At 38.7% G+C, this 144,179-nt stretch overlaps 3 protein-coding genes across 3 annotated transcripts; 2 read left to right on the plus strand and 1 right to left on the minus strand.

Annotated features, from left to right (window-relative positions):
* Positions 1-5,392: 5,392 nt before the first annotated feature.
* LOC124273205 (glutamate receptor ionotropic, kainate 2-like) lies at positions 5,393-39,714 on the plus strand. Its single transcript, XM_046708423.1, has 13 exons — positions 5,393-6,065; positions 24,234-24,377; positions 25,622-25,927; positions 26,403-26,587; positions 27,729-27,902; positions 29,180-29,266; positions 29,755-29,940; positions 31,428-31,522; positions 32,258-32,345; positions 33,354-33,678; positions 34,313-34,530; positions 36,290-36,555; positions 38,306-39,714. The coding sequence occupies exons 1-13, from the start codon at positions 5,984-5,986 to the stop codon at positions 38,634-38,636; spliced, it is 2,487 nt and encodes an 828-aa protein (XP_046564379.1). The 5' UTR covers positions 5,393-5,983; the 3' UTR covers positions 38,637-39,714.
* An 18,534-nt stretch (positions 39,715-58,248) lies between these two features.
* LOC124273197 (glutamate receptor ionotropic, kainate glr-3-like) lies at positions 58,249-66,861 on the plus strand. Its single transcript, XM_046708416.1, has 8 exons — positions 58,249-58,386; positions 60,320-60,400; positions 61,172-61,272; positions 61,765-61,852; positions 64,342-64,663; positions 65,112-65,335; positions 66,122-66,387; positions 66,612-66,861. The coding sequence occupies exons 1-8, from the start codon at positions 58,249-58,251 to the stop codon at positions 66,859-66,861; spliced, it is 1,470 nt and encodes a 489-aa protein (XP_046564372.1).
* A 12,701-nt stretch (positions 66,862-79,562) lies between these two features.
* LOC124273198 (glutamate receptor ionotropic, delta-1-like) lies at positions 79,563-118,478 on the minus strand. Its single transcript, XM_046708417.1, has 11 exons — positions 118,281-118,478; positions 116,874-117,115; positions 97,048-97,121; positions 95,832-95,887; positions 94,994-95,074; positions 94,098-94,198; positions 93,838-93,925; positions 93,046-93,346; positions 85,697-85,914; positions 81,932-82,197; positions 79,563-79,797 (listed from the first exon to the last, which is right to left on the minus strand). The coding sequence occupies exons 1-11, from the start codon at positions 118,476-118,478 to the stop codon at positions 79,563-79,565; spliced, it is 1,860 nt and encodes a 619-aa protein (XP_046564373.1).
* Positions 118,479-144,179: the final 25,701 nt, after the last annotated feature.

The raw sequence follows: 144,179 nt of genomic DNA on the forward strand, positions 1-144,179 counted from the left end.
GACAACCCAAGCTGCCTGTGAGGCACTAGACAGTTAATAGTCATATCCCTTATCCCACCAGGTACCCATTTTCTGCTGGGTGAACAGGGACAATTTTGAACACTTCCTTGTGGGACAGAACAGAAGTCCTAGAAACTCTCAGGAGTCAAGCTGCCATACACCGTCACCCATCACCAACTCTCCGTAGCCGACGTTGCTTAACTCATCTGTGGCCTGTGCTCTATGCACAAAGACCACGCGCCACCACTTGAGAATGGGCTTACGCGTAAAGAGCGCATTGTGGAAAAATTGATTTCGTGATTAAATAGCACAATGGTGATGGTAGTTGTGTTGTCCACTAGCTTTCCCCGAATCAGGATCGATAGCTAGTAAGTTAATCTCTCAATAAGGGCAGCATTTCTATTTTCTGTGTTTCTCATAGCCCGACCGACCCTTCTAATTTTATTGCCGACCCCCCAACAAACGTTTTTTTTCATTCCAACACCGCCGACTCGAACCTAAAACGTACCGCTTCGTCATTTAAAATGTTTATCTTTTAATCAGTCGCTCCCACAAGTCCAAAGAATGCGAGAAATTGTAATAAGAAGTACAATAAATGAATAAATAAGAATCAAGAACATTATTCAGATAATTCTGTCTATATTAATTTTTTTCCCCGACCGACCGACCCATGTTCAGAATTTGGTGGCTACGTGAAACACATAAAAAAATTTGCCCTGAGCGGGTGCACGCGTACGGGTGGCCAGTCGTCTCAAACACGGAAAAACGCTGAGCAGAGTTGCCTCCCTTGGTGGTGACGGATATCGTCACGCCGAACACCGTGGTCCGATCTACAACCATGTGAAGGCGTGACATCTGATGCATCACTAAAAGCGGCGTAAAATTACACTGAATCATTTCTGTTTTAGTGGCATTGTCACTAAATGTATATTAACGGTTTTATTACACTGTTGACTGGCTCAGCTATGTTTCTTTCATATAAACCCCATTTAGTATATATGCTAATGGTCCTATAGTGCTGCATTAAGGCCGCTCAAAAGAAACACATTAACCATACAACCTGGTAGCAATCACAAATTGACAATAAATAGACCTTTTCCGTTTGAACAATTGTCCCATAATTAACTGCCATATAAACCTCTTTCGTAGTATTTGCTATAGCATGTCTGTAAACCTCTTGCCGCTTTCACACTGAAGGGATGATGCATATTTCAAATTGTATGTTTTGACTAGATTAACACGCATTGTGCAATTCAACTTGCCAATCGATGACAGTGAAATACTCCAACGTTTGTACAATATGGGGGCGGTAGGGTAGCCTTTTGGTTAAAGCATTTGCTCATCATGCCGAATGCCCGGGTTCGATTCCCTACATGGGTACAACGCGTGAATCAAATTTCTGGTGTCCCCCGCCGTGATATCGCTGGAATATATATCTAAAAGCGGCGTAAAATCCAACTCTTTTAATCACCCATTGTAATTAAAGAGTTCGATATTAGCGCTGGATCGATTTCTGGGATATTTCAATGTTTCGTTTGTTTGACAATGGTGTATTCATTTGCAAAATGTACCCGTAGACACTGATGAATATCTCCCTTATCTTAAGCACATTAAATAATAATACGTAGTTAATTAACATCGGGGTCTCTGTATACACGAGAGGTCGGTGGCTCCATGTGCCTTTATTGTGTTGAAATCATATTTTTTCTCGTTCTGAATGTTTTTGTATTGGTTTCCTTCGTAGCAGAGCCATTTCTGGCTATTTGAATAACTTATACATGTAGGTTCTACTACACTAAATGAGAATCTGCCTCTCCCTGACCTAGTTTCGTTAAGATACGTCCGTTCTGATGGAGGCATGTGACAGCTTAGCCTGGTTCCCGGGGTCTGCTGCGCTAACGCTTCGACACTGACCCCGGCAATCACTACCGAATGGCGGCCATCAGTGCTGGGCGACACGCCATATATTTACTATAGCAAAATCCGAGAACGGGTGCACGTGGTTAGAATGTTTTCATAGCATTATCATTGATAACATGGCAAAGTATACGTCACCAGAACAACGCCCATCGTTACTTTTAGTGTACGAAAACGTGATTTAAGCAGTTTCGAGACACGAAAATCTTCGTTACATGGGCGATATGTAAACAATGACAGACACCCTATTTTCAACACCGACATGTGCGTTGATATTTCGTGTCAGCTCGCTTTTGTCACGAAATATTATACATGACACATGGATCTGAACGACCACATTGACTAAATATAGTTCATCTGTATTTTAGCAAATTTGATGACGTATAATTCAATTGATTTGATCCCAGTTTGTCCTGTTGTATGCTTGAAGTAAACTGAAGGCCCACTATAATAGACAATAGTAACTAGATAATGGTTAAAATGGAAAAAATATAACATATAACTGAATTATTCAACCATGTGTTATTAACAATGTATGTGCTTTCAATAATGGAATAATAATAAAGAAGAATATATTTATTACTTTTATTCATTTGGCATATATCATTTCAATATAACATCCGTGTGTATTCCTCCATTTTGCATCGGGTTCATCATGGTGATGCATTCAACATTGATCTTAACCAGCATAACAATAGTCACTGTATGGAAGCGTCTGTGTGATGCTACAGAGAGGTTGATTACACATCGGACCATTAGCGTGTTATCTACTGATTATGGAAAATCACACGACTATGATACATATAAAACTGGATGTACCCGATATCCTCCCCACTCCAATCACAGATATAGCTACAGTTTTCTATGTAATAGGAAAACGGACACATTGTGAAATATTAATAAGTGTGTGTAAGTGTGTATTTCAGCTTGTTCTGAAAGATCCCACGCATAAAAAGGAAAGTGTGTGCTGTCTGAAACATACACATAACACACACTCTCTCCGGTGTTAAAAACATGTTTAGTAAAAAAAAGTTATTAAATATTTCATAATTATGTGTCCATATTACATAAGAAACTATATCTATATCTGGGGTTGGAGTGAGGTGGTGAATGGGGTACATTCAGTTGGGAACCTGTTGGTATTAAATTAACAATAGACAGACAGACAAACCAGTAAAGAGACCAAAGCCCCATAATACAGACAATGTTTGATTGCATGAAACACACATACGAGTAAAGTAATTAATTAAGTTTCCCTCAGGTGTTGGACTTTATATAAATATAGACATGAGTTATATACAGCATCAAAGTTTTCAGTGGAAAGAATTTCGATAAAAAATGTTTGTGAGTTCTTATAATATTTATCTGTTTGGGTTAGAGGATTTACAAGTTTCAAGTCGATCCAGTGGTTTCAAAATGCCTTTTAATCTCAAGTTACCTACTTTGAATAAATGAATAAATAAATAAATAAATAAATAAATAAAAAGCACACACGTATATAAAATTTGTTCCATATTCTCACCTTTGTTGGACTAGTCAACAATAACGAACGATCGATCAGTAGCTTAATAGGTTGTGTGTTTTATGTACCTTAATGTGTCCCGGTGGGAAAATCGGTACATCATAATAGAATAGATTGGTACCGACATCAGTACATCATATTAGACGCACAAGTCAATGCAATTAGTGTACATATATATCCCCATCATGTCTCTTTTGTATTCTTTTTATTACTGTTGTTTTCGTGTTTTATGGGTCTCGTTTCCAGATCAGCGCAAAGACCTTCAAGAAGGACATCAATGGACCATTTTATGTGATGGTGTAGTCGAGAGGATGATGAATCCGCTGAAACAACTTTGTTTGTCCTGTCTGATTTGTTGAAATGTCAATTTCGGATTTGATTCCGTGTAAACACATATCTGCGTTATGTGAATTTCGAGTGATTTGTGAGTGGCAGTGGGGTAGGCTAGTTGTTAAAGTGTTCGCTCATCACGCCGAACGCCCGGGTTCGAATCCCCACATGGGTACAATGTGTGGAGCACCGCACCGTCGCTGTAGTCTACAATGTGTTTGCATGGGTTTGTACATTAGTTGCTACGTACCACCGCTGTAACCTGACAATAGGCTGGCGTGTCTCTTGCGTTTAAGGAGCCTAGTGGTTAAAGCGTTGACTCGTAACGCCAAAGGCCCAGGTTCGATTCCCCACATGGGTTCAATGCGTGAAGCCCTTTTCTGGTGTCCACCGCCGTGATATTGCTGGAATCTTGCTAAAGGCGGCGTAAAACCCGATTCACCCATTCGCATAGTTATTTTGTATCAGAATGGAGATCTTGATACTCTTGATAAATAAAAGCGACAAATTCTATTCTTCTGAAAGGGTATTATTTGCGATTCCGACTCTATTATAAGCAGTCCTCTGCCCGATCGCGACCAACAATAGGGCCATCGGGGTAGACTGGCATAAACAATGACGAGACTGTTACAGGCTCTACAACAGACTCTCCAACTGAGGTTTCAACACAATAAACACATAAATAACATTAATATTTTACAACGTGTATGTAATCTGTACATAATAATGTCAAAAAGAGTGCTTCAAAACCCTAGGTATGCACTTACTGTGGCTATCGATAATCTAATTCGTATTCCAGTTTGATTCAGAGTCAAACATTGAATGCTTGATCGCAAGGATTGAAAAGTTGCAGCTCAGGAAATGGACACCACTTTGCCCACAAGGCTAGATCGAAAATCGAAATCGAATGGTTTCCATCTTGTCACAGCAGTGGACACCAAGAATGGTTAAAAAAATGTACTCATATTGAGGATCGAACTCGGATCTCTGGTGTGATGACCAAACACTTTAACTAGGAGGCTATCTTGTCAGTGTCCCTGTTTTCAGACTAACGCCCACAAAATGAATATGCATCAACCTTTCCTTGCTTGCCAACATAATGCTACCCAGACTCAGAGTTAAGTTTTTAGCCCAGGGCATGTCTGGTTGAGACGTCTTAAAGTGTTCAATCTTAACACTTATTTTTCCAATACAGAGCAGATGTAACGTTTCCCATTAGATGCTCTGAAACATTAAGTGTTTTTTCAGTATTGGTGCAGCAAGTATTTGTCATTACCGATCTTTATTACCTAATGAATAATAAATCTATAATTGATTGACAAATGTGATATTAGTTCATTCGCCTTTTCTATAACATAAAACCCTTTTGTCTCGATGAATTATTTCTGATCGATAAATGAACAATATGAGTTTATGGATTCCAATTCATTTCAATACACAAATAAGAAGTACAAAGGGTCTCGTTTTTGAGCCTTGGTATCTCCAAACACGCTGAGTATAGAAGAACTAGGTGAATACACCAATTCAGCAATGCTTCATTTACAATCAATGCGGTGACCATGTCTGTCAGAACCTAGCTTAATCAACATCCGCATTATTGATCAGTCGTCATTCAAACAGTCGCTAATTTTTAAGTCTGATGTGTGAGTGTGGGGACTACAGGTAGGGCTGCACATACTTATCCTAGTCGGGAACACTGCCATTACCAATTGTTCTCGCCCCTTTTACCCTTGAGGTCAATGGAATATGTTACAGCTGATTATCGAGGCAGGTTTTGCTCTGGCGTTGAAGTTCTGCATTCATTGAAGTAGGGCAGTTTGGATGATGTCCATGTCAACGTACCGAAAATGTAGCTTCTTTGGGAAGTTGGTTTCTTCAGGTCAAGGAATTTAGTTTCTTCAGGTCAAGGAAGTTAGTTTCTTCATGTTTTTTCAGGTCAAGGAAGTTAGCTTCTTCAGATCAAGGAAGTTAGTTTCTTCTGGTCAAGGAAGTTGGTGTGTTCAGGTCAAGGAAGTTAATTTCTTCAGGTCAAGGAAGTACCTGTATCCATGCTGACACTGGATTCTGATGCCATGCCGGATGAAAACCTTCCGAATGACTACCTGACAGTGTTAGGACTGTGACTATTGATTGTTTGTGGTGGCCACATTACTGAGGTTGTAAACTCAGTCAAGCGTTCTCCCACCTCACGGTATCTGTGGAGCACACTGTACCATGGAGTCATGGAGGATGAGTGTTGTGATGTCCGCTGTGTGTGCATACATACCTCTGGTACTATCATGGACGGTCAAGATGGGTGAGTTGCATGTATTTTCCTTTGTAATTGAAATACGATATATTGCATACTTTGAGCTCTGACTTTATTTTGTGTTTGCGACATGTGTACTACGCAGCCTAAATTTTATGTTAACATTGCTATCATTCTTCTTCTTCCACAATAGTAGTGATGCCATCCAAGATTTTTTATGTTGGTATTCTTCCACAATAGTAGTGATGCCATCCCAGATTGTTTATGTTGGTATTATTCCACAATAGAAGTGATGGCATCCCAGATTGTTACTGTTGGTATTATTTCACAGTAGAAGTGATGCCATCCGAGATTGTTATTGTTGGTATTCTTCCACAATAGTAGTGATGCCATCCCAGATTGTTTATGTTGGTATTCTTCCACAATAGTAGTGATGCCATCCCAGATTGTTTATGTTGGTATTCTTCCACAATAGTAGTGATGCCATCCCAGATTGTTATTGTTGGTATTCTTCCACAATAGAAGTGATGCCATCCCAGATTGTTATTGTTGGTATTCTTCCACAATAGAGTGATGCCATCCCAGATTGTTATGCCATCCCAGATGATGCCATCCCAGATTGTTATTGTTGGTATTCTTCCACAAATAGTAGTGATGCCATCCCAGATTGTTATTGTTGGTATTCTTCCACAATAGTAGTGATGCCATCCAAGATTGTTATTGTTGGTATTCTTCCACAGTAGAGGTGATACCATCCCAGATTGTTATTGTTGGTTTTCTTCCACAATAGTAGTGATGCCATCCCAGATTGTTATTGTTGGTATTCTTCCACAGTAGAGGTGATGCCATCCCAGATTGTTTATGTTGGTATTCTTCCACAATAGTAGTGATGCCATCCCAGATTGTTATTGTTGGTATTCTTCCACAATAGAGGTGATGCCATCCCAGATTGTTATTGTTGGTATTCTTCCACAATAGAAGTGATGCCATCCCAGTGATGCCATCCCAGATTGTTATTGTTGGTATTCTTCCACAATGGTAGTGATGCCATCCCAGTGATGCCATCCCAGATTGTTATTGTTGGTATTCTTCCACAGATGAGAAGTGATGCCATCCCAGATTGTTATTGTTGGTATTCTTCCACAATAGTAGTGATGCCATCCCAGATTGTTATTATTGGTATTGAGTGATTCCCAGATCCACAATAGTAGTGATGCCATCCCAGATTGTTTATTGTTGGTATTCTTCCACAATAGAAGTGATGCCATCCCAGATTGTTATTGTTGGTATTCTTCCACAATAGTAGTGATGCCATCCCAGATTGTTTATGTTGGTATTCTTCCACAATAGTAGTGATGCCATCCCAGATTGTTATTGTTGGTATTCTTCCACAATAGTAGTGATGCCATCCCAGATTGTTATTGTTGGTATTCTTCCACAATAGTAGTGATGCCATCCCAGATTGTTTATTGTTGGTATTCTTCCACAATAGTAGTGATGCCATCCCAGATTGTTATTGTTGGTATTCTTCCACAATAGTAGTGATGCCATCCCAGATTGTTATTGTTGGTATTCTTCCACAATAGTGATGCCATCCCAGATGCTATCCCATGATGCCATCCCAGATTGTTATTGTTGGTATTCTTCCACAATAGTAGTGATGCCATCCCAGATTGTTATTGTTGGTATTCTTCCACAATAGTAGTGATGCCATCCCAGATTGTTTATGTTGGTATTCTTCCACAATAGAGGTGATGCCATCCCAGATTGTTATGTTGGTATTCTTCCACAATAGTAGTGATGCCATCCCAGATTGTTATTGTTGGTATTCTTCCACAATAGTAGTGATGCCATCCCAGATTGTTATTGTTGGTATTCTTCCACAATAGAGTGATGTCCCAGATTGTTATTGTTGATGCCACAATAGTCCCAGATTGTTATTGTTGGTATTCTTCCACAATAGAGGTGATGCCATCCCAGATTGTTATTGTTGGTATTCTTCCACAATAGAAGTGATGCCATCCCAGATTGTGATGCCATCCCATTGTTATTGTTGGTATTCTTCTTCCACAGTAGTAGTGATGCCATCCCAGATTGTTATTGTTGGTATTCTTCCACAATAGAAGTGATGCCATCCCAGATTGTTATTGTTGGTATTCTTCCACAATAGTAGTGATGCCATCCCAGATTGTTTATGTTGGTATTCTTCCACAATAGTAGTGATGCCATCCCAGATTGTTATTGTTGGTATTCTTCCACAATAGAAGTGATGCCATCCCAGATTGTTATTGTTGGTATTCTTCCACAATAGTAGTGATGCCATCCCAGATTGTTATTGTTGGTATTCTTCCACAATAGTAGTGATGCCATCCCAGATTGTTTATGTTGGTATTCTTCCACAATAGTAGTGATGCCATCCCAGATTGTTTATGTTGGTATTCTTCCACAATAGTAGTGATGCCATCCCAGATTGTTATTGTTGGTATTCTTCCACAATAGAGTGATGCCATCCCAGATTGTTATTGTTGGTATTCTTCCACAATAGTAGTGATGCCATCCCAGATTGTTATTGTTGGTATTCTTCCACAATAGTAGTGATGCCATCCCAGATTGTTATTGTTGGTATTCTTCCACAATAGTAGTGATGCCATCCCAGATTGTTATTGTTGGTATTCTTCCACAATAGTAGTGATGCCATCCCAGATTGTTATTGTTGGTATTCTTCCACAATAGTAGTGATGCCATCCCAGATTGTTATTGTTGGTATTCTTCCACAATAGTAGTGATGCCATCCCAGATTGTTTATGTTGGTATTCTTCCACAATAGTAGTGATGCCATCCCAGATTGTTTATTGTTGGTATTCTTCCACAATAGTAGTGATGCCATCCCAGATTGTTATTGTTGGTATTCTTCCACAATAGTAGTGATGCCATCCCAGATTGTTTATGTTGGTATTCTTCCACAATAGTAGTGATGCCATCCCAGATTGTTATTGTTGGTATTCTTCCACAGTAGAGGTGATGCCATCCCAGATTGTTATTGTTGGTATTCTTCCACAATAGTAGTGATGCCATCCCAGATTGTTATTGTTGGTATTCTTCCACAATAGTAGTGATGCCATCCCAGATTGTTTATGTTGGTATTCTTCCACAATAGTAGTGATGCCATCCCAGATTGTTGTTGGTATTCTTCCACAATAGTAGTTGGTATTTGGTCCACAATAGTAGTGATGCCATCCCAGATTGTTATTGTTGGTATTATTCTGTAGTGATGCCATCCCAGATTGTTTTGTTGGTATTCTTCCACAATAGTAGTGATGCCATCCCAGATTGTTATTGTTGGTATTCTTCCACAATAGTAGTGATGCCATCCCAGATTGTTATTGTTGGTATTCTTCCACAATAGTAGTGATGCCATCCCAGATTGTTATTGTTGGTATTCTTCCACAATAGTAGTGATGCCATCCCAGATTGTTTATGTTGGTATTCTTCCACAATAGTAGTGATGCCATCCCAGATTGTTTATGTTGGTATTCTTCCACAATAGAAGTGATGCCATCCCAGATTGTTATTGTTGGTATTCTTCCACAATGATAGTGATGCCATCCAAGATTGTTTATGTTGGTATTCTTCCACAATAGAAGTGATGTCCTCCCAGATTGTTATGTTGGTATTCTTCCACAATAGTAGTGATGCCATCCCAGATTGTTTATGTTGGTATTCTTCCACAATAGTATGCTGATGCCATCACAGATTGTTATTGATTGTTTTTGTTGGTATTTTTCCACAATAGTAGTGATGCCATCCCAGATTGTTATTGTTGGTATTCTTCCACAGTAGAGGTGATGCCATCCCAGATTGTTTATGTTTGTATTCTTCCACAATAGTAGTGATGCCATCCCATATTGTTTATGTTGGTATTCTTCCACAATAGTAGTGATGCCATCCCAGATTGTTTTTGTTGGTATTCTTCCACAATAGTAGTGATGCCATCCCAGATTGTTTATGTTGGTATTCTTCCACAATAGTAAGTGATGCCATCCCAGATTGTTTTGTTGGTATTCTTCCACAATAGTAGTGATGCCATCCCAGATTGTTATTGTTGGTATTCTTCCACAATAGTAGTGATGCCATCCCAGATTGTTTATGTTGGTATTCTTCCACAATAGTTGGTATTCTTCCACAATAGTAGTGATGCCATCCCATGCCATCCCAGATTGTTGATGTTCAGATTGTTATTTCTTCCACAATAGTAGTGATGCCATCCAAGATTGTTTATTGTTGGTATTTGGTATTCTTCCACAATAGTAGTGATGCCATCCCAGATTGTTATTGTTGGTATTCTTCCACAATAGTAGTGATGCCATCCCAGATTGTTATTGTTGGTATTCTTCCACAATAGTAGTGATGCCATCCCAGATTGTTTATGTTGGTATTCTTCCACAATATTCTAAACCCATGATGCCATCCCAGATTGTTATTCCATTGGTATTCTTCCACAATAGTAGTGATGCCATCCCAGATTGTTATTGTTGGTATTCAGCTTTGTTTCAAAGTGTATAGAGGCATGTCAGGAAAGTTAGACTGCCGTTATGTGTCGTTCCAGAATTGAAACAATAAGCTACCCGGAACTCTGTACATTTAATAATTCTAAGTGAAACTAACAAAAGACAGCCATACAATAGACATTTGTATTATGAAATTAATTAGGTGCACAAATCAATACCCATAACTGCCAAACAATCTCCATGGCATTTCAAAATAGAATGGAAGTACAAAATCAAATGGCAATGAAATTACAAAGGTAAACTGATGAATGTATAAAAGTGGTAAAATGCAATAAAATAAGTGATAATAATATTCACGTAGCAGTAACAGTGGGCTACCTTCTGAAACAGGCCTTGGTAGGATGTTCAGGGTGAAATTACGACCTTCACTGTTGGTGTTTATGTAATGTGAAATGACAGAGACACTTTACACACACATGAGTTTCAAAAGCAATTTGTTCCTGGTGGGGTGGCCTAGTGGTTAAAGCGGTAGCTCGTCACGCTGAAGACCCGGGTTCGATTCCCCACATGGGTACAATGTGTGAAGCTCATTTCTGGTCTCCCCGGTCGTGATTTTGCTGGAATATTGCTAAAAGCGGCGTAAAACTATACTGACTCACTCGCTCCAGGGTAATTCTTTACTAAGCTGGATTGTTCTGGCTGATCTCGAAGACTGCAGATTGCTCTTGACTCCCAGTTAAAATACAGTTAATATTCACTGAATCATAACAGAAAAAATATTGTACAATAACAGACAATATTTGGCAATTAATCTGAGGCATGCGGCTGTTATGTAACCAGCATTGAAGTATGTCAACAAACCTTCTGTATTGTGTAACAATGGCCTCTGAAGTTTGTTTGTCTTTCGTATTATATTGACAGTGGCTTCAGTATTATATTGACAGTACTTCTGTATTATCTTAGCAATTGCTTCTGTATTATGTTGACAAATGAACTGTATTATGTTTACAATGGCTTTTATATTACGTTTACAATGGCTTTTGCATTATTTTAACAGTGGCTTCGGTATTATGTGAACAATGGCTCTGTATTTTGTTAACAGTCTCTTCCGTATTATGTTGACAGTGGTTTCTGTATTATCTTAACAATGGTATCTGAATTTCGTTAACAATGGCTTCTGAATTTGTCAACAATGGCTTCTGTTTAAGAAATACAGTTTGCTCTACCACCATGTATAGTGTAATAAAGCACACTTTCGCACTGTACTATTATAGTTAAAGCACGAGGACTCTTGCGTCCGTGTGCTTTAACGTTATAATAGTTCAGGGCGAAAGTGTGCTTTATTACACTATACATGGTGGCAGGGCGAACTGTAATTCTTTTTCTAAGATGCCAAATTTAATAATTACCGACAATAAATCTAAGGCAGAAAACAAACAGAAAAACGACGGTGTTGGTGACCTAAATTAACATCCTCGTTCAAGGCTGACTGACGGGCTCTTCTAGTGACGTGTCTGCCCCCCTACCTTCAGACGCCGTGAAAACAAATGTTTGAAGATGGTTTATGTTCGGGCTAAATATGTAGTCTGTCCTATTGTAGTTACGTCTGTAATTATTGTAAACCATATGGGGTAATATGAACGTATCTTTTCTACTACCAACGTAAGTTTCGATCAGTACATCAAGATGAAGCTGACTAGTCACGCGACATTCCACAGATGAATTGTGGGAATGTAAACATTGCGAATGTTGCCGTGTCGCTGTTTAATTGTGAGTCCAACTGAGACATTTTATCCGTTGAAAAATATAAACGTAGGTTTTCCACCAGTGATGTTAGCCGATTGAAGCAACTGCAAACCAAGAAACGGGGTTGCTATGGAGTAGTTTACTGTAGGAGGCTGTACGAGGCGATGATAACTGACATGCATCGTGACGTCGGTTACATTGTGACGTAATGCAAAAGTGTTCTATTACGAGAGGGCAGACTAGAATGGCGCATTGACGCCAAAACATTGTGACGTAATGCAAAAAGTGTACATTATCGTCCGATAAAGTATTGTCGGCGCCTTTGAGCTTTCACCGAAGCATCTTAGAAATTATGGTAACAATGGTTTCTGTATTATATTAAAGGGGCAGTGTACACGAATAAATCACATTTATTCTTATGTGAACCAAAGTGAATTTCTTTAATTACTTAATATAAATGTTTGAAAATATACACTCATTTTTCTTACAATGAAAGTATAACCCTCAAAATAAGTGCTGAAATGTTATGCCATTATGAGGCCTTTGTTTGCCGAGCTAGACATGCCAGAGTTACCGCCCTTTGATTATGACGTAATTGGTGCCATTTGATTTTAGACTGGTCTCCTGTCTAGTCCCAAATCAAAAGATATTAGAACTGAAAATAATCAAGTGAAAAAGTTTGTGAAAATACGAAACAAGCATAAGAACAGAAAATAACCTCACCTCAATGAAAATACCGAATAGGTATAACAATGTTGACGTCTGTATGACATCACTATAGACCATTCTTAATGAGGCCTCATGAATATTCATATCTGTACCAAAACGAGGCTAAATTGGGCAAGGACACAATCGCATAATGGCGACAAATCTCAATGTATACTTCCTGGTTTCAAATGTCTCTTGAACGGTACATTACGAAACTGTCCAGTAGTTCAGGGAAATCGCAGAGAAATGTGAAAGGGCTACAAATATGTTTCTGTAGCATATCCACGGATTGAAGGGTGAATAATTACTGTACTTCACGGCACATCACGATAAGTCATATGACCTAGATATCTAGGTTAACGTTTACCATGGTGTGCAGCATTTATAAAGGGAAGCTACTCTAAAGTCACAATAGTGGAAATATTACCAAGGGAAGTCAATTACGTTTACTTTATCAACATAAACAAAGCAAAAGACTCAACGTATTTCCTGACCTGGATTCAAATCATCCGCTTCCACATGGGAGTAGTGTTGTTAATTCTTGAGCTGGATAATCGAGATTATAAGTAATATGTAGATCCAGATAGCTCTCCTCGAGTGGATCTGGACCAAACAAAATTGTATTATTCATGTGATGAAATTATTTGTTTGGTATTTTTTCTGTTTAAAATGTTTTGTTCTATCGACTCTTGTTTTATAGATATAGTGTATTTATTCACGCATATATTTCAGTTGTACCTATTTATTGTAGATCAGGTGTATTTATTCTGTACCACTGTAACTGAAGACCTTTTTAAGGAGAACATATTATCAGATTAACATAACAGGATTCACGCTACAGCAAACAATTAACCTAAATAAATAACGAACACCTGGAGTGCAGTTCATAAATATTTATTCTGAAATGGTGTCTTAAAAGTCCAATAACAATAGACACATTCACAATAATAGAAATATCTTTTTAGATTAGTCTGACACGAATGGCAACAATTACAGCTGGATCAATTCATAATTTATCATAGTTTTCTCCCCTTACACATTATCATAATCTCTTACCTGGTTTTTCTGGTTCCCATCTAACTCTTTTCAAACAGGATGAAATACATTCTTTTTCATCAATTATTAATTAATTAAACAGCAGCAAATGAGTTACATCTACAACTATGCCATTATGAAATACCTTTCTATTATTCAGTTAAATCCATCAATGTGTATGTATTACAGCTGTCTCTTTTTTCATCCATCATTTACACAACACAAAAGCATGAAACAATTTCATTTACATTCATGTCTGTCAATTCTTGTGCTGTTTGGGCAAGGTACTTCACAAAACCTGGGAAGATATTCAACAAATGAAAAGGTTCCAGCTAATCAGTGCCAATGTTTGAAATGATGGAATACTGTAAAATGTTCAATCATTTTATATCATCATACATGAATTTACAAACTCCAAACTTTTCAAGTTCAAGTTTTCTGTTCAATTTTACCATTTTGTCAACCATTTCCTTGAGTTGCCTCTCCTGTTCATGTAATTTTGATGGAGTTGTTCTATGTTGGACTGGGGGTCAGTGGCTGCTGTATCACTCTCTGCTTCACTGTAATATAAGCATTGTAAAGCATCACTATTATCTCCTCGACCACACAAACAATAAATATATCTCTGGAATTACAAATATACATCAAGGAGTAGAGGCAAACATCATTTCATATTTTAAAGAGTATGGGCAATCAATATTTTTATATGTAAATAACATAGCATCTCTGGAATTACAAATATACATCAAGGAATAGAGGCTAACACCATTTCATATTTTAGACAGTATAGGCAATCAATATTTTTATATGTAAATAACATAGTATAATAAAGTTCAGTTGTATTAAATTCTTTAAAACCATGTCAGATGGCAAAATTAACTTAATACGATCTGACATTCTTACTGTATCTGAGATGGTGACTGTGGTAGCTTCCTTATGGGAGGTTCCTGAGCTGGTGACATGCTCTCTGACTCGTTATTAGCAGCATCTGAAATGGATTTTAAACACTAAATATATTTCAGTTGTTGTAATTAGATTGTCCAGTAATATGTCCTGTATCCCTGAAGTACTGGTCAGTATGCAGTAATTTTGAAAGTACATATTTAAGATTTTTTTAACAGCATGTGTGTGTCCTGCATATACATGTACTTGAAATGTTACTTTGATTTGCAGCCAGTCTAATTTCACTGATACAGAATATTTGCAAATAAAATTCCCTTGCCACCATGACAAGAGTGTCTCCATATGTCCATATGCTATAAAAAAAATATAATGAACCGTTCATAATTTATGACTAGGGGGTGATGATGATTTTAGGTGCGGTGTTTGTGGGGGTCGGGGTGTCTCCCAGTTTGTTTTGGGAGGCAGGGGGAAGGGTCAATTTGTACATATGAACTAGGGGGGTGGTCACTGATTTTGAACATGACAATGTGTGTGTTGTGTGTGTGTGTGTGTGTGTGTGTGTGTGTGTGTGTGTGTGTGTGTGTGTGAAAGTGTTTGTGTGTGTATGTGACATTCACATTGTACATGTGCCCCTAATATTAAAACCTTGCATAGTGAACAGTTTGTACATTTCACGGCAGATCTCTAGACTATGCCATGTGCCGTAATTATTTTGTACTTACATTTTCCAGGATCTCTCCGTATTTTCGTCAACCACTGCCTTCTTATGATCTTATTCTTGGGAATATGTTGAAAAGATACCGTAAAATCCTTACGGGCATCACTCCAACGCAAAGGCACACAGCAGTAATCTTTACTTTTCGAGGTGGCCATTTTCAAGGTTGGGTCAACCTATTTAAGCCTCGCTTTCGATTTGACCTCGAGGTCATGCATATTGGCTAAGAATGGTCTATCCACACTCCGGCACAGCGATGACTTAACATAACATCACTGCCACAGGCTAATTTGCATATCACGTGACCGGACTTTTCTCTTGTTTGTAATCAAACGCGCATATTCATAATAAGAAGAGACTGGACTCACGAAAGCTTTCCGGCGCTCTCTTCATATTGTTTTACATTGTTACATATATATTCTTCCCCAACTGCGACAGTTAGGTCTATGACAGCACATATTTATATATTAAACTGGCTGCATCGTTTTCTCACCGTCGGCTTCGATGACAGAACGTGGAGCCGTACAACCTATGTAAACAAAGGATCGCTACGCAAATCGAAATAGTGTTACATGTTTTTGGATATTTTCTCAGTGAAACTAATTCATTCTATTAAAGATGTTTAGTTAGATGTGTAGACTCGTCAAAAATAAAAGAGTAAAAGAAATCTGTACACTATATTGAATGGACATTGCAAGATGTGACGAATCGTCACATTTTTCTGGCCTGTGGCAGAGGTACTATGCTGGCTGGCCGCATGGAACTCTGGGTAGGAGAGTGTGGTCTATCGGGAAGCGACTTTTTCAAAATGGCGTGTTCAATGACACGAGTACGCCGGATCTTTCGAAGGAAACTTTCGTTGTTTCAAGCAACGTATATGCATAAATGTGACATGTAAGTAATCCGAAACATTCTGACAGTCTACTGGTTGTTATGTTCTTTTTGTTTTCATTGTGACCAAGGGAAATAGTCAGAAATTAAATGAAGTACCATCGTCGGTGTGCGTGAGTTTGCTTCAGTCATGGCGTCACGCTTTCAGAAACTTTAATATGGTGTGAGGAATCTAGGAAATCATGGGAATACACCTATTTTACTTAACTATCGCTTGCTACGATACCTTTCCCATGCATGTTCTAAAACTAATGAGCAAGTGTATGCAACAAGTACATTTCTAACAAGTGGTCTTTCACAGCGCGGCATCTTATATATTTCGGTAGATTTCACTGAAACACTTGGTATTGGTGACAAAGTCCATTTGTCAGTTTATTTTGAACTGTATGAAAAATTCAGGGATTCATGTAAGGAAGATGGTGTTGAATTATACAATTGATTTTATGGGCGAAACATAACCGACATACATGTGGCGTGATATGGCTGAAAATTCACTTTGACGTTAATTTTGTTTGCGTAGATTTCCAAAATATTCTCAGAGATTCTCGGTTCATCGACAATGTTTTAGAATGAGCATTAGTGATTCGATCAAACAACAACAACAAAACTACCGCTGATCACACTGATACGGGTTTTCTTTCTTTTAAATTCAGTTCTCACAGTAAAATTTGACATTTGAATTAAGACATACTATAAATTACGCAAAATGAAGTGAATGGTGATTTAGTAATGTGTCAAAACTGGCGAGATTTACGATGCATGTAATGTTCAGTATATTTGCTCCACAATGGGCGGATGATATCATAGAAAAACGAATTTCAAACAGAATTCAAAACTGCAAATTGCATTTATCTTCGTGGTATATTTGGATGTGGTACGTTATCAAAGTGAAGGTGGAAGAGGAGGGACATATATCGTACGATTTATGTAGGAATTAAGTAGCAAACGTAGAATGCCGGCATATTCACCGATGGCAAGCTAGATGTAGTGCACATACGTTTTAGTATTTGTGAAAAAAGATACTGTTGGAAAAAACGACCGACTCAGGTTGAAGATTATACAATTTGGTTGTACAATTGGTTATACAATTTTTGAACAATGTATACGTTTTTTCAAACTGCAACGTCATCACAGTGTGGAACTGACCAGCTGACCGCCAGGCAACAGCTGGATTAAAACAGTAGCCTGCGCATTGAGACACAAGAACCACACCTATACCTGCACCACGTGAAATGGGTCTAATAAGTTCTAACAAAGTCATTCGTTTGTCAGTTGGGCACCAATGACGTCATTTCCAAGGGACATAAGCCATGGTGTGTTTATTATGGACATAGAACTCTCTGTTAATTTGAAAAAATTGAATCGATATAACGCAAAAAATAAATTAGTTACTTCTGATACATGTACTGTTTTGGCTAGTATACAACTTCTTGACAAACACCTTTTATGATAAAAAAGTGCAAGACAAAAAGGTTAGTTTTCGTGTTAACTTGCCCTTTAACAATTTGTTAACAGTGGCTTCTGTATTATGCCTACAATGGCCTCTGTGTTATGTTGGCCATGGTCTCTATGTTATGTTAAATGGGGTCAAACGAAACAGCAGGCTACTCATGTAAATAAGATGTGTATTGCCATTAAAAACGCTGCAAAGGTGATGAGAACAATTATTTTCATATGTCAAACAGTCACGGGAGGATTCTAAAGGGGAGATATTTGACATTTGCACATACAAGAAATAGAAAGGAACTAATATACACAAGGTGCTCTGTTTGGTTGCTTTTCCTATTTGTTCAGCCGATAAAGGAAGCGTATTTCTAAAACGTTTTTGTTTTTCCACAGCAAAATCTCTGCACTTGTTCACAGAAGACGTAATACAAATATTAACATATCGATTTTAGTTCGAACAAAAACAATAAAAGCGCCATTATTTCAACTGATTTTCTGACTTATCACTGGATCTCCTGGTTGTTCACAAGACAAGCAATAAACAGACTTACAATTGTGTAAGTGGCGGATGCTTGTCAGGACGTGCTAACCTTTTTCACTGTCCACTGGTGTCATCACAGATTGTCAGTGATTATAATTGTCAGTCTGATAATATGGGCTGTTATTTTGACGATTCTGTAACACACGCTAATGAAACAGTCGGAAACAATAATCATCTCTGGCAGTGATTTCTTTGACAAAAAAATGTGTTTTCCGCATTTATTTGTTTACGCCCGGACCAATCTGTTTCGGGCGATAATCGTCTCTGACGTTGACGTTGACGTTGCCGTTGTGTGTTTGTTTCTGTTTATACCGGGATCTAATGTAAACATGCATTATAGTCCTATTCCCGATGTCATGAATTACATTTTATTTTCATGCAAGAACGTTTACATCCTGTGCGTGACCATGCTTTTATGGGAATCACAGAACAATGCTTAAAAAGCCAGAACCTGAATGTGCACCGATTGAAATGAACATTATGACTGATCTTGGGTACTTCCTTCTCCAGTGGGATACCAATGTGAAATTGAAACCACGATTAGTATTGTCTCTTCAGACATGTTTTTGGAAACGTATTGATTGATATCTTTTCCATGTTGGCCATGGTGTCCCCTGGGGTACCCCAGCAATCACATTGTCCATTGCTTGAAGAATTACCCACTCAGAACCATCGATTATAACCGCCAGTTCTCTACAAGCGCAAACAGATACGATTCCCTTGGTTCTCTAACCGGGTGCGGTTGAGGGTATCATGCATACCTACAAGAGATATGTTCATGGCTCACTGAGAGCCCGGTAATGGACCTGGGGATTGACAAACTATAGAACTAACACGTTGTCTAAGCTAGGTACGCTTGATGGGGGTCTTCCTGATTTGCCACCTCCTATTGTTTAAATTAGGTTGTACAGTCAGGTGTGGTAATTGGTAGAACAATAGGATTAGGTGGGGGTCATCTCAACATATATTTTTAAACGTATATTTTTATACACATCAACCATGACTTAACATACAATGACTGAATATACTTTCAATATAACATATTTTCACATGATGCTTTTAACTTACTTATAACATGTGAAATAATTGTTATACACAGATCACTCAGTAACAAACATATACCAGACTAAAAAGTCCAACCAGACACGGCATCGGCATACTCAATTGGAGTTTTCTGCCAGAATTAATCAGCTTATTCTTGACTCTGTTCATAAATACATACTACATGTACTTTCAAATAGATTCAAATTATTCTAAACTCTTATGTATGCAATTACTATGAACCATTTAATGTAATTTTGTAGACTTTTCCTATTATTGTGCATTTCATGCCTTTGTGGAAATAATTGCTTCTGTACTTTGTTTGAAATTAATTATTGATTGTATTGTGTTATATTTGATGGAGCGGCACTTACATAAGCCGTTGGCTTGTTGTGCCAATCCTTATTCATGTTATGTTTATATTTCATGAAAAAAATATGTTTATATTAAAAAATATGACAATCTCTGTGTGGCACTGTTCTTGCTTCAGGATGTCATTGAAGTGGAATATGTTGGGGTGTGACTGTCCAACCTTCAGTGCATTCAAAAGTGTTCATTTCACCATACACCCTGAACATAGCTCACACTTAGCTCACACCTATTAGCTTCACGGCGGCACCTTTTGTAATTAGAGTTCACGTGATGGCATAAACCGCATGCTCTGTAACTACATTAGCTCTAAAATAACAGCTATTTATAATGCAAACAATCTTTTCATTCTAGGCATGGGTAGAAATACCGTGGGGAGAGGTGTGCAATGAGTACGTCATATATTCTAAAATGCAAAGGCGCCGAAAGAACTTTATCAGGCGATTTTTTTTATTACGTCACACTGTATTGACATCACTACGCCATTGTAGTCTGCCCCTTCGTAATCAAACGTACCCTTGGTAACCGACGTCATGATGCATGTCAGTCGTCATTGCCTAGTACAGATTAATACAGTATAACGTACCCCGTAGCACCTCGTTTCTTGGTTTGCACTTGCTTCACTCGGCTAACACCACTTGTGGAAACATAACGTTTAACTTTTTCAACGAAAGAAATATCTCAGATCGGCTCCGATATATATATATATATTGATATACACACACACAATACGATACATCTATATATCTATGCATATATATATAATATATATATGTATAATAGTTTGCATCAATAATCTATCTATAGATAGATAGATAGATAGATATCTATATAGATAGATAGATAGATAGATAGATGCAAACGTGTCTTTGCCAACATTGTGCTTCATGCGCATGTCAAGTGGAGTATGACGAACAATTATGCATTAAACATAATAGTACAATATGTCTCCTGCCCATGTAATGGATGAGGGTTCTCCGTGATCAACGTTGCCTAACATCATCTCATGTGTGACTAATGCGCAGAACAGAAGATCGCATGGCACCAAAAATGAAGGGGAACTTCGTTTTTAATTCACGATTGTGAGTGAGTGAGTTTAGTTTTACGCCACACTCAGCAATATTCCAGCTACATGGCGGCGGTCTGTAAATAATCGAATGTAGACCGGACAATCCAGTGATCAACAGCATGAGCATCGATCTGCGCAATTGGGAACCGATGACATGTGTCAACCAAGCCAGCGAGTCTGACCACCCGATCCTGTTATTCGCCTCTTACGACAAGCATGGGTTACTGAAGGTTCATTCTAACCCGGACCTTCACGGGTCTAATTTAGGATTGAAAAAATTGGGAGATATATCGGAGTCAATCAATGTTGACATGATAATAATGAATGTTTTGAGAGTGCACTACCACTTGCACTTCGTTATGACCATAGTTGTTTGTACAGTCATCGCTCTTGAAAGATGATTGGTGTATGGCGTGAAATTTTCATTTTCATTTTCAAACAAAACAAACACTAACAATTGTGTCATACAAGATGATTGTCAAAATTATTGATCCACAGTGATTGATCGACCTTTTGGAAAACTGTCAAAACTCAAGAATGACACCCCATGCACGTGTATGGCGCTACTGCGTTGTGCACGTGCATCCCATGCGTTGTGGTTAGGGGTGGCGATAAAGAGAAATGGTGGTGCGTTTCTTTGAAAAGTTTATAAACGCTTAAACTTCTTATCTAAATTAAAAGTTCAGGTTCCCCTACTTTATTTGAAGAGTATATAATCGAGTCTGGACCAGACAATCACTGGTCAACATAATGAGCATCGATCTACGCAACTGGGATACAATGAAATGTGTCATCTAAATTAAAAGTTCAGGTTCCCTACTTTATTTGAATGACACCCCATGCACGTGTATATAATCGACGTGCATCCCATCTGTGGTTAGGGGTGGCGATAAAGAGAACTGGTGGTGCGTTTCTTTGAAAAGTTTATAAACGCTTAAACTTCTTATCTAAATTAAAAGTTCAGGTTCCCCTACTTTATTTGAAGAGTATATAATCGAGTCTGGACCAGACAATCACTGGTCAACATAATGAGCATCGATCTACGCAACTGGGATACAATGAAATGTGTCAACCAAGTCAGCGAGCCTGACCAGCCGATCCGATTAGTCGTCTCAGCATGGGTTGCTGAAGATCTGTTCTAACCCGAATCTTCAGGGGTCGGCAGCACATGGGTCTGATATTGACGTTAGCAATACAACATGACGCTTCAACAACTCAACACTATTTAATATTGCATGTTACAGTCCAGCCAGTATTCGTGACTAGAGTTACATACATTCTTCATGCGTACTGAATCCTTTTCTTCAAAATGCGATTTCGTCATTCTGCGAGCGAGGCATGATCAAACACACACAAAACAACTTACCCACTTGCTTCTGAAATTTGCACTTCTATGACTTGTTCATACACGACATCTAAATATTAAAGATAGAACTGTAGATGTTGGATGCACGATTCTGTTACAACCACCTACTGACATTTGAAGTTACCTCGCACCGCATGACATCCTTCATTGTTCGTCAGTATCGAACACATGACTGTCTTTTAGCTGATCTTTAAATATTCATTAGAGCAACAATGACAAGCCAAATGCTATTTTCGTTCAGCATCCGCCAGTCACAGGTGTAATTAAACGTTCATTCCTCAATGCCCCTGAGATTAGACGTCTCGATCTACATGAGAATGGGCAATACAACACTCTGTGTGCGTTGTGGATTTCTTTACGTTGTATATAATTATTTCATGATACAGGGAAGAAACTTAAGAAATACGTTTCATTGTATTGTAAACAGTGGATGTATTTTTATGTGTTAAAAGGAATAAATCACTTGTCAATTCGAATTAATTTAAGGATGGATGTACAGATATAGCGCTCACATAAGCAGTTGGTGGCTGTTTTTGGGCGCAACTTCATTTGTCCTGTTTCAATGGGTCAGTAAGGGTTTAAAATTGGATGACTGAAAGAAACTGACAGCGTTTCAGTATAATTCTTAGAGACCCCCTTCCCCTCCACAACTAAAATACAACAAAACCCAACAAACAAAATCACCAAGACCTATTCCCTTCAAACGCCTCACAAACAATCGGAACAAATTACACAAAACACAAAACAAAATAAATAATAAACTTAACTAAAAATAAATAAAAAGACACAAAATAAGATAGCCCAGAGATCTAAGGCGCATTAATGTTTGAATTATGTTGAATTGATGGAGAGAATTCTCTTCCGCGATGAGTGATTATGGCATGAAAAAGTTTTTGTGTCTTCTTATTTTACGAACACGTCAAGACTATACATTCAGTGTTATGCAGCTATGACTCGTGGCTAACAGAGAATAATGTAAGTGTACAGAACGAAAATACTTCTCGTGCGTGGAGCCTACAGTCAATTCGTAATGTCACTTAAAGTAGTGGGTTTGGTTTCATAACGTCTGAAAGCTTTAAACACATAGGTTAACCTCTTTAAACGGTGTTTCAGTTATGTAGACTGTCGAAAGAGGTGACTGACGGAATCAGATGGTGAGGATTGCTGACTTGGCTCATCTGAGTTGTATAGATCGATGCTTATGATGGCAGTAACTCCGCTGTCTGTCCAGATTCGATTATTTAGACCGACGTAATGTAGCTGGAATATTGCTGAGTGCGGCTTTAATAACAAACAGACCAACCAGTTACTACACCCTGACATTCGTCAGAATAATTCCGTTTCAATTGGGACGTCACCGGTTCCATCAGACCCGTGAATATCCGGGTTAGAATTGATCTTCAGAACCCATTCAAACATTGTACCCATGTGGAGACCAACTGATTCGGGTGCTCTGGATTGCTATCTTGGTTGATGCATCTCTTCGCATCCCAGTTGTCTACATCGATGCTCATAATGCCAAACCAGTGGATTGTCGACCCGGGTTAGAATTGATCTTCAGTAACCCATGCTTGTCGTAAGAGGCAACTAACGGGATCGGCAGGTCAGGCTCGCTGACTTGGTTGACACATATCATCGTATTCCAATTGCGTAGATCGATGCTCATGGTGTTGATTACTGGATTGTCTGGTCCAGACTCGATTTTTACAGACCGCCGCCATATAGCTGGAATATTGCTGAGTACGGCGTAAAACTAAACTCCCTTACCCCAATTCCATCAGTTTGTTTATTTACAGCCCGCTGTCATACAGCTGCAATATCACTATTGTGGCGTTAAACAACAAAACCAAACATTTAGAACGACTTCTTTGTTTGTAGACATACTGATACAGAATGGAGCACCACACTGTCCAGAGGAACTCCAATGCCAACAAAACATCCTTCTGGATGAAGATCATCGCTTTCTGAACATCTCCTGGACCAGACTACCAGCAGGCAATCTTTTCGCCAGAGCTAAAGCAGGTATTACAACCTTCATTATTCCACGATGTATATCTAACACCGCACAATCTTTTCGCCAGTGTGTGGTAATCCCGTGAATGTGATAAAATGTCAATAGCGTCTTTTAAAGAGTTTACGCGTGTCATGCCACCTTGACATTCTGCTTGATCAGATAATTATTTTAGATGTGTGCATATAACATGCATTTTTTCAAATGTTCAGGTAATGACGATTTTATGTGATTTACAGAGCAGTAGATGAATATACAATGCCATTTACATGTAAAGAAGATTTTCTTGCCTTCGGTTGATAAACCTTGTGCTGCCTCGATTCTACGAAAATGTGTAATTTACAGAGCATTAGAGGTTATTTTCTCGACTTCAGGTTGATAACCCGTGTGCTGCGTCGATTCTACCAACACTGAATTGTACATATGAACATATATATTCCAGGTCTTCTGATTGACTGTGAAAGATTAATCAGACCTTTTGTTTGGTTGTGGTACAATCGTGATGATGATTGTAGGCTTCACGAACTGAGTGACATGACATCCAATACAATCCATTAACGTCCCCTACTGTTCCATGTTGTTATTGATTGACATTCTCTAGGGTTGATATCATCTCGCAATCGACAGGTGCAGGTGTACTTAAATGAACCCGTCTAAAATAAGCTACCGGCATTCCAACATCCATCATAGCGCATGATGTAGAATTAATCACATTATAAAAGAACACTACTTGCAATGAACTGCATGAAATCAATTCCCCAAGGTATTAGGCCAAATAAAATATATACATTTAAAGTGCAAGTCGATTTCTTTGTTGAATTGTTTGATGTGACATCAAATAGTGGTAATAACCATCAATTACCCCTAAAAGCTTCATGTGGGTAAAACAGTTGAAACCAGTGGACCGAATGACTTCATCAATAACTGCAAATATACATTGGACAATGCAAACGCCCCAGGTGAAAACCAGCTATCGAATTAATAAGCGAATAAAGTTAATTTAAAACAGTAAATACCCTTCCCGGGTACCGTTACGCATACAAGTTTACCATTTAAATAGTGGCCATCTTTGAAATTTTGGTGGCTCGTGCCCATCTTTGAATTTTTGATGGCTCGTGTCCATCTTTGAATTTTTGATGGCTCGTGCCCATCTTTGAAATTTTGGTGGCTAGCCCTTTTACTTATTAGTGACCTACAATTCAAATGTGTGTGCTTGTATAATCATTTAAAATACGTGCCTCCCTCTTTTCTTCAGTTCGGTCCCTCAAAGGTGACGTTTTAATTGAGACGACTCCGGAAGCTTGTCGTGCGAATTACCTTGACCGCCATTCTTCAGTTATCCCTCAATGTGGTATCATCTTTCACAACTGCACTTACCTGCTGAAGACACGGTGTCCTGTCTACATACGGGACATGCAGATGTTGCCTGGAGCCATCGAGCAGTATTTTCCTCAACTGAGTGTGTCGTTTACTCTTGATGATAGTTTCCTTACCACTTTGAATTACATACTGAGCAGAGAAAATGCCGAGTCGTACATAGTGGTCACGACATCAAGTGAAGGTAGGACGTTTTGTTACATCATCCATATTTTTGAAAGGAATTTAGAAGTTGGACGAACATGAATACATGACACTTTTATGGATAACAACTTCTTTTTATTCTTTACACGACGTTTCAGAGCTAATTCTTGCTCCTACATCAGGTGAATGAAGGAGCAAGAATTAGCTCTGAAACGTCGTGTAAAGAATAAAAGAAGTTGTTATCCATAAAAGTGTCATGTATTCACATCCATATTTTGTCATGATAAAATTCGCACTGCTCAAGAAAACACGATTTGCTTTGGGTACAAATAGAGAGGGAGGATTCTGAGCCGCCTGAAATAATATTGGAGCTGTATTAGAGCTTGCGAATGGACATATGGTCATAGGAGTGATCGGAAACTGAATCGCCATTATCTGAATGTTTAGACTCACTCGAATATGAGTTCGTGCTGTTAACAGTGATTTATAATATCATACACTAACTTTTTTCACAGATATTGCGACAATATCCAACAGATTTCCATCGCATGTTAAAAAGACTGTATCTTTAACTGTGGACCAAAATGGTAACTTTTCTACCAAGGAGAGTCTGAAGGATATATTCAAAGCGATAGAAGAACAGCATCTGAACTTCATCGCCATTTGTTCTTCTGATTGCCTTTATAACATCATGGCTCAGGTAAGGTTTACATATGCCAGTATGTGAAGATTTCCCATGTTCTCGTAAGATTTGTACATCTGACTAACATGCTTACAATTGACTTAGCCTGATGTATATAATATAATTGCAAACATGAATTTGACAGTATCGTATTATAATAGCCATCAAAATAAAAATGTCATCAAACTTTTAAAAAATTTCAATACATGCATCACTATATTATCAAACTTACCTTACAATCGTAGTATTTCTTGGCCTTAAGAGACATATTGCTACATCAGCCACAATCATAATCTAACGTCTATCGCAAGCGGACGTTTCATCACGTTAGTTACAATCATTTCATGCGTCATGGGGCGGTGGGGTAGCCTAGTGGTTAAAGCGTTTGCTCTTCACGCCGAAGACCCGGGTTTGATTCCCAACATGGGTATATGTGTAAGGCCCATTTCTGGTGTCCCCCGCCGTGATATTGCTGGAATATTGCTAAAAGCGGCGTAAAACCAAACTCACTCCCTCATTCATGCGTCACCATTAATTACGCTAATTGCAATAATTTTGTTACAACCATAATCATGTTCATAACATGTGGCATAATCATTGGCATTCCATCCGTCAGAATCATTGCATCGCGCTAGTTACAATCATTCCATTCCATTCCATGCTTCACAATAATTGCATCACGCTAGTTACAAACATTTCATTCCATGCTTCACAATCATTTTATTGCATGGTATCACAATAATGCCATTACATTTGTTTAAAAATATTACATGCATCGTAGGATTACAGTACGTTAGTTTCATCACATGTGTCTCAGTTATTGCATTACATCCATCAGAATCATGTCATGGGTCATAATCATTACAGTATGTGCCTTATAATTATTACGTTCGTCTTTACGTGCACAGACATCAACGTCATACGCGACGGACATCACTCGCTTGTTATAATAGGAAAAACAGCATTTGTCACAGTATGACAACCAACAAGTTTCCGTGTAGCTTAACAGTCGCCGGTGTTATTAGAGGAATCTTAATTCTATTGAATCGCTATATTATAGGTAGGTCGAATAACTCTGTAGCATATTCTTGCATCAAGGATGTACTATTTTATACTTGGGTCCTCCTCTTAACAACCTTTACAATCATTCAAAGTACAGGTCGTGTCGCTGAAGACGGACATCAGCAAGAGCACAGTAATGAAGAGATCTCGATGGCTGTTGGTATCGACTGAAGGAGATAGTACCGAGCAGACCCTGCCGCCGGATCTAGACCATTCTGCTGATGTATCCGTCCTCCACTTTCACCCATGCCAACAGAAGTATCCCGTATTTGTAAGTAGTAGAATTTCACCAAGACATGACTACCCGTGAACATACTGGTTAGAGCTGATTTCAGGCTTATTATGCTTGTAGGAGGCGAATAACGAGATTGGTTGGATAATTGCTAAGTGCCGTTTTAAACAACAACAGCAACAACAGCAACAAGCAGCAACTTCAAAAATCCCTAAGAACAAAACACGCCTGAAAACTTAAACAAACAAACAAACAAACAAACTTAAAGACACAACACCTATGATAAAAAAAACTACCTGGTTCTGTAATAAAATGGAAAAAAAAAATTGATTTCTCAGTTTCTTCATCCAACTTGAAATTAGAATTGTAATACTGACATAAACTTGCAGGTCTGACAAGGTTAAACAACTGGTTCAATACTAAAGTAATTGTTTTAATAAGTTGATCAAAGTTGTTTTCCCCCATTAATATTGTCTTTAAAGTAATAACAAACTCGAGGGCATGTATTTTATTTGTATATATAATTGTAATTGAGATTTCCGAATTCAGACTCAGGTGCATCTCTGTCTGATATATCCAACATAACCACACATACTCACAATGTGTATAAGTGGGTTACGTTTTACGCCACGTTTAGCAATATTTCCACAATATCACGGCGGGGGAAACCAGACATAGGCTTCACACATTGTATCCATGTGGGGAATCGAACCCGGGTCACGACAGAGCATTGTTAGCGTTTCACGGGGAGTAATTAGAAGATTACAATCACGAGTTACGAGTGATTCGTAATCGGCTACACAGATGGAATCTGCTTGATTATTCCCACAATATCACGGCGGGGGGGGAACCAGAAATAGGCTTCACACATTGTATCCATGTGGGGAATCGAAGCCGGGAATTCGGCATGACGCTTTAACCACTAGACTACCCCACCGAATTATAATGGATATAAACAGCCGCCAAAAGAAAGAATACACCCAGGTATGATGCTGGATAAAAATAATTATATCTTGTATTTCATACAGGCCTGCAGCGTTTCGGCGAATGTTTTCAGTAATGTTTGTAATTTTGGGGTCGAATCTGATCTACAAATGTATGCTTTCTTTTGAAGGACAGTATATCTTAGTGTCCTTGCATTGCACGCTCCTTTGTATTATGAAATGTTTATAGTTTAAAGCCACAAAAGAACAAAATGATGCGACGGAGATATCAACCAACATATTGCCCATGCATCCTATGAAAACTTACACTTACATGGATTTCATCAACATGTCATACTTCACAGAAAGCGAAATTTCCCTCTATCATTTCAGAGTCTTAGGAAAGTCACAAACCAGATTTCGAATGGTTCTCAACTTTCAAAGCTGCAAGCCGTGGAGCTCACTAAACATGCCGTTCAGGTAAGATGAATAAATTAATAACAAATAAATTCCAAATGTTTTGGTTTTTTGTCCATTATTTTATGAGAATTATCATTAATGAAAATATACCGATTTGGCCTAATACTGCTTTCTCCTTTCATTATTCGACAGTTGATATAATATTTGGTCAACTATAAATAGTATGACCACGACTGAAGGGTACATATACAATTTTAGTATGGTATATTGTTGTTAGTTTTCAAGGCAGTGCATTATATTTCAAGTGAACATGTAGATTTTTACGACATGTCAATACCATTTTCTGTTTAAACGTACGTCATAATTACATGACGTCATTGAACAACCGGTTCCGTTGTTCGCAGGATAGGTTTTATATGTCATTCGCAACGTCTTTTTATGGTTTCATCCCTTGTTGTGTATGATAACCTGGCAGTTCCTCCCATTTGAAACACTTAAGGCAGTGTTATCCTGGTTTACATGTCCAGTACAATGAATTTTCCTTACAGACACAGATAACAACCTCCGCGCCGGCCGTTGCCGACATCTACACCACGCACGACACCCACCATGGGAAGGTGCTGCGTCTGAATGGTCGAGTACTTCTTAATGAAAGCAGAGGACTGTCAAATGAAATATTCGAAACTGACAAATACGGTTACAATAACCGAACCTTCAAAGTTGGGATATTGGCGGTAGGTAATATTCCCAGGACGTAACAATTAATCCAAATATCCATGAAAACTTAGCAAAGATGGCATTCTAGAAGCAAATATATTCGTATCTAACATAGAAACGACATACTATAATTTCAAAAGGCTAATAACCAACATCTCCGCGTTTAATAGTTTTAACAAAAACAACAACCTTCCTTGACGTACATATGAGTGAGTAAGTTGATGGGTTTAACGCCATTTTAGTCTGTGACATAAGGCATTTCAATTAATGAATAAGAGAATCGCGAGCTAATGCAAGTCGCTTTGAGTACCACTTCATAAAACCCATTTAGCACGATCATTATGCTTGATCATCACAAGGACAAATCTGAAAGGTGACAATTTATTGATGTCAAATTCTTTGTTATGAGAACCACAACGTCACGATCCTTACTCCTTCACCAGGTAAATGAAAAAGATGAAGGAGATTTTTTTGATAATAATGGTGGGCACTTACCAAGGGAAACTAGTAGTGCACTGACGTTCATTAGTAATGGCAATGAACATATAGAAGTCAGGAAATAATCTAGGCGTAAATAGTCCGGTTAGGTGATCAAGCATTGATAGGTAATAGACAAAAAGGGGTAATGGCACTGAGAGGTGATAGCGGAGACATGGAAGCAATCACATATAATTAAATCAAAGTTACAGCACTCGGCAGGTATGTTCCCTGATCACGGATGATTGCTGTTTGTTATCTCCTGATGGCTATGACCTATTGTAGCTTCCTTTGACGCCAGTTATGGTTGTTGGTAGACAGGAATTAATGGATTTCCACGTCATGGCGTGGTCTCGGTTCTTTCTAATGTGTTCGGAAATGCCGTCTTTCAGGTCGAATTTGTTGACAGATGTCTGGTGTTCTTTGAGTCTGGTGTTTGGGTTTCACCGATGCATGTGCAGGGGATCTTGTATACACATTCTCTGGGGTTGGGGCTTTGAGCTGCTTGTGCATCTGCCATTGACATGCGGAGGTTCTTGATGGTCTCGGTGCTGGAGAAGCTAACATCTATGTTGTTTTTGTTTCTTCACGAGACGGACACCTGATTGCTGACAGGCTCTAGGTTGGAATGGTAATTCTGATAGGCGATGGGGCAGGTTTTGTTCTTGGCTTGGAATCTGGAAGTCGACGAAACGAATTATGACATCTTAGAACTGCACCTATGTAGGCAGAAATAATTACAAATTACTTTTCAAATGTTATCACCCATGTGTAAACATTAAACAAAAAATTAGTCGTTTGGATTTCTTGAGGTTGCCTAGTAATTGTTGTCTCCCGTTAGAAGGCCGAAGTATTTTGTCATCAAAGGAGAATCATTCGCCCGCTCACGCTATCAACCTGAACCAGAAGGAAACATGGTTGGCCACGTCAAAGATACAAACACCGCCCAACTTTGATGTGTCAAACAATGAAGTATGTTTGTCAAACATGTATAAAATGTGCCTCCATTTCCTCTATGTTTCCATAGTGGCCTCCATTCGTGTACAAGTCCGAAGACAACCGAACCTATTATGGCCTCTGCCTGGACATGCTGAATGAATTAGCCCGAAGTCTGAACTTCAGGTACGTAACGGTGAATACTGAAGTGTACACATTAACTCATTAAGTGGATGATCATAAGTCATGGCTTGAGCTTGATAAGCAGAGCTCCATCTTTAAACTTTGAGGATTTTGTCGTGTTTGAATCCAGAATCCAGGACCGTACTTGTGTTCAAGAATTCCACCAGAGAGGTCAAGGTCGATTGACGTTATTTTTAACGTTTGTTATGCCGTGATATCTGAAATATTGTTCAGAGCGGCGGTAAAGTTACGCGCACCTTCCCTCAACCATTACACTGGATCGCGTTTTGTGTAGACAACCATTAGAGCGGAAGATCAACTGTTCGATTCGTGACTGCGATATCGAAAGACGCTGAAAGATGTGATTTGTTGTTACCCTGCAACATATATCATTATATCTCTCTCTCAGAGAGAGAGAGAGAGAGAGAGAGAGAGAGAGAGAGAGAGAGAGAGAGAGAGAGAGAGAGAGAGAGAGAGAAAGAGAGAGTGAGAGAGAGAGAGAGAGAGAGAGAGAGAGAGAGAGAGAGAGAGAGAGAGAGAGAGAGAGAGAGAGAGAGAGAGAGAGAGAGAGAGAGAGAGAGAGAGAGAGACGTACACTAGCACAGCCACAGGGACACAAACAGACAGTCATGAATGAGAATTATGCCCCATTACACCACACTTCACCCAAATCATTCCCACTTAATTTGAAAACTACCGAGATTTTCTAGGCTGATGCCCTATCGTATTCTATTCCAGTTATGTTTTTGTTGAGCCCGTTGACCAGGAATGGGGCAGGGTGGCCAACGGCAAGTGGACAGGACTCGTCGGCGATGTTGCAAGCGGGGTAGGAGACCATCACGTCGTTGTAAACTGAAATAGTCAGTATTTTAGAATAGTCAAACTTAAATGTGATATTTTTCGATTCAATAATTGAAAAAAAGAAACAAAACCCTTTCCATAATCATAAAATATCTCTTCAAAGTCTTTTGTACGATTCCTACTATTTCATAGGCATGTGTTTATGAATTGGGGTAAACTAGTGATGACACCAGATGTTCGCGAAACCAACCAACCAAGAAAGAAAGAAAGAAAACCAAAAATATGTTTGTAGTTAAAGACAGTTGATGTGTTTATTGTTAAACGATGAAGCATATAAAAGCAGTAAGCCAAAGAACTTACTGGAGGGCAAGAATAACTAAATCCTCATAATACTGAGTGGTACTGGTGGGGTAGAACATGATTACGCTTTTCCCGAATAAATGGTGTCACCACTAATTTTCAGCGGTCCATTCATATAGCTTGCCCTTTTCAAAATACACAGTCTACACAGGTTATTCTCTTGTAATGCGAATGTATATATACTCTATTAAAAGACAAAGCCAGAGAATGATTAGTCAGAGAATGTGTAGTCTCGAGTTAACAGCCGAGACACATTCCATTGAGCGTAAAGTTAAAACAGTTATGACAGTGATACGCACTGTGTTGTGGAACAAACTTCCAGCCTACTTAAGTGACAATACCAACATCACAAGTTTCAGATCTGAACTGAAAACCCTCATGTTCAAAAGAGCATACGGCTAAGCGCCTTTGAGCATTTTCTGGATTAAGGTGGTATAAATGCCTAACCTATTATTATAACTGACTGAATGTCACAGCGACAAATGTTTCATTAAACGAAGGAAGACGTTTTCCAGTTTGGTGACAACCACGCGCAAAACATCTCGCATTAGACGACAAAACATCATGTGATTTTGAATTGCTGACATGTCATACTTCGATACGAAATCAGGTTCACTTTCCGAAAGAGTATTGCTGAAAGCGCCATAAAACCATACTCACTTACTTCTTCTAGAGAATCGACATGATTATTGCGCCCCTAACAATCAGCGATGCTCGGGAGACAGTGATGGACTTCACGCAACCATATTTCTACGTCCACTCAATGATCATCCTAGCCAAACAGGACCCGGATGAAAACCAATGGTTGACCCTTGTGGCGCCCTTCCGATACGAGGTCCACATCTGCATCCTGTTCTCCCTTATCTTCTCCACGGTGTTCCTGTTTGTGGTGGAGGAGGTCCATCCGGTCAACGCTTGGCTGGACAGGCGTTTGTCCGAACTTCGTATACGTTATGGGGACATTCTGTGGTACCATTTCGGTGCCCTCATGGCTAATGGTAAGAGGAAAGCTTTATACGTTACAAAGTGAGAAGATGAAAACATTATAATTAGTTGCGGAGATTAATTCGATTTGGGGTCTCATTTAGCGCCTTGACACGGAGAGTTTCTAGGTCTTTGGTCTTCTCTTACAATAATGGGTAATCTTAGGTAAGTGACTATTTAACCCAGTAACGAAGGGTTTCCCGGTAGGGTGAGATGGTAAGGTGTCAGCAAATGTTCTAGCCCATAGAAGCAGCCCAGTTTGTGCAAACTGATCCACTGACCGGGTTGAGGTGGGGTGGTTTGGTATGGGAGGGTGTGTGGGGGTGGGGTAGGGGGGTGGTGTGGTGTTGGTGGGAGATTTGGCACATTTTGCATGGACAAATTGTGACTTGTTGTGCACGGAAACATATATCCTGTAATTGTACGCATAATATTAAGCCAGTATGTTTGCCCTTGAAGGTAATTTAATAATGCTTGAAGGTAATTTAATACCCACGTTAACAAACGCAGATGACGATCTGAGTGGGTCTATTTAACATATCGTTAGCTAAGAAGAACACGTCTACTTGTATATTTTTGAAATTCTTGGGATAACCAATCATATGTTTGAAACGCATGACCATGAAAACAACTTTTGCGGTTCCCAAGGTGGCGCATACCTCCCAAGAACCCAGTCTGGGCGGTCGGTGTTGGCGTGTTGGTGGTTGCTGACGGTCATTCTGGCGGCAACCTACAGCGGCAACCTCATAGCCTTTCTTACTGTTACGACGGAGAAACCTCCCTTCTCCACTCTCGGGGAGATGGTAGACCAGACTGAGTTCAGATGGGGACTTATAGGAGGGTCGGCGGTTATAACACTGTTTGAAGTAAGTAGTCACATAATACTGAGCGCAGTAGTAACTAACAGAAAGAACCAGACAATCAATCGATCTACCGATCTGCGATACGATGACATGCATCTTTACGCCTCTGATGACAAGCATGAGTTGCTGAAGACCGTTTCGAGTCCCAGATTATGGCCCTGTGGTATATTTTAGACATTAAATTTTGTTTCAGTTGTTAAATGACGTTTTCATAATTCAATATTACTAGGCATAAATACACGCAACGCGTGTACTAATATGGACCTTTGTGGATATGTCGTCGGTTGCCTGTTATTGTGACTGTCCCTGTGTCTCAGCTAAAAGAACCTTTTTCGTCTTTGACTGGCATTTCTTAGTTCAACTTTTGATGGCAAGCGTTGGCTTTTCTAAGGTATTGTTTGAATATTTTAATGGACAATTAAATTAACGTTAGCAATCCAGATTTTCAGCAAACTCTCCAACAATAACCAATAGGGATTCCATGTTGGAAACGTTCCACAACAACCTGTGCTTGGTGTAAGAGAATTATGTGGGTCGTATCTGATTGCATGCCATCGAGCCCAAACGTATTGGTCGTTATTCATAATATTAATCAGGTTTGCATGGTCCAGACTCCACCGTTTTACTACCCACCGTCATGTATTAACAGCCTTCAATTAGAATAAACAAACTATAACAAATGATTCAGTGAATCTCATTTTCCATTTGACTAGCCAAGAACGTCATATTTTCAGTTCAGACCTGGTTATCTGGCTGTGCTGAAACCAAACCGAAACATGAGTCTCATTAACCTATTCAGACAATGACCTACTTTTCAGCCGATCCGAATTTTCTCGTGTGAAAGTGAATAGAGACACCACAAACAACTATGGTTACACTGAATTTCAATTCCTTGTTTCATAAGAAAATGGTATTTACAAGTTAATTTTAATTTTAAACTTTAATAACATCGTACTTCTATATTTTATGGCGAGGTGTAGGCAGCATGACCTTAACTAAGACGTCACAGTCCCTGTTTGATGAGGTCGTAAAATGATTCACAAGTCATCTGGCTCACTGGTTACACCTGATATGTGGTTTTCGCGCTTATTCAATGTAGTTGTGTAACGCACAATGTAATTTGATATACTATCAAGTCCGTACCAGACCGCCAAACATTTCTAGCGGCAGAGCCTCGTTTTGAGATTTCCAGATTTCCGTTTGTCAGAGCACGCTGTACGACAGAGCACGCTGCACGACGTGTTTGCAAGGTTTAGAAGTAGCGTAGTGTTGCAATATACAAGTGCTTAGATGTATCAAATAATACTGATTAATATTTATGTATCCAGTTGAATGAATTGGTTTCAAAATTCTGGACTGGTTATTGTACTAAGTTGCGCAACAGGACGGAACCCAGCCAGCAGGAAACGAGACTGTTGTGTAATCATGTTTTGACTTGTTTCAACCCGTTGTATGGCCAAGAACAAATAACATTGTAGGCAGTTGTATTGAATTTGTATAAATGCTGAATACATCTACTCGCCCTATATGCGTCCATCAGAGAGGTCAGCGGTTCGAGCCCCTCCCGCGTTGTACGTTAAAAGAAGCGTTAGGCTCCAATGCCAGTAGCTTAGCGATGTCATGACCAGGTATGTGGAATCACTTAAGCTCCCTTGCCCGCTCGCACGCACTCACTTGCCATGTCAGTGTAATATTCATGCGCATACGTTAACCCTCAGAAACCTCACCTCACATAATATGAACCTCCTGTTTCTATGTACAGACGTCCAACAGAAGTGACTTCCAAAGAATATGGCAAGGTGTTGAGAGGGATACAATGGTTGATCCGGACTTCCAAAGCCTCAGTTTAGATGTGCACATGCGCAAAGTGATGACTGAGAAATACGCCTTCATCGGGGACACGACGAATTATGACCTCTGGCTGTCCAAATCCTGTGACATATATGGACTGAGTGATCGATTCTACCCCATGAGATATGGCATTGGTTTCCCTAACAACAGTATGAATACCAGAATCTTTACTGAACAGTAAGTATGTCTAACAACAATATACAAGCCCTTAACTGAACAGTAAGTCTCCCTAACAAATTACAGTATGAATGCGAGACTCTCCACTGAACAGTAAGTATCAGTAACAACAATATAAATACCAGACTCTCCACTGAACAGTTAGTCTCTCCAAAAACGGTGTCAATACCAGAGTCTCCGCTGAACAGTAAGTATCTTTAACAACAATATAAATGACCAGACTTTCCACTGAACAGTAAGTATGTCCAACAATATACAAGCTCTTAACTGAACAGTAAGTCTCTCCAACAAATTCTTTAACACAGTCAGTAATGCGAGACTCTCCACTGAACAGTAAGTCTCTCCAACAACGGTGTCAATACCAGAGTCTCCACTGAACAGTAAGTATCTTTAACAACAATATAAATACCAGACTCTCCACTGAACAGTAAGTCTCTTTAACAACGGTGTCAATACCAGAGTCTCCACTGAACAGTAAGTATCTTTAACAACAATATAAATACCAGACTCTCCACTGAACAGTAAGTCTCTCCAACAACGGTTTCAATACCAGAGTCTCCACTGAACAGTAAGTATCTTTAACAACAATATAAATACCAGACTCTCCACTGAACAGTAAATATCTTTAACAACAATAGAAATACCAGACTCTCTACTGAACAGTAAGTATCTCCAACAACGGTTTCAATACCAGAGTCTCCACTGAACAGTAAGTATCTTTAACAACGGTGTCAATACCAGACTCTCCACTGAACAGTAAGTATCTTTAACAACAATATAAATACCAGACTCTCCACTGAACAGTAAGTCCCTTTAACAACGGTGTCAATACCAGACTGTCTACTGAACAGTAAGTATCTCTAACAAATTAAAGTATGTATACCAGAGTCTTCAGTGAACAGTAAATATCTTTGACAACAGTATCAACATCAGACTCTTCACTGGACAGTGAGTCTCCCTCACTACAGTATCTATACCAAATTCTTCGCTGAACAGTAAGTCTATGCAACAACAACATCAATATCAGACTAAAACAGTTAAGTCTCTCTAACAAAAGTCTGTATGAAGGTATATGTTATCTAACACTAAAGGTCAGGTGACTCAGATGTAAAATAGATATTGGCATTCTTTTAAGTTAATAATTAGTACGTGAGTTTGACATCTTGAACAGTATATAAGTTGCAACACGGTTTGTCAACATCCGTTTGGAAGAGAGCGACGTTTACAACGAATATAGGATTTTTATGATCAAGGAAGTTAGGCCTTAGACTAACGGTAGTCTGAAGTACCACAGTTCGCTGTGAGTTGTGCATAACGCGTTTCGGGTACTAATACCAGCTTGAAACCTGATGATGCATCTGGGTTTGCTGACACAGTAACCGAACTGTGCAAGAGACCTGAATCAGTTCTCCCACATCAATGTGGCATAATACTGAGATAATGTTTCACAAAACAGCGTTAAACTCACGCTCTAATTCATGTTTTAGAGACCCGTGAACATCCGGGTTAGAATTGGTCTTCAGCAACCCATGCATGTCGTAGGAGGCGGCTAACGGGATCGGGTGGTGAGGATCGCGGACATGGTTTACACATGTCATCGTATCCCAACTGCGTAGACCGATACTCATGCTGTTGATCAATGGATTGTCTGGTCCACACTCGATTATTCACAGACCGCAGACATATAGATGGAATGTTCCTGGGTGCGGCGTCAATCAATCAATCAATCAATCAATCAATCATGTTTCAGACTTCTGCGGATCCATGAGGGCGGTCTTATTCAGCTTTGGTATCAGAAATGGAAGGCAGCAAATACTTGTGAAAAGACCTCGACTTCCGCCAAGAAGGTCGGCCTGCTGGCGTTACAGAGTGCCTTCTACGCTGCTGGGGCGGGCTTGTTTCTCGCCATGGGAATTCTCTGCAGTGAGGTCATCATCAAGAAGACGTGTAAGGGAAACACCTGTCAAAGTCCAACCTGTATATGTCGAGTATCGTGTCCAAGAATCTCGTGCAAGGATTCGTGTTCCGGTTGCTTTTCTGGGGATGTGTGTGGATGTTGTTCTCGGAAAACATCGGAATAAGATCAGGAGTGGTAGGGTGTTTGGGCTGTTCTTGTGGGAATTTCCAGCAAATGGCCGTGTGCTGTATTTTGCTTGCAACAGACATACTACATGTGTATATGTGCAGTGGAAATGATATCATGTGAAAACCTCATATATTGGAGACAAACTCTTTGCATTCCATGACAAATATATCTTAGGATGTCATCGTTTTGTCTCGCGAGACGCTACGTTTGTCAGAAGATAGCAGTAAAATCCTCCAAATGATTTCGTACAAATGTTTCTCTATGTTGACCATCCCGAATCACGGATATCAATTCCAATGTTTGAGATTCAAATCATGTGGTTGACTTCGTCTGTCTGGAGATTACTGTACACACGGTAGTGACTACTGACAACACCGGAACTACATCCGAAGTAGGAGACATCGGACAATGGAGAGACAGGAGGCACAGGAGAGACAGAAGACTGCAGAGAGAAGCAGAACAGACAGGAGGAGGACACAATGGAGGAAATCAAGACCTTACACAGGCAGGGGCACTGCAGATATTATAGCAGATCCACGGGAGGGAAAACAGACCCAATACAGATATAGCAGACCCACGGGGAGGGAAAACAGACCTAACACAGACATAGCAGACACACGGGAGGGAAACAGACCCAATACAGACATAACAGACACACGGTAAGGAAACAGACCCAATACAGACATAGCAGACCCACGGGAGGGAAAACAGACCTAACACAGACATAGCAGAAACACGGGAGGGAAACAGACCCAATACAGACATAGCAGACACACGGGAGGGAAACAGACCCAATACAGACATAGCAGACACACGGGAGGGAAACAGACCAAATACAGACATAGCAGACACACGGGAGGAAAACAGACCCATTACAGACATAGCAGGCACACGGGAGGGAGACAGACCCAACACAGACATAGCAGGCACACGGGAGGGAAAACAGACCCATTACAGACATAGTAGGCACACGGGAGGGAAACAGACCCAATACAGACATAGCAGGCACACGGGAGGGAAACAGACCCAATACAGACATAGCAGGCACAAGGGAGGGAAACAGACCCTACACAGACATAGCAGGCACACATGAGGGTAAACAGACCCAATACAGACATAGCAGGCACACGGGAGGGAAACAGACCCATTACAGACATAGCAGGCACTCGGGAGGGAAACAGACCCATTACAGACATAGCAGACACACGGGAGGGAAAACAGACACAATACAGACATAGCAGACACACGGGAGGGAAAACAGACACAATACAGACATAGCAGGCACACGGGAGGGAAACAGACCCAACACAGACATAGCAGACACACGGGAGGGTAAACAGACCCAATACAGACATAGCAGGCACACGGGAGGGAAACAGACCCATTACAGACATAGCAGGCACACGGGAGGGAAACAGACCCAACACAGACATAGCAGACACACGGGAGGGAAAACAGACACAATACAGACATAGCAGACACACGGGAGGGAAAACAGACCCAATACAGACATAGCAGGCACACGGGAGGGAAAACAGACCCAATACAGACATAGCAGACACACGGGAGGAAATCAAGACCCAATACAGACATAAGCACTGCAGACACACAGGGGGAAAATCAGGAACCAACACAGACGGTTGCACTGCAGACACGCAGGAGGCAACCAGACCCAATACAAACAGGGGCACAGCAGGCGTACAGGAGGCAAACAGACCCAATACAGACACGGGCACAGCAGACACGCAGGAGGGAAGCAGACCCAACAGACATAGCCGACAAAGAAGACAAGAGAGAGGACAGGCACAATGATGAAGCCATCCACTTCGGAAACAGGCACAACAATGACGACATACACAACAGAAACAGACACATTGAAATCGCGACAATACTGGGAGATCTGTGTTCGCAGTGATTCATAGCAACGCATCATTTGGACGTGTGATAATGAAGCAATCATATCGATCCTTGCTGGCTCATAAACACTTGTGTATAATACTGTTAGCCGGTATTGTTTGACAACATTTACAATTCATGAAGTAAATACATCACTCACTTGACAACGCAAGGCCATACATTAATTATGGATGATGTATGGTTTTACTGTTTTGAAAACCGTTTATTTTTTTAGAACAGGTTTCAGATGGCTGACTCAGAAACAAATATCTCCTGGGGCTGATCCGTAGGGCGGATTAATTCAATCATTACATAACTTCTGTTCGATTTTGATTGAACATGCATACATGTATTTCCTCCAGGGCTCATTCCGTCGTAAGTCAATTACGTGTGTTCAAGTACGAGATCTGCGTTCGTCTTACCACGATCGCTTTGTGGAACAGGGCCCAGGAATATACTTGCAGCTTCAAACAATAAAGCAATCCAATGACATCTTTTATTAAACAATACAATTTTTTTCCAGACGTTTGTTTGAATAGAGCTGACTGTGCTTGCTTTTTATAACCAGGATTGGTCTTGTTTTGATAAAATACGTGTAATCTGCATGTTGGAGGACTGACTATACGAGGAGTGTAGCGTCTAGTGTTTGTTTCCAGTTAATTCAACGGAAACACTTTCCACATGGATCACTTCTCCAACCTACCCTCTTCCTCTAGGAAACGAAAAAGTGTTTTAAAAGATGTCCCAAACACAGAAATTACGACGGATTTCCAAGAGCAAACAGATTATGTATCACTTCTCAAACCCATGCTCTTCCTCTAGAAAATATAAACTGTTTTAAAATAAGTACCAAACACTGGAATTCCAAGAGAAAACGAATCAGGTGAAAAATGTGATTCTTCCATTTTTGGAGATGAGTTTCATTATTTACTTCAATGCAATGTAGTCAATCGATTTTATTATGTATACCGGCACACATATTACTAAATTCCCGATGTCTATAAGTATAAACGCCCAAAATAGCGTGACATAATGGAAGAACCGACATGTTTCATCTATTGGACTATATTTATGTGGATGTACATAGTTTATATATTGTATATTGAACATATTTGTGTATCCTGTTGAACTGTTATCTTGATCATATCTGTATATATGATGTATCATATGCGATGATCTTGAACCACCATTGGTGGCTGGTGAAGTAATAAAATCCGGATTTTAAACTGCGAGTGTTTAGAATTGAACCATACATGGAACATACACATCATTTCATAAGTAACTTATGATAACCCATAGCATAAGTAACTTATGATAACCCATAGCATACCGAACGGGTCCCGACACCAATGCGACACGGTCGAGGTATTATCTCATCGAGATATATATATCTTTTGTTTATGGCCACTTTTGTGAATTTTGTGGGAATAATCTTTCTTCACCACTGCTTTACCTTGTCACGTGTCTGCAATATTTGTGGTTTAATGTAGGTGTTATAGTATGACCAGAAATTATTGAGAATTTTAGGAATATGTTTAATTGGATTTCTAGTATAAACAACCTTGACCAGCTATCAAGTGCTTGGTTTCATTCTAGAGAGAAAACTCCGTTAATCCTTTTTCATTAGTTTGTGAAGAGTTATCCCCCTTTATTTACTTGCTAGCAGACGACATTTTCAGTGATCCTCACTGTGGATGGATGATTTAGAGAAGAGGAAGTTGATTTTAGAGTATTATAACAAGGACATCAGATCAGCTAAAGTGATTTCAAGTAGAACAGGCATCCCTTTGTCCACTGTTTATCGTGTTTTGAAAAATATTGCAAATGGATATGGCATTGAGCACCAGGGAGGCGCAGGTAGGCCCAGAAAATTGACTGTCGGTGACAGGAGGCGGCTTGGTATTCTTGTTTCTAAAAACAAACGAAGGAGTTTAGAAAACTTAAGGCTGGATATGATTGATAGCGGAACTGTGGCTGTCTGTAAGGAGACAATTAGAACTGAGCTGCAATGGGTTGGCAGAAAAGTCGAGGAATTCCATCACCGATCATGAAACCTGAACGAAAGGAGCGAAGGTTGAACTGGTGCTTACAGCATAGAAATTTTAACTGGGACAATGTGATTTTTTCAGATGAAAGTTCTGTGTGGCTGTTTCCTAATACACTGAAATTCTGGACCAAACAAACTGAAAAACCTTTGTATCAGCGCCCAAAGTACAGTCCGAAATTTAACGTGTGGGGTGGCATATCTGTGTTAGGGGCAACGTCCCTCTGTGTATTTGAAGGGAATATGAACAGTGAGCGGTACACAGATATTCTCGAGGGACATTTACTTCCATCTGCTCACGTGTTCTATGGAAATTATTGGATTTTCCAGCAGGACAACGACCCAAAACATCGTTCAAAGCATTCACAGGCCTGGTTTCGGACCCAAAATATGACATTATTAGATTGGCCAAGCTATAGCCCTGACCTAAATCCAATAGAAAATGTTTGGGGACTTATGAAGGAAAGTGTCAATAAGAAAAATCTGACAAATATTGCTGAAATGAAAGAAGAGGTGGTCCGATATTGGGACAGCATGGACCACGACTTTCTAACTTCTTTGATCAGTAGTATGCCCCGCCGCATTGAAGCCTGCATTGCTGTCCATGGTGACTTGACAAAATACTAACTGTTCACCTGTCTTTGAATCTGGAGTTATGTTCACATTTAATACATTTTTTTGTATTTTTTGTTTTGGTGTGTGTGTGCGTGTGTGAGTGTGTGTGTGTGCGTGCGTGCGCGTGTGCGTGCATGGCAATATTACCGCACTCGGCAATATTATGCTATATGGCGGCGGTCTGTACATAGTCGAGACAATCCAGTAATCAACATCATGAGCATCGAGTCTGTACCACCTATCCCGTTAATGGCCTCTTTCGACAAGCATGGGTTGCTGAAAACCAATTCTCACCCGGATGTTCTCGGATACGCACTTTTAGGTACGGCAATAACAACCTAATGAAACCTCATAACCAGTTTATGTTCAGTAAGAGTCCAGGTTTCAAATACATCTTCCAAGCAGCAAGCTACCAGTGAACTTGCCACAAAGCAGTAAAAGACGCCGATGAGCCACTCTGTTTAGTTTTCGAACATTGCAGAACTGAAGATTTTACGACCGTTTCACTCGCTTCATGAACCGTTTGAATTGGGACATTTCGCTTTGACAATGCGTTTTTAGAAGTTGGCGTTTGACCATGCTGGAAAATGTGTACAGATAACTACTCTTCATTGTACTGTATAGTACAGAATATAGTAAATGAGTCTTTCTAGTGACGTATTTCTGAGGGTAGAGGACGTAGCGAGGTTGTCCATGCTATCTATAAGGAGATAATTATCAAACTGAAAGGACTTGCTGTATATTCACAGAAAATATCTGATACAAGGATTCATACCATGTGGATACACCAAATACGTACACTTCTGAATTTTCCGGTTTGTACAGCGTTATCCCACGTGACAAAGTTCGGCATTGCCTCATTGTGTAGTGTACAGCACAATTATGTATCTTCAGATGTACAGGACATTTTGCCAATAAATAAAGCAAAGTCCACTTGCAGAGAAAACAGTATGTCATATGCCTCACAATCTCGTTTACAATATCTTTTTCACCTCAGGGAGTAAGATATTTAGAGAGTACGTGATCAGGACTACCAGTTGTTGAAGCGTCTGTGGCTGATCGGGTAAGATCGGTGACTTTGAATGCAGGCGATCCTAACTCCCCCAAAGTCAAAGTATTGGTACTTACTAAGAAAGTGTAATCTTAAATATAACATTTGTTTAAATCATCAGATCTGACGGGCATCATCCAATAGGCGGATCAGAGGTAGGCTGTGTGTCTCTTGCTGAAAGTTTGTTGTTACATGACCATTGAAACTCGGGTGAAATTGAAGTGTGCACCCCTCCTTTTCTCAATAGTGTGCACCCCCCTTTCTCATAAAGCTGTATCCGCCCCTGTCATCACTTCCGTACTGCTCGTTTGTAGACAGACGAGTACTGTCAGTATGTTGCGCGTTCAATCAAACACCCCGTGTTGTACATTCAGACTTTGTTGGTTAACTAACATTAACACTACCGAGAATCTGAGTGCCTTACTATTAGCCAATGACTGTGCGATCAGGAGGAAATGCAACTGTCACGTGTTGCTGTTTGATGGGACTGTTATGCCCGATTCGGTAAACATGAGTTTAATGATGTTTGAAAAACGTTGTTGGCACCATGTATATGAGGTGCGATAACATTTTAATCATGCGATCGCATTGTGTTATTTGCCTGTATTTGATCCGGTTTATTTCCGTAATCCGCCCGTATTTGACTTGTTGTAATCCGTACAATTCGCCGACACGGCACCTGTCTGAATTAATATTATGTTCTCAGGGAAAATATACCTCCTTTGGCATTTTATGTCCCTGACCAAGTTAGCCAGTTCCGTAATTAACATAAAACACCTAAATCTGCACTAAAGGTGCAAAACTGGAGGTCTAATTCACCACATGGTCATCTGAGTGAGTGAGTGAGGTTTATGCCTCTTTTAGCAATATTCCAGCACAATCACGGCAGGGATCGCCAGAAATGGGCTTCACACATTGTACTCCTATGGGGAATCGAACCCGGGCCTTCGGCGTGATGAGCAAACGCTTTAACCACAAGGCTACCCCACCACCCTCGGTCATTTGAAGAAGGACATTTCTTTTCATGTTCGGCATTGCTTCGTGGGTGGATTACGTCGTCTAACTTGGACCATTATATTTACTTTAAATTTTAGTTTTTGCTTTGAACGTCGAATATGAACAAGTATATATTTTTCACTGACCACAAAACATGTAGTGACCGCCCATTTGATATCATTTAACGTCTTTGTGCTACGTCATAGATTTCATAGATGTCACGATTTCAGGTTTATACAAACCTGTAAACAAGATAATTTAGCCCCTGAAATGTACATGAATTCTACATCGGCCCTCATATTTATTCCTCACATAACGTCACGGAGACGCGCCCCTCTGATTGGTTGAAATTTCGTTCGCGGGTGAGAATTGTGCACTGTTGTCAAAAAGGTCGATTTAAGTTAATTAAAGATCGAAATGAGTAGTTTTAATGACGGGGTTTCATTTATAACGATGCCAATTAGTGATTTATGTATTTGTACCCCCTAAGAGTATATGTGATCTTTAATGTCATAACGCTGTTCAACTTACCTCCCCCGTGATCTAACGTATCCTTGGTGACTGCTCTATTATTCTTGTCGACCAAGATCACGCATGCACATCAGCACTATCGACCTGTGAAACAGTTACTTGCAATGGCTACACATATTTCCCAAAGGTATTCTACCCAAATAGTATACAGGCCAAAGAGTACACAAAACCATTTGTTTGATAATACGCTGAAAACATTTTTATGTAAACACAAGAAGTGAAATCTTTCTAACGGTGTCAACACAAAAAGCATGCATTTGGCCAGATTTATAATATAACACAACCATAATGACAGAGCTAATAGTGATATTTTAGCAGTAAAATGCTTGTCTGTTATATACATGTCGTAAACTGTCGTAATGTCGTAACTGCGTTCAAGGTCCCATATTCAACATGGAGTAACTGGGATTATGGTTTGCCAAGGGAACCCTCAACTGTTACCTGAACGTACCTTGATGTTCCGTGTCGAGTGGATCCGCCGACATGCAGCTTACTACCCACATAAACATACACGTACTGGCTTTCACAAACACACACAAACATACCCCCCATACAGACACAGACAGACTGATCTGCCAGACAGAGACGCACTCAAGCAGAGGAATAATTAATACAGCATTTACTTTGATTTTCACATAATCTTCACTAAGCACCTGCCCATTGCTCAATGTACAGAACTCTGTGGACAGGACCAGAAAGGACAAGCTCCTCACAGAATGGTTAACTCTTACGACCGAGATTTCGACAGTACATACCCGACTCTATATATTCCAATTTTGTGTTATGTTTAATGACCGTCATTTGTCACAAGTGCTGATACATCATTGTGATTCGTTACAAAACCATATCGGACACTGACCTCAAGATTCGCAATCATCACGTTAAAGAAAACAAATGACCGATTTGATCATCCCTTTATCGATTACCTTCCTTCCTGTTCTTTGTCTCTCAGGATTAATGATTCCTGTCTATAATTCATATGTTCTGTCTTTCTTGATATATTAAACTACCATGTCATCTGCATAGAAGCCATCACCAACAAACACGAAAGAAACCGTCCATTCTAAATGTTAAATGTATCAGCATGTTTTAGGGTTTTGCATATTTACCTTACGACATAACTTATCAACATTAATATCTAACAGCAGCAAGTAGTGAATCAAAGTGAGTGAGTGAGTGAGTTAAAATTTAACGTCACATCGGCAATATTTCAGCCATATCGTGACGAGAACAATTAATTTTATGCATAATAAGCAATGGTAAACTATAAAAACCTGTCAACGAAGGACAGTAAAATAACTAGATTATCACAGATTCGAATTTAAAACTAGCAATCAAATCTAAAACAGTCTAACTATAGGACAATACAAGGTAAAAAACAGGCTATATATTGCCAACAACTGAAGGTAGATCACCATACTAGGGACCATGGGGACTTATAGTACATTTGCTTCCTGCATGGACCCTAGCTGGATTTACACCATCCCCTCAGCTTTTAGCAATGTTAGATAATCTAGCCATAAATTAAACGAACATATATTCTACGATTAAAAGAGTAGTAGGTTTAAATTTACTTTGAATGTTTTGGGACTTACGTACCCTCTCAGGAGGACAATAATTTTACGCTACTTCAACCCCCTTTGAGGGCACTGCCACTAACAATCTAAGCTACTAATCAAATCTACCAATAATTAAAATACATATATGTACAGAACATATTATTCAAAATTCATTCATTAAATCAATTTCTTTTAAAAAGCCAATAATTAAATGAAAATTAACAGTGTTAAAAAGATCCTTAACTGTTTTCACATTGAAGTATTTATCCCTTATGATGGAGAATTCAACACAGTAGTAGTGAATCAAAGATGAAGAAACTAAATTTACATGCCACTGTCACGTGAAGGATGATGTGCAGGCGGCGGGGATAATCAGCTGTATCTGCACTGATCTTCCCCCCAGAAACATTGATCTACGTGGTATATCGTATGTTGGTGTGCTCTTCTGATATCTTCAACATTTACCTATTACCCACTTACGAAATGTCATATGTGTTTTAGAGACAGATAGTTTACTTTGTCTAATACAACGAATACCATGAACAGATATGAGTAAATGTCACCGGGACAAAATAACATGTTTACACACTGATTATATAAAACTATGTACACATGTACATTTGTACCTGAAAGCATAAGTGATGTCTATTTATTTGAACATTCCGAAACGGCTTGTTTATGTAAAGGTTTGGTATAGTTTCGAAACCTAAATTTGCTCACACAAATGCTTTCTTTGACTGCATACACTATTGTAGTTTCTAGCGGCAATAAGCTCCATCCAAGCGAAATCGGCATGGTGACCAATCTGTCACATTTTTAATACAAACGCCGACATGGTATTGTTTGAACAATTTCCTTTTTTTGCAAAGGGATAACATGATAACAGACTATTTGACAAAACCCACAGCATATATTTAATCAAAACTAAAAACTCGATTCCACTCCTCTTTCCATTCTGAATCAATCGGTTTTCTATCAGTCTCACCAATCCACTTCTCTTTCCGCCTAAACTCACCCCTTCTCTGTCAGCCTGTACTCATTCCCTTCTCTGCCAGACTACTCGCACCCCTTCTTTGCCAGACTACTCGCACCCCTTCTCTGCCAGACTATTTGCAAGCCATTCGCTCGCAGCCCTTTTTTATCAGCCAGCACTTTCAACTTTCCGACTATACACAGCCCATTCTCTGTCCGACTGTATTCATCCCCTTCTCTATCAGCCTACACATATCCCCTTCTCTTCGACTCATCGACTTCTCTTTCCGTCTATAACCACTCCATTCTCTGTCCGACCACACTCACTCCCTTCTTTATCAGCCCATCGCTATCAACCTACATTCACCCCCTTCTCTATCAGCCTACTCGCACCCCCTTCTCTAGCAGCCCATCCTCATCCATTTCTCTGTCAGCCTACACAAATCCACTTCCCTATCAGCCTACACTCACAACCTTCACATTGGTAATTACACATGGTGTAATACCATCGTGTGATTCAGGTCGTATGACGTCAACCACGTGAAGGTCCGGATTAGAATGAACCTTCAGTAACCCATGCTTGTCGTAAGAGGCGACTAACGGGATCGGGTTGTCAGGCTCGCTGGCTTGGTTGACACATGTCATCGGAACCCAATTGCGCAGTTCGATGCTCATGCTGTTGATCACTGGATTGTCTGGTTCAGACTCGATTATTTACAGACCGCCGCCATATAGCTGGAATATTGCTGAATGCGGAGTAAAATGAAACTCACAGTTATAACGTTACGATGCTAATACCCCAGTCTCAATGTTATTAGACCTTGCTGACTCATGGAAAGCTGAGAGTCATCACACTGTAGGCAGTTTCTATCAATTTACGTTGTAGAGTAATAAACAGAATACTAAATTCGCTTCCGTGAAATACCAATTTTCATTAAACTCGTGAAAGATTTAGTATCAAATCATTAACTCGTTTAAAAAAATGGTAATACACGGAAGTATCCTCTATATATCAGTGATTTAATATTTGACAGGAAGAAGGGACAGCCATCATGATACCAATGATGAAGATGACTTTCTTTGTTTTCTCGTGTAATGAGTTAGCTCCAGGTTAGCTGTATAGATTGTGAACGGGTATATGTCTGAACTTACTGAACTAAGTTTATCAGAATGATTATCATACTTTACCAGTTATTGTGCTGTCTTGGACTTCATAATACGAATCCCCAGGAGAAACATTGGTAAATGTGTCAAAGAAACTTTTCGATCAATAAAGAATTCAAATTCATCTGTTTGACACCCGGCATCTTTGAATATCTCTTCCCAATTAATGGCCGTGTGATGCTGTGCGGGAAAGGCTTGCTTGTGTACAGAAATAACCAAAGAGCCTAATTAACCCATTTTCTCAAAGTGCAAGTCATAAAAAAGACATTTTGATTTTTTTAATGCTATTTATATTCCCCACGAGAAGGACATGAATCTCTACTTTAAACAACGGCAAGGCATTAAAATAAAACGAGTGCAACTCATAGCATAGTCCTCCATCTTGAAAATGAAATTGAAAATATTGAAATTTGTTATTGCCAATATTTCAAGTGATACAATTACGAATTTCATACGTGTAGGCAATATGCACACATGATATGTAATGATCCTAGGCGAGTAAGAGAGAGACAAAAACCTTTCCATTATTATACAAAATCTCCATTGTACGATTTTGACTGCACCATAATTTGTAAAAAATCAAGATATCAGGTGTTTGCCGAAAACATCATATATCCTGTCCTGTCTGTGGCACACATCACAAACACTTTGGGAGGCAAGTAAATTATTCAGCTGCAAAAGCAGGGGACATATGGTACAAATCAAAGTAGGAGTTTGCAGCGGACACAAAGTTTTGCGTCTGGTGTGGATACAAATCTGAATACGGCCTTTAAATTTGTGCCATAAAACATTTTAAAAGGTTTGCTTAGACGTTGAATGTTGCAGCCCTTTGATAATGCTTCATGATACGCTCTTTGAAATATTAGAAAGAGCATTTACAAAAAAACATTCTCGTGATATTGTCGAATACGTACAATCGAGATTTTTCTGGATATGGAAGGTGTCTTGTCGCAGGTATTCAATGTCTGCTAGTGCATTGCTCGGCTTAAATGGAAGTTGACCACTTGAAAGTTAAGGTCATCCCTCTTGGCATAAAGTCATGTGTTGTCACACTCTCAGTCTTTCTGCATAGATCTTAATACAAAAAACAACCCCAAACAAATAAGGTGAACTTGTTAAGTCTCTTTTGTCTGGTTCAGGTGGATAAATGAGTTTTAGCAAATCTGATGCAACAAGTCCCCCCACAAAAACAAAACAAAAACAAACAACACACAAAACAACAACAAACACCCAACAAACGCCCAAAACAAAACACAAAAATCCCAAACAAGCAAACAAACAAAAACTACCAACAGTACAATGGGATACTTGTGATAAAAGGACAGCTTTCCATTTTCATATATACACCAGCATCAGCATTTTCAAGTGTTTTTTTTTTCATGTCAACCAAGTAACTTGCCACAAGTTCAGCGACCGTGCCCACACTGGACTCTAGGGAGTCCGAGGTTTGAATTATTCTCCAATAACATCTGTTTGTAATAAGAGCCGACCATATGGATCAGGTGGTCAGGCTCGACATTTTTATGTAACCGAACTCGATAATCTACCCTAGTCAGTAAAGTTGTGTTACTAAGTCAATACGCGGTTTCTATGTCTGTCTGTATGACCTCCCAAACCGATTGATCATGGCACGTCCAACGTCTGACTGTGACAATACAATCAGTTATATATACCAAACAACACACTTGAACTCAAGAACATATTCCCATACCTGGATCATCATGGTCACAAAGGTCTCGGGTTCCATTTGAACGTACTCTCACCTTCGTAGCTTGAAACGAATATAATGATTTAACGTTTTGTTGTGCTTGATTTGCACTGAATATAATAAAGGTTCAATTATGCATACATTCCCCTCACTGGGATAGGAAACCAGTGTGTACACTGCCCGTGTCACCACCTGCCCTTGCTCCAAGGACGTCATATTGATTGATCCTTATGAAAAAGGCTCTAGCCTGGGTACAGGAAAAGACATAATGGTATCGCTCCACCCCAACGGACTTTTCTCGCTGTCAACTATTCTTGCAGTACTCATCACACCACTGAATTCATGGAATATAACTATCGGTAAGTATATATTAGTTTTAAGATTTATCTTCAACTTTATTTCTGAGAAGAAAAACTGAATAATTTGCTTTTCCAGTTTTGAATGTACAAGGCATGATCACAGGACAATCTGTTTCTTTGAAACTAGATTTCCGATTTGGAACACGCTTTCGATCATTGTAAGACATATCTGATGCGATTGTACATGTCGTATATAACAAAAGCATGTTTATGATTCGTACATTAGGAATATAAACATGGAGAAATTGTGTGTACAACTATTGTGAACTGATGACACAAGGGATGCAATTATTCCGGTTTTATAATGCTAGTCCACTGAGGTACCATTCCGCAGTTTAACAAGGACGTGTCACCATGCTAACTTTGAACCATCGCTGTATCCCTACACGGTGTCTACACATGTTGGAATGTGTATGTATCTTCTGTCTGGCGATACAAGGACCGAGACGTACATCAATCCAACAATGGTCCCAGCATATTGCAACATTAAATTGCTTCCACCCATTGATTATAAAGCCTATATAGTTCTACCTTGTGAAATGTATTTATCGTTTACATATTGATGTGTAACAAAATGTGTAATGCTGTTAATGTACGTCCTATGAGCCTGTGGTCTTTGACTTGAATGAATAAACGAGAGTAAAGTCTTTTTATGTCTCCAAGATGAATAAATACGACAAAACAGTGTCCATATTCATGAGATATCTCTTCTAAAAGCAGACTCAATTGTAAGATTCTGACTGTACATTTTTATTATCCATAAGTCTTTAATTCACAAACAATGGTAATGATACCAGGTGTTTGTGAAACAAACAATAACTACTATATATGTGGCTTCGATTCGATCTGCTTGTATATTATGGCTTATGTCAAGATTATCAAAATGAGCAAAGTGAAGATGAGTATATATGATGGTGTTTTTTGTCTGGAGAAGATAAAAGACCCAAGAGTTGAGCCAGTGGCTTACCAGCGTTTTGACATGTATAAACTGCCTAACAAACTCTTTAAAATTGGATTTGGACAAAATATTTAAATGTTATTGTAAAGAGAAAAACAATCGCCAAAATACTGCAATGGTATAAACCCAACTAATATTCCAGTATCATGTGCATCGCCATCGAGTGAGTGAGTTTAGTTTTATGCCTCCTTCAGCAATATTCCAGCAATATCACGGCGGGGGACACCAGAAATGGGCTTCACACAGTGTACCCATGTGGGGAATCGAACTCGGGTCTTCGGCGTGACGAGCGAACACCACTAGGCTGCCCCAACCCCCCATTACTAGATAAAAAATATTTCTTGTTTGTTTTAGTTTAGACACCATCAATCATTGGCGTATATTTTACTTTTGCGCCAATTTATTTATTTAATAACTGACAAAAACTAGGCTATTATCACCTCTCCTGCAATGCATCTAAGCAATGGCTTCAACGTCCAATCATGAACGTCTAAATTGTTACCAATGACTTGTTGGAATGTTTTAAAGCTCTTTTAGCTACTTGTCCAAACAAATGCCGAGTAATTGTTTCTGAGGGTGAAGATATATTTGTAGGCAAGAAAAGAGGCTGCAAAAAACGCACAATGTACGGATCGAATGGAGAATGTTTTTGTCAGAACGAGCGCTAAGCAACTACTTGAATTCTGACATGAGGTTCGCAAAAGCTGTTGGATAATTTTCTAAACACTAATGTAATACGCCGATATGAAGACAGCAGCACAAAGTGAGATTACTATCTGTCGGAGTGAATAATACTTTACTGTCAGTAAATGTCCTTGATTCATTATCACGCTGTGTTGCTATAGTCAATAAAATGTTCCAGTAAAATAAATGTCCGACATCAATCACCCCCGTTACCACGGTCTTGTTAATACAGTCGAACTTATTTGAAATACGGTATTTGATATTATTGTGAACATCCCCAAAACGGTTCTGCCAATTGGCGCGCAACGATAACTATCACAGTCAATTTCTACTAGTTCAATAGGCGTCTGTCAAAAGCCATTTACACATGCATTCCGGTGATGTATTACCACTAATAGCAGCCATGAGATTAAATCCTGACAATTAGCAATGCTTCCCACTGCAAAACTGTATGCAAATACATTAAAAGGTTTTGTTTGGGGAAAAGGATAATTAAGATTTAATTATATAAAAGGATGGAACCACGAATGTTTAACATGTGATGTGTAGCCTTGAGAAAAGCAGATAGTCAATAATATAAAACATACTATTCTAGCAGGCGTTACGTAGCGACAATTTGAAACATATATCAGTTGGGGTCATTTCCTGTTCAACTTTCTAGTGACAATGGAATTTATCTTACCTCACACATAAATGTCGTTTTCTGATTGGCTGAGAGCTCTCTTATTATTTTCAATGTACCCTGCCTACAAGCGAGTAACAGTTTCTATGTTACCCGCTGGGAATCCCGAACTGTGGAATTCATTTGGTACTTCGTCTTAGTAATTCTTTATCTCGAATAGTAGAGTCACGTATGATGTACGGAAATTACCGATGTTTTGCAAATGCAAATTGATGGAAGAGAGATAACTCTAGATTTGTTTTTCTTGTCCGTCGTTGTCAGGATTGGCTAATTGCCTACCTCTGGTACTCCGTATTATGATCCGATACCTGTGCTTCAAACAGTTCAAAATTAACATTGAGGTGTTCGATAAGATAAATACGTTATTCACTGGTCCCTTGGGGCCCATGGGTTAATGTACGCTCTATGTTTGTTTAAACAAACATAGAGAGTACATCAACCCATGCCCCCCTCGTGACCAGTGAACAAATTATAATAATAATAATAATCGGACAATGGTTTTTGGCAGATATATCTAATATATCTTGTTTTCCATTTATGTCTTGGGTACAATGTAGCCATAGGAAAAATGTGTTACATGAATAAACACTACAAATAAAGTCTTTGAATAAGAGTTAGAAGTGAAACACATGAAGGGGAAATTTTATGGATGATGAGTTCTGTAATAAGAGGAACACGACAATTCGGGGTATAGTCTTGCTCGTTCATCAGATAAATGGAAACTAGGAAGCAGAAAACTGCTAGTTGTATATGTACATGCGAACACAAAAAAGGCGATAACACAGGTATACAGTTGATAACGATATTTTTTTATCAAATGTTGTACCTTGTATGGCAATTACAGTTAATTGGCGCCGATTGGTCCAGGCAATGGACAGATAGGAGTCAGGGGTAAGTGTAGGCGTAATTAGTACTTAATGGGGAAAATGGGTTAATAGCACCGATTGAAAATAATGATGACATGCAGGACAAGTAAATAGCTGGCATAGATAATTATATCAATGTGTCCCTAACGAAAGCATTCTGTTCTTCATATTACACAAGTTGACATCATTCCCATTTTTACAAATATCTGATGACTATTGATAGCGGACCATGAAATTCGTTGACCTAGCAGCCCTATTGCGATAATATACATTGTTATTGTTTCAATTTGTAGATGTTTTTCTTTACCAACCAAACCCAGGCGTTGTTCAGGGCCCTGTCTGTGGCCGGGACTTCCTTCATGGAGACACCAACAACACTGTCACTTGGAATATGGTCCCTGTCGCTTCTCTCTTTGAAATACTGAAAACAGGTAAAAGTTCGGTATTATTCTTTCCGGAATAATAAACCATTGTAACAAAACAATTTCCATCAAAGGTAATCAAAATATTATGCATTATTATTTTCTGACAAAGTATTTTCGGTTTTCTTTAGTGCTTAGTATTCATATTTAGTATGAAAAGCAGACACCCAGAAGAATATCTGAATGCCTTTTGTAACTGCTGTTCAGGAAGAGGTTTTCATAACATTTTCAAACTATGCATATGTTTGCCAAAAAGGTACTGGTGGTTTCATCATCATTCATACCATTAATCAAACATTGATCTTACAACGAGTTGTAAGATTAATCACATCAATATATACACCTGTTCTGTTTTTACTTACGCTAAAATAGCATCATTGTAGCATCAAATATATTATAATTTTTGTCTCCTGTCAGCAACGCATTAAAACATAACACAATCGTCATGAGTGACGACACATTGCTTCTTGCCGCAAGTGGATGTGGAACCGTTCCACGTATTGTATTTCTTCTACATCGATGATTCTGTTCTGAGCAGGATATATATTCGTAATCCTTCTTTCCTCCTTGTGTAAGTCCTAAAGGTGTATTGATTGAAAGCGCCCTTCACCGGACATAGATAATTACTGCTGATTGATTGATACGAATGAACCTCTTTTATCAATATGTGATCATTGTCAGGGTCAACGATGTTTGGCGTCAACATTGAACTATCATTTATTAGCAGTTTAGACAAATCAGTTCTTAAAATATGTGTCAATGCTTATTCGTCATTCTAATGTCTTGCTCTGGTAGGCAATATTGTACTATTTCTTAACAGTCTGGACAAATCAGTTCTTAAAATGGGTCACTGTTGATTCGCCATTCTAAAACTGGTCATTACGTTTGGAATGTTTTATAAGATACTGAAAATACGTACGTACTCAAACACGTATTTTGTGAAAATTATGATTTTGTTTTCATTACAAGAAGATACGTTTATTGTGTCTCCTTACTCCAATCTGGCGTCTGTTTCACAAGGGACACTCAGTCCTTTCAGCTTGCCATTTGATGTCTTTGCAAGTGCCTTTCTCTCAAATTGAAACGTTGCCACCACTTCCATAGTTTTCATACCTACTTGTCGGTTGAAGTTCATGTTTTTAAGATATATTGTTTAAGATAATTATAGATGTAAGAATATATATAGTCGTTTTTGCCTTTAGGGACAAATACCTTGTCCAAATTACACAACACCAGTCAATAAATCAAAGTAGTTTCTGGTGTTAATAATAGCGGTTGTTGGGATAATTTGTGTTGTGAGTGGCGAGAGGATGCTCCACATTTAGTTCTGACCTTGTCAAATGATACACGCTAAAGGCGTGTTTCTCTTCACGTTCCTTCCACATGCTGACATACCCTGTCACATAAGTGTCTGTACTTATACGTGGCTCAATCAAACTGAAATAAATTAATACAGTAACACACATGCCTAGATACCAAGACTTTGTCACGAAACCACTGTTAACCAGTGCCACTGCAGTCATGTTCATTCTCTCAACATCCAGTATCACTACTTCTCATTATACTTCACCAGTCAAACGACGTCATGCGGATCTGTTTCTGGCAGTCCACCACCCCTATTCTGAAGCACACACGAAGCTGTCTGACCTACAACATGTTCCACACAGGGACTGCACGGGGATCATTCAAGGACACTGTCTGGTACATTCAACACAGAACGTGGAAGAAACATTTTCTCCACCGAGCGTGCTGGACGGCATCCATAGTCGATTCCTACAAGCTGTGACTCAGGCGATGAAGACTCAAAATGGCAGGACAAGATTTATCTTGATGTCTTCAAACCATGGTAGGTTCGTAACGTAATGGGAACACAGTTGACCATTGTCCACAGCAGGTTGGAAAGGGTTGCATTTTCTTGCTGGTCTTAGTACTTGATAACCCTGTAGATCCGGGTTAGAATTGATCTTCAGTAACCTTTTCTTGTTGTAAGAGGCGACTAACAGGATCGGGTGGTCAGGCTCACTGACTTGGTTGACACATCTCATCGTATCCCAATTACGTAGATCGATGTTCATGGCAATCACTAGATTGTCAGGCCCAGACTGGATTATTTACAGACCGCCGCCATATAGCTGGAATATTGCTGAGTGCGGCGTAGAACTAAACTCACTCACCATAATTCCATCAGTTTCCTTATTTATAGACCAATGTCATATAGCTCCAATCAACCAACCTTGATATGGTTAATATAAGCAGTTGTGACTGAGTACTTGATATGGTTAATATAAGTACTTAAGCACCATTCCCAAGCACATTCGTTTACCAAACTAGTAGGCGCCTAAGACCTTCATCATCTCGGGCTTCACTCAAGCAAAATGGCTGACTTTGTATTGTCACTCAAATGCCGCTCAAATGCTATTTACGTGTATATCAATGTGTTTGTTGCCTTACGTCGCTGTGAGCAATATTCATGCTATACATTGTTACAAGAACTTAAAACATAACATGCCACCTCCGTGAAACGTTTTACGAGAAGAATGTTTTTCTGCTGAAAAAATAACGTAGCTAGTACGTGTACGAGTGTATTGTATCACGCCTGTGACTCGTGTATGGAGTTAACCAACTCATCGCACCACCCAATCGATACCTTTCAGTCGAACTTCATATTGGTTAGAGGACATCAGTTGTAAGACTAAGTCACTCACAAACTCACTCTTTTAAGATATTAAACTCTTGCCCCTCGATAAAAGTTAATAATGTTTGAAACATATTCTTTTCAAATATTTGAAAGAAAATGGACTTTAATGGCAAGAATAATTGCCTGGATAAATTCTCGCATACACATATCAATATTGTTGTTTTTAAGAGTAATATACATTTGAAGAAGGGAGTATATATTTGACTTGGTTAATTTCGTGATATCCTGCTGTTATACTCTGCAATCCACAGCCATTTACATGATGATTTGTATTTACTTAAACCACGCTTAAACTGCCTGAAAATAATAGATACAAATGTCTGTATTAACGATGTTTACTTTATCGTAGCACTGTTTGAACTCTCAACATTACTCGTGGCAACGAGTCCTATGACAACAGTAATGGCCCTTGAGATAAATGACAGAGGTTTCCTAACCCAAGGAGGAGATCTGAACACAATTTACAGAACATCAACAGATCATGCTGTTACTATCATCATAGCCTGCTCTGGTTCCTGCATCCAGAGCGTCATCAAACAGGTCTGTGAAAGTGTGCACGTGTCATAATAAATACTACTTCCGGTGCGAGGTTGTCAATTTCTGATAGCATCCGGTACAAACAAATTGTACGAGAGATCACTGCTTATAGGAGACTGGCATTTGCAGTTTAACTGTGATATCATTTACACTTACAACTGGAATTTTGCAGAAACTAGAAGATTATCCAAAATTATCAAAAATTATCCAGAATTCCTTGATCTTCCCCAACTACACAAAACGATTGAAGTCGAGTACCTGCATTTCAGAATGAATAGATCTACGATAATCATATGAGAAGTGATATATATTACCCATCAAAAGTTTAGACTCACTAGTGTAAATGTAGCCACTTACTTAAGTCAACTGTTCTAAACCAGATTTTGCAAAATATTCAATACTGCTTAAAGCTACTGTTTACACATGGACTGATGTATTGTAAAAGAAAGTTGTAACGTTCAAAAGATTATTGTCATGAGTTTAGTTATGATGAAACTCAAGTGAAAATTGGCGAATTCTTAACGCAACTTTGACATGCCCGATGTTTGCACAATGTCATGCTTTTCAGCAATCTGATGCATGGCCCTCGCGCAATTCATCTGCATAAGGTTTGCAGTTGGTTAGTGGTGAAATTCATCTTCGATGTAACCACATATGCATACATAACATATAGTGAGTGTTTTAATGAGTCTCAACTTTTGATGAGTAGTATATTACAACAGTCAAAGCCCTAGTAGAGCAACTATTTGCAAACTGTCTTTTAGACATTTCCAAATCTGACATCTCCAAAGATTAATTCCAAGACAATTCCTTTCACTTGCACAACAATAGAATCTTTTCCAAATTATATGGCATACGTGTGGAGGCGCATTAATTACCCTGTTTAACGTGGACTAAATGTTTCCGTGCTTTTTCAGACGAGCAATTGACATGCCTTTGCGTGTATTTGTGACAGGTGAATACGTTAGATCTTTTGAGAACCACCAGGATGGTATCACTATTTGAAAGTGATTCTTAAACACATGTTCATCATGAGTGAGTGAGTGAGTTTGGTTTTACCCCGCTTTTAGCAATATTCCAGCAATATCACGGCGGAGGACACCAGAAATGGGCTTCAAACATTGTACCCATGTGGGGAATCGAACTCGGGTCTTCGAGGCTACCCCATCGCCCCACATGTTCATCATGACATCTTAGTGAAGACTTTATGTGATTGAGGGAATTGTTTCTGTTACTGAGTATTTAAATTATAGATACATGATCTACAACTGAATCAAAAGCACGACTCGACAAGAAACATCCGATGGCTACTCGCAATCACAGATCAAACAGATGATGCTGGCATTATGGTCGACGCCGACAACATCACCAGCTTTGAAGTAGTTGCAATTAATCTAAAACCGTGCGTCGTTCAATACACCTCTCAGGTAGAACATTTATCTTATTGCATTATGTTTACATTTCTTATGAGTCGTTTCAAATATATGTAAATATAGAGGCAATATAATCAGTCTCTTTGTATAACAAAACACAATGACCATATTATTTTGAAGAACGCACCTATCCCCTTTCGTTCAAAAAGGGGGAATTTGATTAAACGGCATTGATGTACAAGTATGTGTCCCTCAGATTCACATGTAAAAAGCGTCTCTTTAGCCCGTGATTTGCTTCCAATCCGTGTGCCAGGATCCTCTGATCCCTGATCTGTCACAAATCCCTGATTTATCCCAGCTCGTACAGGCAGTGTTAAAGGTCCACAAACCGTTTATGCAAGGGCAATTCTACTGAAATTTCGCCCCAAACGAAACCCACTTACACGCTGGCACATGATATGTTTTGTTTTTCCTTCCATCGGCTTGTTGAAACAGTAAATATACTTGTTTCAATTTCTCCAATCATTTCTTTGTATTCTGAAAAACAAATGTCTCAATTCTAGGATATTGATGACATTAGTCGAGGAATTGCATCTGTAACTTCAAAAAAGAATGGAATAAAAACTGCATACTCTGCTCTGAAGGTACGTATGGAATAAGTTTCACTATTTAAATCTGTAAGGTTCATTTCAAAATGTTTGACAATGTTCATCTTGCTTCATTTACATGTACCATTTCAGAATCACATGATCCTAGTTTGCTAGTACGTTAAAGAATAGTAATAATGAAGCGAAAATATTGTTCATCTATTCCAGGAGAGAAGCAGACTGAAATGCAGAATTAATTCCAAGTTCTGGAAATATATGTGTGACACCTGTGGTTTGAACAACAAAACCCTTAGATTGGGAATTAAACAGGTAACGTTAACATTGTTATTCAAGTTGAACTGGCCCAGGTCCAATAGCAACTTCCCCAAATAAAAAATGGTCTACGTTTTTTAGCGAAAACATTCTAGTTTCTGACACTTATATAACAGGTATTAAAATAGATTTAATATGTATCTAAAAAATCTTCTTGTTGGAAAACGTTGTCATATGCCCAAGCAAACTAAATATTATGTTCATTAATATTTATATTATGTGTCTGATGTGTAATGTTTCTAAATATGTCTCTGAAGAAATATGCTCTTTTGTAACAGATGATAGGCAAACACTCATTTGATTGAGCGTCAGTCTTCCAGACGCGTGGTACACATATTTGCTTACTTTATCGGCTTTAGTAACACAAGTACAATACTTTCGGAACATAAGCAAAGATGTATTTTCTACTTCTGTGAGCGAAAGTAGGTCGTTGGTGTGTACCAACTCAATATGACTCCTTTATTGTGTTTTTATGTCCTATTTCTTTTAACCAAGTCCCCAGGCTTCATTGTGAAGACGATAATCAACGGAACGGCCCACTATACTGGAATGACAATCAACCTCATCAAACAGATGGCTAAAGCATTGAATTTCAGGTACAGAGTTCCTATTCGAATATATAATGTAAACCAAATAGTAGATAAGTATTGGGATATTGAGATGGGGATAATTTAGTTTGGCAAAGTTAAGAAAGTAAAACTTGAGTGGAGAAATGTTATTAAGAATTTACTAACGGGTGAATACATGGCAGGTTTTATGGATAGCAACTTCTTGTTTATTTTCATCACGACGTTTCTGAGCCAAATCTTGCTCCTTCATCAGATGATCCATAAAACGTGTCATGTATTCATATTCGTCCAACTTCTAAATGCCTCTCAAGAACCTTAATACAAACGGATATTGTTTTGTTTTAAATGATTCTTTAATTTTATCTTTTGTTAGACACATTTAATCTCCGTTCATTCTAGAATTGAAATATCAGAATGAAACTGTATCAAACATACTTTAGAAAATTTATTTTTAGTATTTTGTATGTATTTCTGTGAAAGAAAATTATGTTTTATCACCAAACAATCCTGTTGTTACAGCTACGTCTTGCTGGAACCGGAAGACAACGAGTGGGGCCGGGAGATCAACGGGTCGTGGACAGGTGTTGTTGGAGATCTGTTGTCAGGGGTAAGTCCACACTGCTTCTCTCTCGACTGTCGTCGTCGCTGATCACCTAACCTTTTTACAGAGGTGATGCCATCAATGGAACTGACATGGGGGACAGAGACGCTTTGTGTCCGTAGGTACTGTCACTGTCATCGTTTCCAGAGCACCTTGCGGGGCCCCGTTTCACAAAGCTATCGTAGCGCTACGACTGTCGTACCTCCTATACTGTAACATAGACTTACGACAGTCGTAGCGCCATGGTAGCTTTGTGAAACAGGGCCCAGAACTCTACTGCTTGGCGCATGAGGCGACTAATTTGGTTTCGGTGACTCGGTGGATTGCGTGTCATCAAGCTACGTTGTACATTATATCAATCAGCATTTTCAGCAGAGTGAGTGAGTAAGTATGGTTTAAAGCCACTTTTATCAATATTCCAGCAATATCACGGCGGGGGACACAAGAAATGGGCTTCACACATTGTACCCATGTGGGGATCGAACCCGGGTCTTCAGCGTGACAAGCGAACGCTTTAACCATTGGGCTACGCCACCCTGGCTCATACCAGATTATGTATCTTGAATATTGCTGAGGACTTCGTTAAACAACAACAATTTAATAAAAAAAATTCCAATCCAATTATTCGTGATGCGCATTAACAGAATTCCAGTTATATCACGGACTATCAGCATAATATACGAGGATCCACACTTGTGATATTTGACTGAGATATGTTCTATCCTCAGTTTTTCATTTTCTTTTAACATTTAGTGAAATTAATGCGGCGTTAAGCAATACACACTCATTCTCATATCGCATTAATAATAACATGGCGAACGGCATTTTCATCAGAAGGCTAGACAGACCAACTGTACAGCATAAAAATTGATATACATGATATGATATATCGACATTTTCATCACAGAGCTAGACAGACCAATTGTACAGCATAAACAAATTATATGCATGGTATCGTTGTGTCTTCCTTGATTAGTTGACAGCCTTTAATGTCATTGAAATTGATGAACGTGAAGGAATCGATGCTTCCAAGTTGATACTGAAAGTATGCAGTATTCAGGTTTGGCTTCCTACAACAAACCATCCACCACATTCCATGAAGGATGTTGGTAGAGCATACACTAAGTATCTCTCATGTTTCATAATGACTGCTTTGTAAAGATCAATTTTAGTCTAGCTTACCATGTCTTGGACAGAAGATGTCTCGAAATCAATTATTCACCTGTTGAAAGAATCAAAACTAGTCCTTCATTTCCGGTGAAGTAATCTGAACCTTGTCAGGGAATTGAAGAGAATAAGAAAATCGATAAGAAGCGCCACACGTTTTGTTGTCATCAGGACATTTGTCGGATGACTCGCCATCTTGCGATAACGCGTAAATTAGAGTAGCCAGCATTTGGCCTAATGAATCTACCTTGGAAGGTACTTTCTAAATTTATTTACATCATTTTGTGTTTGGGGAAACAATACTGTCGCGTGGTGTAAGGTTTGCAGTGTCCTTACAACCATATTTGAAACACTCATAAGAAATATAAATCTCTCACATGGTGTCTCAGAAATGCAGATTTCCCAACAAATAGTTTAACTGGTGTTATTCCTTTAGATGTGTACGTTTTCTGTTAATGCCAATTGGGGTATATAAAAACCCAAATACTGTATCGGCAAAAACAATGGAAGATCATCATCTGGTTTATTCAAAGGACTGACTGACTGAGTTTAGTTTTATGCTGCTTTTAGCAATATTCCAGCAATATCACGGCGGGGGGACACCAGAAATGGGCTTAACACATTGTGCCCATGTTGGGAATCGAACCCTGGTCTTCGGCGTGACGAGCCAACGCTTTAACCACTAGGCCCTTATTCAAAGACCGCCTCCGTGGTGTAGTGGTCAGAGCGTCCGCCCGGAGAGCGGAAGGTCGCGGGTTCGATCCCCGACTGCGTCATACCAAAAAGACGTTAAAATATGGTACTTGTTGGTCCCTGCCTGGCGCTCGGCATTAATGGGTACAACAAAGACTGGTCGGCTCGGAGTCAGTATAATGTGTCTGAGTGGGGTATTCATGCTTCACTGCGGCATGGTATCTCAGTGGGCTAGCACTCTAAAACCAGCTTAAGTCTGGGCTAGTACAAGCAGCCGCACATACACATACACATGCATGCACGTCGTCATATGAGCGAAATATTCTCAAGCACGACGTAAAACCCAATTTCACCTCACCTCACCTCACCTTATTCAAAGGAATAACGAAAAGGCATATTTGACTGGATTAAATAGCAAATACCAAACTTTCTGCCTGTAGAGTTTAGTAATGGTGTATTTCTGTAGATAAAGTCTTGAATTTTACAAAAAACAATTGGCAATTGTGATATTCGAGTACGCCTTTCAAATAATTTACCAATTGGTTGATTTATTCTTACGTTCAAATCTTGTCATCAAGAAATGTCAGGCATATAGAAAATATGGTTTTAAAAACTCTAAGTCAATTTAATTTCAGAGAACAGATGTAATTGCGTCCCCACTGGCAGTTACTGCCGAACGAGCCGTCATTATGGACTTCACAGTGCCGTACTTCTATGACACGAGTTGCGTTGTCATTAAGACGCCGAACAACTACGACACAAAATGGCTGATTCTTGCAACCAAATTTCAGCACCTTGTACTCGTCTGCATTTTCGTCTCATTCGTATTCTCAACCATCTTCCTCTGTGTTTTGGAGGAAGTACAACCTGCCCTCTGGCCTGTCAGAAACTCGATGGGTCTGTGGAACCGATGTTCAGACACCCTTCTTGTCCACTTTGCCTCTCTTATGGCTAACGGTAAGATAATCGGACAGTGTTAAATTAGTGTTTAACTCAGGAGTTGTGTTTTTTACATCGAATTATCACGGCATGATAATGTTAATGTTAGAGGGAAGCCCAAATTAAGGCACGTCTTAGTCGTTGAACATTTTAGTGAAACTCACTAACTTGGGAATGGTGCTTATAAAGGAATGGAATCAAGGAAAACCAAGTTCTTTACTGCAATGAATGCGACGTTTCGGTGTAGATACAGCTTCTGAAAGAAGTAATAGAATCATGTCGAATTGAGCTGTTCGATCCCACGATCGGTATTGCCTGGCGAAGGAAATACTTCAATTACATTTCCTAAAAATGCATCTATTCACCTTTACTTAGAGCTAAGAAAATATAAATGAAACCATGCCAGCGTGACCAAGCTTTAGGTAAGGAATATTATTGAACGATGTGTTTGTGTACTTAACATCAGGAATAAGTGGATGCCTGCTCCCGGTCAGTCTCTCTGGACGCCTTGTCATGGGTGCCTGGTGGATCTTCTCTCTACTGACAGCAGCAGTCTACCGTGGAGACATCATCGCCTTCCTCACTGCTCCAAGAACCACATTGCCGTTCAACACTCTGGCTGAGATGGTGGCGCAAGAGGCGTACTCTTGGGGAACCCTTGGAGGGTCGGCGTATGAAACACTTTTTAGGGTAATGTTTTAGTGAACCATTTCTTTAGTGTGTCACTTGGTGTTTAGCTGTATTTGAGTGAACCATTTGCTTTGTAGATCACAGTGGTGTCATGCTGGCCTCTCACGCAAAAGGCCCGGGTTCGTTTAGGTGGAGACTGTATTTCTCAGTACTGTGTGGTGTCCCTGGGCAAGGCACTTCGTCCACAACTCAGTCCACCCATCTGTTTAAAATGGGTACAGAATGTACGGAACATTGTACTGGGGTAAACGCCAGAAACAGCATCGCGTTGGATTCTAAGCGCGTCCACGCATTGTGACGAGCACATGCTTTCAGAACAGTTCTATCCAACCACCATACTGAATACTTGGGTGAATTGAAATCAAATGTCCATTTAGTTTAGTTATATAGCAAACTGCTGATATAATTTGCAAACAGTGATACCTTGTTTGTCTGGACTCTCGTTATTCGAGAAACCTCGCCTCTCTGGCGATCTTGCCTTAAGCGTCGACTCATGGTTCCTACGTCGACATCATTGATTTGTCCAGGCATTTGTTATGTCAAACGATTTCCTTAGTATCCCTGTGGGTTAAATAGGTCTTCCTCCTTATTGGTCCACAACGCGTTTCCAATGGCGAAATCCTGCTATACATTTGGATTTACAATTCTTTAACCATTGACAAATGGGTACTGACAAATACACATACATGTAGACAGAAACATGTACCAAGGAAACCCTTCATTCATATGATCTGTGTTTTACTCGGTTCACATCTCAGCATTAATCCAACTGCCGTTCGGTTTCAGAATTCAAGCATACTTCAATACAAACAGGTTTGGGAAGGTATGGAATCAAGACTGGCATCTGATCCTAGTGTCCTCAGTGTTGATCTGAACGTGCACCTAGACAAGGTGAATACTGGACACTACGCCTTCATTACCAACACCTTGACGCTGAAGAACTGGAAAGTTAAGAACTGCGATCTGCGCATGCTGAGTGACACCTTCTACCCGCTGATGTTTGCTATGGTGCTGCCCAAAAATAGCAGCCTAACCGACATACTCTCAAAAGAGTAGGTCACGGGTGCATCGTCACCTGTATTAACCTCATGTTTATTATTTCATTATTAATCACGAGGTCGCGAAGTCAAAGGCAAGTCATTGTAAAAATACCACGTCTGGAAAAGGATTTTAAGAACGTTAATAACTATTAATTTTATTAATGAATGAAATACAAATACAAAAATGTTAATTGAAAACTTAATATTTAAAAATAATGTCATTTCATCTTTTGCAGGATCTATCGCCTCCGTGAGAATGGCGTAATTGAATATTGGTATAATCAGGAGACGTCTAACGTTAGTTGTATAGCAAGCAGTCATGACATGAAGAAGATTGACATCGTCGCGCTGCTAAGTGTCTTCTACGCTGCAGTCATTGGCATTAGCCTTGCTCTCGTGGCCCTGGTCGGTGAAATACTCTGTAGCAAATCCCGGCGTCCCGTCACTTCTCAGCAACAACCCACAACGAAGGAACATGTAGCATGACATCCCAGTTGGATGGAATGCCTATGTATATTTGATATGGCTGAGTGGGTTAGACCGCTGACTTTGTGCTGGCGATAAGGTGCCTGTTCCTAACAGTGCTCGTTCGATGGGACTCAACACAACACAAGTACTAGTATCTGTACTTTACTGAGAAAGTGTCATCCGAAATATAACACGTTACATTTGACCACTTTCTGAATGCCACTGTCTATATTCAGGGCATAATGCAGATGGATTACTCGGTTTGTTGAGGAGTAACTCGGGGATGACGTAAACTGACACGGCGAGGGGTGGAATGGCATAAAATGAAGTGGCCAGACATTTTGGTGTCCATCGAAACACGATCTCATATCTATGGAGAAGTTTCAACATAATGGGAACATGAGAGATTTGTCCGCGCGTGACGTCACGTCAGGAAGACAACCATACTCGGCTGTTCCATCTATGGTGAGCATGCACTAGTTGCGTGGATATGTGCGCTATATAAATATCCTATAACAATAATACGCTCGTGTTGTGACAGATTTCTTGAGACAACAAAACATTCCGGTACTCATCTGACCAGCTGTTTCTCCGGTCCTGTTCCCTATCGAGCACACTTGGGATGAAGTGGAGAGACGTTTTCGTCAAACCAAGAATCAGCCATTGACGTTTGCTGAATTGGGACTAGCGTTGGTTCAGACATCGAACAACATTCTCCAACCCTTCTTTAATCGCTTAGTATCGTCTATGCGTCGTCGTTGTCAAGCCTGCATCAACGCCAATGGTAGACACACACGATACTGAATTTGTGAACTGGCTTTTGGCACCACATCTCTTCAAGGGCGTGTCACGATGCCTAGTGTCAAATCTTACAGATTTCGATATTAACCTGTCAACTGTTAAACAGTGATTAAGGAAAACACCAGAAATCATGTAATTATCTTTTTGCATTAAGAAATGGCATACCATCCAATAACGCAATACTTTATTCCAGTACTATAGGTGATGTGCTATTGATCTCAAAGAGGTAGGTACTCCGAGTTAGCGCTAATTGGAGAGAGTTTATGTGTATAATGACTATACTCAGAGGGTTTTCATCACCTAGTGACATTCATCACAACCTATTTTCAACAATCCATTCATATATCAATTTTCACCGCTAATTGGTCACTTATGCCAGATGGTTTCTGTTTCGTCGGATAATAGAGAACAGATATTCTCCTGGTTGACCTTTTATGCTAATAAAGAACTGCAGTGTTTAAGATCGGACCATAGCATTTCTGATTGAGGTTGCTAAAAACACCATTACCTTGACGATTCGAAAAAACAATTGGAACCTTTGGAGCCAGCACAGTTACAAAAGCCTATTGCTGCCACATTTGTGGCATGAAGTATATTTTTCTCGTTGATTTGATTGTTTTCAGTAAATTACTTTTAAATTTACGCCCTTTGAAATCTTACTTAATAACTGTTCACCGAATAGTGATTCAAGCCAAGTGTTTCTCTTTCATTCCAGGCCACTGGCCCATAGACCTAAGTGCACAAGATACACAACATAACATTTACATTGCGCCTGTTGTTACAATACGCTTACAATGGGCAAGGTAAAGATAACATAATTGTTGCATAGGAGCTTCATGTTTAGTGTTAAACAGAGAGAAAGAATAGTTGGACAGTAGTATAAACTCAATGGAAAGACTAAAGGTATTGCTTTAATAAGAAAATGGAAAACAGTTGGGTCTCAATGACAGTTCTCAGATCCGAGAAGCTTATATATCGTTGTTCTTTTACAATCGAAAAGTATTTTCTGACACTGAATTTCAATTCTGTTGAGGACACATTAAACTCTACTTTACTTTTAAAGACATTTGTGTTTCCACAATTGTTTTGCTGAATCATGCACAAGCTTTTTAAAAGAGGATAGCGAAGTTTGAAAAGCGGTGGCCCTTATATTATAACCTGTACTGCCATATACCAAGGTATATTGTACGATTTCCTTGGTACTATCCTTAAAGGTCACATGCAACCAAATAATCAAACATAATTAAAACACAATTATCACTTATTCATAACATATAATATACATTGCTGGTTATGAAAAAACATATAAACAAAATTATAAGCGTACAATCGCAAATCAAAAGTGCAATATTTTGTACTTGGGTTTACTTCCTAAGAAACGAAGCAGCCGGGATACCGAACCCAGTCAGAGTGGGTGGGTGTGCACTCAAGTGTAACGGCTGGTTCATTTGCAGATGCCCTCACGACTCATTGTGTGTGTATATATAGAGATGTTGGGTTTTGTAAATATTTTTTGTGTATAACATTTTGCAATCAACAGACATCATAACATGTCATGTGTACAAGTATCACACCTGCCTGTCTGTGTAATTACATAATGTGACAGATACCGAACTCGGGCCATAAATCAATGCGTTTTGTTTATGGTGTATAGCCTGATAGGTGTTAAGTTCAAATTGCATGTGGTCAGTGATCGAAGTTGTGTATTGAATATTGTCATTAGCAGTCGGGCAGGCAGACACATAGGTGTCAATAAAAGACATTCAGTTTTGTCTGTGACAACGACATATCTATATCTATATCTATTTCACAGTTAGAAATTCTGTTAACGCTAAATAATGACATTGCTTGTAAGTATCGAACTGAGAAAGTGACTCGGTTAGAAGAACGTGTGGTAAAACAGACAAATGAAATTATATAAACAGTTAAATCGGTAATCTACTGTCATAACATATAAAAAGCTCGCGCCTGTGAAATATCCACAAAATATTAGCAATATTAGCAATATAATAATAATAATAATAATAATAATAATAATAATAATGTGTCCATTTATATAGCGCCAAACGCCACACTAGGTATGCTCATAGCGCTAACAATCAAGGCCATTATTACCCCGGATAACCCAAGCTGCCTAGTGAATCGTTTGAACTCCGATTTCGCGCGGGTTTTTTCATGGCGTTATTTTTTAACTTTTAAGTTGAATTTACATTTTTGATGATTTGTTTCGGTAAGTCCATACCGAAAGGTATCAGAATCTGCAAAGTTGTGTTTTACGTTGCATGTGACCTTTAATGGACATACAACATGATATTTCATGCCAAAAATACATAGCTCGTATAAACGAGCTTATGTGCAATGGGTAACGTCTACTTCGCAGTATGCTGTAAGATATGGGGTATTGATGCCTATGTATGGGAGTGAGTGAGTTTAGTTTTACGCCGCTTTTAGCAACATTCCAGCAATCTCACGGCGGGGAAAACCATAAATCGGGGCGTGACTTTTAACACACTCCACCACCCCTTTATATAGGAAGTTTTAATCGAACCCATATACCCACATAACACAATAGGTTGTACCCACATTCGGCGTGACGAGCGATCGCTTTAACCATAAAACGGTTGAGGTTACTCTGTCACCAGTCCTACTAGGGTTGTTAGACTCCATGGGAGGTTTATATAGGAAGTTTTACATCTAAGAATATACTTTCTCTATATTGTCAAACCATATACCCACATAACACAATAGGTTGTACCCACATGTCTAATTTCTTAACCGCCATGTATGAATACAGTTATCGTGTTCAGTTTTCTAAGTGTTTCTGTACGTCAGTTTCTTACTCATCAACGCAAAATTAATAGACATTAAGATATATACGGAATCATAAAACGGTTGAGTGAATTTCTCAACAATGGAACAGGTTCTGTCGCTTTCATTAATACAGTCTTCTACTAGGCTTGTTAGACTCTGTATAGAAGTGTAACGAATAATACTGAGCCTAAGTTTACTGACACTGACAAAGACAGATGCCATGTCTTCAGACATACAACTGTATACATGGGAGGTGATGTTATTCAGCTTGTGCAAATACTGCAAAGCAAAACTGCTCTGTTACTTATTGCACTTTGGGGATATGCTTTTTCTCTTTGGCTCATACATAACTTTAATGGCATCATGGCAAAGCTATAATTTTGCGTAATTTCAACCAGGTCCTGACTTGTGTCATTGATTCAGCATTGATAACACCAAAGGCTGAAGCTGTTGGAAGTATTTGAGACACCTAACCCCTTGGTCAGTACGACCAATATTTAACTTGACGCTAAAACCTGAATACTTGTCCGCTCCTGCATCTACTCAAACCTATATCAACTTAAACGGAAAAGCTTTGAAAGATTTATTAGGGATTTTACTGAATTGTAATGCAAAGTTCGATATGAAACTGTTGCTATCATTCATTAAATATACACCGAAAAACAATAGGACCGAAACCTAATGATAAGGACCTGTTTATGTACGCCTCTCCGTGGTGGATATAGATAAGGGAATTGTTATTTTCTCTGAATTAAACAAACCTACATACCCCAGTTAGCTTTGATCTCCCGAAGCTGGGTAACTATTGGGTTCCAAGTGCAGCAAGCAAGAAATGTCAGTTAAATAGTACATTTAATTGAAAATTAACATTCATAATGACATGCTGGTCTCTATTCATAAGTCTCATGTGGTAATTCCCACATTGAAACGTTAGGTTTATCCAGAAATCAGCACATATTCTTGATAGTGAAATGAGCAAACAGCCACACAAGGTAAATGAACAAGGTTGAATCAACAGAAGAGTTAAACCAGAGAAACTTAAGGCAATACAATGAAAGGAAAATGTGTGATACAACAGCAGAAATATATCGCACAGGTAGACCGTCGGATAGCACAACATATTGGAATATTGATCGAGAGGTTTCTGCATCGAACACAGGTAAAGAACCTTGAAATAAGCTTGCAGAAAGCTTCCAGGTTACACTATACCAAATCACCGTATTTTAACAAGCACTTTCGTCCGGAACCTTCAATGCAGGTTGAATCATCTGACAGCTGTGATTGGGTAATTTTGTGTAAGAGATGTGTGTATTTTAAAAGTACACCCACCCAGTAATCATAACTGACCATTTTTGCAAATATTTAGTGCTGTCCTTTTTCACTGATGACTAATACTGAATGTGACCACAGGTATTTTCAAGCAGTTGATATTTTTTGCGGGACTGGGATTGATCGGATTAGCTTCCAGTATTCGGAAAAGGAACTCGTGAGACATGTACACGTAATAGCTGTTGATTCCTTATTTATTATTTAAAAAAAAATGTTATCATAGAAGTCAATGGGAAAATATTGGGTTTTGTGTAACCTCCATTGCCAACAAACGAGTTCTTAAGGGAGGTAACTCCATAGCAGCTCCTGACAGAGGCGGGATGGTAGCGAAAATGTCAAGCGCTGAGACTGATTAACTAAGTATTCTACAGGCGCCTCCATCAATTTTCCAGATTCACCATAAACACATATAAAAATATATGAAACATAATATCCAATGCAGCATCCAAATCCCCCACTTTGAACACAGGAAAGTTTGCTTTCATTTGGATAATTTTAATGTATAAATTTCTATCAAACATGTGCAAATATTGCGCAATATATGTTTCCAAAATACATGCCATTTCAGCAAAGTGTACAGCGATGAAGTCAATTTTATTAGATGGAATAGTCCCAATCTTTAATTAACTGGCTATACCTAATCTTTGTCTTTGCCTAACTTTCGATACCAAAGAATACAATATACACCTGAGTAAAATGCACACCAGACTGCATGAAACGCTTAAGGCAGCATGCATTGATGACACTTTCACCAATAAACCTATACCCCTGTCCAGCCTGAGTAAACTAACCCTTCTTTTAAATAGCGATGACCAAAAATGATGATGCCAGGTGTTTATGAAAAGGTGAGCGTATCCTGCCCAACCGGTGGCATCCATCATACACAATGCAAAGGCTAGTCAATTATTCTCCTGAAAACATAAACAATCACATGTCTACCATCAAACGTTTTGAAAGCTTTACTGAGGTCTTGAATGTTGAAACCTTGATCGAACAGCTTCTTAGCAAGAGTCATATAACGCTGTTTGAAATCTTGGTAAAAAAGCAGGATTGCGAAATGTAAACACCAAAGGGCTGAAGCTGTTGGAAAATTGGTCGACATAAAGGGAACGTTGACTGTTGAAAACTTGTCACTCTTATCATACTGCTTTAAAACATTACTTTTTGTCAATCTGAAACTCTGTGCATGCATTTAAAAATGAAGCACAGGAAGCTATGCGACTAGTCTCTTAGAATGGAATGGGACATTGGCAATCAAAAGTCATGCCTCGGGCAAAATACACGACATCACCGAATGCATAACGTTGATCAAAACATGCATCAGCCACACTGATCACTACTATAATCGATCAGTCATGGCCCTTGCACTAACTGGACGTGAGACACGGACACTTCTTGCTGTCAAAGAAGGCACTGAAATCTTTGTTTGCAGGTCATCTGGACGTATATGATAAGCTTGCTGACGTTACTTTACTCATGGGCGTGATAATGATGTATGGTGAACAACAAAATGCCAGGCAGTATGTTTTATATAATAACAGGATTCCTGGTTCCTGTTACAAGTTCAGATTGTAATAACCTATTTAGTGTTTGGACGTCAAGAAAGGTGCTTTTCACCGCTAAAAATTCTTTAATGATTATCTGTATGTCTGACTCGGTGTCACATGTACAGTGAATGTGTGATGAATTTCTTGCTTATTAACTATTATCTATTTATTATTATTGGACATTTATATAGCGCACATATCCACGCACTAGTGCATGCTAAAGGCGTATTCCCATCAATCACATTAAAAGTCTTCACTAAGATGTCATGATGAACAACATGTGCACAAATTTCGGGATACTGATTCTGACGTTCGATGGGGTAGCCGTTTAGAATATTTGCGAATACGACCTACTACTGAGTTCGATTCTCGTAACGCCGAAGACCCGAGTTCGATTCCCCACATGGGTACAATGTTTGAAGCCCATTTCTGGTGTCCCCCGCCGTGATATTGCTGGAATATTGCTAAAAGCAGCGTAAAACCAAACTCAGTCAGTCAGTATATGCTACTACACGAAAATATCATTGTAAGAATGTATAAAGCAAAATGCTAATGCAAGTTGTGAAAATCATGTTCAGTGTCAATGCCACGAGAAGGTCACACGTCAGTGACCATTTTGTCAGTCGTTTGACGAATTATTGGTTGTAGGAAAATGCCGACACTGAACGCTGTCAATCGCAATATCGTCATAGGTCATCTTGAAGCTGGCTAAGAGTCCCGGGTGACAACTGAACGTTATTTTAACGTCCACAAAGCACCACAGGGCCTGTAAGTAGGTCACGGTACTTCACGAGACCTTAGTACTTCCGGTGACAAACAACGCTTCATACCTCATGGTTGTTAGTTGACAATAAGGAACCGACCGATAATCCTTGCAGGAATAACAAATTTCCGATCTAATCATGCCCAAATTAGCCAACTATACTAGCCACATAAAGAAACTGTGCATTGTCAAAATATTATCTCAGTTGATAAGTACGATAACAATGTCAAAGGTACATATAAATTTTAATGGAGGGATCATGAGACCATAACAAATCGGGAGAATTTCAATTGAAAAGTCAATCACAATGACGTCATGAGTCAACAAACGGGACAGGGGTCAAACAACCATGTCACAAGCTCAATAACGGGTATGTCCACCATCGGCATTGAGAATAGCAGTGCATCGACGACGCACAGAGCTTATCAAACGTGCAAGGAAGGCTTGTGGATGTCACGCCAGATTCTCTCAAGTTCTGTTGCAAGGTCAAGGTCGTTATCTGGCGGATGAGGAAGACGGCGTAGACGTCGATCCATCTCGTCCCAAACATGCTCTATCGGGGAGAGATCCGGTGAATTTGCAGGCCAAGGCAGTAAGTCAACGTTGTGGTGTTGCAAGAAATCCATAGCAACCCTTGCCGTATGAGGGCGGGCATTGTCCTGTTGGAATGTTAACCCAGGGCCATGACGTTGCAGAAAAGGAATTGCCACAGGTGGAAGAATCTGATCCCTGTAGCCCACACTAGTTAAGTTGCCCTGAACAATCACCAAAGGTGTTCTTTGGCGTGCTGTCATTCCACCCCAAATCATCACGGAACCACCACCAATCGATTCCTCTCCAAGACACAGGTCTGTGCATAACGTTCTCCCACGCGTCTATAGGCACGTTGACGTCCATCACTATGGGAAATGTTAAACCTGGACTCATCTGTGAAAACAACATTTCTCCACCAAAACAAGGGTCTGCGGACATGATTTCGGCACCACATTCGGCGAGCTTGTCGATGACGTTGTGTCAGGATAGGCCGTATGACGGGACGTCGTGGTCTGATCCCGTGATGACGTAAACGTTGTCGATCTGTCCTGTCTTGGCGTTGTTACACGTGGACGTCCAGAACGTGGCCGATCGATGACATCATTTGTGTTCTGGTAGCGTCTCACTAGTGCAGAAATGGTGTTCCGGTGGCAGTGGAAATGTGCAGCCACTTGTCGTTGAGACATTCCCCCACGGACCATCCCAATGGCCTCATGACGTTGTGCAGACGTGAGCCTTGGCATGCTATGCGTTTCAATAGCCGTTCGCAAGGGCAGGGGTTGAGCTTTCAAAAGTGACAGTATTGTGTGGCATTCATTTACTCTGTTTCTCTTTCCCGGAATGCACGTGCAACAACGTATTGCACGTCTCAAGGACGAACCCACTGACGTCACGGAACGTGGCACGTGCATGCATGTTGGATACATGTCACTAATCTCTGAGTTTAAATCCTTATGTGTCTACACAGGTTTGATAAATTTAGATTTAAATTTTTGTATGCACAGTTTCTTTATGTGCCTAGTATATTACGACTGCCAACTGCTGTGACAACCAAGCATGGTAGTATACTTGGTCCGTCTTGTAAAGTCATATTTGGCGGTCGTGCAAATTTGAAACAGAACTGGTTCTTGAATGTACGCGTGTCACCGGAAATTTGGTACATGAAGTAAACTGGGCCCCGTCTTGCATATCGCAAGTTGGCGCGCACAAAGGGGGCCGGGAACCAGTTTAGTACCGGAAGTAGCGCCTCGCGACACTTACAGTACCTATACCCACCTCAGTTCAGCCCAAGAAGTCGTAGAGCAAGTGTCACCGCCCCTGCACAAGTGTGATGGGGTGAATAGCCATACCCTACACACAGAGATCTCACGTGATGGTGGATCAGGGGAATCTGATACTGTATGCCGTCTCTCAACGTCACCTTCTTCCGTTGATTTAAAGGAGAATACGAGTGAATTGCAATAATTTGCTGGGTGAAACATAAAGTCATCAGAAACATATTCCCAAATGTTCAATTAAAAATAAAAATTATGTATAATTATGTTTTAATCGCGAAAACAGTTTTTGTAAAACTCAGCTTCGGCCATTATGCATATTTCGCTGGAACCCACGTGACCGTTCCGCTCGTGACGTCAAATGTGCCTGGATTCCGCAATATTGCCAAAGACCAAGCGCTACAGTAGTACAAATCGTGTTGTTTAGGGTTAGTTAAAATTAATGCCCCAATTTATTTTAAAATGAATAAATATAGGCCATAAATGCATATTTTTGTCAACTTTGATATTATGTTCTTCACATAGACATTTATCAGAAATATTACTTCTTAATAACTTTTATCAAAGTTGACAAAAACTATGCATTTACGGCATATATTTAATCATTTTATATAAATTTAACCAAATTAGAAGCTATAAGATAGATATCAAATTCAGTAAGAGATTTCACATGAGCTTGAAAATGTTTCGCTATGACGTTCTTTTTGGTTTGGAGCCCTAAATGCTGCAGACTCCCCGAAAAGTTGCCGAATACAACGGCAAGCATACTTGTTGCTTTCATTGTTTTCCATTTTGTCCAATTACGCACGTCTGCATCAGACTCGCTATTTGTCCGTAGTGTGTGCCGTGAAAGTTGTTCTGTGTTCACATTGGCTGACAAGATGTCATTCTCAGGCTATGACCGAGTACCATAACTATTTCTATAACCAAACACTTGGGAAACATACATTGTCCTGACAAGTATTTTATAATTTACCAGTTTCGGGGAATAACTTATCTGCGTCGCGAATATAATCTCTGCACGACCAGGCTGGGATTTTGTGTGGAGACCTGCTACTATACGGTAGTAATGAGAACTAGGATCCTAATTTGTTTTCAACAAAATAACTCCAGTGTTGTAGCAGATAATTTCTATTTTCCCCCGTCTGAAGCATAATTATTGTGTTTTTAAATCCCAGACACCCTACAGTCACCCATTTGACACAAAATGAACTGCAATCACATTGCAAAAAAATATCATTCTTAGGGACTGGTCATATACTTATAGGGGTGGTTTGAACTGTATCACATTTTGCTGTCAAATAGTATTCTTGTTAAATGATATGGTATATTTTAAAATATATTTTGAACTCAAGCGGTGCTTCCGTTTCGCTTGATTCTTCTTCTTCATCTTCAGTGGAAGATTGTCTTGCAAGATGTAACATCAGATCGTATTGATACGGTCTTACATCCATTACAGAAATGACATCAGGAACACATTTTACTGCTTCAGAATCCATGGACACTGTTAAGTTGTGAGGTAAAATCATGTCACGTCATACCCCCTCTACTCATTAACTGTCGGGTGTTTCCATAAAAGGCGGAAATACGGAGTACGTTTTTGTGTTTTTATTGCTATTTTACTAACTTTTTGTTCAAATTTAATTACGGAAGGTGACTTTTAGAATATCCTTCACAATATATCAAAAGTTTTTGTTTTCGTTCGGATTCTCCTTTAACAACGTTACGCCACACTGTTCTCCTCCTTCATAATTTAAACTGATCTTCACTCATTAAACCGCCAACATGTGTTTCCATACACTGGCTCCGCGACTGTTTGATAATTTGAATACCATAGACGTACTGTGGTCAGATCATAATGACTGCAGTTCATGTAAAGAGCCTGCAGACTTCTTGAAGCAACAGTATACTCACATCACAAGCTGCTGTGAGCTGGGTAGCACATACCATTTACGTTTCTGTATGCAACATGTTTCCTCGCGTAAAGTATATTACTAATGTATTAATATCGTCTTGAATATAATGGACTGACCTGTTTGAAGGTCAGAGTCAACATACAATTTACAATTCTATCTCATTATTAGCGCAATGATTTGAAATGTTTTCAGAAGATTTCTTTCCAATGGCTGATCATGTATTGTATTTTAAGCATTAGAAAAGGCACAGTAATCAATTGTAACACTCAAGACGTGAGGCTATAATGCAATCTTTCGAAGCTTTTCTGTATTAAGTCGCTTTATACTTGAACTGATATGAAGGTAAACTCTGTAAAAACATGCATGTTACTTATAATTTTATTTCTCGATAACATGTTGTCTTAGGAAAAAAGTGTTAGAAGCTTTCTAAACAATTCATTGACCCACACAATATGAATGAGTGGTTTGGTTTGTTGTTTTACGCCCCAATCATCAATATTCTAGACATGAAACTGCTTGCGGTTGTCTAAACAGCAGCATTCGGGGACGAACTCATTAAGATCTTCAAGAAGTTAGCTTTTTATGCAGTTAAACAGTGTTTACAATGCCGATATATTTGGTACTAATTACAAAGATTATTGAATTCGTTTTATGGACATAAGGGTTGGAAAAGGTCGGTTTGACCAAAATGAGTGAGTATGGTTTTACGCCGCTCTTAGCGATATCACGGCGGGGAAATGTGGGGAATCGAACCCGGGTCCTCGGCGTGACGAGACATCGCCTTAACCACTAGGCTACCCCACAGCCGCGCTTGACAAAAGAAGCTATACAGTCATGATTGGTTAACAATGGACTCACTCACAATGAAGTACAGTCATATAACAGATTAACAGTTATGATTGGATAACATTGGACTCACTCACAATGAAGTACAGTCATATAAAAGATTACAAAATACCATTAATGTAGTTAAAAGACAAATTATTATGGATGGCAACTTCTTCTTTGTTGTGTAAACAACTATTCAAAAAACTATGCAATAAAGAAGAAGTTGACATTCGTAATAGTTTGTCATATACTTGAATACCACCTCTCAAGAACCTCATTAATATATTATCAAATAGGAGAAATAATTATCCCGCGAAAAAAAGATAGAATTGTGATCCTTAGCAACCAATGCTTGTCTTATGTGGCGACAAACAGGATCAGATGGTCAGGCTCCTTGACTTCGATGACACGTCATCATATCCCATTTGTGTAGACCGATGCTCGTGATGTCATATACTTGATTGTCGATGGAAACTCGATAACTAGATTCGAGCTTTAAACAACAATCAAACAAACAAAATGTGATTATCACACGTAGTTACGAGTCTAGTCATTAACACATAACGACCACGAATACTTATGTATGTAACAGTAATTCACAATCGGTAAGGAATACTTATGTCTATGACATACCCGTGAAGATCCCATGCTTGTCGTAAAAGGCGACTAATGGGATCGGGTGGTCGATCTCGCCGACATAGTTGACACATGTCATCGTATCCAAATTGCGTAGAACGATGCTGATGCTGTTAATCTCTGGATTGTCTGGTCCAGACTGGATTATTTACAGACTGTCGCCATATAGCTGGGATATTGCTGAGTGGGGCGTTAACAAACCAGCCAACCAACCAACCAACCAACCAACCAATATGTATGTCACAATAACTAACAACTGGTACAAGTACCCCTCACCACTCTATCCAGTAGCATGAGCTGTACTACTGCCCTTACAACGTCTTGTACTATACATGATTTCAGCAACAAGCACAATCCCAGCCAGGACGACACTAACCCCACACACATAGAAGAGGCTTTGTAAGGCCAGCAGATTAACTCTGTAGGGCCGTCTCCTCTGTTCTTCACATTGGTTCTTGGTCATCCATCGATCGTACCAGTGGCGTACCAGGCCTTTTTCATATATCTGCAAAATCCTGCAAATATACATACAAGAATGAGTATGGTTCAGAGCAAAATGCCAGCTTATTACAACATGTTCAGACAAGTATGGGCTCACAGTTTGGAAATTTAAAAAGGCGTTAAACGATAAAAGTCTTAACCAAGAGGTATCATCAGCAATGGATACAACATTATATGTAAGAAGTTTGGAAGAAACTGTGGACTTAGTAACCTGAATATTTAGTGCATGGGTAAATACGAGTGCTTTTACTTCCATGATGTCACGGCTGGGATAATCGGGAATGCTCTTATAGTTAAACCATGCCTATGAATGAATTCAAATCATGAACAGGTTGTCACTTTCATTTTGTCACTAATTTGTCACCATTAAAGAGGGTTTCCTCAGAGTGTATAGTTCTTGATATAACATCGAAACATTTGGCCAAGCCAGAAACAGACTCTGCTAAATCAAATACCTGCATTTTCCTGAATTAAGTAACATTCTGCGAATAAAAATCAGTTTCCTTATAAGTTTTGTGTAAAGATTCATGCTTCAGGTACCCCAAAACCCTCCACAAGACTGAAGTCACACAAACTGAGCGAAATATCGCACAATCTTCAGTATGAAGAGTTCTTCAGTTGAATACCGGATGTTGGGGAGTCCAACATCCGGACATGCGTCTTCGAGTCAAGTGATTTTTTAATAGTTTTATACAATACTGCTCACGACCAAAGTTTCAAAAGTGTACCCATTACTATTTAACTCTATTAGATTTTGAATTATATGTATATGGGGACCCTGTATGCGAGATGGATTGCACTTGTGTATCTGAGTACAGGCAATGAACATATTTGAGCTCAGTTGTGTTGTGACGTTGATTTAACAGAAACTGTATAACAAAAGGGGTGATTTCAACTTTCTCATAGTCAACTGTACCTTCACGTGAGCAAGTTTTGAAAATAGCACCAGCCTTTGGCGTTTACATTTGACAAAATTTGAGGCATAATCAGACATGTTCTTTTTACCAAGATTTCAAAAAGCGTCATACGAACAATCAAAGATGCAATACAGCTTCCCAAAGGTTTTATGGTAAACATGCCCAGGATATTTCAAAATTTGACGCATCAGTCTTGTACCATACATTCCCATATTTTAAACGCAATTGTTATGGATGACAACTTCTTTATTGTATGTCACAACGTTTCTGGGCTATTCCTTGCCCATTCGTCAGGTGAATTGAAGGAGCAAGGAATAGCCCAGAAACGTTGTGACATACAATAAAGAAAAAGTTGTCATCCATAATATTTGCATTTTACTTGAACACCAACTTCTAAATGCCTGTCAAGAACCTCATTCCCATATTTGTCATGTGACGAATTGACCAGTTTGCATGTTTATGACTGTGCTTCGCAAACTCTTTCGCAAACATCTGGAATCATCACAGATTGAAAGTTATTCATATTCCAAGGCAAACCAGATAACACCTTAATGTGCCAAGCAAAATACATGTATTCTGATAACACACTAAAGTGATTGATTGAGAGAGTTAAAAGTCAAACTCACATTGGAGGTATTTCATTAATTTCGTTAAAGTTATATATTTATAATAAATTCAGTAATACAACACAAAATGCTGTCATTAAAGGACAGTAAAGTCATTAGATAATCACAGATTATGCTAAAGACCAGTGTGTAGTCATGAAACGATATCATTTTGCCGGGATAAAAGAGAGCCATTAATCACCAATAACTAAAGGTAGATAGATCACTTTACTAAAATTTCTTCACCGAGGGTATTGTCCAGTAAGAAACTTTGGCCCTAAACCGTGAAAATATAGATGATGATCCAAATGCAAAGGGGCAGTGGTGTAGCCATGTTGTTTAAACGTTCGCGAGTAACGCCTAAGTCCATTTACCCTTTGCACAAACTGATCTTAGCGCTACGGTTTCTTAAGCCTACCTTAAAGGATGGCGTCACATTAGCACTGAGATAACTTTGTGCAACGAGTCCCTGGATTACTTCCCCTTCCATGTACAGTACGCAAGGGTCGCTCATATTTTTGTTACATTGCTGCAGTAATGCTAAGGGTTGCTTAAACCAATTTCAATCAATGAAACAATTTAGTTTATCAAACAAAAATCAATAAAATTATTGTTACTATACTTACTCATTTGAGAAGATCTTGGTGTTTGCACTGTTGTTGGGAAGACCCACTGCAGCTTGTTGTAGGAAGAACTGTTCTTTCACAAACTGTAAGTCGCAACTGTCGGATAGCCATATTTTAAAGATCGTTTCATCGCTAATGAAAGCATATCGACCATTCAGAACACGACGCAAGTGGACAGCAATATCGGAGTTATCTGCTTCCGGACCTCCATCACTGCTGCTCTCTATCCCCTGCCATATGGCCTGAAACTCGCTCCGATTCGAGTCCTGGAAATAGATGCTACCATAATAATCATCGCCCCATTCGCAAGAATTCGGGTCTGTTATATTTTATGAGTGTTTCACGCGGTGCTTCTTAACACTAATCTGACGTACAGAAGAGAATACACATCTGGTGTTTGGAAAGTAATTTAAGAAAATGGTCCAAAAGAAAACCCTACATGAAAACAAAGGATATATTTTAAAAGTGCTTAGATAATGATTATGAACAAACATTGTATTCTTGTTGCCAGTTCACAAGCCTCAGTGATTGAATGAGTTTAGTTTTACGCCGCTTACAGCAATATTCCAGCAATATCACAGCGGGGGACACCAGAAATGGGCTTCACACATTGTACCCTTGTGGGGAATCGAACCCGGGTCTTCAGTTTGACGAGCGAATGCTACCCCACCGCCCATCACAGGTCTCATTGGGCTGATGGTCTGGCAAAATGGCTATTCGACATTCCAATGGTTCGTTCTCGCTCTGCTGCTGATAATCTTGGCAGGATAAACGTGTGCCAAAACGCCAAGTGAGTACTCTCTTTTGTACGTCAGTCTATTTCTGAATAATAGTTTCTAGTAATTACTGTAAGCTAATTATGAGCAAAGTTGGAACACGTAACACCTTTCCGTCATCATCACTGTTTCGAGAAACTTCCATGATGAGTCGATACTGTACTCTTGTCGACTAAAACCGACCAGCTGAGTGAGTGAGTGATTGAGTTTGAGTTTACGACGCCGTTACCAACATTACATCAATATCACGACGTGGGACACTGGAAATAGGTTTTGCACATCAATGTGGGGAATCGAACCCGGGTCGTGGACGTGACGAGTGAGTGAGTGAGTTTCATTTTAAACCGCTGTTAGCAATATTCCAGCAATATCATGTCAGGGGTACCAGAAATGGGCTTCACGCATTGTACCCATGTGGGGAATCGAACCCGAGTCTTCAGCGTGACGAGCGAAACCTTAAAGCACCAGACTACCCCACCGTTCCTTAAAAGATCATTAGCATTAATTGATATCAGTTCCATAGACCACCAATCACAAGCATTGCAATCATCGAACGTACTCGTCACCGCACGCAAATGTGCCAGTTGCAATCACGCCAACAGCTTTTACACGATCCGTGAAAAGCACATTTTACATCCGCAAGTTCATTCACACACTGAATACAGTAAATCACTTCTGACGATAAGAATAAAAAAGAAGCTTCATATAAATATTGTCCACACACAGATTAATCGACCTTTTTAAAAGTGTCAACATAATTTGTTCACATACTTAGCATTAACATTAATTGTAATTTCAATCTTCAACAAGACGGCCTGTTCGTTGTTATGGATACCGTAAACACTGCCTCATTAGAAAGGCTTCCAGCTGTTTACTGTTTGAGGGACAATCAATATCTCTATCCATAAGTGAGTCAGTAAACAATCTGAGTAAATTCAACGCATGGGAAAGGAAACCAGAAGTGTCGTGCACTTCTTCCGTTAAAAAACACGTGGAAAGCGTATGTTTGAATTCAAAACAACAATCAGCACCGATACGGTTTTCGAACTTTTGACAATATGTTACGGGCATACATATTGGTCATAGTTCTACACAGAAACGTCACAGGCATCCGGACCTCACTGTCAAATGTCATGTGTGATGTACATATGGTTTTACCATCCTTTGCTATTTCTTTGATAACATCCCAGAAGTTGATTCAGTGGAATTTATCTGATCACATACATATCACCGCTGCTGCTGCACACCAATAATACTCAAATGTTATTTGTGACGTGCATGAACCACTGTGAACATTTGATGAATTGGTAAGCTATGTTTAACGAATCTCTGAACAGTAGCTTTTTGGGGAAATAGCTTTCAGTGATACGTGATTGGTAAGTACGAATGATGTCAAATCAAAATGGACGACTGATAACATAGTCTTATTGTTGGACAGAACTTCAATCCAGTTGGTTATAAAACAATTTTGTAGAAAGAACCTTTGCCAATAAAGTGTCTTTTATGCCGTAATGTTTTGAAGTTAAGTACTTAAGATAGTTTGCAATGCTAAATGGGGTGGAGACCAAGACAGTCTGCTCAAAATCTCACCAGCCCATTCGTTAGATCTAAACTTGATTATGGCTGTTCCATATATGGTTCAACTAAAAAATTATATCTTCAAGAATTTGGCACCATTCACCATCAAGGTCTTAGATCGTGTCTGGGTGCCATTTACTGAAAGGTTGGAGCTAATGATCCCAGACAGATAAAAGTAATTTGTAACTTTTTTACCAAATCATCCAATCCTGCATTTTAGTTGTTTTTAATCCTCATGAGACGGTGTACAATACGAAACCGGACTGTAACGCATATTCAATGCTATATAATAGCAGCAAAATTACATATGACTGCAACTGTTGACTTCCAACTGCCTGAAGGGAAACTGTCGTAGTAAGTACTGGCTGGATATGGAATATACAATTATCGACATTGAAAAAGGCTGACACTAACCTCGTATCACATCTTGTTCATCATTTTACATTCAGAATACTGATTAGGTCACAGGCATGGAGTGCATGATCTGTGGTGTGTTACAAATTCATTACATTGTTACATTTCTTGAGTTCGATTGATAGAATACACGTGAATATATCAGCCGCAAATAGAAGTTAATCGTTTCGGTATATAAAATTAATCTACACCATCTGTAGAGTTGTGTTGAATTTGATATACTAGTTCATATATGTTTTATTTTGTGTTCAACGCCTCACTCAGCAATGTTCCAGCTACATGGCAGCGGTCTGTAAAGAATCGAGTCTGGACCAATGATCAACAGCATGAGCATCGATCTAACTGAAAATAGAAACGGTCTGAGAATACATCCCGGGCGAACGCCAATGTTACTACTGAAAGTTTCAGCTTCGGATTCGCTTATCTAAGGCAGAATCATCCTCGATAATCTCCAGGATATACGTTACGTATATAAAACCTTGGAGATTATCGATGATGAGGCAGAATCCGCAGCTTCAAGAAATGTTTTATACTCTTAGATACGTCAGATATCTGTGGTACCAGTAGAAAGGTATCTTACACTGCAAGTCATACAATCCTTGATGAGGATCACCCTCAATGAAACTCCTTGAAGTCCTATCAAGAGCTTTTTTTTGGTTGGAATGTGTGGATTTTGCACTGGTTTCCCGACCGACGCATTTATAGTGTCAAAAATATTTCTGAACTTCTTAATACAGTTTCTAACCACTTAGTGCTTAGCATTTTAAGTTTTTAATTTCCATTTTTCGCCGTTTACTTTGCACAAATGGACTGGATGTGATCCTTGTCATCACTTTCATTTTGAAGGGGAAAATATTCCTACCTGCGATGAGCTTATATATTGCTGATGCGGCCTACAGCACTCACTTACCCACGTACAATGATCGACCATTGATACGGGCTCATCAAGTGTTTGAACCCAGGTGCATTGAGAGGTGATATCAGTGATGGTCCTCACCTTGAAGAGCGTCTCAAAGAATGATCGTCCTACGAGTCCCCATCGATAATTGTCCTGCTGGACCAACTCTTCCAGGCTGGAGAACGGTTGTTTCTGTCTCCCGTCAGTCATGGATGCTATTAGATTTCCACTGTAAGTTGCTGCAAGGATCATCGTGAACAGCAGCCAGGCACTCATCAGGATGCGCGACGACACCGCCGACGGTATAGAATTGCTTCCTTAAGGATGATAAGAGGAATTTGAAACAAACTATTTCAAGATGATAGTGCAGAATTGAAATGTTTCTTTGTATTACCTATTCCATGTGTGGTAGGCAAATCAGTGAACAAGGTTAATGCAATTCCTCATTTTGACTTGTAGCATGACGTTTGACTTGACTTTGCGTGTATTTGTAACAGGTACAAACGATGTGTTTATCTTTACTGGATGTGTTCGTCTTTACGAGAATGACTTGTATTATCAGTGGTTGATAAACACATGCTTACGCTATATAGGGTTTGTCGCTACTATATATGTTCTACAAATGTGTTTCATTTCGCTGAGTGAAATCGATATTGTAAAAAACAATATATATCGACACAATACAGATATCTACCCAAAGCACATGGAGCTATATGTCCAAAACAATTGAAGTGGAAAGTTTCTGTACAAGTTGGACAGAATATTTGTTTTGAATACTCTAGTGCAAACAGCTGGACAATATTAAACTTTTGGATCACATCTGCCCCTTATACAGCATTACCTTAGCGTATTTTATGATAGATTAGATAAGATAACCGACAGTATTATATCCCCAATGACATTAAAAGATGGAAAGTAGAGCTCACCTTTAATATGGTTGAAATGTAATTTGGACATATCATGTGTAAATACATGACACGTTCCAATGCAGTATTATTCACAGACCTATACGTACAAACACGTTGGTGTTATACACTGGAATATACGAAATCCTGTTTCTAAAACTTTTATAAGCAAGAAAAACAAACCATAGACACACCATGTTTTCTCCTGCTATGCATGCAGTGTGCGAAATAGTTTCCAAATTTTGCTAGCCAGTCGGGCTAGCAATGCCTGAAAGTTACTAGCCCACAAAATAATTCACTAGCCCGAAATTTGAATGTAGAAACTAAGAAAAAGATTACAAAAATAGTTGAGAATAAGATATTGTCAGCATGACACGGGTTTCATCATTAAGCTGCTACTGTGATGAACATTTTTATCAGGCCATAATCTTGCATGATTTAGTGTATTATAACTCAACAAGAGGGAGAAAATGATATATTTACAAAATGACCCCATGAAAAGTCACTAGCCACTCGGGCCAGTGACTTTGCAAATTAACTTGCCCGACTTGATTTTTACTAGCCACGGGCTAGCCGGCCAGTGGTTATTTCGAAGACTGTATACATGTCCGTTTTCTGTGTTTGAATGCCCCTTGATCATGCTCATGTACTAAGCGAAATGCAGTGTATAACAAAAAGACGCTTCTGAATAGACTTTCTTCATAGGTCGGTTATGAAATGTCTTCACGATGTTCCCAGCGGGCACACAACGTTGAAACAACGTTGAATCAACGTTGAATTTTGGTTGTTTGGTTGATCAACCTTTCATAAACGTTGATTCAACGTTTATCATGCGACCAAAGAAAGTTAGTCGAGATTTGTTTAGTTGTCAACGTTGTTTCAACGTAAGGAACCAACAAAATGTCAACTAATTGTTTCCTTGGCAAATTTGATACATAATTCATATTGGTAATAGGTTTCCAACTTAGCAACTATCATTTCGGAACATTAATTTCATAAAAGATCAAGATCGAGCTAGTGACACATATAATCTTATATATTGTTTGATTGTGCATCGTCAACGGACGGAAATATTACGTAAATCGCAATTGAAAATGAAAACATCAATGATTTTAGGTATAAAGTCATCAGTTATCCGAATTGCATTACATTTGATATTTTCCCACAAAACTGTCAAAATTGTATAATTCCCGACAATTTGCTTTCAAACACATGTCAGATCGCCTCGTTTGGCCATATCCGGACATGCGCACAATTATCGCGCGCGCAAAGGCAGCTGATCGTTGTCAGTTAACTTTGGCGAAGTTCAACGCAATATCGTTCTATTTTCAACATCTTCACGGCGTGCTGGTGTTTATTTGGTAAGTATGTCCTTTATGTACAATGAAAACGTAGGAATGTTGTTTAAATCTAGCAGGTCAATGTAGCAAGAAACTCCGAATCAGGGCTCATGTTTTATCGCACAAGGGTACCGGTATGTCACGTACATGTTTCTCAAAATTGATGGAAGCCCGTGTATTCCATGAACTTGTTTTGTTATTTTTCAATATATTTGCATGCATATATTTGGCATTTTATTATATACTCGAATAAGATTTTTCCTTTCGTACCCATCACCTGATCTGAATTTTGCAAATATACATTTTGAAATAATCAATGAAGCACATCAATATAAGGGATCATTCATAATGATATGGCTGCGGGTGGGGGTGATGATTGTAGGGGGGGTGTCACCCATTTTGTTCAGGGGAGCTAAGGGGGTCAGCAGTTTTGTACACACGCACTATGTTTAATATGATGCTTAGAAATTATGGGAAGGGGAGAGGTCGTCATAGATATCGTACATGACATGCTGGGTGGGGCGTCACTTATTTCGTACATACACTTTACGGGGGGAGGGGAGGGTAATTCATAAAAATCATCATCACCCCCAAGCCATACATTATGAACGATCCCTAAGGGCAGCTATACAAAATCGAATAGAATTTATCAACATTTTATATTGCATCACATTATTATGAACATTTGTTCGTTTGAATAAGTCTATCAGTTAATTATGCATTGAGCACGCTCTGAACCATGTCAACATATGCATATTATTTGGGGGGAGGGGGTGGAGAATGGCGAAAGGAAATCTTTCTCAGATCATGCAACGAAAATTCACATCAAAATGTCTTGTGCAAGTCTTTGTTAAGGATGAAATTGCATATAAATTATTTGAACTTTAATTTATTTACAAAATGTGTAACTTCACTAATGATTCCTTGATGGGACAATTAACAAAACTGCACTCACAGACTTTCATTCTTACACTTGTTTGGAAGGGATGTAATGATTCATGTCTCTTAAAGGTTAAAATGTTACATACAAAAGAAGTAATTTAGTAAGAAACATTTAATTATGTAATAAGATATAATTTTAATGGAATTTGCAGAAATCTCATCTTCGAAGACTGGGTGGCATCAATTTTGTGGATCACATAAAAGGAGCAATGCTAAGGTAACAAGTTTTTAACATTTCACTTGTTTCCAGCATATCCACCACAAAGGTTGATCATGTAAGAGAATAATTTGACAATGATTTCTCCCGGAGTTGTTTAGTTTAATGAGCACTCCCTTGCTTGGCGCCATATTGTTTTTCGCCGCAAAGAGCTGGATACGAGAAAGCACGCGAGAGGACAGAAGTCAGAAATTTATAGAGATATATAGATGTTTATTGCTGGGAGATACACTCTTCAGGTATTTGGTCAGCTGTAGAATTTGAATATGATGTTTCTTTATTATTGTCAAAGTGTAGGTTTTTCATTATTTTGCATTTAAATGTGTGTGCAGTGAAACATACTGAGATTTGGAAGAGTCCATTATTTAGAGTACAGGTATTGTTAGATATCAGCATTTTATGTACATGTTCCCTTCTCAAGATCATCTATCGAGTATATTAGAGAGAAGGTGTATATTTGTAGCGTTTTAAATCAGAGTTATGTTCAGTGTATGACCTACATTTCAATATGTTCTGGCCACCCGTCACCCCTTTGGTCAAATAGAGTAGGACTTCCATTTCTTGGAATTGAGAGTCAGAGATACACTGTTTCCAAGAATTTGCGTGTGCCAGCGATGTTTGTTTACGAATACATTTAAGTCTTTTTGAGTGTAGATTGGAGTTGTAAGAGATGTTATTCAGTGTCTTATTATTCAGGGTATGATAGATTATTTCTGGCAGTGTAGAGTTTAATCTCATTATTTTATTGTTCATGATTCAGAGAAGCATAGTTAGGACGTCGCAGACATTATAGGCACACATAATTCATTATATGAGAGATTTTCTATGCGTTCCTACAAGAGATTAAGTGTAAACATTTCTGAATTATGAAGAAGTTATTTATCTGAGTTTTATGAGTGTACAAATGACAAAGAGAGACAGAGTAGATAATAGGGAATATATTGTATACTTATGAGAGCTCATTATTGTTTTCAGAACTCCATGATCCATACTTCCTTGTGTTTGGGAATAAATGGTGTTGGAAGACCTCCCACAATAGACTTGTTCTTTCACCTGTGAACCACCACCCATTTTGTTTTCTTATCATTTAATGTAAAATGGCTTTTGTTACAATTTATGACTCCTGTTAGCAAAATTGCTACATCAGTACAACTCCTATTTAATTTGAAATAATCTCTACAGAAAACTAAATCTTACAGAATAAGAACAATCTTCCATTGTTTTGCAGGACAATGTCAAACAATTTGATGTCAAGAATGAATATTGATGGGCAAAACGGCCATTTTTCTTTTAAGAATACAAGGTTGTATTCAATCATCTCTGGTAATTTAATTACCAAATGCAGCATTTTCATCATGACCATAGCAAATAATATATGACAGTAAAGCATCGTCTAATTCATCCTAATTCATAGTCTAATTGAATAATCATATAGCAATTGAGGATTTTCTTTGAAAATGTTTAAGAAAACTTCCATTCCTTTAGTTGTTTAGTTGAAAATATAAATTGTTTATATTTTTCGTCACATTTTGTATTGATGCTGTTCATATGTTCACATGGCACGTTACATCAGTGAAATGAACTTTTCAAGTGATTGATTAAACAAATACTTGAATCATTTTAGACAATATATCTTCCATATAAAATTATTCATGTATTTAAATATAAAATTTCAGAATGTGTCCAATCTCATGGGAATGAGATTGGAATGCATCCGAAGCATATTTCAAGAAAGAGTTAGGAACGTTTCTGAAGTATCCACCTGACCGCCAGGCAGGGAGTGGCAGAAAGAGGAGAAGCTGTATGTCACTTTAATGCTATATGCAAATGATATTATGTTATTATCACAACAGAGATCACTTACAGACTAGGTCATGTGTGATGTTTTACATTATGCTTTAAACCACGTTTCTCTGTGTGCGTTTGTGTTCATAAAGATTTCATAAAAAGTGACTGGTTTTATGTGCTGTCTTCAGGTATAGTTTCTGTTCATCTTGGATCCCTTTCATGGTGAAAGTAATTACATTGTGTTTATTCAGGGGTCCGTCTAATAGCTGAAATTCAGACAAAATGTCTTCTCGGGACAATTTCCACCTTTTCAAGATAACAATACAACAGTAAATAGTTTCTCTTAATTTGGAATACTCTTTTCTTCTTACTGGAATTATACGTCCAACTGACATAAAACTTAAATGAACATTATATTGAATGTGGAATTTTAACCAAGGATTTTATCAGGTAAATATTTTTACTGCAATTTTATGTTTGAACACTGTTTATTGCAGGTAGCTTTTTGGGGTATTTTAGCTAGATGCATGCGTTTGGTGCTACTTTAGTGTAGTTTAAAGATGAAGTGCGAGTCTATTTACAGGAAAGCGTAATACCTCCCAGACACAACCACGGAACAACCCATTTTCAACGTTAATAATATGTCAAACTTCAACGTTGATTCCACGTCGGATATCTACGTCTAAAAAACTTTCATATACAACCCTTTTTTCAACGTTGATAATAGGTCAAACTTCAACGTTGATTCCACGTCGGATATCTACGTCTAAAAAACTTTCATATACAACCTTTTAGTCAACGTTAATAATATGTCAAACTTCAACGTTGATTCCACGTCGGATATCTACGTCTGAAAAACTTTCATATACAACCCTTTTTTCAACGTTGATAATAGGTCAAACTTCAACGTTGATTCCACGTCGGACATCTACATCTAAAAAACTTTCATATACAACCTATTTTCAATCTAATTTCAACGTTGAGGACCAACCTATTCTCAACGTTGAAACAACGTTGATGTGCCTGCTGGGTTGATACTACCATTAGTGTACAGTACATTCCCCGGTGCTTCCAACTAAACTCATTCGCCCGGTGACAGATGACCAAATGGCGGAAACGTGAATACGCCCGAAACATTAACAGTCCAAATGTTTGGTGCAGATGTGGGGTGGATATGTCGGGTGGACGTACAAATACCGTGGGAAGCTTGAATTGTATACTCGCCAGAGTCTGAGATTGCATACGGATACCCGGGAAGAAATATATACTGCTTTTCAGCAGGTACTAGAATCTGTAGAAGTTCCATATCTTATCACTGTTTGCATTGTTTATGGAAAGAGACAAGGCATTTTAGCGGACTGGCACCCCGCACAGAAAAAGCCAGACAATAGTTTCTGCTACCCTAGTTTTACCTTCAATCGTTATATTTACCAATTAAAATGTGAGGGCGTGATTTGATTAAGAAATATCTTCATTACTTTCACGACAGAATATTACTGTACCCTTAGAAACATATTCTTTGTCTTAGGATTCCCTTGAGAAGCATGTCAAGGTTCATTAAAACAAGACATTCCTCATTTTCTTAAGTAAGCCAACGATGTGGGATAACGTTTCAATATCAACGTTGATTTTGTTGATTGTCCTGTACTGGAAAATGTTTGTTTTTATCCATGTACATAGATTGTAACGTGTTTATACTCAAAACTGAATGTGAACTTTATAGTGTAAACACTTTGTTTACAATTAAATTTAATATTTCCTAAGTTGATATACTAAAATCTGTTTGAAAGAGTGAACATGCCTTTCACCTGAAGTATACAGGTAATGGTGTCATGTCCGAGTATGAAGAACAAAGACCCAACATGTCCTTCTCAACCTACCTTCGTACACAAACGATCAGGTGAAAATTGTGTGTGTCTCTGCTTCTCTGAAAAATTACTGAAATTGGGAATTGATGCCACTTGACAAACTGACTGACTGAGTTTAGTTTTACGCCGCTTTTAGCAATATTCCAGCAATATCACGGCGGGGGACACCAGAAATGGGCTTAACACATTGTGCCCATGTGGGGAATCGAACCCGGGTCTTCGGCGTGACGAGCCAACGCTTTAACCACTCAGGCTACCCCACCGCCCCACACTTGACAAACACATTTCAAACTAAGTCAGAGGGTTATTAGCAAAACTGAATAGACACCAACACCATAAGGTTACAACTGCAACGAAGCAAACATGGTGAATGCTACACAGAACGTACCTTTAGACATGAGGGCGGCAAACACGTGAAAGACTGCATCTCCATAATACCTCAAGTTGTCAACTGGCCTGTTCGAACTCATCATCTCCATGAAGAGCAGGAAAACGGTTGTCAAAACGACAGATATAGCTATACATATTAGGACCATGTACTGGAAGGGGGAGACAAGCGTCAGCAATGTTGTTGCTGATGGCGTCTGTATGATGATGCCCATGTTGGTGTAGAAGTAGGGAACAGTGAAATCTATAACTTCCTCTCGGGATTTCATGACTGCAAGGGGTGCAAGAACCAAATCTGCTTTCTGCAAGAAACAAACACTGGGAAATGTTTCCATGTAACACACAAACAGATAAGAGTGAGTGAGTTTAGTTTTACGCCGCACTCAGCAATATTCCAGCTATATGGCGGTGGTCTGTCAAAAATCGAGTCGACCAGACAATCCAGTGATCAACAGCATAAGCATCGATCTGCCCAATTGGGAACCGATAACATATGTCAACCAAGTCAGCAAGCCTGACCACCCGATCCCATAAGTCGACAAGCATGGGCTACTTAAGGCACATTCTATTCCGGACCTTCACGGGTCCAACGTATATGTGTTATTAAGGATATTCATGAATGTGTAAAAAGTGACGTTCGTAACTTTCTTACATGTATAAATGAAATAATGTCATTGTCATTACATTGTACATTATTTTTCAGGAATTCGAACATTGGTGCGAAATTCCGTGCCGAGATCCTTCCTCCTATTGTAAGATGATGCCAAAGGACAATAATATCATTTATCCCAACCTTTTCCACAAGCATCCCAATTAGACCCGTCCATGTTCCGTTGACGTGAGCCCCCCATTCACCATCCTCTGGCTCCACAGTGGTGTAACTGGAGGTGACAATACTTGCATGTTTACATGTTGTGGTTGTGTGAATTTGTTCAAGAAACCATAATATCAACGTGCAATTGATACAAGATATACATTAATACAAACCAACTCATGTGTTATGAATAATACTTAGTCTGAATCTGTCGGTCAGTCGTGCAAGAAAATACCTACCTGAAATTTAGCCTCCGTGCTAGTTCGTTTAGTAGATCTATAGAAACTCCACTGAAGATGATAGAATCATTCATCTCTCTTCGGAACACAAATGGTGGACTCTTAAATTATAACAAATACCAGAATTTAATGGGCAATATAATGTCATACAGTGAAACCAAGTTAGTATTACTGAAACAAACCACCGGACTGAAGCAAAGGATACTTTTTCGTCTGTGACTAGTAATTAATAATTTGCCAAAGTAGTTTGATTAAACGATTTCCCAAACACCTGCGACATCGTGTGACATTGAGAGATCTGTGTAGTTTGCTAAAAATCTATTTTGTATAAAACAAAATATTAATGAGAGCATCATAAAAAAGTATACCTTTGGAAACACAGACCTCATAGCCGAGACAAACACGCGACAAAAATGAAAATGTGGTCAACAGAACATATGCAGCCACCCGACAGACCATAAAAGCGCCACTGCTTTCTGAAGGCGACGTCACTGAGTATATGATTTTGACTACCAGTGGTCAATCTTCCATTGTGTGCGGAAGCTGCGATGGCGGAGTGGGTTAGATCGCTGTCTTTGTGTGCAGGCGAATATGTACCTCACTGCGATAGTCTGGGTTCGAATCCCGGATGCACCTAATCTAAAAATTATCAAAGGCTACATTATACTTTATAAATAGTATTGTGTATGCAATGACATAAATGTTAAGAAACATCTGTTGTTGAGTTTAGATCTTGCTGAAAGTGAACATTTGTCTCAAAATCATACATAAATCATATTTAATTGTATTACCTCCATCACAGCAACGGTAAGAGATTTGTTATGAAATCCATATTTCTGTCTTGGAAATAAAGTTTCTCTTATCACCAATTCTTCGTTGCTTTTAAAGGCGCCTACTTCATGTAGCTCCCGTGTGCACCTGGTTCCGCTCACCGAAAGCAGCTTAACAAACGAGATTGCATCATCCTTGGCGATCTCCTGCAAAAAAGACGTCAGCTATCTTCAGGCGATACATACAAAAGCAGCTCATGGTGAGTAAGTGAGTTTTACGCCGCACTCAGCAATATTCCAGTTATGTGGGGCTGTCTGTAAATAATCGAGTGTGGACCAGACAATCCAGTGATCAACAGCATGGACAGTGTTCTACGCAACTGGGATACGAAGACATGTGTCAACCAAGTCAGCGAGCCTGACCACCCGATCCGGTTAGTCGCCTATTACGACAACCATGAGTCACTGAAATCAATTCTAACCCGGATCATCACGGGTCCGGGAGAAATTAGATATTTCGGGAATCTGTTAAGATAAATGGAATAGAAAGATATTTTCAACATGTAATAATACTCCATGAAAAAACTTGCTACACGTGACGTCCATATATGATGAGGATTAATCAATTGATGTGCCATAATAATTATCAACAATGACAAAAATAATGAACAATAATATAATAAGGACATCAAAGAAAATAACGATCAGCATACTCAGAAGAGGGAGACAATTTCTTTCACTCATTAACAGACGTCCTGTTTCTGTTATTGTCTGTAGTTGTTTAAGATTCAGGTTTTATGTTTCTTAAAAATATATGTCTCATTCTCTCACATTCAGGTCATCTCTCATATGGCAAGGAGAATGGTAGCTATGCGTCGCCTTCACGATGACCACCTGAGATATCTTGATGGTCACACGGGTATTCCCGATGTCCCCCGCAGTCCCTGAAGTAGGTATGACCAACCATCTGGACATCACCTGCCTTTTTTGCTCCATCAAGTTGGTCTCCACCCAATGAGCCTGGAAACAAATGTCAGTGAAAGATGATCACATTCATAATATAAGGACAAGGGAAATTCTGAAATAATTGACACTATCGATGTTGTGACATTTGCTTACAGCGACAAATTCGTCCATTATCGATAGAACACGACTAGAACCACTTATTCATATATTTGCACTTCGTTAGGTCATTAAAGTGTAAACATTTACAGAATCAATACAGAGTTTGGGATAATTTGTTTCATTATAGCTATATGTCGAATCGATTTTATTGACTAATTCATTTGTTGCGTGTGTTCATTTCGTAACTGTAACGGTAGTTAACCAGTTCTGCAAGACATGAGGGGCGGTGGGGTAGCCCAGGGGTTAAAGCGCTCGTCACTTCAAAGACCCGGGTTCGATTCTCCATATATTCCAGTAATATTACGTCGGGGGACACCAGAAATGGGCTTCACATCATGTTGGGAATCGAACCTAAGTCTTCAGCGTGACGAGCGAACGCTTTAACCTCAAGGGGCACCAATGAAGGGCCACCTCCTCGTGGTGGGTGCTGGGTAACGCTAAGCGCCCTTCAATCCCCCGTTGTGGACCCGGGGGAATATTTGGTCCACCAACCCGTTTGCCGTGGGTTGCGCCCCTGTGTCGGTGGAGGACGGGAGTCTGGTGGTTGAGGGCATTGGTTCCAGGATTAGCGTTCCTTTGCCCAACACACCACTTCGGCCCTTACTTCACCTAGACGGGTGGTAGAATGGGCCCGGTTCTACCAATCGGCTGGTCATGCCAAGCCCTGTGCATGGTAAGTTCGTTGCACAAAATTTGATTTGATCTTTTCCAAAATATATGGTTTGATCTTGGCGATAAATATTTGGTGAAAATATGATTACTGATTTGTTAAATTGCCTAGAGTCCTATGCCAGAAGGCGGTGGCTCATGGGCCAATCCGGTAGGACATATCTTTTTAAGATTTTTCCTGCTTGAGTATACCCTCCTAGTATCCTTGGTGTCGTCTGTTGGAGATCCATAGACATGAGACATCGTCCTTGTTGACACTCCGTGGTGGGTGAGGATCTAGGAGGGTGAAACATATATATTTCAATCATGGCACCCCCACACAAAAAACGTTCCTACGAATCTGATGATTCGATTTCCTCAGAGGATGAGCTTCCTACATCTCTCACCAGCCCTGACAATTGGCCTCATTTCCTCGTCATGTGTGCTCCTGATGGTGGCCCTCTCAAGTTGAACCCATTTGCTGTGGCAAAGGGCATTGAAGGTTTAGCCGGTGATGTTAAGGAGATTAAAAAGCTACGATCTGGTTCTTTGCTCATTGAGTGTAAGAAACAGATACAATCTAAACTTCTGCTCAACACAAAATCGTTGGCAAATGTTCCTGTTGAGGTGTCCCCTCACAGGACATTGAATACAAGCAAAGGCATCGTCCGTGATATTGGACGTTGTCTTGCTGATATGAATGAAGTTGATATCGTGGTAGAATTGCAGTCACAAGGACTTACTGATGTTAAACGGTTCACGGTCAAAAAGAATAACGAGATTATCAAAACAAACACCTATTTATTCACTTTTTGTCTTCCAGTTCATCCCACATCTCTGAAAGCAGGTTATTGCAATTTGAGGGTGGATACATTTATTCCTAACCCCTTGAGATGCTTTAACTGTCAAAAGTCATGGGTCCAAGTCCTGCCACAGTCCAGCTGCTTGCCAACGATGCGCTGGAACATGCCAGGACAGCAGTCTGTGTGACAAACCTCCTGTTTGTGTCAACTGTTCTGGTTGCCACCCGTCTTCATCCAAAGAGTGCCCTACATGGAAATTGCAATCTAAAATTTCGCGGGTGAAACACGAGCGCAATATTTCATTCTTAGAAGCGAAAAAGACTGTTCTTGCACAAGAACAGTCTGGTCCGACTTATGCTACCACCGTCTCTGCTTCTACTAAAGCCTCGAAACCGAAACAAGTTGAATGTACTTCAGTCGGATGCCAGACAGATTATACCTGGACTTCGACTTCTGCTCCCACATTGCTGTCTACTAAAATCCAGGTGAAACCATCTCAAGTGACGTCCTGTTCCCAAACCATGTCTTCATCCAAAAGTATCATTCAGTCCAAAGCATCTTCTGAGATGGATACATCAGCATCTCAGAAACAATCATCTAAACCAGAGACAACCGTGAAAAACAAGTCCAAATCAAACACTGAACAGTCCAGAAGGAATCAAAGTGGCAGAGCCCCAAAAGGGGCCAAAAACCCGATCCAAATCTTTAATAAGTTTGGATCCCTTGACAACATGGATGTGTCCGAACAAGACCATGGTAGGACACATAGCTTGTCGCCTTCAAGGAAGGTGAGGGGTAGATCCCCAGTCCATCCTCCGAAGACATAATGTCCTCACACATAATACAATGGAATTGTAGAGGACAGGAATAATTTAGCCGATTTACAGTTACTTGTCCAAGATTTTAAGCCGTCAGCGTTCTGTATACAAGAAACCCATCTGAAACAGACAGATACTTTTGACCTCCATCAATTCAATGCATATCACTGTTTTTCTCCTCGGGGTGATAGAGCTTCTGGTGGATCATCCATCCTGGTGAGGAACAATATTATCCATAGCTCAGTTCCACTTAAAACAAATCTTCAAGTCGTTGCAGTCCGACTCTCATTACAGGTTGCTTTTACTTTATGCTCTTTGTACATTCCGCCATCATCAGCTGTTCAACTAACCAATCTGCAAGATATTTATGATCAACTACCTAAACCCTGTTTAATCATGGGGGATTTAAATGGCCACAACCCACTCTGGGGTGGTATTAATACAAACACCAAAGGTAAATTACTGGAGGATTTTATTTCAAATAATGATTTATGCATTTATAATGACGGTTCACAGACATATTTACATCCTGGCACAGGAACATATTCAGCTCTTGACTTGTCTATTACTGACTCTAACCTACTGAGTGAATTCGAATGGTCGGTCCATGACGACCTCTGTGGAAGTGACCATTTCCCAACAATACTGACACCTGTGAATCCATCTGATGTTCCTCCATCGTCAAGATGGAATTTTAAAAAGGCTAACTGGCCTTTATATGAAGCTCTCTGTGCTGACAATCTGAAACCTGAACTTTTTAATGACATTCCTGATGCCATAAAATGTTTTTCAGATGAACTAAATAACATAGCTGACGAGTGTATCCCAAAGTCCTCTGCAATTCCTCACGTACGAAAACCATGGTTTACCAATGACTGCAAACAGGCTAGGAAGGCACGGAAGAAAGCCGAGCAATATTTCCGTCGCCATCCTATGGTCCACAATTTGGACAAATTAAAAATTTTAAACGCCAAAGCACGACGTACTTTCAAGCAAAGTAAACGTCAATCTTGGCGAAACTATATATCAAAAATTAATTCGCGCACACCTATATCAAAGGTGTGGAATATGATCCAGAAAAGCAAGGGTAAGGGCTCTAAATCTAGCATCCACCATCTAAAAGATGGGAACACATTATTGACTAGTAAATCCAGATATTGCAAATAAACTTGGTGAGACGTTGGCCAAACATTCTTCCTCAGCAAATTATGTACCTGAATTCCAAAAATATCAAAAACAGCAAGAAAAGAAAGCTATTAATTTCAATTCAGATAACGGGGAAGACTACAATGAAACCTTTTCGATACAAGAGCTTCATACTGCTCTTGATCAGGCTTATGATACTGCTTCTGGAGCTGATAACATACATTATCAACTCCTGAAGCACTTGCCAGAGTCATGTTTGGAGACACTGTTACATATTTTTTGATGACATTTGGACAACTGGAAATTTCCCTTCGTCGTGGCGTGATGCTATAATTGTGCCCATCCCTAAACCTGGACGTGATCATACTGATCCCTCTAATTATAGACCAATTTCACTGACAAGCTGCGTTTGCAAAACCATGGAACGTATGATCAACAATAGACTTGTTTGGTACTTGGAAACCAATAACCTTATAACTAATATACAATGTGGTTTCCGTAAAAACCGTAGTACCATCGATCATTTAGTACGTTTAGAGTCTTTTGTAAAAAATGCCATAATTAATAAACAACATGCAGTGTCGATCTTTTTTGACTTAGAAAAAGCATACGACACGACATGGAAACATGGGATTTTAAAAGATTTACATGACTTTGGATTACGAGGCCGTTTGCCTCAATTTATATCCAACTTTTTAAATGACCGTCAATTTCAAGTCCGAGTGGGTTCAACCCTGTCTGACCATTACAATCAGGATCAGGGTGTCCCGCAAGGCAGTATTTTGTCTGTCACCTTGTTTAGTATCAAGATAAACAGTTTATCCAAGGTTTTAAACGATTCAATTGATGGATCACTTTTTGTGGATGATTTTAATATTTCTTGTCGTGGTAAAAATATGCATACTATTGAACGGCAATTGCAGTTGTGTTTAAATAAAATAACTAAATGGTGTCTTGAAAACGGCTTTAAATTTTCCAAGTCCAAAACTAATTGTCTACACTTTTGTAGAAAATATAAGCCGCATAAAGATCCAGAATTATCTTTAAATGGCACTCCCATCAAAGTTGTTAAGGAGGCCAAATTCTTAGGTCTAATTTTCGACTCCCATTTAACCTTTTTGCCGCATATTAAATCACTTAAAGCCAAATGCCTGAAGGCACTCGATTTGTTGAAAGTTGTTTCCAACTCAAAGTGGGGAGGGGGATCAAACTACCCTCCTTCACTTATACCGATCATTGGTACGATCTAAACTTGATTATGGTTCGATCGTATATGGCGGAGCCTGTAAAAGCAACCTTAAACTACTTGATTCTGTTCACCACCAAGGTCTAAGACTCTGTCTTGGATCATTTAGAACTTCTCCAGTTGATAGTCTCTATGTTGAGGCAGATGAGCCTTCTCTTTCCCAACGCCGTATTAAATTATCTTTACAATATATTACCAAACTATATTCTAACGAGTCTAACCCTGCATTTAACTGTGTCTTCACTCCTCTTTATGAGGATTTGTATAACAAAAAGCCTTCTCTTGTTCCGCCTCTTGGGCACCGAATTAAACCATTCCTTTCTGCTGCTGGCATTGAGCTGGAGAATATATCTCCTTCTCGTCTTCTTTCTTCTCCTCCTTGGCAATTAGTGAGGCCAGACGTTGACTTAACATTAACCACATTTAAAAAATCCGAAACTAATGATTTACAGTATAAACAAGAATTTAGTCAATTAAGAAATAAATATAATACCTATAAATCCTTATATACAGATGGATCCAAGGATGGTGGCGCGGTTGCTTGTGCCACTGTCATTGGGTCAAAAACAATATCTTCCAGACTACCCAATGACTGTTCAATTTTCACAGCAGAAGCAAACGCAATACTAACAGCTCTTAAATATATTAATAAACACCGTAAATATAAACAATATATCATCTTTTCCGATTCTCTTTCGTGTCTTCAGGCTATTAAAAATCTTTCTTGCAAACATCCACTTTTATTAGAAATTATTGAATTGTACAATGAACTTGCGACTGGCCAATGCGACATCGTCTTTTGTTGGTTACCCAGCCACGTTGGCATTTCTGGGAACACACTGGCTGATCTTGATGCTAAGGCAGCACTCAACAAATCTGTGACACCACTTCTGATCCCATACTCTGATTACAAAGCTGCTATAAGATCTTATATCCGTGATCTGATGCAAAAGAAGTGGGACACCCAAGTAGGAATTAATAAATTACATGCAATAAAACCCTACATTGGTTACACCTACTTGGGTTGTCAGTCCAGATTTGAAGAGGTCATTATGCGACGATGTCGCATTGGCCATACCAGATATACTCATGAATATTTATTGAAAGGCGAGGATCCTCCGTTTTGTATCCCTTGTCATGAAAGGATCACAGTCCAGCATGTCTTGCTTGACTGCATTGAATATTCCATCTTAAGGGATATCTATTTCAAATCCACAACTCTGAAGGATCTTTTTAATAATGTCAGTTCTCATTTAATTATTGCATTTTTAAAACAATTAGATTTGTTGAGTGATTTGTAAATAGATATATATTTTATTATTGGTAGTTTAGATTAGCAACTGAGATTGTTAGTGGGGGTTGAAGTATTGTAAAATTATTGTCCTCCTGAGAGGGTACGTAAGTCCCCAAACATTTAGTCAATCTAAGTGTACTTGCTTTTTAATCGTAGAATAAGTGTGTTTTTAATTTATGGCTAGATTTCTCTTCTGTCGCCAATGGCTGAAGGGATGGTGTAAATCCAACTAGGGTCCATGCAGGTAGCAAAGGTAATGTAAGTCCCCCTGGTTCCTAGTATGGTGATCTACCTTCAGTTGTTGGCGATCTATAGCCCCTGTTTTATATTGTATTGTCTTCTTTAATTGGAATGTTTTAGCTTTGTTCGCTAGTTTTATATTCATATCTGTGATTATCTAGTATTTTTACTGTCCCTCGTCGGCAGGTTTTTATGGTATCTATATATATTTATAGTTCAATGTCAACTGTTCTCGTCACGATATGGCTGAAATATTGCCGATGTGACGTTAAATAATAACTCACTCACTCACTCAATTTAACCTCAAGGCTACCCTACCGCCAAAGAAGTCTAAGAACTGCTTCACTTCGTACTTTACTCAAGCCCATATATAACTAAATAACTATAAGTCAAACGTTCACAAGATGAATAGGCATGTTGTACCTGACGAAGGAGTTCAATGATACAGTTGGAGGAACACATGACAATGACGTTGAGGTATGTCTGTGGTCGGATGTTATAGATGCTGTTCAGGTCCAAACTTTGCGTTCCATTCTCACCGTCGTGAATTGTGAGCATCATTGCTGTCGAGGGTGAAGACGCAATGTCGCAAGGGCAATGGCTGAACTCTGAAAATGACATATCTTTCAGTATCATTCTCTTAACTACATGTCCTCGGTTTGATTTTTTTTTTCAATTTCATTTTCTTCTTATTTCATGCAAATAAAGCTCTTTAATCAAGGAGGCTTACAACGTAAACAAGTGTTTTCAGCCAGAATCTATGAAGGTACATATAGTTCCATATATATTATCGAAAAACACATACGAAATATTGAAGCGGGAAAACGAGTAAAGGGACCTCACTCATTGCACTAATGAGCCTGTGGAATCCGGTGTGGAGAGAAAAGCCTCTTCTTCGGACAGCAATATAGATGATATGTCTAAAACACCTTCAAAGGTTGGGGAGAGTCTATTACGATATATAGCACTCCATATTTCATTCACGGCAAGGCTCAAGTTCATTGCGTACTTTTAAGTTATTTTGCATAGCTCATTATGCCAGTTCCATAACATCAGCAAATACATGTCACATTATATATGGACCTACACAACTATATGCAGGTTCAGCTCCGATAGATTTTTAGACATTATCCTCTTTTGAAAGTCATTTAACTGACATGAATCTATTTAAATGCCATTTTGGAAGTTCACGTTATTTTTGTGATACAAACTTCAGTATATCTTGAGTCTGGAGTTTCTACGAAGGAGATTCGTAAAGTGTTTAGACAATTTGCATTTATCGGTTTCAATTTGGTTCTAAAACACATTGGACGTTGGAACAGTTCTTATATGGGATGCTTGGTTCCTTTACATATGGTTTGGTTCCTATTACACACCTGTAGTCGTTATAACAGTGTATGTCTCCCATCGTTCTGTAGACAGAATGGTGCAGACTGCCTTTATCATAGCATCTGTAGAGAAATGTCCTACTGAAAGTATAAAAGTTCCAATCCATTAGTGATTGTGTCTTCATTGATGCTTATATATAACTTTGAGCTATGCAACACGCTATTGTATATTCGTCGGTTAACGAATCCGTGACACACACTCGCTACAAACTTAATTAGAGCTGAATCACCTGGGAACTTGGAAATAAAATGTGCATATTTATACAGTGCATGTTAGTTACGTTTTCAGCAACTGCTTTAGAATTTTGGGCTATGACAATATGACACACCCAATTGTTTAAATTACATTTAGAACGTCTATAAATTAACGTTTTACATTTCACAGTAATGTTTACTGCATGTGATGATATATGCACATAAACGAGCGAGAGCCTGTCTGTGCATACATGAAGGGTCAACAGTAAGCTCGGAAACACGTTAAGGGTACACTGGATATTGATTCTCTAACGTTCCGAGGTTACAAATAAACGTTTTTGTCTCATCATATACACGCCATGTTGTCTGCTCTCTCTAACTCCATACTTGTAACAAGTATCATTTTGAGCCAAAACATATGAATTGTGTATTGTGTCATATCCATTAATATAACGTTGACGAGAACTGTTCTATATTGTGTTTGCTTGTAGTCAAGGCACCATCTTACAGAAAAAACAAGAAACATGCAGCTTTACCAAAAGTCTGTGCGTGCACACACAGCTGATGTTAGCCGAAGCATACAAACTTCGTAAAACATACCGGGGGTTCTAAACTTCAGCAATTCAGTTAATGTGTCACTTTAAAGGTGTTACGTCAATGGGATTAGGTGTCTAAAAGTATATAATACTCACTTAATCACCCATTTGGACTTTGGCACGCAAAATGATAGCTATAGCACAAAATGTAATGGTTAAACTCACCAATCGACAATACAAGACAAAATGCTGTAACCAGTAACAGAAGCACCATTGCTGTCTTCTCATAAAACATAGTCTCAATGAAGCCTCACAAAGCAAATGTTTCACACGCGTGTACGTCACATGTGAAATACATGTAGAGTAAGTGGTCAATGATGTTTGCCTGGAGCTGACATGGATCGATTTTGCTTTCCGATCTTTGCTTTGAAGGCATATTGCCTTCTCGACGCAAGTATAGCCCTGCCCTCAGTAAAAAGGGCCTATAAAACTAACATTGATTCATACTAGAGCGCCGTTCCAAAATCGAATCCCAATATGCTGTTACAAAGAGACATGTTTGTACAGCAAACATTGCAGAAATGTTACAAAAGCTGTTCAATATCAGGAGTAGAGTCTATTCATACAGAGGTTGGTATGACACAGTGTTCAGAGATATTTCATGGACATAGCGACGAGCATGTTCGTGTGTGTTTGAGCGCGACTAATGACGCTTTGATAATGTTTGTTTGCTAAAGAATTTTAACGCAAACCTATAATATATCTATCCTGGCTTCTCTAAAAGAATCCTGAGAGGGTACGTAAGTCCCAAAACATTTAGTCAATCTAAGTGTACCTGCTTTTTAATCGTAGAATAAGTGTGTTTTTAATTTATGGCTAGATTTCTCTTCTGTCGCCAATGGCTGAAGGGATGGTGTAAATCCAACTAGGGTCCATGCAGGTAGCAAAAGTAATGTAAGTCCCCCTGGTTCCTAGTATGGTGATCTACCTTCAGTTGTTGGCGATCTATAGCCCGTTTTTATATTGTATTGTCTTCGTAAATAAAATAGTTTTACATGTTCATGCTAGTTTTAGACTCCATCTGTGATACTCTAGTTATTTTACAGTCCTTCGCTGACTGATTCTTTAGCAACTTTAATTTATTATTTATATAAAACATTTCTCGTCACTATATGGCTGAAATATTGCCGATGTGACGTTAAATATTAACTCACTCACTCACTCACTCACTCACTCTAAAAGAAATGGATGTATATAATGAAACGGTTCACGGGACCAAAAGCCGTACAGCATCCTTTGAAATAACGTAAACACAGTAGGAAATACATGCTCTGGCCGGATTTGCCTACGTTTTCCTAACTTATTTCCGCTTATTTCATATGTAGCTGCACTTTGTTCGTCGTATATTACCGTATGTACAAACACCTGTTTCTTGTTTGCTATGGCCGGATTTGCAGACATTTCAAATTGTTTGCCAACACATTCCTATCAATTGTAATAGGTGATGAAATTTCCGAATCTTGCCTAGGTCTTCGAGGGATGGAAATAAGAAATTTTCCTTCGGTGGGGACACAAATGTAATATTTTAATTTTTCAAAGGCTTTCATTCCTTAGAAACCGAAGTGTTAATCCGGATATCAAGAATATTTATTTGAACACTTTTTATGTCTTCATATTGCCAATACTAAAACAAGGTGATCACAGAATTGTCCACTATGTCAAAAACTGGGCTGACATTGTTGTTTTTTCACAAATGCTGAAGCCTTTTACACCAAGATTATTTTGGTTTCATCAATCTTCTACCTACCTATCTACCTATATACATTTTGAGCCGTTAATCGTTTGCTTAAATGTTGTCATTCACATTGAGTTTTGATAGTTGTTTTAGGCTATGCAATATATTTTTACTGTTTTCCGGTTTACTGATTTTTTATAACACGACGATAACATTACAGCAAGGGACATGCTTCGCATCTGTGTTTTATTCAGTTCTTGAATACACAATTGCTACATTCAGTAAATAACAAACGATCAGAAACTATGTGTCGAAGCCTGCTAAAAGGTGGATTACTAAATGGTACTTATGCACAGTGTTGTTCTACTTTTTCAGGTATCCAATTACTCATGCAAATCTGTGCGCAAGTAACTCGAAGCTAAATGAGTTATACTCGTTTTTAATGTATAGTTTGCGTATTGTCCTTTTCTTGCCCTGTGAATATCTGAAGAATAGAATGCTAAATAGAAAATTACACAACCACATTGCACACACAATGTACATGGACGTGCACTCGCACGTGTGCTCACACACGCATATATCAAGCATTACGGTAGCCTTTCCACTTCCCATAAAATCAAGCAGTTATTCAATATCATATGTAAATGTAGATGAGCCTACAGCCCAAACATTATAAAAATCAACCATGATTAAAAGACGTAAATTTGAGCGCAATTTCATCAGTAAAGAGAACAATTATAAGATAATGGACACCCATGTTCATTTTACTCAGCAAAAATAGAACCATTATGTCTGGGAGAACAATGACAGCAAATAGCTACAAGACTGCTAATGTGGAGTTAAACAATATTGACTATGTCTCTCCTTAGGTGTGTTTGAATTTTCACAATACCACATAAAATATGCTATAAATCCACGCCATGGCTTTTGCGGTATACGTAGTACAACACATGATTTGCAAATTGAGCAATATAATTTCTTCAATAGTCATGAATTTTCAGCTAATAGCATTCACTATTGTACGATCCTGATTACATATGGATTGCTATGAATTAGCCATAGTAACGGCTGAAAAGGTTCTGCCCTACCAGATACCCATTACAAACACACAAAGGCAAGTCATCAGAAATAATGGGAATTTATGGTACAATTAAAAGAAGGTCGCAGTAGGTTAATTCTGGGGCAGTCATAAAAGACCAATTTATACTCAGTCTGCTTAAATACATGTAGCTTTGATATTAAATTCAACCATCGCTACAGATGCAACTAGAAATAAACAATTAAAACACACAAAACACCAGGAACAACAAAATTACAACAACAAAAAAGCAACAAAAAAAGCAACACTCTACAAAAAGGCTTCACAAAAGTTGAATATATGGAACAAGTTTTATGGATAACAACTTTATTTCGTGGAGTGCGACGTTTCGATACACCGAAGCAAAGTGACAACGGTACAAAAAATCTACAAAAGAAATAAAGAAGTCCATAAAAAACTTGTTCCATATTGTACGTCTCAACTTCTAAAAATGCCACTCAAAAAAGTTAAGTTGAATATATTTGACTAACAATAGTTGTCTGATGTCTAAAATTCAGAAATATAGCTATGGTCAATAATCATCTCTGGGGCATATTTGGACCCATAATTTTACAGGATAATGACACTTTAGACTAACGCTAGTTTTTGAAAATAGGTAATATGGATAGAAACAGATAACTCCATTTAGACTGAAAATAAGCGTCGATGATCTCGGGTATTCAGAAACAAGGGAAATCTAAACTTGCTTCATTTGGGACTTTAGAACTGCAGAAACGGTTGGGCGGAAGGGAAAATAATGAAGTTCTAGGACTATGAGACAAACTACCGGCCAAGCGGTGAGGAGCGAATTTGACTAGTACAAGGAGGGAATTGTACATTATCAGTATTTTTAAAAATTAGATAAAAGGAAGCGGAGAAAAATAAAATATATATATATAGATCACTGAAGTTCAATCTCTTGGCTAAATTACATTGATTTAATTTTGCAACCAGAACAGGAATTGTGATTTATATGCATCAAATAAGAAATCTGCAGGAAAAGGAGCACAATTGTTGAGTGCTTGTCTAAATGGTTTACCCACAATTTCGCGTTGATTTTATCAATAGAGGAGTCCAATGGTTCACACATTGCTTTCTCAGTAATCTTCAGATGACATTTGTTTTCATTTTTGACCAATTTTTCCGAACCTTTGCTTTTCCTTCAGTTTGTCATATTGGAGAGTGGTGTGCAATTTTAAATGACTTTCGGCGGAAACACGCTTGTTGTTGAGATTACGAACATGACAGGGGACACCAGAAATGGACTCCACTGTGGGTGTTATGCTGACAACGAAGTACAGTCATGTAACAAGATTACTAGCTGACACAAACTGCATGTGCTGCATGCTTTGATATCACAAGATGTTGGTGAAGCTGTTATGCTGACGATGAAGTACAGTCATATATAACAGATTATCAGCTGACACAAACTGTAATTACTCTGTATGCTTGATATCACAAGATGTCACATTATGTCTGTCTGCGTTTAAGCAGATACTACTTGACAATCTCCTACCAACCCGATGTGCAAATGTGAATAACACCTATAAACAGTTTGAATCTCTCTTAAATACCTCTCGAACTCCTTTGAGTGAAACTTTAGAAGTTGGGAAGTCCAACAATCACAAATGTGTATGGATAACAACTTCATCTATTTCGTCAGTGCGACCCTTCGATACAGATTCTTGTACCGTTTCGAAATGAAAGACGTTATACATAAAAGTTATAATTGCCTCTCTACCCACTCACTTTAACATTATTTTATGAGGCTTCATATAACTGTTGTTTTTCATAAAACTAAAACAAAATGTAACTCAAACTACAGATGCTTTGCAATTCCATGATTAAAACAAACCCGTGTGTAATTCCCGTATTTACTAAATGATGACAAATAATTTCCATATTTACTAAGATAGACAATTGTAAATATATATATTGTCTATTTGCGCAAGTCACATGTGCACCTGCCACATATACCTTTTATTGAATATATTGCCTGTATGTGTTAATGTGTCATATTTTTGTGATAATCAACTGTGCGATATGAATTAAGAATGAAGTGCGATATGAATCTTATTGGATAGGTTGATTAATCATTAACAGACTCGTATAGTACTGTATGATGAGTACGGTAAGCAAACAAACACATGCTCATAATATAGTCGGAAATGTTCATAATATAGTCGGAATTGCAGAGATTTCGTGTGGATACAGAATGGATTTTGTCGCTTTCATTTGAAAATGTTCATTAAAATACATTCTTAACAATGAAATAATCACTAATAACCATCACGTCTTTGGTAGGTGATAAAATCAGCTCAAAATCTAATGTTATCCAGTTCACGCTCTCTGTATTATCATAGTTTTAAGGCACCTGTGAAGAGCCACCTCCTCGTGCTGGGTGCTGGGTAACGCTAAGTGCTCTTCGACCCCCGTTGTGGACCCGTGGGTATATTTGGTCCACCAACCCGTTTGCCGTGGGTTGCGCCCCTGTGTCGGTGGAGGACGGGAGTCTGGTGGTTGAGGGCATTGGTTCCAGGAACAGTGTTCCTTTGCCCAACACAACACTTCGCCCCTTACTTCACCTAGACGGGTGGTAGAACTGGCCCGGTTCTATCAATCGGCTGGTCACGCCAAGGCCCGTGGTAAAATTATGTACCATTGCACAAAATTTTGAATGTCATATGACACACTTTAAAGTCTTGGCGAATTTTTTGAACTGAGAATTTCAAATCCACAATTTCATGACTGTTTTTGCCTAGAGTCTTATACCCAGAAGGCGGTGGCTCATGGGCCAATCTGGTGGAATAGTTACTTTTTTATTATTCTACTTGAGTATATCATCCGGGTATCCTTGGTGCTGCAAGTCGGAGATCCGCTTGTTTTTAGCATTGTCCTTGTGATACTCCGTGGTTGGTGGGGAGCTCGGATGACGAACCTTGAAAACTTAACCATGGCTTACGAAACCCCCTTGAAAAACCCAAACGTCCACTGGACACTGATCCAGTTGATAATGATCAACGACTGTCCACGTCTATTGAATACTGGCCACGATTTCTTGTAATTGAAACTGTTGACAAGACACCATTAAAGTTGAACCCTTTTGCCATATCTAAGGGTATTCAAAGGCATTGCCGGTGAAGTTAAAAATATTAAACGTTTACGTTCCGGTGCTCTGCTGGTTGAGTGTGAAAAACGGCAACAAGCCGCCAACCTTATGAGTACAGAATCGTTTGTCGGCGTTCCAGTCACAGTCACAGCTCATAAAACTTAAACACAAGCAAAGGAATCATCAGAGACCGTGATCGATTGTTTGCAGATATGTCAGAACTTGACCTTGTCTCTGAGATGAAAGATCAAGGCGTACTCTATGTAAAACGTTTCACAACCCGGAAAAATGATGCTGTTTTAAAAACCAATACCTACTTGTTTTCATTTTCTTCCCCAAATGCTCCAAAATCTCTTAAAGCAGGTTATTGTAACATCAATGTAGAAACGTACATTCCGAACCCTCTAAGGTGTTTCAAATGCCAAAAGTTCGGTCATTGCGTCAATACTTGCACATTGTCTGTTGTATGTGCTCACTGTGGTGAGAAGACACATACAACAGAAGATTGTGACAGTACTGTCAAAAAATGTACAAACTGTGCAGGGGATCATTCCTCTTACTCTAAAAGCTGTCCTGTTTGGAAACGTCAAATGGAGATAAATGAAATCAAATTCACCCAAAACATTAGTTTTGCAGATGCAAAAAAACTAGTTCAAAGCTCAGAGCATAAAGAGAGCTATGCTTCTATCACCAGAACACCGTCAGAAGCGACAACTAGAATAACAAAATCATCTGCATGCTGTCAGACAACCTTGACCTGGGTTAAATCTGAATCTCCTCTGATATTCTCACCAGCAATATCTACACAAACTGCAGAACTACTTCCTGGTACGCCCCAAATCCAATCAGAACCATCTTATGACCGTGACACATCTTCTCAGTCAACTCCAAGGTCTCAATCAACGCCAAACGCTAACCAATCGTTAAAAACAAAGGCAAACCGAAGCCAGATTCAAAGAAACAAAGTGGCAGAGCCCCCAAGGGGTCAGATGATAAAATCAAATTATTTAACAAATACGGATCACTTGAGGACATGGACGTGTCCGAAAACGTCCATTCTAGGGCACAGCTTGTCGCCCTCGAAAACGGTGCGGGGTAGATCCCCAATTGTTCCGCCTAAAAGATAGGTCTATCTACCAATATCGTACAGTGGAACTGTAGAGGACTCCAGACAAATTTTAATGAAATACAGCTATTAATCCAGGATTTAACACCATCAGCGTTCTGTCTGCAAGAGACGTATCTAAAACAGACAGATAATTTTAACTGACGTCAGTTTGAAGCCTATAATTATTTTTCCCTTCCAGGTGATAGAGCCACTGGAGGTTCTACTATCCTTATACGACAGGATGTTATTCACAGCCCTGTTACACTTAACACTAATCTCCAAGCTGTTGCAGTGCGACTTACTCTGGGTGTAGCATTTACGTTATGCTCTCTGTATATTCCGCCTTCATCGAACCTTCAGCTGACTGATCTTCAATCACTCTATGATCAACTCCCAAAGCCATGTATTGTTATGGGTGACCTAAACGGTCACAACCCACTCTGAGGCAGTACTAACACTAATACTAAAGGCAAAATAATTGAAGATTTCATTTCCAATAATGACCTGTGCATATTTAATGATGATTCAAGCACCTATCTGCATCCTGCAACTGGCACTTATTCTTCTCTGGATTTGTCTCTTGCAGATTCTAACCTGAATGAATTTGATTGGTCTGTTCATAATGACCTTTGTGGAAGTGACCACTTCCCAACTATCCTTTCAGAAATAACTCCATCTGATTCTCCATCGTATACAAGATGGAACTTTTCGAAGGCTAACTGGTCTTTATATCAAACTATATGTAAATCGAAACTGCGACCTGAATGTTTCAGTGATATAACTGATCCCATTCAAACTTTTGCTGACGTTTTAAATGAAATAGCTGATGAGTGTATACCAAAGTCCTCTACGACTCCACATGTACGAAAACCATGGTTTAATACAGATTGTAGACAAGCCAGAAAAGCGAGGAAAAAGGCCGAGCATTATTTCTGCCATCATCCAACTGTCCATAACTTAAATAAATTTAAAATACTCAATGCAAAGGCGCGTCGTACCTTTAAACAAAACAAACGACAATCTTGGAGAAATTATGTCTCCAAAATTAATTCACGTACGCCAATGTCCAGAGTATGGAACATGGTTCAAAGAATTAAAGGCAAAGGTTCAAAATCTGCTGTTCACCATCTTAAAGATGGCGATAACTTAATAACTGACAAATCTAAAATTGCAGATAAAATTGGCGAAACTCTTGCCAAAAATTCATCATCGGCAAATTATGTCCCTGAGTTTCAGAGATATCAGAAGCAACAGGAAAAGACAAAACTTAATTTCGAATCACATAACGGTGAAGATTATAATGAAGTGTTTTCATTACATGAGCTACATACTGCTCTTGAGCAAGCTCATGACACTGCAGCGGGTGATGACAATATACATTACCAGCTACTGAAACACTTACCTGAACAATGTCTGATGACACTTTTAGATATATTTGACCAAATATGGACGTCTGGGGAATTTCCTCCTTCATGGCGTAATGCCATTGTAGTCCCAATACCAAAACCTGGCAAGGACCATACAGATCCGTCGAATTACAGGCCGATCTCTCTAACTAGCTGTGTTTGTAAAACCATGGAACGTATGGTGAATAATAGATTAACTTGGTATCTTGAAACCAATAACCTTATAACCAATATTCAATGTGGTTTCAGGAAAAATCGTAGTACCATTGATCATTTGGTACGTTTAGAATCCTTTGTTAAAAATGCTATAGTAAATAAACAACATGCTGTATCAATTTTCATTGATCTTGAGAAAGCTTATGATACAACCTGGAAGCATGGCATTTTGAAGGATTTACATGATTTTGGTTTGAGATGCCGTTTGCCTCTTTTTATATCGCAGTTTTTAAAAGACAGGCAATTTCAAGTCCGAGTGGGTTCAACCCTGTCTGACCATTATAATCAGGATCAGGGTGTCCCCCAAGGAAGTATTTTGTCTGTCACTTTATTTAGCATTAAGATCAACAGATTATCCAAGGTTTTAAACGATTCAATTGATGGATCACTTTTTGTGGATGATTTTAACATTTCTTGTTGCGGTAAGAATATGCATACTATTGAACGGCAACTACAGTTGTGTTTAAATAAAATGAAAAAAAATAAAAGCAACACTCTTCAAAAAGGCTTCACAGAGTGCAAGTTGAATATTTTGACTAACAACAGTTGTCTAATGTCTAAAATTCAGAAATATAGCTATGGTCAATAATCATCACTGGGGCATATTTGGACCCATAATTTTACAGGATTATGACACTTTAGACTAACGCTAGTTTTTGAAAATAGGTAATATGGATAGAAACAGATAACTCCATTTAGACTGAAAATAAGCCTCGATGATCTCGGGGATTCAGAAACAAGGGAAATCTAAACTTGGTTCATTTGGGACTTTAGAACTGCAGAAACGGTTGGGCGGAAGGGAAAATAATGAAGTTCTAGGACTATGAGACAAACTACCGGCCAAGCGATGAGGAGCGAATTTGACTCGTACAAGGAGGGAATTGTACATTATCAGTATTTTTAAAAATTAGATAAAAGGAAGCGGAGAAAAATAAAATATATATATATAGATCACTGAAGTTCAATCTCTTGGCTAAATTACATTGATTTGATTTTGCAACCAGAACAGGAATTGTGATTTATATGCATCAAGAAAGAGATCTGCAGGAAAAGGAGCACAATTGTTGAGTGCTTGTCTAAATGGTTTACCCACAATTTCACGTTGATTTTATCAATAGAGGAGTCCAATGGTTCAAACATTGCTTTCTCAGTAATCTTCAGATGACATTTGTTTTCATTTTTGACCAATTTTTCCGAACCTTTGCTTTTCCTTCAGTTTGTCATATTGGAGAGTGGTGTGCAATTTTAAATGACTTTCGGCGGAAACACGCTTGTTGTTGCGATTACGAACATGACAGGGGACACGAGAAATGGACTCCACACATTGTACCCATGTGGGTGTTATGCTGATAATGAAGTACAGTCATGTAACAGATTACTAGCTGACACAAACTGTAATTACTCTGTATGCTTTATATCACAAGATGTCACGTTATGCCTGTCTGCGTTTAAGCAGATACTACTTGACAATCTCCTCCCAACCCGATGTGCAAATGTGAATAAGAACTATACACCTATAAACAGTTTGAATCTCTCTTAAATACCTCTCGAACTCCTTTGAGTGAAACTTTAGAAGTTGGGAAGTCCAACAATCACAAATGTGTATGGATAACAACTTCATCTATTTCGTCAGTGCGACCCTTCGATACAGATTCTTGTACCGTTTCGAAATGAAAGACGTTATACATAAAAGTTATATTTGGCTCTCTACCCACTCACATTAACATTATTTTATGAGGCTTCATATAACTGTTGTTTTTTCATAAAACTAAAACAAAATGTAACTCAAACTACAGATGCTTTGCAATTCCATGATTAAAACAAACCCGTGTGTAATTCCCGTATTTACTAAATGATGACAAAGAATTTCCATATTTACTAAGATAGACAATTGTAAATATATATATTGTCTATTTGCGCAAGTCACATGTGCACCTGCTACATGTAAGGTTTTTTACCTTTTATTGAATATATTGCCTGTCTGTGTTAATGTGTCATATATTTGTGATAATCAACTGTGCGATATGAATTAAGAATGAAGTGCGATATGAATCTTATTGGATAAGTTGATTGATCATTAACAGACTCGTATATTACTGTATGATGAGTACGGTAAGCAAACACATGCTCATAATATAGTCGGAAATGTTCATAATATAGTCGGAATTGCAGAGATTTCGTGTGGATACAGAATGGATTTTGCCGCTTTCATTTGAAAATGTTTATTAAAATACATTTTTAACAATGAAATAATCACTAATTACCATCACGTCTTTGGTAGGGTGATAAAATCAGCTCAAAATCTAATGTTATCCAGGTCACGCTCTCTGTATTATCATAATTTTGAAAAAGCCTTGAAATGTATATACTCGATCTTTTTTAGTATTATTGATTGACCTGATGTTAGAAGGATCATTAAAGATTAGATGAATTTGTAATTCAAGCAATTGAAAAATCAAAATGGAATTATAAGAATCTTGAAGTTACTTATGTAAACTCTGCCGATGCCACGTATTATTTTAACTCATTCTGGTCAAACGCCATGCACGTCTCTGCAATGGCTATATAATTGATTCCATGCCGTCTTTGGAGAATGAGGGAAACAGTTTCATCACCGTACCATGATATTTAATGCATGAATATAAACAATACATAGCCACATAATCAGTGAAAGGAATGGCTGCTCGGATATCACAAGAATAACGTTGAGCAACTAAGATATGGTCGGATAAGCTCAACCTCCAGGGACTCGTGAAGATCCGGGTTAGAATTGATCTTCAGTAACTCATACTTGTCGTAAGAGGCGACAAACGGGATTGGGTGGTCATCCTCGCTGACTTGGTTGACACATGTCATCGTATCCTATTTGCGTAGATCGATGCTCATGATGTTGATCATTGGATTGTCTGGTCCAGATTCGATTACTTACAGACAACCGCTATATAGCTGAGTGCGGCGTTAACCAACCAACCAGCCAAACAACCATATGTTTGTTACGGTAACTCTCTCCCACCACCATCTGTTCACGGTCTATTTACAATTAAGTGGTATAACACCTCCTCACCATTCTATCGAGTAACACAAGGTCCTGTACCCCTGGTCTTAAGGCACCTTGTGTTAAACAGGATTTCAGCAACAAGCACAATCCCGGCTAGAACGACACCAGCCCCAGATACATAGAAGAGACTTTTCAAGACCAGTAGATTCACTCGGTAGGGTCGTCTCCCCTGGTCTTCACACTCATCACTCTTGGATATCCACCGATCATACCAGTGGCGTGTAAGTCCTCTTTCATATATTTGCAAAATCCTGTAAGTATATACAAAAGTGGGTATGGTTCAACGCCCTTGTCAGGAATATCCCAGCGTATCACAGCATCGTCACATAAATGTGCTCATCAGATCTATGGTTTGAAAAATTAAACATAGATAATAGTTTTAACTCATTTTCACGAAACATATTTACTAATAAAATGCTTACGTGTAGTACAGACTCTGCCAACGGCAAATGTCTCCAAAAAACCCATACCATTATTTTCCAAGGGGATAGCGTAGTGGTTACACCGTTCGCTCGTAGCGCCGAAGACACGGTAGATCCCCAAATGGGCACAGTATGTGATGATACTAAGACGGGGCAATGGTTGTGATATACGGTGGAAACGTTCGCGAACAATGCCTAAAACCCAGGGACTCGTTCAGAAACTGATCTTAGCGCTATGGCTATCGTACGCCTATGTTATGGGAGTTAAGATACCTTTTTGGAACGGATCCCTGGATCGCTTCCCCCTCAACATACAATAAGTGAGACCCACTCTAATTGTGGTTGCATTGCTTTCTGGAATATTGCTAAAGGTGGCGTAAAACCCATTTCAGTTTTATATACCGACACGCAATCATTTGCTGTTACCATACTTACTCATTTGAGAAGATCTTGGTATTAGCACTGTTGTTAGGAAGACCCACTGCAGCTTGTTGTAGGTAGAATTGTTCTTTCACAAACTGTAAGTCGCAACTGTTAGATCGCCATGTTTGAAAGATTATATCTTCGCCAATGAAAGCATATTGACCATTCAGAACACGACGCAAGTGCGAATCAACATCGGAACTTGTGCTCTCGATGCCCTGCCATATTTCCTGAAACTCGCTGCGGTTAGAATCCTGGAAATAGATGCTACCATTTGATTCATCGCCCAAACCATAGAACGGAAATATTAATTTGTGTGTGTGGTTGTTTCGTGGATGATATTTTAAGCTGTGCTTCTGTATACTATTTTTGTTCTTTATTCCGAAACCTGCTTATCAAGTTTCAGTGTGTCTTTTTTGAGAATTTGATAAGGGCCAAATGCCGATTCATTTAAGCCACAATCGACAAAACATTTGCATACTTTGAAAATATGAATATTTGCAATAGACCAGAACAATATAAATAATACGAAAACCACATCAAAATTCAATTCAAGCACTTGATAGAAATGATGGAAGGACAGGTGAGACTGTATAATCAATAAATATTCTCTATTCTTAAAATGTAAGGGATCACAAAATATAATCTTTTTACAGAAGGGAATACTCCTGAAACATCCCAAAGCTGCAAGGGGTATTGGTTTCTAGTAATTCTGTACTTAATCCGTTTTCAGCTGAAATTTTGAAATGTGATTTGAATCTATCTTAGACATCCTTTTTCTTTTAACTTGGATACCCCGTCATGTTGGCATTAGGGTAACGTCTAAGGCACAGTCTGCTGCTAAATCTGCTCTTGAGAAATCCATATCGATCAGTGGTTTTCCACACACTGACCTTGACCGAAATATGTGGCAGCAAAGATGGAATATAGACGTATCTGAAGAGCTTCATGCCATACAGCCGTTGATAGATAGAGTGTCATGCTCTCACTTATATACGCCGTCGGGATGAAGTCGTGATCTGAAGGTATCAGATTCGACGCTGTCATTACACTCATTCTCCTTTACAAAAGTGAGAGGATCAACCTCAATGTATTCTTTGTCAAGCCCCTTGTGTTGCAGTGTGTTGATTTTGCACTTACTCTTGTCACTTATTTTTTGTGTGGTATATTCGTAGGAAATGTAACTGAAAGATAAATGATATATTTCACGTTTTGAATTTTTAATGTTATCTTTGTCATCACGTTTATTCTGTGTTCTATGCTATGGGAAATGTTTGTTTTCTAGCCGCGAATAGCTGCAAAGTTGTGGCTTAAAGAAACATTCACACACTTACTCAGTCACATGTAATAACGGACGGGAAGGAGTGGATCTGTTCGAGCCCATGTCCACTGATGGGTGATATCAGTGATGGCCCTTACCTTAAAGAGCGTCTCTAAGAATGATCGTCCGACGAGTCCCCATCGATAAGTGTCCTGCTGGGCCAACTCTGCCAGGTTGGAGAACGGTTGTTTCTGTCTCCCGTCAGTCATGGATGCTATTAGATTTCCACTGTAGGTCGCTGCTAGGACCACCGAGAACAGCAGCCAGGCACTCAGCAAGATGCGCGACGACGCCATCGATGGTATAGAATTACATCCTTAGGATCATAACAAGTGTTATTACAAGTATTATTGCTTGAAAAGTATAGAACTTCATGCTAGTGTTTTTGGACCTTATGTCATAAGATGTCTTGCACTAGCACGACGTTTTCTTTACTACATACCCTTTCCAAAAAAAGACAGTATACATCTAACTCTAAACGTGAGTGAGTGAGGTGAGGTATCTCTCCGGGATGTATACGTATGATTACATTCCCCTGTCTCATGTTATCAATCAAGTGTCAGGTTCTGATCACAAAAACCCCCCAACAAATTTGAAAGTTAAAATGTTTGGAATACTGATTAAAAATGCCTGTATTTAGACATTTACGGAAGGTTCCTGACAAATGTCGAACGTTGAAAATGTAGATCCGACAGCCGTGCTATAGAAAGATCGGAGTGCAATGCGGAATATGCTAAGCTTGCAATATTACTATCGTGTGGGTATGTAATAATAGTTCATATTTGCAATGAACCGCATATTTCTTTACACTGTTTCATGTGAAAATACAAGCTACGGATGGTTGTGACGCCCCTTTAAGGGAGGATACCAAATATATCAGAAAAGCTATAACTTTCAAAAATTGTGAGCGTGTTATAACCCACGAGGTACCATCATTGATACAATCGATGATTGTGACCAATACGTGTTCCCACGTTGTTTTATGAACTCTTGACTTGACTTTGCGTGTGTTTGTAGCCGTTGAGAAGGATACATTCAACTTTGGCATTATCTCTATTTGACAGTGTTTCATAATCATACGCTTGCGCTATAGTCAGAATCGCTCTGTTTTCAGAAGGGCTACGTACGAGAATGATAAACTGAAAACAATTTGACTAGATAAACCTAACAGATTACTGAGATTATTTTCTGAAATATTCTAGTCCAAACAACTGAACAATGTTCCAATTGCAGGAGTATATACATTGTATCTAATTTCTACATTAAATTACCGTATTTACTTAAATACCCAATAATATAATATCCCCAAAATACATGTATATGTAAAGATAGGATGTTGAGCTTGCCTTCAATATGATTGAAAATGATTTCAAACGAGTAAGAAGATTATGAAAAAAGCATTTTAACGAAATTGTTGATGCTGCAAAGAAACAAGACTGTCGACATTTCTGGAATTCTATAAAGAAATATTGTTTTTGTAGGGAAAATATATCTGAAAATATATCAGTTGACGAATGGTTTAACTATTTCAAAAATCTCCTCTCTGGAGATACGAATAGCATTGATAATTCCTTCTGGGAACATGTTCTTAGCTATATAAGTAATCACAACTTTAATGACTGTGAGGATTGTATTACTTCTGATGAATACCTTGGTAATCGTAAAACTGATAACGAGATATTGTGTGCATTAAAAAGTCTGAAATGTGGAAAACCACCCGGGGGAGATGGTATTCCATTTGAAGTTTTTAAAGAATGTATTTCTTTATTGCTTCCTTTTATGAATAGTCTGTTTAATCGAGTTCTAGACAGCGGCGTTTTTCCAGATTCCTGGAATGTAGGATTGATTGTACCTCTGCATACGTCGGGTGAAAGGGGTGATCCAAACAATTATAGAGGTATTGCATTATTGAATACACTAAACAAAATATTTACCGCTATATTAGATAATCGCATTAAGTCTTGGATATCCACTCGTGAACTTATATCTGAGTGCCAAGCGGGATTTAGGGAAGAGTATTCAACTACGGACCATTATTTACTCTCAACAGTATTATCCATAAATATCTGCGGAAGAAAGGGAGAAAGTTTTATTGTCTGTTCGTAGACTTTAAGAAAGCGTTTGATTCCGTTAATAGATCAAAACTGTGATATGTACTACTACAGTCAGGTATACATGGCAAACTCCAACGTCTTTTACGTAATATGTACACCAATGTGAGAGCATCTGTTAGAACCAGTAAATTTCAAATGAGTGATATATTTGATACATATGCCGGAGTGAGGCAAGGTTGCATTCTATCACCTGTACCTTTCCTGTTATATGTTGAAGAACTTGTTAAGGAAATGTTATCAAATGATACGAGAGGTGTATTTATTAACGAACATATCAGAGATCTTGCAATAATGCTATTTGCAGATGATGTCGTGATTCTTGCCGATTCTGTTGTCCAGTTACAATGCAAGATAGATACTCTAAATGAATATTGTTTGAAATGGGGTCTTCAGATAAATATTAGTAAAACTAAACTAATGGTTTTTAAAAATGGGGGTAAAATCTCTAAAAGTGAAAAATGGTTCCTTAATGGCCAAAAATTGGAGGTGGTATCATATTACAAATATTTAGGTATTATATTTTCGTGTAGAAATATATTCTCCAGAGCCTGTGAAACATTGTCTATGCAAGCTGAACGAGCCCTACATGTCATAAAGAAATTCATATGCAAATATAAAGAATTACCGATCGATGCATCATTTAAACTGTTTGATGGAAAAATTCAACCAATATTGTCGTACGGCTCTGAAATATGGGGCATTAACATAAACAAGAATATTGAAAAGGTACATTCAAAGTTCTGTAAGTTTTTGTTGCGTGTTGGCTACAGAACTGCGAACAAGGTTATTTTAGCTGAATGTGGACGTTTTCCACTGTTTATTAACGCCCGATTTCGGGTTATTTCATATTTGCTAAGATTGATGAGACAACCAATTTCACGATATTCAAGATGTAGTTATGAAATGCTTAAAACACTAGATGATACCGGAGATATTAATTGGGTTTCATTCGTTAGAACTATTCTTTTTAGTCATGGCTTGGGAAATGTATGGCTCGCTCAAAATGTAAGTAATACTCAATATTTCATCAAAGTATTCAAGCAGAGATGCAAAGACATTTATCAACGGAACTGGTATAATGAAATAACGTCATCAACCTGTGTCAACGTTTATTCAGCATATAAATATTGTATTAATACAGAAATTTACCTTTCAAAGATTAAATCACCACAACTTAAGCGTTCGCTTACTAAATTTAGATGTAACGCTTACAACTTCAAAGTCCAGGCGGCGCGATTTGCCAAAACTTCAAATGCAATAGATATCCAATGTCCATGCTGCAATTTATCGCAAGAAGATGAGTACCATGTATTACTTATATGCCCGAAATATTTAGAAATAAGAGAAACATATTTGCCTTATTTTTTCTATAACCAACCGTCGAGACAAAAAATCTGTATGCTACTTCGCACAGAAAGTATTGACTTGTTGTTTAAGGTAGCCCCTGTGTTGTACCACATACTTATGTTGAGAGAAAAAATGTAAATTGTAAATGGGTGTTTATTGATTTATTGATGTTCCTATAACTCGCGTATTTACAGGTTGCGCATAAGTGCACTGTTATTATTGTACACATGTACTATTGGCCTCAGGGCCACATATACAAATAAATATGTCTGTCTGTCTGTCTGTCAAACGAGTAAACAACTACCACGCAAAAACTACCACACGGTGAATATCACACAGTACACACCTTTAGCCATGAGGACGCCAAAGATGTGAAAGACTGGATCTCCATAATACCTCAGGTTGTCAGCTGGCCGGTATGGAGAGTGGTTCGAACTCATCATCTCCATGAAGAGCAGGAAAGCGGTTGTCAAAACAAGAGATATAGCTATATATATTAGGACCTTGTAGTGGAAGGGGGAGACAAGCGTCAGCAATGTTGTTGCTGATGGCGTCCGTATGATCATGCCCATGTTCATGTAAAAGTAGGGTACAGTGAAATCTACAACATCCTCTCTGGATTTCATGACTGCAAGGGGCGCAACAACCAAATCAGCTTTCTGCAAGAAACAAACACTGGGAAATGGTTCTTCATATTAACCAAATAAGATAGGATACACTGGTACAGGTATCGCGTGGTACCATGAAAGTGTGTATTTGGGCTGAACTTGACTTGACTACTTTTGGCATGGGAACTGAGGCAGAGATTCAAATAATTCACGAACTTGTGGCAATGAGGCAATTCATGAATGTGAACAATCTCATGTTCTTGTCCTTAAGAATCAGGCCTACCAAAGAAAACTTTCCCACTGTGCAGAAAAACGCAGAAAAGCCCAAATTAATCGTGGAAATAGCAACATAAACATAATACCTCGCTACTGAAACAGTAAAAACGGCAACGAAAAACTATGGAATTGCAACATTTTTATATCAGCGAACATTGACCTCTACTGCACATGCGCATTACGATCCGTGCTTCTTTCCAATTTCCAAGCAACCGTGAATCGCCTCTCGTAGAAAAAGTATTAAATATGTGGAAATAATTGTATTCAGTCATTTCATACGAATGGAAAGTAAACTAAACAAGTGTGCACTCAGGTATCATGACAATAAATGCAAAATAAGAGAACAATAATACTTAAAAAGGGAATGTAACTTTTGTCCAAGCTGGAAAATGTCAACATGCAATCGAGACTTCCTCTTCCATATGCGCATGCGCACAATCGAAGTTGAAGGCTCCTCGTTTTTTTATGCAGTTTTAGCGATTTAAACTTGCCGCTTTTACTGTTTCAGTAGCGAGGTATTATGTTTATGTTGCTATTTCCACGATTAATGTGGGCTTTTCTACGTTTTTCTGCACAGTGGGAAAGTTTCACTGTATTGGTCAGGCCTGGACCATATATAATTTCATTATGATATATCTTTTTATGGGCGGTATTATCTTTTTATGGGCGGTGGGGTAGCCTAGTGGTTAAAGCGTTCGTTTGTCACGTCGAAGACCCGGGTTCGATTCCCCGCATGGGTACAATGTATGAAGACCATTTCTGGTGTTCTCCGCCGTGGTATTGCTGGAAAATTGCTAAAAGCGACGTAAAACCATACCCTCTCACTCATATTATCTTTTATCCCTACCTTTTCCACAAGCATCCCAATTAGACCCGTCCATGTGCCGTTGACCTGAGCCCCCCATTCGCCATCTTCTGGCTCCACAATGGTGTAACTGGAAGTGACAATACTTGCATGTTTACATGTTGTGATGTGAGTTTGTTCAAGTATCCGGAAAACCCTAATATCAATGTGCAACTGATGCAAGGATATACATTAAAACAAACCAACTGTAATGAGTAATGCTCAGACTGAATCTGTCGGTCAGTCGTGCAAGATAATACCTACCTGAAATTTAGCCTCCGTGCTAGTTCGTTTAGTAGATCTATAGAAACTCCACTAAAGATGATAGAATCATTAACCTCCATTCGGAATACAAACGGCGGACTCTGAAAATAGTGTTGAAATATCAAGTATCAGATTTTAATGAGCAATATAAGGACATACAGTGAAGCTCGAGGTCAGTTAATATTGAAACAAACTTCCGGACAATCTACCTGTATATATAGCAACAGTAACGCTGGTCTTGTGTTTCATTATCGTGAACATGTTTTGATGTAGCCTATTACAATTCAGTAAGAAAAGTATTCCAGACCCATCCAACATCATCTGACAAGTGTGTGTTGTTTGATAAAAATCGTTTTATGTGTGAATTTTGTTTAGAATAGTTTTTTCTGAGACAATGAGAAAAACGTAAATATGTGACAAAAACTAAACGTTTATAAACAGTTAGAACATATACAGGTTCCCCGTAGGAAGACGACAGTCTGGGTCAACTGCTTCATTACGATGACGTTATCGGCGAATGCCACGGAATGACGTTAAAATGTCAATATGAGGAATGACATAAATGACAAGAATGTTCTGTTGTTGACTTTAGCCCTTGAAGAAGGCGAACATTTGTGTCCAAATCTTTCAATATTATATAAATTTCCTTACCTCCCTCACAGCAACAATTAGCGATGTGTTATGGAATCCATATTTTTTACTTGAGAGTAAAGTGTCCGTAGTTGTGGATCCTCCGTTGCTTTTAAAGGCGTCTACTTTGTGTAGCTCCCTTACATAATTGGTTCCACTAACCGAATACAGCTTAGCATCCGCCCTGATGATATCCTGCAAGAAGAAGGTAATCGGTCTGCAGGCAATACATGCATGAGCAGCTCATGATCAGCAGGAGATATTTTGGGCCAAGTGTTAGGTCTCCTTAAAGAACAGGTATTTCAAGAACACAATAATACATCAACCATTGAATTGCTTCACGTTATATATATTAAGTCAAGTAATATATAAGCAACAGTAACACAATAAAATTTTAATTAACAATAATAACACCAAGAACGACAATAGAATCAACCTCCTCGCCAGAACTACTACGTTTCGGTCACCAAACGTATGCTCTCATATTGGCGAACATCCTGTGTTTCTCATTATATTCTTCACTCACATGGCAATGGGCGCTGGGGTAGCCTAGTGGCTAAAGCGTTGGCTCGTCACACCGAAGACCCGGCTTCGATTCCCCGAATGGGTACAATGTATGAAGCCCATTTCTGGTGTTCCCCGCTGTGATATTGCTGGAATATTGCTAAAAGCGGCGTAATAACCAAACTCACTCACATGGCAATGTGTCGCCTCCAAGATGACCATCTGTGACGTCTTGATGGTCACTCGAGTATTCGCGATATCCCTCGCCGGCCCTGATGTGGGTATCACAAGCCATCTGGACTCCACCCAGCTGGTGTGTTCCATCAAGTGGGCCTGGAAAAATATCGGTAAGTGATGAATGCATTCATAACCGAGGTAACAATTTAAGGAACAAAGAAAATATAAAATATTACTCAACAAAAACTTAAGGACCACCCAATGTTCAATATTTAAGTATTATATGGATCATAATATGAATTATTAAATACTTTAATGTTGAAAGTTTGGGTGGTACTTAACATTTTTTTGCTGAGTATATATGACGTCATCAATAGTCCAAGGCATCCATAGTGTCGATACATGAGGTCTATTAATGCTAGGACTTGGCCAAAATAACATATTCACTTATTTTCACTTTGTGAGTATATTAAAGCTTTTCGAGTGAACAAGGATTTTGTGATATTGTATTATTTAAGCCGAATCGACCTCACTAACCAATTCATCCGGTACGTATGGTCTGTGGTCATCTACAAACTGTATCACAAGTTAATCATTTCCTCAAACACAGGCAATACAATCTTTGTAATTTGTTTGCAGAAGGTAGATTTGAATGATGCTACCAACGGACACGCATCTATTGTTACAAATTACCTGTGTGACAATGAAACAGACGTATCACATTCAATGTAGAAGACTATATATTAGTGTTGGATATTGGTTGGAATCTCACAATTGATGATTGGTTCAATACCAACGACCAATCATCGAAAAACATTGGTTAGCGTTATTTTTTAGATTTTCCTATTCAGGTTGTAGTTGCAAATAAGTATAAAGAAAAAAACATTTGGTTCACTGTTGTTAGTTTTTTGTATTATTTAGAAACTGCACAAATTACATTTGCAAATTTCACATCCAGTGTAAAATGATTCAGTTCCATTGTAACATAAACTTCCCAGATTCTTCAAGAAATATTCAGTCATGACTTTTCAGAAAGTGAAGTGAGTTTTCTAAGAATTAAACACGGACAACGTCCTAAATATGTTCCATCATCAAGTATTTCAAACTCTATTACAGCGGTTCCAAAATCGTTTATGTTCGATTATGAGAACATGTGATCGATTGCTTGGTCGTTTGGCCACTGCGACCAATCTTCGATTATTTCAATTAATCGGAACACCACTACTATATATGAGTCAGTATAGATCCACAACTCAGATGCTATGACTACTGATAAAACATATTTTGAGAGAGCTGACGGTGGTATTGGTGGCATTGTCGTGTAGGTCGCTAAGCAGAGCTGCATGTTGTTCAAGGTGGTTAGTGGTTAAAGTTTTCGCCCGTCCCACCGACGACCCGGTTTCGTTTCCTGACATAAGTACAATATATGAAGCAAACGTTTGCTGGATTATTGCTAAAAGCGGTGTAAAACCAAACTCCCTCCCTTTGTGCTGTTAAAGTGTGCCAGAAACCTACAACTATAGGTTACACCAAAGTTGTAAATGTGTAAGCATCATATCATGTTTTACTCTAGCATCACGTTGACGCCAAGATAAAACTGGTAAACGTAAGGCGGCGTAAAGACTTACATTTTAGAAGATGACTACTGTTGTCGTACCTGACGGAGGAGTTCAATGCTACAGTTGGAGGAACACATGACAATGACGTGGAGGTATGTCTGTGGTCGGATGTTATAGATGCTGGCCAGGTCCAAACTTTGCGTTCCATTCTCACCGTCGTGGATTGTGAACGTTATGGCTGTAGAGGTTGAGAAGGCAATGTCGCAAGGAAAATGGCTAAACTCTGGAAAAGAAATATCTTTCAATAACATTCTTTCAATCCCATGCCCTTATTCAATGAAATGTGCCTCCAGTTTAATGCTTGTTTGTTGTTTAACGCCCCACTCAGCAATATTCAAGATATATTGTAGCGGTCTGTAAATAATCGAGTCTGGGCTAGACAATCCAGTGATTACGATCAACAGCATGAACATCGATACGATTACATGTGTCAACAAAGTCAATGAGCCTGACCATGTGATCCCGTTTATCGAACATTCTTCACACATTGTACCCATGAGCCTATGGAATCATACATTGAACTAACGCACTAAGGCTTCTCCTGTCCTTTCTTGTAAAATCAGTGCTTTAGTTATTTTGAATAATCCATGAAACGATTTGAAGTGCCATTATGGATTTACACAATATTGCAATGTTTTAAAGTATCTAGAATTTCTTGTTTTTATGGAAATTCGTAAAGTGGTTAGACAATTCGCTTTGCTTGTTTTCAATTTTGTTCTGCAAAAACACACGTTGGATGCCTTGAACAGTTCTAATATGGGATACTTGGTATCCTTTATTAGCGTTTGGTTCCTATTACTCACCTGTAGTCGTTATCACAGTGTATGTCTCCCATCGTTCTGTAGATAGAATGGTGCAGGCTGCCTTTATCATAGCATCTGTACAGAAACGTCCTAGTGAAAGAATACAGAAGGTGGCCAGTGATTTTCATTGATACGCAGATATACAACTTGCATATATTACATAGTAGTCGGTTACCAATTCCATGGTACACACTCGGTCTAATGATATTTGGAAGTTAGGTTTAAAGGCTCCCCAACGTAAACGTTGACATTTATAACAATTATAAGTCATATATAGCCATGTTAACATATATAAAACAAGAAAACATTGTGTCCAGGGACACGGATGCCCCCGCTGCTGTAGGAAGAGTTCCTTACACTGAGACAAAGGAATCAGGAACAAATCAAGAGAGAAAACACAAAAGAAGCTCATATACATTCCTTCATTTCAGACAAAGTCTCGAAAACTGTATACATGAATGGAACCATAAATAAATTATCACACATTCAGGGTCCCAATGAAGTACTTGAAAACACTAAAAACAATGTGTTGAGCGGTTAGATAACACAGCCTATTATCATATAAGTGAGTGAGTGAGTTAAGATTTTAAGTCACATCGGCAATATTTCAGCCATATCGTGACTAAAGCAAGTTATAAATATATCAACAATTTAAGTGAAATTATAAAATTCTGCCAACGAAAGACAGTAAAATAACTAGATTATCACAGATATAGATATAAAACTAGTAACTAAATCTAAAACATTTGAACTATACAAGACGATGCAATATAAAAAACAGGCTATTGATCGCCAACAACTGAAGGTAGATCACCATACTAGGGACCATGGGGACTTACCTATTATCATATAAAGATCAATAACTGAACAAAATTCACGAACAAGTTCAATAAACATCTATGCAACTATGAGATGCACACCTTTTGAGTCCCAATGAAACACATGTATAAGCTTAATCAATTCTGTTGAGCAGTTTTTGTGGAGAAGTGGATAGACTTAATCCCCTATTACACTATCATCATAAAGAAATTCAGCAAAATGTACCTAAGTTCAAATGTCTCTAAACTTACAAAAAGAACAATAAAATACAAAAACAAAATATGAGATTAGAGTCCCAAGAAAGCCCATGTATAAGTTCATTGAATTCCACAGAGCGGTTATGGTGGAGAAGTGGATAGAGTACATTCCCTGTTTCGTACGTACCCTATATGCCCCCAGCCATATATGGCGGGGGCATAAAAATGACAAGCGAGAACTAGCCAGTGCAACACTGAAGGGTCAACAGTAAACTCGGAAACATTCGCTTGATGGCAGAGCCTGTTGTGAACTGGATACGAAGAGATGCATATATTGTGCAACAGTGTTTCAACATTTTTACATTTTACCTGAAGATTCGGTAAGTGGGAGGGTGGTATTTTAGATAATTGGACAGAGTGATGGATTGTACTTGAACCCTAGTTAACGGTCAGCTTGGGGAATCATCACTTATTTGCCCATAAAGCATATTTCCAACTCACAAACAATTAAGACATAGAAATTCAAATATGTTGGCAATAATATCGACAAACAAAACCCCAGATGTTATATGAAGCAAACAATAAGTTGATTTTTCACTGTGAAATTATTGCTTCATCGTGTTTGGGATTAAGTATCTCAAAAGTATACTGACTTAATGACACAATTCACAATTTCCGTTTTAGTATTTTGTTTTCAAAATCACAGTGTTAGTAGAAAACGTTAAAGTTGAACTCACCAATCGACAATGCAGGACAAAATGCTGTAGCCAGTAATAGAAGCATCATTGCTTTCTTCTCATAAACCATGGTCTCAATAAAGCCTTACCTAGCTTATGTTGCACACACACACACACAGACAATGTCATTGACGTCAACCATCCATTTTGAATCGCGATTAGAGCGGTTGGTAAATATGCAGTTGTTTGTCCTAAGTTAACGTGTATTGATTTCACTTTGCGATATATGCTTTTAATAAGTACAAGTTTACATATCTTACAAAGTTAATATATTGATTTGAACTAATTAAAGCGTTCATTGTATATGGAAATATAACATGAAGTGTCAAACAGACATGTTTGTGCAAAATACAACTGATGAAGAATACATCAAATGGCTGGTAAATATCAGTATTACAATGTACACAAGGTGGATGTTAATGGTGTTTAACGTGACATTCAGGATAATTTCATGCATTCAGCGGCGTACATTTTAGCGTATGTTTGAGTGCAAGTAAGGTCAGTTTGATAATGTCAGCACTCAACAGATTTCTGAAAGCAGTCTGGTATTTAAAGACACCCTGACTTATCCGGATAAAATGGACGTATGACATGAGATGTTTGTGTTATGTGAGGAAGATACGTAAATTTCCCAATGTACATTGTATTGTTTTTATGCAAAGCATTTATCATTTATTTTGGATACAGCTAAATATGTTGACTTTGTTAAAATGTTGAGTAGGTTATCAATTAACTGTACGGTAAGAAACATAATGGTCAGTCAATACAGCCGCTTAAACAACTGTGAAAAACAAAAAAATGAAATATACACACTATAATTAACCATAACCAAATGAAATTTAACTGACAACATCCTGCCCAAAAATGATTGTTTCATTTCAATTTCTCTAAGAAGGCGAAATTCCAAAATTTGAACACATCAAAACATCGTGTAACCAGTCATCGAATGGAAAAGAGCTCCAGAGTTTCCTTCATACGAAACTAACACTTGGTGCAAACGCGAGTCCGTCATCCTTGAGGCGAAATGTCCCAAAGCTGCCTGATCATCAAAGGTATAAATAAAACGACTTCACAACAATCTGAATACAATTATGCCACGAACCGAAGTCGAAAACCAGAATGCAACCGTTATTGACTATTCTGAGCACCTAATCTTGATATTTTAAGGCGGTGACGTTACTAACTTGAAATAGTCATTTCATACACTTACCGGATAACTAATACAGATTATTTTGCTATGACACTGATTCAAACCGCAAGCAGGAACATGAGTGTCAAAGCCTAAACCACATGCATCCTCAATTTGGCTTCCCTAATACTGAAACACAGTAAATCTTAAAATCATTTCAGAGGCTAAACTTCGGAATCAAGGCATACAGTCTTCTTTATTTGAATAAAACGCCAATACAAGCGACTATTCCGTTTCAATTATCTGGCGAAACATATTTCCTTGGACCTAAAATACAATTTAAAATAACGGCTCTCTAAAAATCGTGAATAACACCATAGTTCCGTGTAAAGGTTTGGCATGTGACGATCTGGCGGTTGCAATAACAATTCAGGCAATATGCATAAACCGAAACTGCCAAACAATAACACCTTCACAGACAATTGAAGAATATAGCACTCCGTATTTAGAAGTGAGTGAGTGAATTTAGTTTTACGCCACACGGTCTGTAAATAATCCAGTCTGGACCAGACAATCCAGTGACCAACATCATGAGCATCGATCTGTGCAATTGGGAACCGATGACATGTGTCAACCAAGCTAGCCTGACCACCCGATCCCGTTAGTCGCCTTACGACAAGCATTGGTTACTGAAGATCAATATTCTAGCCCGGACCTTCACGGGTACCGTATTTAGAAAAGAACTTTACGAGTTACGAGATCGAGATCAAAGCATACCTAAACGTTTTCAGTCAAACTTCTTCTAAGTGTTTTTGGCTGCACCGGAAGTCACCGGTCTCTAATGTAACCATTCTAGCAGCGCGTGGGCATTACGCCATGCATGTTGGCTATCATATAACATGCATTAAACATTTGATGAAACTGCTATGAAAGTAAAATTTAATTTGCTCTGAGAGAAGGAACAAAAACACACATCTAAAAGTCTTCTCCAGAAAACTAAAAGACAAGAAAGACGTCTTGAACTTTATCATAGTCAACTGTCCATTCATGTTGAACAATAATCAAACAGTTCCAGGCTTTAGTATCTACACTTCACGACACAGCAAGCCTTTTCTACGATTTAAAAAAAGAGAGTTATGGAATCTTGCTTAGCAGGTGTTTGATCAGGGTTATAGTGAGTGAGTTAAAATTTAACGTCACCTCGGCAATATTTCAGCCATATAGTGACGAGAAATGTTTTACATAAACAATAAATTTAAGTTACTAAAAATCAGTCATCGAAGGACTGTACAAAATAACTAGAGTATCATAGATGGAGTCTAAAACTAGCATGTGCATGTGAAACTATTTTATTTACGAAGACAATACAATATAAAAACGAGCTATAGGTCGTCAACAACTGAAGGTAGATCACCATACTAGGGACCATGGGGACTTACAGTGCTTTTGCTACTGATAAGGGTTATAACATTCCACGCCATAGTGCAGCTTTGGGACTTGTGGAGGGCATTTCCATATGTACCGGTCAATTACAAATATGGTGACTGGTGCAATGATAAATACAGTTTACGGCTTCGACATTTCATCATGTGTACCAAACGGTGGGGCAAGATCACCTTTCCGCAAACACCTGATATCATCACAATGTTGTAGTGATATCATTCTTTAGCACATGCTAACGATATGTTCGGAATCATACAATGGCCTCTGCGTTAACCAAAGATTCCCTATAATTGTGTTTTGTCATTGTATTACATTGTGTGATTGTAAAAATGTTTTCTTTGAAGAATGCATTGTGAGTGATAATAAGTATTAGGTGGCACTGAAGAGACACTTATCAAAAAGGGTAAGCTGGAAATAATAATGAATGCATGAAACCATTTAACTTTTTTCTCTGTGTGACCTTGATGTAAGTCCCCATGGTTCCTAGTTTGATGATTTACCTTCAGTTGTTGGCGATCTATAGCCCGTGTCTTATATCGTATTGTCTTCTTTAATTGGAATGTTTTAGCTTTGTTCGCTAGTTTTATATTATATCTGTGATTATCTTGTATTTTTTCTGTCCATCGTCGACAGGTTTTAATCCTCAAAATATTTTCACTTTTTATTGTAGAAATTGTTTTCGTCACGATATGGCTGAGATATTTCCGATGTGACGTTAAATATTAACTCACTCACTCACTCTGTGTGACCTCTGAAACAGAGTTACATTATCCAATCACAAACGTTTCAGGATGGAGTGCCATTGAGCGTTATCAATTTCTCCTTCCAAATGTAGCTCATGTATGTATCTAAGTGAAGGCCATTGAATGAAAGATTATGTTTTCGTTCAGTTTTTCAGAAATTGTGTTTAAGCAACATTGACCATTTAGTTAGTGGCAAATAATGAAATGTCTAACTCTGGCATCATTTCAGGAATCTAATGGTTTTACAAACATGTCAATATATGAGTATGTTTCCATACCCCTTGAGGTATTTTAAAGTGTCTGTGTTTATCGATTCAGCACATCAGTGTTTGACGTCACGATCGCGGCGGTATATGTGTAAGTATTTATTTGAAACACACTTTAGAATCGTAAAGATTCGGTCAGAATGTTTCTACTTGTTTGTGCAGTGTAGGTATATATTCAAGACCAATGTGTTATCAAGACCATAACACGGGTCAATTAAAAAATGGGTTTTTGTGTAGTCAAATCTACTGAAATTGATATCTATTTCAAAATGTGAACATTCAACGTTTAACTAATTAATTCCGTTATTTTTTTGCTTTGCGTTTGTTTGTGACAGCTGTCTCCACATCTCTATCTCGTGGAAGAATGGGTTAGACGGCGGATTTTGTGTGCTGGCGGAGTTTGTGTACCTGACTCTGAGGGTGTGGGTTCGAATCCCGGATGGGACATAGCCCAAGAAAAGTACTAGAATGTGTACTTTACTGAGAAAGTGTAATCCCAAATATTGTCCAGTGTGTCCAGTGGGCAGTCGTACATGACTAAAGCCTTGTTTACCCACGGGGGTAAATTTACCCTCAGGATGGCAAAAGGCAAATGTGAATTTACATGATCACTGACAGCTGGGAAATATGATGATAAAAGTAATAACTACCACTCATGAATCACAGTACATACTGACACATACTGAGGATGTGTACAGACGTCAATTTCGATCCCGACAGCGACAGGAAGACCTAGGTCGTCCCAGAAGCAAGACCCCTCAGGTGTGGTTTACCACATAGAATGTGACTGCGGTGACTCCTATGTTGGAGAAACATCAAGGCCACTCACCCTCAGGATCAAGGAACACCAGGCTTCAGTTAGGAAAAATGATTCTAAATCAGCCATTGCCGACCACATCAAAGCCCATCCTAACCACACCATCAAATGGGACAAGACCAAAAACCATTGTAAAGAACCAGTCAGACTACAAAATTCGTAAACTTTTGGAAGCATCAAGAAGATAGGACCCGCCCTCAACAGAGATGAAGGATACTACATTCCCAATGCCTACCATCACTTGATAAAGTAATCAATATATTTCTTGTGTACATTACCTGTTTCATTCCATCTATGTTCATCAACCCCATCCATTGTATTAACATCCACCTGGTTTCCTATCAGTTGTATAAGCTCTAATTCAGTCCTTGTATGTCATTCTATTGGCTTCCTATCAATTTACTCAATCTCTCATACAAACGTTGTACATCAACCTCATATATTGTATGAACAACTCATTCCTATCTACTGTCACAACAACTCCTGTATATATTCTCTCAATTTGTTACTTATGTATCACTTGCTTGACAACGACATTAAAACCTATGTCGAAACGTCGCCTGCACAGAATAAAAGAAGTTGTATATCCATAATAATTGTCATTATTCGTAAAAAAGGCACATGTTTAACATTTCATATTCAAAATTAGCTCACCCGTCTATAAGGCAAAGCAACTCCGTTATCTCCCTGCCCGACGGCAACGTAATGAACAACCTGGTGACAACTCTGGCTTGGGCTCACATGTTCGGCACTCAGAACGCAATGACAACCACGAGGTATCATCTTATTGAAACAGATGATCCAATCAGCCAATCCAAACCTTCAATATTATCACAAAGATTCCCACTAACATGAAATGCACGTGTTATGCATATTCATCAACCTGGCCTAACCAGACAACAGGCAAAGAGAATACCATGAATGCTATTACCCACAAAACTGTATAACACAAAAAAGGAAATGTTTTTGTATACCTTTGTATTGACTTTTAAATAAACTACAATGTATAAAATACGTGAAAACGTCGGTGCTACATTTGTCAGAAGCTTCAACCCCACCTAGAGGAGCAATCATGTGTCCGTCAAGCTTTGACCACAGAGCACCGAACAGCTGTCACCTTGTATTACCTGGTCACTTCTGTAGATTATCGTACCGTGAGGAATCTCTTTGGAATTCATAAATCTACAGTGTGTCTGATCATTGTCAAATTTATCCATGACAAGTTCAAGTGAGGTCTCAAGACGACTTTATTTGTATTTATCCTTTTTTCTGTTTATAAACAATTACTGTTTTTGTTGCACTCAATTGCTTTCGTCCAGATTCTCTACAATTCCTGTGACGACCTCATCCATGACAGCGTCAAGTTCGACATCAGGAATACCAACGTCTTGATTGCCCACATCAGAATCGATCATTTTTGCTTGGAGAGGTGGCCGGTCTGGTGTCAAGAATTTCATTCATCTGTGTGTAAACATTTACAAAGTCTCCTGGATTGAGCACTGATCTTCAGTTTGTCTCTGTATTGCCCGATTCTTTACACTGACTGGCGTCGTTTTTCATAACCCTTGCCTTGCATGAGTTTGCTAATTTTAGCATAGACTGCTGTATCAGATTTTGAAGGACTATCAAGTTGTGCCTGGACACGCGATTCAGTCCAGATGCTTATTAGACACCTTATTTCATCATTTCTCCATAAATTTCCCCTTGGATTTTGGTGGCATTTTGCAACACAGTAAGGAAAAATTTATGGCTGGTGCAATCTATTTTTAGATTTCCTGGTTCAGGAAGGCCATTCCCAAATTTAACAAGGGGTGAGACGCTGATTTGCTTGTCTGCAAGCAAAATATTATAAAAATGCGTTCACATGACATATTTGCCCCCTTGGGCAGTATTTGCCTCAGGGGTATTCGAATTTGCTCCACCTAGAGCAGGTAGTGCAGAATACCCCGTTCTGCAAAATTTGTGCCAAGCGTGTTTACATGATGAAATTTTGAGATTTTGGGCAAATCAGTGCATGTAAACTAGGCTTAGGTTACAGACATGATGCAACCAATAGATTCCAGACTATTATTCTAATCGTACTGCAATTAAATTCTGCACTGCTACTCTATGGTGTCATGACATCACTTGCAGTTATTTATATCGATTTGTGAACTTTTTAAATTTTATTTTGCAATTTTATGTAAAGCAATTCTATTTTGTTTGCTGGTCTCTCACCCAATTTTTTGGTAAACAGATTTCTGGGTTATTTCATTGATTCAACTTGGATAGGGACAGGCAACCAGATCGAAACGTATAATTATGCTAAAGGAAGATTCGGAAACCGACAAGAAGTGGTGTACCGACATTAAACTCATTCACTGTACATTTGTAGAAATTTGATGTCTAACTCCTAGATAACACCAAGATAACTCATGAAGACAATGTGATGTTTTATGATGTGAGAGAAGGGCCGACTGAGAAGTATAAACTTTGCTGATCAGCCACTGTTCAACATTTATATGTTGAACCAGCACTGCAATTATCGAACATAGTAGACATTCTATGAGTTCGCTGTATAGGTGTCAAGAACGCCAATGGTTTACCACGTTTTGTTATATTTGTTGTAGTCGAAGAAAAGGTTTCACCTTTGGCACTGACATTAATCTAACATTGGTGTTTCAAGAACCACGGGAAAAATCATTGTGTAAATATTGTACTTATCAGGAGTTAGAAGATGAATATCATTTCTTGCTTGTTTGTCCATTGTATGCAAATATCAGAAAAGAATACATAACGAAATATTTCTACTTGAACGCCCGAACAGACAAATTCTATACCCTCATGGCATCCCAAAATCAAACAGCCACAAAATACCTTGCAATGTATATATATTCCATGCCATGAATATGAGATCCTCTGCATTACAGATGTGATATTATTTACTATTTATTCATTTATATTGCCCCCTCTGCTACTGTATGTTAAATGTACTATAGGCCTACGGCCTCGTCAGTTCTGTAAATAAAGATTGATTGATTGATTGATTGAAGAACCTAAGACATTATTAGAGCCGTTGAGTGTTGATGCAGAGTTTAAAACTTAAACGTAAACCAGGAACCAGTCCGTAAAAGGAACTAGGTGTAAAACCTACTAGCAACAAAGATATGTGGTGGTGGTGGTATTGGGTTTAACGTCGTGCTTGAGAATATTTCGCTCATATGACGACGTGCAGTATTATATCAATGGAGACAATGATGACTGTAATATTCACCTCTCAGAAACATTAAGTCAACTTGCAACTAGGGCTAGGCAGGGTATACGATCACCACCAACAACGCTGGTCTTCTGGTGAAATGTAATGTGAGATGAGCGGTAATGGCTAGCTCACCTCATAGACACACACATATATATCCATAGGGTTCTTTGCATCAGAGGAGGGTTTAAACTATGGTACAAGTCTACTATGGAACACCACTGTGCCTCAGTCTATCTACAGGTACAGTGCATAACAGATGAAATCTTGTTACACAACGTATCCTTCAAAACACTCTTAACGTTAAAAGCGGCTATATTACAGTTTGTGATTGTTACATTTCCAGAAAGCTATTGTTTATCGTTTGTAATATCATGTTTATTCTCCGCACGATTATTATATCTATAATTTATCTGTATTCCGGAGCGGTATTCAGATAAGCACCATACTGCTTGTTTACCAATCCGGTTCCTCTTTTGGAAATAAATATGTTTAAACCAAAACACTCTTGGACCTTTGAACCTGGAATCACCACAGTTTCTTCATGCTCACTTTATTTATGTAAACTAAACATCATCATCATCATCATCAATATATTTAAATTTCCCCATCAGAAATACACAAGTGAGATGAGCTTGTAAAGTTAAAACAAGTGGAAGGTGCGATGAATCTGCACGAGAAAGTACATTAAACTTGTTACACTGTTGAAAGAAGTCCGGTGAGTATATTACATAGTCAATCAATCTTGCCCTATTATGTCCAGTGAATGTAAAATCACCAACACCCTGATCACCATCATATCTTCCATTCATATTAGGAATATTCAAAAATCGATCAAGCGTTCACACTTGAACACCTGAATAAGAAATTTAAAATGACTATATGAACTGGCATGACTCATGCATGCACACTGAACTATGGTAAAGGAAAACACAAACACCGAATAGTTATAGTATGTGAGAAAATGTATTGTTTATATGATATTAATAGTAGGTGATACATGCAAGGCAATTTAAAAATACAACACTAAATAAACATGTATTGGTATCAATTGTGACAGTGTCTTCAGAATGTGTTTTTCCCAATTTATGAGATTTTCATTTTTAAATGCATGCCCACAAATGGACAACCACGTCAGGTTTATTATATACCAAGGTTTCGATGTAGACTCTTCCAGTAATATCAAACTGGCGAAACTACAACCAACGGTAGAATCGACAGCTAAAATGCAAGTTTCCACAAACAAAAACTATCAATTCAAATGTTTCGTTTCGTTTGCATTTCAATATGTCACTCTTTCCATCCTGGTCACGCGCATTACGCGCATATCTATTTTTCACAATTTTAACCTATCACAAAATGTCATAATAGATTACATTACATTGGGTAATTTTAATCTAAGTACTAAAATCCTTACACGTATTTCGATTCTTTTGTCGTATTTTTTCACACAACTTTCATCGATAGTAGGATTAGTTAGGAGATATAGGAGGGACTGTAGGCTAGTTAATGAAAATAATCACACAATGCCCATTACCTATTCTTAGCAATATGGACATGTGGAATTATATAGAAGTTATAAGTTTTGTAAAGGAACATTTATAAGTCACAAAATGTGACTGACAATGGGTTAAAACGTTCAGATGAAATGAATCTCACTATATTTTGCACACTCCAAGTTTTAGGGAAATCAAAATGGCGCTACCCATCACAGAAACAAATGGAATAAAATGAATAATGTTCGATCCTAGAAGAGTTTTCATAGTGAACATTTGTGTTGCGCCAGTTTACACCATACAACTTCTGCCACCAGTACAAGAACACTGCATCCCAGACCAATGCCGACAGCGTAGAAGATACCTTTAAGTTGTGCAAGGGCTACTGGCTTGTGGACCTCCTCGATGGGGCATTTGTCTTCTGGAATCGACTGCAACCATTTTTGAAAGGTTTTCTGTATGATGCCACTGTCTGTGAGTAAGCTCATTCTAGAGGAGACATAAAGGACTTTTTAAAACTCATATCGGCTAAGACGATTAGGTAAAAGTTGATACTTTTACGGGACAAGACTAACAACGTATCAGGTCTTGCATGTAATATTTGTCTGAAAAGAATTCTGCCTTTGACGCATTGAGATATATTTCTCTCAGAATGAGATATTTCATTTTGGTCAAGTGTATAATAAATGTATTCAGTAAACTGCAATACATGATCACAAATTACATTACATGATGTAAACACTATAACTACACATAATATTAGTCATGATGGCCTGTGAGGCCTATAGTACAATTACATAAATAATTCAAACATAACGGTTTGTTATACAAGCGCAAGGTTTGCATTACGGGCATTAAACAATTTAGTTACATAAATTGCTAGATTATTCAAAATAGTAGTATCATGGCTGGACAGTAATTGAATGAATTCTTGTTTAGATGGATACTTATGGTAATATAGTGGTATATACTTATGCCTTAGATGTGTGTATAATGGGTATATTAATAACGTATGGTATTCGTCTTTAAGGCCATTCCCACAAAACGGGCACATTGCATCGTTTATCGTAAAACGAGAATACATATCAATAGCATATGTTTCCAATGTTGTAATAGCTCAGATAAACATTTTTGTGAAAATGATTTCTATTTCAGTTTCACCTGTCGTCATATGGCTAAAACAATGTCGATCTAATGTTAAAAGGTTACCGCGTGCATGACAGTGAGAATCCTGCCACGATCACCATTCAGCACAGAACATTGGTAAAAATATCATTTCATGTAACATGACATACGCAGGGCGACATTTTTCTTAAAGATGTACGCCTATCAAATTACGGTCTTTGCAGTCGTTGGCCAAAGATGAAATGTCTATCACAAGATAATTCTATCTGCTACATTACACCTTGTCATCAACAATGTATCTTGTCAACACCTTATGAGAGTGAGTGAGTGAGTGAGTGAAAGTTTATAGTCACAGCGGCAGTATTTCAGCCATATAGTGGCTTAAGACAGTTATAACTTCACGACTAATGCGCAAATTTTAAAAACCTGTCGACGAAGGACAGTAAAGCCAACTAGTATATCACAGTAATAGGAAATAAAACTAGCATATATCTCTAAAATAGGATTTCAAATTAGGACAATACAATATAAAAGAAGGCTGAGGATCGCCAACAACTGAGAGTAGATCACCACTCTCGGGACCATGGGGACTTACAGTACTTTGGCTACCTGCATGGACCCTAGCTGGATTTATACCAACCCTTCAGCCACTGGCGACTGTACTGATATTTAGCCATAATAAAACAACAAAAATTCTACGATTAAAAAGGTGTGTAGAACTAAACTGACTTGGGAAGTTTAGGGACTTACGTACCCTCTCAGGAGGACACCTTATGAGATCAATTGTCTGACCATAATATAAGAGCTTTCATGCATTATTTTCCTCCCACAGTTAGCGGATACTCTGTGATATAGCTAGAATATTCTTCATACCAGTATTAGTGAGCTCGCTGATAGATATTTATTACGCACTGAACATGTATACATGTAGCACGGCAGTATCGCATAAGACTCAAAATGGAATAACATAAATCATGCTCAGATGGCGCTTGATGATTTCTTCCAAAGGTAAGTTATGTCTCAAAATTTAAGGTTGGCACAGTAAACGCTCAGTGTTTTATCTTATAGACTCGTAGAACATATATTCCTGTGCATGTTTGCTGCATGAAATTGCAAACTTGTCTTACACAGAACAATACACAGTTTTGTACTGGTCAGAAGGTCTGAAGTCTTCACTTCAATAAAACAGTCTGGGACGAGATAGATGTTACGAATTCTTACTACGGTGGCGACCGACACCTGATCAGCGACATCATGAGAAGTGTAGCATGCTATGGCAAAGGACTCGAACAGAATTCCTCTAAGGGATAACTGTTTTCTGAGTCGATAAACGTCATTGCCACATTATGTAAAGCATGGAATACGGACGATGATATAGATGCTGTGTGAACTTTATGCTCGGGTGAAAATGTACGGAAAAATAGATAATCACATTTTGTTTCGTGTTTGTTTTCGTATTTTAATTGGTTTTTAAAATTAAAGAGCGAAGGAGTTACACTAAGAACAGAGTAGAACATGAATGGACTAAAATCCTGACACCAGGTGGCTGCAAATGCTAAGTACATCCTTTACAACCGGTAGCGCTGTTTAAAAACTGACAATTTACCTGTAATAAGTGGTTTTCCTGGAACCGTTTTAGGCTATGTAACAATCAATATCCATAGCTCTCATATGTTTATCAAATGTCCTTCGATAGTGTTTTAACGAACAAGAAGTGCATGCAACGTCATACCTGTTTTGTAAATCTTGTTTGAAGGGTGACGACTTTGGAACATGAACTGTGTCATAGCTAGTTCCCAACGTTGAATCAGTGGCTTCCCATCTGCACTTTATCCGAATCAAATAGTTGTACAAATCAGAACTTATCAGGAACGCATATTTGCCATTTTCGACCTTTTGGAAATGTTTGGTGTAATTGCTGCTAAGTACATCTGGATCTGTGATGGATACGTCCAGAACTCGTTGTCTGACTGCAATGACGTCCAATTGGTTGGACTTCTGAAAATAATGAAGTACCATGTAATTTTCATTCAAGTTACCATACACTCTTTTGTAACATTCTTAAACAAAAATAACCGTGGGGGTCAGGCAGTTGTGTCACAGGTAATACATAGCTCGAGGACAAGTTTCGAGGTCAGTCACAGAAAAAAATATAGCATTCACTTCAACAAGAGAAATGCACAACTAGATTCTGGTCGTGAGAAGAACACAAATGGATTGCACATGTTGCAAGAAGTACAAGATGTCGACAATAAAAAAACATGACATGAAAACTGTACAAATGGTAAAAATGCCCTGACCTGCCGCTTACACCAACGACTCTCACAATTTGCATTAAATTGTTTCTTGCCTGACATCGCTCAGATCACTTCTGGCTTCTTTGAGAAGCCAAACTGGCATTGGTAAATCGCCATGATGACTAGAGTTCAGGCATATACAAATACTACACTTACATCCAGCTGATTGTGTGTGACACTTGATGCATCATATCCTATTTTGTAGTCTTCTCTGGCTGCCAGTTCCGCCATGTTATTAAAGGGTCTTGATTCTCTTCTGACAGCAAGGGTAGCCATGATGGTTCCACAATACACCGCCGAGAAAATGGTTGCAAATATCCACCATGATGCCAACAGAATACGTTCTGAGATTTGAGATGAAACGTATGGCGATCCTAAAATGTACATTAAAATTAGATGGTTACAGTTTGTTACAGTTGTAATGCCATTCGAGGTATACTATTGAAGCATACATGACTTGTCCGAGTGTAGGATGAATGTCAAATGTGGTTCAAGTCATTATCAATAAAACATAAAAAACAATCAAAACCACCCGATCCCCCAAACACAACCTGTTTACGTGTCTAATGGTTCACCTTGTTTTAACGAGGCCCCGTACACTTCAAACAGTGAAGATATGATCCTTGTCATCACAGGTATGCAAAATGGTTGTGTAGTCTCTGCCATAACGTTATGCTGAACAGTTCGCTGTGACTGGTTATGGTGCTTATGGGAAAACCTAAAGAAAGACAGACAAGCAGTTACAAGAGTCACAGAGACACCAAACAATATAACTGTTGTAGGTAGGACAGGGCGTAGAAAGACCATCAGCTGATCCTTGTCAACATCGTGTTCCTTCTTGTACAGGATCATGAGTCTCGACTGTTGTACTGGTGGTAAGATGGAATCTGCAACATCTTGGCGATCACTGTGGATGGTCAACAAATCCACTGACAAGTCGACTTCCTGAAAAGATTGTATATGAATTATGTAATGACAATCACGGCTTTGTGTTTGTTATTTTACATCTGTAGAGTTGATAAAACACATTTAACGAATAAATTGTTTAAGTCTATCTTTATATAGTATTTCATTAACTTGCGGTGTAAAATCACAAATGCTTGTGAATGTTAAATATATTGCTCATTATGTTCTCACTATTTGACAATGTGTCCGAGTGTCAGAATATCTTTTTCCCTATTCCCTGGGTAGCTCCTTATTGACCAAATAGTGTTGTAGGAGCACCCTACCTGCCTCTGTAACATCCCAAGAACACCTGTCCAGGATCCATTGATGTTCCTGCCCCACTCGTCCTCTCTTGGCGGGATGACGTTGTAGCTGTATTATAATGTCGTATAATATTGCTGGTACAGAATCTCACACAGCTTTTTTATCGTTTTAAACGTGAAGTTATGGATCAATGGCGACATTTGAAAGTTGGAATGTATAACTTTAATGAAGTGAATTATTGGGTTGTACACCGAATTTGATGTGCTTTGAATTTGCCGATGTTTCATTATCTGCCGTAAAAAGGCATGTTTTAGTGCTTTAAAGTTAATTAACTCACCTGAAATTGAGACTCAGCGCGAGGTTTTGCAATATTATGAATCTCATATAAGACACCGAGTAGTTGTTAATTCTCACAGAACCATATTCCAAGCTGTACTTCTGTAACATGACACATGGTTTTTTGGTGAGGTCACCGGGGCTGACGAATACTTACTGATATTAATGAAGCGAAAGACTGAAATCTGGCACAGTCGTATATATCTCACTAGACTTCTCGGCTGCATTTAACTGGAGTTAACTCTGATTGTAGCATAACTGCCTTTTGTTAAGTTATGAAGAGTCAAACGCGATCGACGACGATTAGATTGGGGTCATGGTGTTTAAGCTTTGTTAATATGCTATATATGAGACATGGGTCAACCATGGCTTTGTCTGGACCAGACATAATATACAAATAAAGAATAGTACGTATATAAAATGGTGCTGGTTGCATCGACCTATTAACACATTGTTAAAGATTCTTAAAGATGCATATTAAATGTCTAATCAAATGTAAGAAACAGATTTGAAAGTTGAAATATATATCAATTACCTTCATGACAACTTTGAGTTGTCGACCATTGAAGCCAAACTTTACATTGGGGAACACTTCTGTCATGTTTGTTACCGGCGAGCGGGAGAGAGGTACGTCAGAGAAAGCATGTCCATTTGGGTGAATCATCTGTGTCCACAGTCGTGGCTTGATTAAACTTTTCTGTCGTGCAAAAGACAAATACATAATATTTTGCAATGGCACTGAACAATACTAGATTGCTGTTAGTATATTGTGTAATAAAATGAAGCATTACTCCTTCTTACCAAAAACATCTGCTTAAAACATCAATCATTCGACAGCCGTCATATCAATGTATATAACAATAGTTGCCATAACCAATCAGAGCTGTATTAGTTCGAGATAGTGACGAGTGTGACTTCCTGGACCTTAATCCTCACTAGTTTGATGTCAGTACTTAACGAAA

The sequence above is a fragment of the Haliotis rubra genome, unplaced genomic scaffold, assembly GCF_003918875.1.
Source record: "Haliotis rubra isolate DU_JTF1 unplaced genomic scaffold, ASM391887v1 Scf178, whole genome shotgun sequence".
Lineage (NCBI taxonomy): Eukaryota > Metazoa > Mollusca > Gastropoda > Lepetellida > Haliotidae > Haliotis > Haliotis rubra.

What these genes read in the sequence shown, in the direction of transcription:
- LOC124273198 (XM_046708417.1), bottom strand. Translation starts at nt 118,478, where the DNA reads ATGGCGTCGTCGCGCATCTTGCTGAGTGCCTGGCTGCTGTTCTCGGTG. An exon ending in AGGCAGGTGATGTCCAGATG is followed by an intron (nt 95,075 to 95,831) that starts GTTGGTCATACC and finishes TCTTTTTTGCAG; the next exon opens with GAGATCGCCAAGGATGATGC. An exon ending in TCTTTGAGACGCTCTTCAAG is followed by an intron (nt 82,198 to 85,696) that starts GTGAGGACCATC and finishes ATCTATTTCCAG; the next exon opens with GACTCGAATCGGAGCGAGTT.
- LOC124273197 (XM_046708416.1), top strand. Translation starts at nt 58,249, where the DNA reads ATGGCCCTTGAGATAAATGACAGAGGTTTCCTAACCCAAGGAGGAGAT. An exon ending in CTGCATACTCTGCTCTGAAG is followed by an intron (nt 60,401 to 61,171) that starts GTACGTATGGAA and finishes CTTTTAACCAAG; the next exon opens with TCCCCAGGCTTCATTGTGAA. An exon ending in TGCCTCTCTTATGGCTAACG is followed by an intron (nt 64,664 to 65,111) that starts GTAAGATAATCG and finishes ACTTAACATCAG; the next exon opens with GAATAAGTGGATGCCTGCTC.
- LOC124273205 (XM_046708423.1), top strand. Translation starts at nt 5,984, where the DNA reads ATGGAGTCATGGAGGATGAGTGTTGTGATGTCCGCTGTGTGTGCATAC. An exon ending in CGGTGCCCTCATGGCTAATG is followed by an intron (nt 33,679 to 34,312) that starts GTAAGAGGAAAG and finishes GCGGTTCCCAAG; the next exon opens with GTGGCGCATACCTCCCAAGA. An exon ending in ACCAGAATCTTTACTGAACA is followed by an intron (nt 36,556 to 38,305) that starts GTAAGTATGTCT and finishes ATCATGTTTCAG; the next exon opens with ACTTCTGCGGATCCATGAGG.